The sequence below is a fragment of the Canis lupus genome, chromosome X (assembly GCF_003254725.2).
Source record: "Canis lupus dingo isolate Sandy chromosome X, ASM325472v2, whole genome shotgun sequence".
Taxonomy (NCBI): Eukaryota; Metazoa; Chordata; class Mammalia; order Carnivora; family Canidae; genus Canis; species Canis lupus.
In genome coordinates, this window is record NC_064281.1 from 122,683,532 (window position 1) to 122,787,277 (window position 103,746).

The 103,746-nt window shown below is 48.8% G+C and overlaps 3 protein-coding genes and 1 pseudogene across 6 annotated transcripts; 2 read left to right on the forward strand and 2 right to left on the reverse strand.

Annotated features, from left to right (window-relative positions):
* Positions 1–19,512: 19,512 nt before the first annotated feature.
* Positions 19,513–21,805, reverse strand: LOC112668525 (protein SET-like; annotated as a pseudogene).
* Positions 21,806–40,607: 18,802 nt separating this feature from the next.
* LOC112668523 (medium-wave-sensitive opsin 1) lies at positions 40,608–55,566 on the forward strand. The gene is made up of 7 exons (XM_025460948.2): positions 40,608–40,766; positions 41,501–41,732; positions 45,529–45,825; positions 48,560–48,728; positions 49,959–50,124; positions 51,359–51,598; positions 54,234–55,566. Exons 1-7 carry the CDS (start codon positions 40,608–40,610, stop codon positions 54,342–54,344), a joined length of 1,374 nt encoding a protein of 457 aa, XP_025316733.1. The 3' UTR covers positions 54,345–55,566.
* Positions 54,636–97,350, reverse strand: TEX28 (testis expressed 28). 3 transcript variants are annotated; one of them, XM_025460583.3, is made up of 5 exons: positions 97,286–97,350; positions 67,690–67,789; positions 62,437–63,167; positions 55,813–55,948; positions 54,636–55,188 (listed from the first exon to the last, which is right to left on the reverse strand). In XM_025460583.3, exons 1-5 carry the CDS (start codon positions 97,300–97,302, stop codon positions 54,832–54,834), a joined length of 1,341 nt encoding a protein of 446 aa, XP_025316368.1. In that variant the 5' UTR covers positions 97,303–97,350; the 3' UTR covers positions 54,636–54,831. The 3 variants fall into 3 exon arrangements, with proteins under 3 accessions (XP_025316368.1, XP_025316367.1, XP_048963002.1); XM_025460582.3 differs by lacking the exon at positions 97,286–97,350 and adding an exon at positions 73,140–73,534; XM_049107045.1 differs by lacking the exon at positions 97,286–97,350 and adding an exon at positions 69,455–69,569.
* Positions 74,198–101,294, forward strand: TKTL1 (transketolase like 1). Of its 2 annotated transcripts, none has more exons than XM_025460580.3 (13): positions 74,198–74,367; positions 78,803–78,920; positions 83,435–83,532; positions 84,440–84,631; positions 84,715–84,842; positions 86,284–86,477; positions 89,964–90,128; positions 93,042–93,198; positions 94,921–95,051; positions 96,781–96,864; positions 99,046–99,142; positions 99,276–99,395; positions 100,851–101,294. In XM_025460580.3, exons 1-13 carry the CDS (start codon positions 74,234–74,236, stop codon positions 101,021–101,023), a joined length of 1,791 nt encoding a protein of 596 aa, XP_025316365.1. In that variant the 5' UTR covers positions 74,198–74,233; the 3' UTR covers positions 101,024–101,294. The 2 variants fall into 2 exon arrangements, with proteins under 2 accessions (XP_025316365.1, XP_025316364.1); XM_025460579.3 differs by lacking the exon at positions 74,198–74,367 and adding an exon at positions 75,551–75,661.
* Positions 101,295–103,746: the final 2,452 nt, after the last annotated feature.

The following is a 103,746-nucleotide window of genomic DNA, read 5'->3' on the forward strand; positions in this document are numbered from 1 at the left end:
GTAGGAGGAATTTGAATATTAAGGATTAATGGGCCCTTGCGGATGCTGGGGCAAGTGAAGGCCTAGGCTCCGCACGTCTTTTTGCGTGGCCCTCCCGGGCCGTTGGCCCGCTGTACACAAACGCACAAACTACACTGCTACAAGAGTTGCACCGCACCTGCATTTCCCTGATATCCCCACCTTCCCTGGAAGCAGGAAAGTTGCCTGCCCTGGAGCCTGACGTCGTTCCAGACAACGGACCTTCATTTCAGGGGCCTACCCATTGCATTCTTCCAGCCGAGCCTGCTGTGTGCCACACTCTCCTAGGGTCGGGGAATAAATAACAAATCGCAGCCCTGGCCTCGGTGGGAAACTGGTGGGAGAAGACAGTGCGTGCCCAGGCTGTACTGAGATCTGTTACTATTGTATCAGATGGTTCGGGAGAGGTGTGGACAAGGGACAGTGGGAGCACAAAGGGAGCGGCGCTTAGCTCTTCCAGGAGGGGACAGGGAAGACTTGCTAGAAGAGATGACTTGGGAGCTAAGATGCAGCAATTCTGTGTCAGAAAAATATTTAAGAGTATGAGAAAACTTTTATCCGATGGGGTGTGTAGGACAGGACTATTTCGCAAAGCAACCTTACTCTGATTCCACCCATCAACCAACTCATCCAACGCTCCTTATACTGGTTTTGTGCTTAACAAGGAGCCTTCTAATTCTGATTTACTGCCCCTGCTTCATTTATTAAGTACCTGCTATGTGCCAGGCACTGTTCCAGGTTCTGGATTCACAATCCTGAACGAGGCAGTAGACTAACATTCTTGTGGCAAAGATCCACACTAAGCATACAGATAAATATATAATACAACGTCGTAGTGATAAGGGCTTTGAGACAGATAAAGCAAGGGTGAAGGAGGTGTTATTTATTTATTTATTTATTTATTTATTTATTTATTATTCATGAGAGACACACAGAGAGAGGCAGAGACACACAGACAGAGGGAAAAGCAGGCTCTGACAGGGAGCCAGATGCAGGAGTCCATCCTGAGATCCCAGGATCACACCCTGAGCGGAAGGCAGACGCTCAACCACTGAGCCACCCAGGCGTCCCAGGAGGTGCTATTTAGATAGCTATAGGCTTTTGCTCACATTTTACTCCTCCGTATGGACGTCTGGGGAGAGAACATTCCAGGGAAATTCAAAGGCCCCAAGGAGATACTATGCCTGGCATGTTGGGGAGAAAGCTTATGTGGCTAGATTACTAGTGTGTGCAGTTTGAGAGGCAGCTGGAGCCACCACGGGAACTGGGAGCTTTTTCTGAGAGGAGACACCATGGAGGATTTTAAACTGAGGGTTAACATCATCAGAACCATGTTGAAGGTGCCGTGTGGAGAACTGTCTCTGGAGGCACAAACTAGGAGCAAAAGCCTAGTCAGGAGACCCTGATAACAGTCTAGAAGAGGTGATAGTGGCGTTAACTAGGGTGGTAGCAGTTGAGGTTCTGAGAAGTTGTGACCCTCAATCTATATTTTCAAAATGGAACAGAAAAGTTTGGATGTACAGAGAAAGAAGAATCAAGGATGATTCTTCAGTTTTTCACTCAGCATCTGAATGAATCAGACTCTTTCACTATGATGGCAAAACCCATAGGAAAAGCACATTTTAAGAGATACAGAGTAAGAGTTCCGTTTTGAACATGTTAAGCTTCGAGTGCCTATTAGATGTGCAAGTGGAGGTGTTGAGAAGGCGTTTGGGTTAACAAGTCAACAAGTTGAGCATCCAACTCAAGAACCTATAAAAGAGAAGGCACCTGGATGGCTCAGTCGGTTAAGCATCTGACTTTAGCTCAGGTCATGATTTCAGGGTCCTGAGATAGAGCCCCATGTCAGGCTCTGCACTCAGCAGGGAGTCTACTTGTCCCTCAGCCCCTACCCCTGCTTGTGCTCATTCTCTCTCTCTCTCTCTCTCTCAAATAAATAAATAAATAAAATCTTAGAGAAGAGAAGTTATAAAAGAAACAGCAGAGTAAACCTGGAGAAAACAGAAGAAAAATAAAGATGAGTAGAAATTGATGAAACAGAAATAAATGATAGGATTGAGAACATCAAAAGCTGATTCTTTGAAAAGCTGAAAAACAAAAGCCAGTCCTTTAACAACCAAAATATAAAGAGAGGCAAGACAAATTATATTAGAAATGAAAAAAGGACGTAATCACAGATACAATAGATCACACAATAGATAGTAGATAAAACATACTTTTTTAAAAGGATATTATGAGCAACTATATGTCAGAAAAATGGAAAACATAAGCAAAATGAATAAATTCCTAGAAAAGCACAGCTTACCAAAACTGACCCTGGAAACATAAAACCGGGCAGCCCGAGTGGCTCAGCGGTTTAGCGCCACGTTCAGCCCAGGGTGTGATTCTGAAGACCCGGGATTGAATCCCATGTTGGGCTCCCTGCATGGAGCCTGCTTCTCTCTCTGCCTGTGTCTCTGCCTCTCTCTCTGTCTTTGTGTCTCTCATGAATAAATAAATAAAATTAAAAAAAGAAACATAAAACCTGGATAGACCCCTGTATAACCACAAACAAATTGACTATGTATTTTAAAAATCTACCCCATGCCAAAATAAAAAGTTCAGAGAGCTTTACAGATGAATTCTACCAAATTATATTTTAATTATTTTTTTAAGGATTTTATTTATTTACTCATGAGAGACACAGAAAGAGAGAGAGAGAGAGAGAGAGAGAAGCAGGCTCCATGCAGGGACCCCGATGTGGGACTCAATCCGGGACTCCAGGATCACGCCCTGGGCCAAAGGCAGACGCTCAACCGCTGAGCCACCCGGGTGTCCCAAATTCTACTAAATTATTAATGAATGGTTAATTCCAACCACATACAGAAAAAAAACCCTCTCCAAACTTATTTTACAAAACTAATATAACTACTATGATGAGCCAATGGAAATGTGTCATTGGATAGGTAAATAGATGTAAAATTCTAAACAAACTGAATCGAGCAGAGTATAATGATACATCATAACCAAGTTGAAATTTATACTAAGAAGGCAAGGATAGTTTGAAATTGGAAAATCAACCTTACCAGATTTAAGGAGAACAAATGATAGGATTATTTCAATAGATGCAGGAAAAATGTTTAATAAGATACAACACCTACTTATGAGAAAAACGACTTAGAGAGCTATGAATAGTAGGGAGCTTCCTTAATCCAATCAAAGGTATCTATTTAAAAACTTAGAGCAGGGGGACGCCTGGGTGACTCAGCGGTTTGGCGCCAGCCTTCAGCCCAGGGCGTGGTTCTGGAGACTCGGGATCGAGTCCCATGTCGGGCTCCCTGAGTGGAGCCTGCTTCTCCCTCTGCCTGTGTCTCTGCCTCTCTCTCCCTCTTTCTGTGTCTCTCATGAGTAAATAAATAAATAAAATCTTTTAAAAAATAAAAACTTAGAGCAAACATCATATTTAATGGTGTTAAGTGGTAACAAAGCAAGAAACAGAACAAGATCTATAGTGCAGCATCAGCATCATTCATATAAAATGAAACACGTGCATCCTCCTCCAATCATCTTTTAAATGTCATCCTTGGAATTTCACCATGAGGAGAAAGACTCATTAAACCTAGTAGAGAAAGACCGATTTCCTGGTTTTTAGGATACAGACATATAGATACATCTAGTAATAAAAAGCTGGAAATGTAATTTTAAAAAGGATTCAACTCACTCTGGTTACAGAAATTGTAAAAAGGAAAAAAAAATTGTAAAATGGTTGGGAGTAAACCTAAGAAATGCCAAAATCCTATATTTAAAAAACTACAAAACCACTGAAAAACATAAAAGAAGACCTTAAAAAAAAAAAAAAAGGAACTACCACATTCCTGGAAGGAAAGAGTTACATAGTAAAGTAAAGTTGTCAATTCTTTACAAATTAATCTGGAAATTTTTTTTCCCTGAGTCAAGATCAAGGAGTTTTTGTGGACTGTAACAAGTTAATCTAGATTGGGAAGAGTAACTGTACAAGACTAGAAGTCAAGACATTTTTGAAAGAGAAAACCAATTAAAAAAAAAACAATGAAGAGGGTCTTGCTGAATTCCTTAGTTTGAATAAACAGGGCTTAAATAATACAATTTCACTTTCGCCATTGGAAAGTAGAAAAATATACTAAGGTTTGGGACGCCTGGGTGGCTCAGCGTTTGGACGTCTGCCTTCACGCTCAGGGTGTGATTCTGGAGTTCTGGGATCAAGTCCCACGTCAGGCTCCCTGCATGGAGCCTGCTTCTCCCTCTGCCTGTGTCTGTGCCTCTCTCTGTGTGTGTCCCTCATGAATAAATAAATACAATCTTTAAAAAAAAAGAAAAGAAAAATATACTAAATTTTAAAGTATTCACTAGTAAAATTAAAAATGTGTCATTTTAAAAAATGAGCTATAATATTTTTTAAATGGGCCCCCTTAAAATTTAGGCTGTAGAAGACAAAAACCAGGAAAATATAGTATAAATAGCAATTGACAGAAAACCAACAACCGGAAGGTTTTTATCAATATGACAGACAGAGCACCAACTCCTACTCCATCTGTCTAAAAATCTCTTGGACTGATAGGAGTATATATATTTTTAGAAAAGCATATCCAAAATGACAATGGAAAATGAGAAAGGCAAAACAGTTGGTCCAGAGTTGTAGAACTAGCATCTCTGATGGTAACAAAAAAATCAAAATCATAAATTTGTTTCAAGCACTATGGAACATTTCCTAAAGTGACTTATGAATTAGACACCTCAAAAAAAGTCTCAGTAAATTCCAAAATGTTGAAATCATGCAGTCCAGTCTCTGGCAACAATACAATAAAATTCAAACTTAGGAACAAAAGAATGGGCAAAAGTAAAAGAAAACAAAACAAAAAGGCACTCTCCACTTGGAAGTTTTAAAACAGATTTCAAAATAACTCTCTGAAAAAAAAAAATAACTCTCTGGTTAAAAAGGAAACAAAAGCTAAAATAATAAACTCTTCAGAAATGACGAAGTGACCTATGCTGTGTGGCCAAAGTAGTCATCTAGAAAAATTAATGACCCTAACTACATGTACTAAAAAAAGGAAAATAGAGAAGAAATGAATTAATTCTGATTCATCATGCTCACTCTTGTGCGTGCACACACACAGAGTTTTCCTTCTTTTTAAAGATTGATTTATTTTAGAAAGAGAGCGACAAGAGTGACAGAGAACATGAGTGAGGGGAGGGGTAGAGGGTGAAACACAGAGAGAGAGAGAGAGAGAGACAGAGATTGAGAATATGGAGCAGACTCCGCCCTGAGCACGGGCCGACACTGGGCTCCATCTCACAACCCTGAGATGTGACCTGAGCCAAAACCAACACTTGGATCCTCAATCTACTGAGCCACCCAGGTGCTGTAGAGTTTTCCTTCTTTATCCATAGAAACTTACTACAAAACAGTATTGAGGAACAGAAAGAAACCCATCAAAGTAAAGAAAATGTGGTGAAAATGGGAGGTTATCCTCAAACGACAGATTTTAACATTTTTTTTGTAAAGCAGGTAGGAAGTAGTTGAATAAAATAGGTGGGAAAAATCTAGTCTGGAACATTTGATAAGGGAACTACAGAAGAAATAGGAGTTAGTTTGTCCGATATAAAGACCAGCGAGCAGGCTCGGAATCAGCAGGCATGTGGTGGAAGGCAATAGAACTAGATGGGACCGAACACATGGGGATTAACTGAAGACCCCAATACAGAATGACAGCACCAGTTGGAACCTCCTCTTCTCTGCCAGATAGCTGAGCGGGCAGCTGATGCAGGCCTGAAGGAAAAACACCTGACAGTTCTCTAAAGAAATGGAATAAAATGTCTGTAGAGAGCTAGAGCTTCCAGCATGGATGTTGGCAGCTCCTGAACAATTTTCTCCTCGTTTTAGCATTTGCAGGATGTGAACTCTGCTCTTTAGCTCCCCACCCTACATATAAGAGTCATACCAGGGAAAACAGACCTAATTGCCCTAAAGCAGATTAAATCTACAATAGCTATCCAGCCCTTCTTTATTAAATATAAACCACTAAGGCTCATCAGAAATTTGAAGAAGGTCTTCGACATTAAAAACAACCAAGTATAACCTACAGGAGAAAATGAACTTGGAGGAATCCTAGGAAATGCAGGGAACATACGGAAAGAATATACTAATTTAATTAGCATATTCAGAGAACTGAAAGAAAATATTGTATCCACAAAACAAGAATAGAATATTATGTAAAAGGAGTGGAGAACAAGAAAGCATTATTGGAAATTAAATGTGGTTATTGAAGTTCAAATTTCAATAGAAATATTGAAAGGCAAAACCGAAGAAGTATGCTAAGAAATAGAACAAAACAATATAGACAAAAAATATGAGAGGAAATGTAAGGACTGGGAAGAACAATCTAGGAAGTCCAGCAAGCAACGAACAAGAGTTTTTGAAAGTTAAAAATGAGAAAAAATGAACAGGAATCAGAATAAGTAGCATCAGACTTTATAACAACACTGGATGATAAAAGATAATAGGGCAACAATTTTATTTTAGTTTTTTAAAGATTTTATTTATTTATTCATAAGAGACACAGAGAGAAAGAGAGAGGCAGAGGGAGAAGCAGGCTCCACACAGGGAGCCCGATGTGGGACTCGATCCTGGGACCCCAGGATCACACCCGGGGCCAAGGCAGGCGCTAAACCACTGAGCCACCCAGGGATCCCAGGCAACAATTTTAAAAAGAGAAGACAGCAGGGCACCTGGGTGGCTCAGTCAGCTAAGTGTTTGCCTTCACCTCAGGTTGTGATCCCAGGGTCCTAGGATCAAGCCCTGAGATAGCTCCCTGCTCAGCGGGGGCGTCTGATTTTCCCTCTCCCTCTGCCTCTCCTCCCTGCTTGTGCTCTCTCTCTCTCTCTGTCTCAGATAAATAAATCTTTTTTTTTTATTCATGAGAGAGAGAGAGAGAGAGGCAGAGCCACAGGCAGAGAGAGAAGCAGGCTCCATGCAGGGAGCCCGATATGGGACTCAATCCCAGGACTCTGGGATCATGCCCTGAGCCAGAGGCAGATGGTCAACCACTGAGCCACCCAGGCATCCCATAAAATCCTAATAAGGGTGATAATTTCAAAATTCCAGGAGAAAATCATTTTCAATTCAAATTCTACACCAGCCAAAATATCCATCAAGTGTAACAATGGAATTAAAATATTTTTAGATATGCAAGAGCTTAGAAAATTTACCTCTCAAATATACTTTCTTAGGAAGCTACTTGAGGATGTTCTCCAGCAAGATGAGGGTGTAAGCCAAGAAAAAGGAAAACGTGGGATCCACAAAACAGTGGATCTAATCCAGGAGTGCAGTGATAGGAAATACCAAGGATGCCAACTGGGCAGAAGGCCTGATTGGCAATCAGTGCAGATTGAAGTAGGAGAATGGCAGGCTCTGGGAGAGAGGACTCCAAGAATTCAAAAAAGAAAGGGCGTGTGTATGTGGACTCAAAATATGAGAGGGTGCAATTGGGAGTTCAAAGAAAATTGAATGTGATGATGGTTAATTAGTACAAGAAAATAGGGAAAAGCACCTAGAAATAGGGGGAAAAAAGAACTGATGAGGAATTTATGATCAAAATAAGAAAGAATAAAAAAAATAAGAAAGAATATAATTTTACCAATTGATGGTGCATAAGAAAAGAGAATCCACTGAACCTTCATGCTGAAATGACTCTCTTTCCCAATGGCCCAGGGTTCATCAAATTTGACTTATATGAAGGAAATGTAATGCTAGCATGTATCTTCCTGACCTGGCATCGAAAAATATTAATATAAACATCATAACCTACATTTGTGTCTTTGGTTTTCAACTTGTAGAAAACTTATTTGTATGCACAAAACATGGAGGGGTAGGTTTACATTGCGGATGGGATGCAGCCCCCTTCTCCGTATATATAGTGAGGGGTAAACTCAGCAGGCCTGGGTGCTCCTGAGGGTGATCTTGGGGACCCCTGCCACACCATAGTTGATATTCATGCTGTTATCTTTAGTTATTTATAAGTATAAACAATACACTCGAACCTCTTTTTCTATTAGTTTCTTTTAAAAAAATATTTTATTTATTCATTTGAGAGAGACAGAGAGAGCACAAGCAGGGCAGAAGGAGAGGGTTAGCAGACCCCACTGAGCAGGGAGCCCAAGTTGGGGCTCGGTCTCAGAACCCCCAGCTCATCACCTGAGCCGAAGGCAGACGCTTAACCCATTGAGCCATCCAGGCGCCCCTAACTTGCAATAGTAATGTATCTTTGACCACTCGATAGCAGCCCCACTTGACTTTTGAACTGTTAGTGGTTTTTTTTGGGGGGGGATTTTTAAAAAATTTTTATTTATTTATGATAGTCACAGAGAGAGAGAGAGAGGCAGAGACACAGGCAGAGGGAGAAGCAGGCTCCATGCACCGGGAGCCCGACGTGGGATTCGATCCCGGATCTCCAGGATCGCGCCCTGGGCCAAAGGCAGGCGCCAAACCACTGCGCCACCCAGGGATCCCCTGAACTGTTAGTGTTAACATTTACATCTCATCCTGATAAAGAGGAAAAGATAAACTCTAAAAAGTGAGAGTGGAGGAAAGGGGAACGGAAACACGGGAGTTTGAAGGGTCCCCGTGGGTGATAGCCATTTCTTCCCTACCTGGGTGTCATAGAACTTGACAGTATGATTCTAGGGTTCATCAGAGTAAATATACAAGACATACGGGTAAATATGCAAAATCCACCAAGTGTGCAAGGTACAAGCATACAACATAGAAGAAACTAAAAGAAAGAAGAAGAAGAAGGAGAAGGAGAAGGAGAAGGAGAAGGAGAAGGAGAAGGAGAAGGAGAAGGAGAAGGAGAAGGAGAAGGAGAAGAAGAAGAAGAAGAAGAAGAAGAAGAAGAAGAAGAAGAAGAAGAAGAAGAAGAAGAAGAAGAAGAAGAAGAAGAAGAAGAATAGGAGGAGGAGACTGTGGGCTCAAGGCAACACTGCCTTGCCACTCGTCCAGACGCTGTGACATGGCACTGATGAGATGAGCTGAGCTTTGGTGCCCTAAGAGGCAAGTGATCAGCGGAACTGAGGATAGCCCTGAGGGGACCCAGACGCAGGACAGATCCCCCTTCTGCCCTGTTTGTAGATCCCTTCTTAGATTCCGGCTCCCCTTCTTCTTTTTTTCAGAAAGGGAGGGCGCAGGGGCAGCGGGAAATGGAGAGACGGGGCGTCTCTCGAGCAGGCTCCACGTCCAGTGTAGAGCCCGAAACGGGGCTCACTCTCAGGACCCCGAGATCCTGAGCTGAGCTGAGCTCAAGAATCAGACGCTTAACCCATTGAACCACCCAGGTGCCCCGGGGCTCCCCCTCTTCTTGTGTGATTCAGGAAGAAATCCTGCTGTTTGAAACTGTGGTGGGGACGCCTGGGTGGCTCAGCGGTTGAGCGTCTGCCTTTGGCCCAGGGCGTGATCCTGGAGTCCAGGGATCGAGTCCCGCGTAGGGCTCCCTGCATGAAGCCTGCTTCTCCCTCTGCCGATATCTCTGCCTCTCTCTCTCTCTCTCTCTCTCTCTCTGTCTCTCATGAATAAATAAATAAAATCTAAAAAAAGAAAAAAAAGTAAAAAAAAAATAAATTTATAAAAAAAAAAAGAAAGAAACTGTGGTGGCCGGTGACCTAGTTCTAGCCAGTGCTAAGTTCAGGGATGTCCTCCAGGGGCTTCTGGGAAGCAACAGCCCTTCTGTTCCTCCCGGACTGGATTGGGTGTGAGGTGACATCGGAAGCAGTGGCTCAGTCAGGCACCAGGGATCTCTGTATGAGAACTTTCTCTGTGCTTAAGGGTCCCCCCACCAGAACTACTTTTGCTGTTGCCTGTATTACAAGTTGCTCGCGACACTGGGGGGCTTGTGCCCATATCTGTTCTTCCCCAGTGTAGACTTTTCATTTTGCTATCTTTGGGGTTTTTTTTCCCCCTTGCTTAGGTTGGCTTCTGTTTTATCTTTTGGTTTTGTTTTCGGGTTCTCAAAGAATCAGTTTTGAGATGGATTTATTAGTTCTCTGATTTCTCTGTGTTCCAACTCAGTACTTTCTGTTCTCATCATTCCTGTTTCCTAGATATTCTGGAATTTTTTCTTTGACTTCTTTTAACCAGAGATTTTTTTTAAAGGGAGTTTTAAGTTCTAAAGGTAGGCTCTTGGTTTGTTTTCCATTTTAGTTGTCAACATTCTATTCCAAGAATGTGTTCTGTATTCTTTTCTATTTTTTTGAAATTTCTTCGCAGCTCTTTCTGGCTTAATATTTGATCAGTGGTTATCTCTCACTTCCCTCTGCCATGATGCCGGCATAGGCTGTTCCTTGTGGTCTCAAACTGGCTATTTTATCCATTATGACCTCCCAGGAAAGCAGGAACTATGTAAGCCAAGGGCATTGAATGCCAATAAAGGGGCATCCAGGGCTACTGGGAGGATGATGTCGAGGCAGCTTGGAGATCCGCCCAGGTAGGACATCGCTGCCTCCCCTAAGGCTGGAGCTCCCTCCTTGATTCCAGCCTCAGGGATCCCATTGAGCAATATCTCCTGAGAAGAGCAATTTTCATTGGGAGATAAGGAAATTAGCCTGCTTGAACTTTCTCCAACCTCTTCTCTCTCCATCCTTGGTTTCATTCTCTGAGTTGTATTTCTATATCCTCGTGGCTCTATTTCCATTCTCGGTCTTCGTGGATTTAAGGTTCCCTGTTGGTCCTGAGTGCTGCCACTCTGTGTGTCTGGGTTTGCTAGCGTTTGGCATCAAGCAATTTGGCATGGGTTTCAAATAATCACTCATTTACAAAATGGGATGATTCCACCTGAACCGGTTACTGAAGATCCCCCTTGGCCTCCCTATACCCCCACGGGCCTCCCACTCCAAGCCATGGCTCACTGGTTTGTCCCTTAGATGTGCCAATTCGTTTGAGCAGCCTGTGCCCTGGCCAAACTCTTCAGAGACGTGTCTGCTCTCAGCTGCCTCCTTTCTACTTCAATGCAAAAAGCAATATTGGTGTATGACAAAGGAGAATTCAAAGAATATTAAATGGCACCCAAAAATATCTGCTCGTGTCAATAGGGAGAACACTTTGCAATAAAGAAGTCACTGTAATGAGTCTTCACAAACAGAGCAGTATTTCATGAAAGCAGAGGGAGCACAATTTGCTGGAAATATGTGAAGAAAGGGGCAGACATACAAGAGTCAGGTGCAACCACAGGAGAAGATGGAGGAGGGGCTGAGAAAAACAGTTTATTGCACTCCTAAGTCTTAGAGACCAGACACACATCATGGGGGGGGGGGCACGTGGGGATGCCCCAGGGTGATCAGGAGGTGGGCGACAGGAGTGAGAGGAAGGTTTAGGCCAGAGACTTTACTGGAGTTTCCATAAGAAAGGCAAGGCAGGAGGCAGGACAGGGTAAACAGTTTAGGGCTGACTACTTTAAATCATCTCAGCAGGCTTCGGGCTATGGGGGCGTCTCTAGTTGTCTGCCGCCTGATCCTGGGATGGTTAAGGCAGAGGAATATTGCCTCCTGTGCTGTGGGGGCCCGCTAGAGGAGGTCTTGAAACGGATTGATTAGTTTGCATATCAAAGACATGCTCCTGGCTAGAGCCACGTCAAAGAATCGGCTCTGGGCGGGGCAGTCTCTCCCCAGCCAGAAAGGATTTTTTGTTTTGTTTTGTTTTGTTGTGTTTTTTGTTTGTTTGTTTGTTTTGTGGGTTTTTTTGTGCGTGTGTTTTTTTTTTTACAGCGTGAAACATCATAATACACAGCAAATATAAAAATCTTTACAATCTAGTTGGCTAAAGCTATAGTCTGTGACTTTTTTTTTTAGATTTTATGTATTAATTCATGAAAGACACAGAAAAAGGCAGAGACACAGGCAGAGGGAGAAGCAGGCCCCACGCAGGGAGCCCTACGCGGGACTCGATCCGGGGACCGCGGATCCCGCCCTGAGCCAGAGGCAGGTGCTCAACCGCTGAGCCCCCCGGGTGTCCCGACGGTGATTTCTAAACTACGTATCAAACTATGTGCCACACCTAAAACAGCAGCGGTGCTGTCCCGCTCTGGGCCTCGGCTCTGCTCCCCTTGTGGGTACCCACGTCTCCCCAGGGTTACGGGTTCTAGAGCCGTGCTAGCTTTTGTCTCCTCCGCTGAAAGGTGGACACCGTGAGGACAGGGGGCCTTGTTCTCGGATCTATCCTGGGCCACAGGCAGCCCTCATATATCAGTTGACCTGACAGAGAAACCCTCAAAACACACCTGCACGTCTATCACCTTCGTTATCAGTGTCAAGAAGGGAATGGCGTCTGTGTCAGATTTCTTCACCTGCTCCATTCTAGAATGATGCCCAGTGGGAGGGCTGCAAGTGTAGACAGGTTGACAGGGGAGGCTCACTTTGTATAAATGCATGACAAAGCTGATGGCCGTAAAACCCGAGTGATGGGGCCACCTGGGTGGCTCAGTCGGTTAAGCGGCTGACTCTCTGCTTCGGCTCAGGTCATGGTCATGATCATGATCCCGACCTCACCCTGAGGTTGTGAGATCAAGCTCCGCATCGGGCTCTGTCTCGGCGAGGACCCTGCTTGAGATCCTGTCTTCCTCTCCCTCTGGCCCTCCCACTCATGTGCGCGCGCTCTCTCTCTCTCTCTCAAATAAATAAACGAATCTTTAAAATAAAAACAACTCTTGAGTGATGGGTAAGGAGAGGTCAACCTCATCACTTCACAAGTCAAAGTCTCCTCAGAGATGACAAACTGGACAGAGTTTCTGGGCCAGGGTCTGGCCTCGGCTTCCCTGGGAGTTCCCTTCCCAGGAAGGCAGTGGGCAAGGTCATGAGCGACTACTGAGAAACGGGGCTCCCCAGATGGGCATCTGGCACAGGGGGGATGGGGACCAAGGACTGCACCTGTCTTTTTATCTTTTTGAAGATTTTATTGATTTCTTTAAAAAGGGGGGGGGCAGCCCAAGTGGCTCAGTGGTTTAGCACCGCCTTCAGCCCGGGGTGTGATCCTGGAGACCCGGGATCGAGTCCCGCGCCGGGCTCCCTGCGTGGGGCCTGCTTCTCCCTCCACCTGTGTCTCTGTGTCTCTCAGAAATTCCTTTTTTTTTTTAATTTTATTTATTTATTCCTGGGAGACACAGAGAAAGAGAGGCAGAGATCCAGGCAGAAGGAGAAACAGGCTCCATGCGGGGAACCCGAAGTGGGACTCGATCCCGGGTGTCCAGGATCACGCCCTGGGCCGAAGGCGGCCCTAAACCGCTGAGCCACCGGAGCTGCCCGAATACTTTATTTTCTATCATTTTTCTATGTGGGGCTTGAACTTGCAACCCTGAGATCAAGACCTGAGCTGAGATCAGGAGTCAGATGCCTAACTGACTGTGCCCCCCAAATTGTATACCTTAAACAGAACACTTGGATGTATGCAAGTTATATCTGAATAAAGCTGTTTGAGGGGCACCTGGGTGGCTCAGTCGGTTGAGCACCTGGCTCTTTGATTTCAGCTCAGGTCACGATCTCAGGGGTGAGGGATGGAGCCCCGTGTGGGGCTCCGCACTCATTGGGGAGCCTGCTTAAGATTCTCTCTCCATCTCCCGCTGGCCTTCACCCCCTCCCTCTCTCTAAAATAAATAAATAAATTAAATAAATAAATAAATAAATAAATAAATCTGTTTCAAAAAGCTGATTGAAATAAAGGGCATCAAATATATTGTGCAGTTTATTTTTTAATTTATTTATTCATGAGAGACACACAGAGAGAGGCAGAGACACAAGCAGAGGGAGAGGCAGGCTCCATGCAGGGAGCCCGACGTGGGACTCGATCCCAGGATGTGGGGATCACGCCCTGGGCCAAAGGCAGATGCTCAACCGCTGAGCCACCCAGGTGTCCCTATTGTGCAGTTTAAAGGGCAGTTCTCAAATAAGCAGCCTTGTAGCCACATTGCAGCTCGACAAATCGCCTTTGCCTGGTGCCCTTCCTCACCTGCCGGCTGTCGCTCCGGCCTTCACTGCGGTCATCGTCCTCTCCTCGTTTTTTCTTGGGAATTTTACTACCTGAAGAAGCTTTCCCCAACGAGAGCTTAGTCTGGCCTATTTGGAACTTTCTGTGGATTGAAAAATGCGGTATGAGTTTGTGTCTTTTTTTTTTTTTTTACTAACCATTATATTTATGTCATTAAATATAGCTACAGTTAATTCGTTTGTATTCCTGTAGGCTATTTCAACATCTGAATATAACACAGCATATTTATCCATTCTGGTATTGGGGAGTGTTTGGGGGTTTCCAGGGTTGTGTGTGTGTTTTTTTTTTTTTTTTTTTTTTGGCTTATTGCCGAGAGCCAAACATCCTGCCACGAACATTCTTCTTGGAGCCTGTGTGCACGTGCACATGCCATCCACCCGGGAGTGAAACCGCTGGGGCATACGGTACGTGTGTGTTCAATCCGAGTAGATAATGCCAACCGATTTCTTAAAGTGATTGCACCACGTTACATTTCCACCAGCAACGTCTGAACACACGTTACCTCACACCCTTGCCAACATTCGGTACCCGCAGAGCTGGGATTTTTGATCCTTGCCTATCTGGTAGGTGCGTAGTGGTGTATTGCTGTGTGTTAATTTTCCACTTCCCTGATTACTGTTATGCTTGGCACCTTTCATGGCCCATGAAAAGTTCCACTTTTGGAAGGTACCCATTCAAGTCTCTTGCCCATTCTTCTATGGAGTGGTTGGGCCTTTTCTTATTAAATTGGAATTCTTTGTATATTCTCTATATGAGACCTTGGTCAAATATACGTGCAATAGTCATCTCACTATGTAGCTTTTCGCTCCCTTTCTGATGTTTTCAATGAATCCAAATACTTGATCCTTTTTTTTTTCTTTTTTCTTTTTTAAAGATTTTATTTATTTATTCAGGAGAGACAGAGAGAGAAAGAGGCAGAGACACAGGCAGAGGGAGAAGCAGGCTCCATGCAAGGAGCCCGATGTGGGACTCGATCCCGGGGCCCCAGGATCAGGCCCTGGGCTGAAGGCCACCCGGGCTGCCCTTTTTTTTCTTCTTTTTTTAAAAAATTTTTATTTATTTATTTTTTCAAATACTTGATCTTAACGTACATCAGTTTTCAATCTTCTCCTTCGTGGTTAGTGCTTTCATAACGTTGTGTACAAATCCCTGCTTACTCCTAGCAGTGAAGGTATTCTCATATATTTTTTTCTAAAAGAGCTATGGGTTTGCCCTTCATACTTGTTTCTAATCTATGTGAAATTGATTTTTATGCATGGTGTGATGTAGAGGTCCAGTTTCATTTCAGCCTCCATATGAATGCGATTGTCCTGGCACAGTTCGTTAAAGGGTTCATCCTCACCCCACAGCCCTCAGTGCCACCTGAGTCCTGTATCAAGCCCACATAAGAAAGAGTCCTAAAAAAAAAAGAAAGAAAGAAAAAAGAAAAAAAAAAAAAGAAAGAAAGAGTCCTATTTCTAGGCTCTTGATTCAGCCCAATTGGTCTGTTTGTCTGCCCTGCATTCAAACCGGACTGCGCTAAGTTCCATACCTCTAGAATATGCTCCAAATCCGGAGCGGCAAGTCTTTCCCCTGCCCTCTTCTATTCTTGGGCCTATGCATTTCCGCATAAATTTTATAATCAGCTGGGATCCCTGGGTGGCACAGCGGTTTGGCGCCTGCCTTTGGCCTAGGGCGCGATCCTGGAGACCCAGGATCGAATCCCACGTCGGGCTCCCGGTGCATGGAGCCTGCTTCTCCCTCTGCCTGTGTCTCTGCCTCCCTCTCTCTCTGTGACTATCATAAATAAATAAAAAAAAATTTATAATCAGCTGGTCCTATTATGATCTTAATACGTATTGCACTGAGTCTGTGAATCAATTTGGGGAAACTTGACACGTTTACAGTATTGAGTCTTCCAATCTGGACATGTGTGTATCTCATTTATTTAAGTCCCCCTTAACGTCTCTCATTAAAGTTTTATAATCATCTCCTCCACAAACGGCCTGCAAATCTTTTATTAATGTATTCCTCGGTATTTTGTGTTTTTTAAAACGCTATTGCAAAAAATAAAAATAAAAATATAAAAAACAAAACGCTATTGCAAAAAATAGATAAAAAATAAAATGCTATTGCAAATGGTATATTAATTTTTAAACTTTCACTTCTGAAAAAGAACTTTCACTTTTGAACTGTTCGCTGCTGATAGAATTAGAAGTAATTTTTATATATGGATTTTATATCTAGCAACCTTGTTAAACTCTCTTAATAGCTATCATAATTTATCTCTAGATTCTCTGGTATGTCATAATACACATCAGATCACCTGTGAATAATGACAGTCTTTTCTTGCCTTTAGCTTTTACTTATTTTTCTTGCCCCACTGCATGAACTGGGACCAACATTACGATGTTGACAAAAGTGGTCATGATAATGAATATCCTTTTCTTATTTCTGATATCAAGGGAAAGTTTTCAGTATTTTACCATTAAATGTAGTGGTGGCTATAATTATTGTTAGAAGGCTTTTGTTAAGGAAGCTCACTTTAATTCCCAGTTTCCTCAATTTTCTTTTTAATAATGAACAAATGTTGAACTTTATCAAATACCTTTTCTGCACCTATTGTGACGAGTATGTAATTTTTTTCTTTAACATGGTAATGTGGCTAATTACAATAAATTATTTTCTATTGTTAAACCAACTTTGCACTCCTAAGATAAATGCAACTTGGTCACTATGTATTATCATCTTTATATATGGCTAATATTTTGCTTAGCAGTTTTGCAACTGTGCTCATAAATTAACTTGGCCACTAATTTTCTTTCTTATAATGTCCTTGACAGGTTTTGGTGTCAAGGTTATGTTTGCCTTCTAACAAAAGTATATCTTCTTTTTTTAAAAAAAAATATTTTATTATTTATTTATTTATTCATGAGAGACACACAGAGCGACGCAGAGACATAGGCAGAGAGAGAAGCAGCTCGATGTGGGACTCGATCCCAGGACCCTGGGATCACGACCTGAGCTGAAGGCAGATGCTCAACCACTGAGCCACCCAGGCGTCCAAAGTATATCTTCTTTTGTTATTCTCTGGGAGAATGTGTATAAAACTAGAACCATTTATCCTTGAATACTTGGTAGATCTTGCTAATTAAGTCATCTGGGCCTGGAATTTGCTATAGGAGGATATTTAATTACTGATAAAAATATTTTATGATTATATGACTATTTAGGGTTTCTGTCTTTTCTTCGTATGCATGTACATATTTCATTTTATTGTAACTAGGCAACTTGTACGTTTTAACGTTTAAAACTGATCATCATCTTTCCTTTCCAGCAAAACAAAAAGAAAAATTAAAAACAAACAGGAACAAAACTACAATAGAGAATATCAATGCCAAGTAAGATAGTACAGGTTTTGCTGCTTCTCCCATTGAGTGGCAGGGCTCAAGTCATCATTAGAAGAGAATTTTATTTCTTTGTTTTTAAGTTTTTATTTAAATTCTAGTTAGTTCACATATAGTCTGGTTTTGGTTTCAGGAGTAGAATTCAGTGGCTCATCACTTACATACGACACCCAGTGCTCATCATAACGGGGGCCCTCGTTAGTACCCATCCCCCATCTAGCCCATCCCCACCCACCTTCTTCCATCAGTCCTCAGTTTCTTCTCCATCCGTAAGAGTCTCTCATGGTTTGCCTCCCTCTCTTTTTTTCCCCTTCCCCTATGTTCACCTGTTTTCTTTTCTTTTTTTTTTTAAGATTTTATTTTTATTTATTCATGACAGACACAGAGAGAGGCAGAGACACAGGCAGAGGGAGAAGCAGGCTCCATGCAGGGAGCCCGACGTGGGACTCGATCCCAGGTCTCTAGGATCACACCCCGGCTGAGGGCAGCGCCAAACTGCTGGGCCACCAGGGCTGCCCATGTTCACTTGTTTTCTTTCTTTCTATATTTTATTTACTTACTTACTTACTTATTTATTTATTTACTTATTTATTTATTTATTTATTTATGAGAGAGAGAGAGAGCACACATGAGCTGGATGGGCAGAGAGCAGAGGGAAAGGGACAAGCAGACTCCCTGCTGAGTGCAGAGCCCATCACAGGACCTGTCCCACTCCGAGATCATGACCTGAGCTGAAATCTAGAGTCAGATGCTCAACTTCTCAACCGGCTAAGCCACCTAGGTGCCCCGCATCTGTTTTGTTTCTTAAGAGAGAATTTTATTTTAAAAGTGTCATCTTGGGGCAAGCCGGGTAGCTCAGCAGTTTAGCGCCGCCTTCAGCCCAGGGCGTGATCCTGGAGATCCGGGATCGAGTCCCACATCGGGCTCCCGGCATGGAGCCTGCTTCTCCCTCTGCCTGTGTCTCTGCATCTCTCTCTCTCTCTGTATCTCATAAATAAATAAATAAAATCTTAAAAAAGTTTTTTTAAAGTGTCATCTTCACGATGCCCAGGCGGCTCAGTGGTTGAGCGTCTGCCTTTGGCTCAGGTCGTGATCCTGGGGTCCTGGGATCGAGTCCTGCATCGGGCTCCCTGTAGGGAGCCTGCTTCTCCCTTTGCCTGTGTCTCTGCCTCTCTCTGTGTCTCTCATGAATAAATACATATAATCTTTAAAAGAAATTAAAAAAGATAAAAGTGTCCTCTTCAACTGCAAGGATGTCTGTTAAAGATCACAATTAAACATGCCAGAGGAGAAGCCATGTTGTCAAAATGCCCACTTAGCCCATGCAAACATCTCAAGCCCACTCTTTTTTTTTTTTTTTTTTGAGAGAGAGAGCGCGCGCGCACAAGCAGGGGCAGGGGCAGAGGGAGAGGGAGAAGCAGGCTCCCCATAGAGCAGGGAGCCCGATGGGTGGCTTGATTCCAGGAACCTGGGATCATGACCTGAGCCGAAGGCAGGCACTTCACCGGCTGAGCCACCCCAGGTGCCCCTCTGCTGATGTTCTATAACTGCATTATTAAGGTTCTTTTCCTTTTTTTAAACAAGAGAAAGTACACAGATGATAATGTTGGTAAATGTTAAGTGTCCATATTCACACAGAGACACAGTGTAATCTCTGAGCCCAATATCCAGAGAAAAGAAGAAAACAGTTAAAATTCTAGGCAGTGCTACACAGGGCCTCGCACCCCCCAGCTTCTGGCAGAACTAAGGGAACAAAAGATTTTTCTTCTTTCCCACAGAGCATAGAGGTGTTGATTCCATAAAGTTTTTGTTGAGACAGGAAGGATTAAAAATGAATTTGGAAACAGAAAGTGGTCGAGATTCTTTACCCACTGAATTCTATTCAAGGTGTTACCCCCCAAAATAACTTGAGAACCATGATATAGAGAAGAAAAGAGACTTCAGGGGCACCTGGGTGCCTCCTCAGTTGGTTAAGTGTCTGCCTTCGGCTCAGGTCATGATCCCAGGGTTCTGGGATCGAGGCCCACGTCAGGCTCCCTGCTCAGCACAGTCTGCTTCTCCCTCTCCCTCTACCTGCCTCTCCCCCTGCTTGTGCACTCTCTCTCTTAAATAAATAAATAAATAAATAAATAAATAAATAAATAAATACTTTTAAAAAAGAGGAAAAGAGAGTTCAAAAAACATGGCAAATGAGTACAAGAGGAGAGGGGGGAAAAGACTGCAACTTGCTCCCAGGGACTGGAGAACATTAACAAAGGAAGGTTGGAATCCACCAGTGATCCATTACTCAGCTTCTCCTTCCTCCTCCTCTACTCTCCCCCCGCATCACCATCTTCATCTTCTTAACTGTCCTCATCTCCTTCATCAATATCTCCCAATCCTTCATCTTCATCATCCTCTTCTTGTCCTTCCCCTGCTTCATCATCCACATTGGGAACCATTGGGAACCAAGCAGTGCTGTCATGGATTTGGCCAAATGTCGTCTTTGATGACCTCTCCTGACTCATCAGCATCTGCATCAGAATGGTCAGGAAACCAGGTGAAGAAGCTCTCTGGTGTCTCATGCAGTCTCTTCCTAGTGGTTTTTTCTTTTAAGATTTTATTTATTTATTCATGAGAGACAGAGAGAGAGGCAGAGAGAGAGGCAGAGACACAGGCAGAGGGAGAAGCAGGCTCCACGCTGGGAGCCCGACGTGGGACTCGATCCCGGGACCCCAGGGTCACGCCCCGAGTCAAAGGCAGCCGCTCAACCACTGAGCCACTCAGATGCCCCTTCCTGGTGGCTTTATTCTGCTTTTGACTTGAATGTTTCTCATCAAATCCCTTCCAGATTTCCATTTGATTTCAGTGGACTTTGAAGATGGATCACCTCTTTTATTCAGATCAAATCCTTCGGCGGGAACGTTATTTTCGAACTAAGGGTTTTCATCAACATAAAAAAAAAGAAATCTCTTCTGTGCCCTGATTTAATATCTTCAAATTTGGTCACTTCGGCTCTTGGCAAATAATACAGCACCTCTTCATCGTCCTCCCCAGGCAGTGCAGCCCCTTGCGGATGGCTGACAAATGTTGTTACCCCTAAATTTGGAATTTTGGCAATAAAGTCTGACCTCTTCTGAGAAAAGGGTTGGTGGAAGTTTGTTTTATTTCTGTTCTACTTTCAAGATCTCGTCACTGGTTTGTTCATTAGGTCTGTCTATTTCCTTTTGGACTTCATCAATCTACTCAATTGCTTCTTGCTGTTCTTTTCCTCCCTTCGGCGAGGGCTGAGAGGCCGCCGTCTCCTCCGGCTTGGGGGCAAGAGGCAATCTAGATTTCTTCATTTGAGGCGGGAGCCAAGACTGGCGTTTGGGGGCCGTGCTGTGAAGAAAGCCCATGAACCAAGGGCAGATGCACCCCTGGAAGGAGCTCTGATTACTCTCTGCCTTTTCTTTTTCTAGAAATGTGTTCATTTCAACAGCATTCTCCAATGTATTGGCATAAAGTCATTCACAATACCCATTATTTGAAAATATTACTGCATCCATGGTTGGGTGCCACTTTCCATTCATGATATGGGTCATTGGTGCCTTTCCTCTTGGCTTGATGAGGTAGGTCAATGCTGTGATCCTGCCCGGGAAGCTTCCACGTCAGCCAGGCAGATCTGCTTGTCCCCCTGCTCTCTCGATGGTGTCACCACGCTGGTGACAACGTTCTACATTGGTGTCTGAAGTGGGAATGACACAAAGGCCCCATCTACAAGTGGGTAAACTTTATTCCAAACTTAAGAAAAAGGGGCTTTTCTCGCAAGTCAAACAGGACTTTTTCGGGAGAAAAACCTGGACTCTCTTCCACTGTGTTCCTGATCGAAGCTCTAAACCATATTGCTCGTTAGTTCTAATTAAGATTGCCACATCTGGTGTTTCTTGGAGATGTACCTGGGTCAACATGACCCGGGTGTCACCCACACAAGTCATAAAGACAGAGCAGATTTTTACCCCTGGGGAAAATAACATGCTTTACACCTGCTGAAGAAATGTGTCCAAGGATCCCCAGGTGGCTCAGCAGTTGAGCACCTGCCTTGGGCCTGGGGCGTGATGCTGGAGACCCAGGATCGAGTCCCACATCCGGCTCCCTGCATGGAGCCTGCTTCTCCCTCTGCCTGTGTCTCTGTCTCTCTCTGTGTGTCTCTCATAAATAAACAAATAAAATCTTAAAAAAAAATGTGTGCAAACCCTCCTGTCTCTCTGCAGCCTGTCCCTGGGAGCTGCACCTTCTCAGGCTGGCTGCCTGCCTGCACTTGGGCACGTGCCTGTCATATCTCTAGCTAACACTGTGGCTTTCACCGTTTGGAGGTCTCCTCTGTGGTCACTCACCTCAAGGTAGCTGCCATGAGAGCAGGGCCCGGGCCCTCGGGACGCCGCAGCAGTGCGCTGTGCAGCTCGCGGAGTCTCTAGGCCTCCTCCCCAAGAGGGCGGCTACTGGCGGGGCTGGAGCTTTGGCTGCAGCGCTGGAGCTGGCTTCTGGGTTCTTGTGTGTCAACGTCTGGTGGCCACTTGAGGTTTCTGATCCGTCTTGCTTAGTTTCTCTTGTCTTTCCTGGTGAGAGCCTGAAAGTCCTGTTTCCGAGAATTGGGCCTGTGTTCCAGGATACACTACTGACCAGGCCCCTAGAGCATCTTTGTCTTCCAGTTTAGAAACCACAAGCCTTGGTGGGCTGTCCCGTCCCCCAGATCGTCCCCCAGATCGAAGTGTTCTTTCAGTGCTTGCAGTCTGGGGCCAGAGTCCTTGTGCCCAAGGGCTAGTGCTTTCTGCCTGGGCCAGCCCCAGCCGAGTAGCCCCCCCACCCCGTCCCCCCAGAAGCCAGGGCTCTGTTTACACTTAGCTTCTAGCTAGCTGCAGAACTGGTTCCGCCTGTTTCCTGTGGTCTTAGCCCACACTCTGCTCTTTGGAGCCCAGGGTATCGGGCAGCTGCAAGTCTGTGTCTTTTAAGGAAAGATACACACAAGTAGCTGGAGAAATGAGACAGGTGCACAAGCGAGGGGCCCTCCTGAGAATGGCCTCCTGGAGAAGAGTTGGGCTCCTGGGGCACCTGTGACATCTGAAGCGCGGCTGTCGCGGGTCTGAGTCTTGCACTGGGAGGGAAACAAGTGGAGGCCCAGCCAGTTCATGAGCCCAACCTCTACCCAAGCTCCCCGAGGCTGGTTCTGACTGCCTTTTCTTTATTTCTCCCCATCAGAACAACCAGAGGAATTTCGGGAAAATACACCAGTGGGCTAAGGCAAGACGGCCGGAGAAGCTGTGGGCACCAGTGTGACGCTGGAAACTGCCCACTGATTCCTAGCTTGCGCTCAGTGCACTCCAACGAGGTCCCTGCCCATCTGCACCCAGAAGTTCCTGAGCTTTCGGGCTCAGCGCTCCAGGGAGACACTGAAACTTGGGCACAGCCACAGTGGGGGGACTTCTGTCCCCACAGGAGGCCTCCTTGACAGTCTCCATCGTTGGGGGGGAGTTTGAGAAGATTCTTTGGCGGGGATGAAGGCGGGCCTTTGCCTTTTCCTCTTTATGCATGTCAGTGGGAGGAATTTGTTGTTGTTGTTTTTTTTAAGATTTTATTTATTTTTTCATGAGACACACAGAGAGAGAGAGAGGCAGAGACCCAGGCAGAGGGAGAAGCAGGCTCCATGCAGGGAGCCCGACGTGGGACTCGATCCCGGGACTCCAGGATCAAGCCCTGGGCCGAAGGCAGGCGCCAAACCGCTGAGCCACCCAGGGATCCAGTGGGAGGAATTTGTTTGAAAGGTAGCTTTGCCCGCATCTGGAGGAAATGAACCAATGAGGACACTGAGTCTCTCAGAGCCAAGGAATTCCTATTTCCATTGGTTTCAAAGACATTTGAAGACTAGAGGAAAACATTTTCCAATTTAAGCCCACACCTCTGATGCTGTGAGAGCACTCGCTCCTTAAGGTTAGGAAACCAGAAACCGCAGGCTGAGCTGAAGCCCAGGCAGGTTTCCTGAGCAAAACTCCACACTGCCAGGCCCCTCACAGCTCAAGGAGCCTGACTTCTTTTTGACCCGGAGGACAAGGAACCACAGGAGGGCTGCAAGGTCGGGGGTCCGGGGTTAGGGTGGTTCGGGGAGAGGCTGCAGCCGGGCTGCAAGGTCGTCAGGATGGCCCTGGAGTGGAGAGAGCAAAGATGGTGCTGCCCTGACAGAGGCCAGGGGCTACAAGGAGGGGATGGGCCCCCCAGCTCACACCCCAGGCCACCTCCAAAGGGCTGGCGCCAGAGCAGGGAGTGATTTGTGGTGACTTCTTTTCTTTTTCCAAGTGAACACACAGTTTTGGAACTGACTTTGTCTTCTTTTTCTTTAAAAAGGACCCAGATTGAGGGGCGCCTGGGGGGCTCAGTTGGTTAAGCAACTGGCTCTTGAGTTCAGCTCAAGGCATGACCTCAGGGTTGTGAGATTGAGTCCCCCGCTGGGCTCCGCACTCAGCGAGGAGTCTGCTTGTCCCTCTCCCTCTGCTCTTCCTCCTGTTCTCTCTCAAATAAATAAATAAATAAATAAATAAATAAATAAATAAATAAAATCTCTCTCTCTAAAAAAAAAAAAAGGACCCAAATTGTATAAACTTCAGTCCTCATGCAACGTAGGTCTGTCCTCTGGTATGCCTGTTTAGATATTTAAGTAAGTTAAAGATACCGATGTTGTGGGGGCAATAGCATATCTTGTTTTTTTTTTTTCCTATGCACAAAGGTAATTTCCAAATGCTCCAAAAGGAAAAGAGAAAAATGAATCCATAAAATCACTGATTTCCCGGTTATCATACTCTAGTAAGTAAAGATAAAATATGTGTGAATAACCACATAAAACCAACTAAGCCATTAGTAAAAGTCTAAACAGTAGTCTTGCTTCCTCAGTATACTCTTTCTCTCTCTAAAACAGGTTTTGGATAAGAGAAAATGAAGGCTGGGTTTGTTTTTTTTTTTTTTTTTTTTTTTAACTGCCATGATGTCCTGGTTGCTAAGTTACAGGATAAGGAACAAGGAAACACACATTGCTATCAGGCCAAACATTAACAGTTGTGAAGAAGCTTCAGAAACCCCCTCCTGTATTAAACACTCTTACTAATGTTTCAAGGGCTTTAACAACATAAGAGAGACAAATGGGGAAGTGGCCTCAAGCCTGACAGGAAAGGGAAGGCAGAGACGTTCCCCCTGCCCCACATGCCTCCACGGGGCCAATGGATGGGTGCCAGAGGCCCTGCCAGTCACGGGATTCTCTGGCCACTTAAGCTGGGCACTGGGTGGCCTTGGGTGGCTAAGACCCTGGTCATCACATTCATTTCCAGATGACAAGTCCCCTCATGATTTGTGATTAAAAGTTTGGGACCCCACTCGTGAATTTGAGGCTTTAGTTGTACTCCACTTGGTAAAATGAGGGCAAGAAAACCATCTAAAAATCCCAAACTCCTTTAATATCTCTTTCCAAGGTAAACCCTTGGATAGTTTTTTAAAAAATATTTTATTTATTTATTTGAGAGAGAAAAAAAGAGTGAGTGGTGCGGAGGGGCAGAGGGACAGAGAGAGAGAGAGAGAGAGAGGGAAGCAGACTCCCTGCTGAGCAGAGATCTCAATGCGGGGCTCGATCTCAGGACCCAGAGATCTTGACCTGATCCGAAGGCTTACCCAACTGAGCCACCCATGCGCCCCTCTTGAATAGTTTTGTTAATTTGCACTTAAAAGATAGTTCTGGGGGTGACTGGGTGGCTCAGTTGGGTAAGCACCTGCCTTCGGCTCAGGTCATGATCTTGGAGTTCTGGGACTGAGCTCCACATCCAGCTCCCTGCTTGGAAGGGAGCCTGCTTCTCCCTCTCGCTCTGTCCCTCCCCACGCTCAGGCTCTCACTCCCTTTCCCTTTCAAATAAATAAATAAAAATCTTTAAAAAACTAAAAAAAAAACTTAAAAAAATAAAGAAAATATAGCTCTGTCTTCCATCCAATCTTATTACAGTATAAAGGATCATGCAAACAGTACATTTGGTTTTTTGCAATATATGAGATGTATTTATTATTAATTTCTTACAAGAAGCTTTATTAAGTGGAACTTCCTACTCTCAGGAGACTTACCCTGTACATCAGATACGTTATCACTTCCTACGCTAAACCCTTATGGTGGGACGCCTGGGTGGCTCAGCGGTTGAGCATCTGCCTTTGGCTCAGGTAATGATCCTGGAGTCCTGGGATCGAGTCCCACATCGGGCTCCTCACAGGGAGCCTGCTTCTGTCTCTGCCTCTCTCTATGTCTCTCATGAATAAATATATAAAATCAATAAAAAAATAAAAAATAGGGGCAGCCCAGGTGGCTCAGCGGTTTAGCGCCGCCTTCAGCCCAGGACCTGATCCTGGAGACCTGGGATCGAGTCCCACGTCGGGCTCCTTGCATGGAGCCTGCTCCTCCCTCTGCCTGTGTCTCTGCCTCTCTTTCTCTCTGTCTCTCATGAATAAATAAATAAAATCTTTTTAAAAATTAAAAATAAATAAAAATAAACACCTATGGTTGTGTGAATGTATATACATGAGTTGAAATAAATTGAGTTAAAACAGTTAATGTCTTTATTTGAAAAATTGATCCTTTTAAACTTCCAACAATAGCTGTAATTATGTAGTCCCACAAAGTTTCCCTACTTTTTATAGCGAGTACTTTTTTATTCACCAACTGTGGTTGTATTGTTCTTCAATGTCAGCCTACTATGATTTCTTAATCCATTGACTTTGTGACCTTGGGTGAATGACAAATTGAGACAGTTAGCAAGTAATCTCTACCTGGACAACCTCCAAAGGAATTAAAATTCATACAGACAGGGCACGCAGAAGTACTCTGTTCTTTTTTACTTATATATTGTTGTCTGTGTAGGAACACGAGTACCCCTCATAGCACTCAAACTCAGAAAGTCACTGTAGTATAAACACTGTTTTGTGCTATGCCTGGTTGTTTTCATCATATTTTAAAAACCTAAAGCTTTAAATAATACTGACATCACATCTTTACTGTGACTGTACATAAGTGTACATTTGCATAATACATATAAAGGTGTATTAAGTCAATAAATGGTTTAACAGCTTATGTATAATAGAGTAGAGAGGCTTGGGTCTTTAAGTAATTGCTAGCTTTTCGCACGGGTACTCTACCCAGAGAGAGGGCAGAGGTTTTTCTCACACTAGTAGGAACCGACAGCTCAAAATTCTGTTAACAGTCGTGCTTCTCTGCCCCCCCTTAGCATGGGTACTTCACAACAGACGCCAATTATAAGAAAATAAGCAAGCAAGCAAAACAAGTAGCAAAGGCTCTATCTTAGAGGAGGAGCTAAAATTCCTACTGGTGATCATGTTACTTTCTCCTGTGGGTTGTTATCAAATATTGTGACTCTGGTTACACTGTCAAGGCCATGGGCATTTCTGCTTCTAGGGCACCTGTGCTCTTATCAAACAACTGACCAGTCTCTTCTCACAACTCTCTTTGATACTGGCCTTCCCCCAGATGAGTCCTCAAATTAATAATGGTGAGGAGAGTCTTCTCCACGCCACCCTGCTTGGTAGTGGGCTGCTTTGCAGCGCCATGGTTTGCTCCTCTGCCTGGCTTGGGCGACCCACTGTGTGGTGCATGAGAATAAAGGGGGGGTGGTGTTGGGAATAACGAGGCATGATCACAATGGCCCACAGTTATTAAGAACAACTCAATGGGATTATAAAAGCTACCCTGTGCATGTCTTAAAATGCATTTAAGGGACGCCTGGGTGGCTCAGCGGTTGAGCAATTGCCTTTGACTCAGGGCGCGATCCTGGAGTCCCGGGATTGAGTCCTACATCGGGCTTCCTGCATGGAGCCTGCTTGTCCCTCTGCCTGTGTCATTGCCTCTCTCTCTGTCTCTCATGAATAAATAAATAATTAAATAAAACAAAAAATGCATTTAAACATGTTCTGGTAGAAAGGAATAGAATACTGGTACATGCTGCACTGTAGACCACTCTCAAAAACATCACGCACCTCACAAGGGGTCAGAAGGCAGAAACAGTCAAAAAGTGAGTCAACAGGTGAATGAATAAACAAAATGTGGTCTAGCCACGCAATTGAACGTTATTCAGCTGTAACAAGGAATGAAGGTGTGACACCTGCTCCAACATGGATGAACCCGGAGAATATGATGCTGAGTGAGAGAAGCCAGGCACAAAAGGTCACACAATGCACGATTCCATTGATTACGGAATGCCCAGAATAGGACAGTCCACAGACACAGAAAGCACATTATGGGTTGCTAGGGGCTGGGGAGAGCAGGCGCTGGCAAGGGGCCGCTAATGGGTCCAGGGCTTCTGTTTGGAATGATGGGAATGTTCTGCAGTGAGTGGTGATAGTTGTACAACCCTGTGAAGGTACTGAATGCCACGGAACGGGACATTTCAGGATGGTTGACTTTGTGTTATATGAATTTCACTTGAATAAGAAAGCCCTTGGGGCGCCTGGGTGGTGCAGTCAGTTAAGCATCAGACTCTGTTTCGGCTCAGGTCATGATCTCAGGGTCATGGGATCGAGTCCTGCCTCCAGCTCTGCGATCAGCGCGGAGTCGCTTGAGATTCTCTCTCCGTCTCCCTCTGCCTCTCCCACTCGTTCTCTTTCTGTCTCTCTCTCTCTCTCAAACAAATAAATAAATCTTTAAAGAAAAAAAAAAGAAAACACGTAAAACACGTTCTGGTAACCAAAGAACTTCTTTTCTTTTCTTTTTTTTTTTTTTTTTGAATTCCATTTATTCATTCATGAGAGACACCGATTGAGAGAGAGGCAGAGACACAGGCAGAGGGAGAAGCAGGCTCCACGCAGGGAGCCTGACGTGGGACTCGATCCCGGGATCCCAGGATCGTGCCCTGGGCCGAAGGCGGCGCTAAACTGCTGAGCCCCCCGGGGAATCCCCCAAAGAACTTTGAGAATGAAGGTTTAGATGCTCGTATTTTTACGCAAGAGCTAATATGAGTGCTCTTGGCTCTTGGCACAATGACTTTTATACCTTCTCTAAGATCATATTCCAAGGTTTAAAATCCCCTTGTTTATTAACAGCGTTAGTGACACACAAAATGGACAGATTGTCAGGCTCGGGGAGGCTGGAAACAAATGGCCCAGCAGGACCGTGTCATGGTGCACAGCCCGGCCACCATGTGCGCATCAAAGCTTATCAAGCGGTGACAACATGGACACCAATACTTGGGGAGGGCGGTGCTGCTGTCATGCCCCCTACTGAAGACCTCGGTGCCACCTGCTTAACATCTCCCTTTGGTCCCTCACGTTTTCCCTCAGATGTGGGGATGACGGAGCACTTCTCGCTGGACAGGCGGACTGTTTCTCAAGACGGCCGCCCCAGTCGCTTCCGTTCTGCACAGCCTTTTGCAACATGGGTTGACCACTCCTCTTCCCAACAAGAGGTGGGGAGCCTATTTCCCCTTCTCTTGACCAGGCCCGGCCCGGTGACTTCTCTTGACTAACAAAACGAGGCAGAAGTGACACTGGGCGACTTCCAGAAGAGGCTTCACAGTTTCTGTGTTTGCCCTCTTGGAAGCCGGTACTACCGTGGAGAGAAGTTCGGGCTGTCCCACGCGAGAGGCCCTGAGGAGAGAGGAGCCCTGGAGGATGAGCTGGCACATGAAAGAGCATAATACACCCCAGCTAACAGCCAGCGCCAACTGCCAGACATGAGACTGAGGCCATCTCAGATGTTCCAGCCTCCTTGGCTATGCTCCCAGCTGAATGAAGTCACACGAGGGACCCCATGTGGAGCAAAGAACCACCCCCCAGAGCTCACTCAATGCATAAAACTCATAAGAAATGACAAATCACTGTTGTTTTAGGCCACTCCGTTCTGGGGTGGCTTGTCGGCACATACACTTGAGATCCAGACCAAATCCTAGAATATATGTAAGCTCCTGAGAATAGCCCAAAAGTTCTTGAAAAACACGCCTGAAAAGCTTGCAGGGGACTAAAGCTCAGGATGCCTAGGACCAATTCCAACCAGAAGCAGATGACTTCCTGGGGCAGGCTGCTGGCCCGGGACCAGTGGAGTAAGGCATAATTACAAAGGCCTTTCAGGGAACAAGTGAAACTGATGAGGGAGAGCCAGCTGTCATTATCTGTCCTAGAATATTTTTGGCATTGTCCTTAGTGCTCCATTTTCTAGTAGTCGTGTACAATGAAACCTTTTCTTCTTGCTCTTCCTCTATTTCTCCATTTAAAAGGTGACACTTGCACAGACTGGCCTGAACAGCCCACTGACATCAGGGTCACATTAGATTTCCGAGAGGCCATCACGTGCATAATGCAATGCACAAAACGTGCAAGAAAACCTGAAGACGGTGACGACGGATCGAGGTTCAGACGCTCGGGTAACGCACAGACTCAAAACACCACACCCATCTTTTGAGAGAGGAATCTGTGCCGAGAGCATATTAGCCTTGCCTTGTACTCATTCAACTTTGCCTTGGCGTTCTGAGCCGGCACCCCCAAAATTCGTGTCGTTCTCCCATGCAAAATACATGCATTCCATCCCCACAGCCCCAAAGGTCTTAACCAGTTCCAGCGTTGACTCAAAAGCCCAAAGTGCAAAGTCACATCTAAGTGTTGTAGAAATCAGAAATGGGTAAGACTCGAGGTCTGATTCATCCTCAGGCACATTCCTCTCCAGCTGTGAACCTTTAAATCAAACAAGTTCTGAATTTCCAAAATATGGTGGAAGACAGGCAGAGGGTAAACACTCCTGTTCCAAAAGGGAGAAGTTGGCAAGAAAGGGCTGAAAGATCCCAGGCAAGTCCTAAACCCAACAGGGCAGGGACGCCTGGGTGGCTCAGTGGCTGAGCTTCGGCCTTTGACTCAGGGTGTGATCCCGGGGTCCTGGGATCAAGTCTCACGTCGGGCTCCCTACCTGGAGCCTGCTTCTCCCTCTGCCTGGGTCTCTGCCTCTCTCTGTGTGTCTCTCATGAAGAAATAAATAAAACCCTTCAAAACCCAACATGGCAAACAACATCAAATCGGAGGTTCTGTGTGTGTGTGTGTGTGTGTGTGTGTGTATGTTTTTTTTTTTAAGATTTTACTTATTTATGGGGGATCCCTGGGTGGCTCAGCAGTTTAGCACCTGCCTTTGGCCCGGGGCATGGTCCTGGGATCCCAGGTTCGAGTCCCACGTCGGGCTCCCTGCATGGAGCCTGCTTCTCCCTCTGCCTGGGTCTCTGCCTCTCTCTCTCTGTGTGTGTCTCTCATGAATAAATAAATAAAATCTTTTTAAGAAAAAAATTTTACTTATTTGTTTGAGAGAGAGAGAGAGCACAAGCAGGGAGAGAGGCAGAGGGAGAGGGGGAGGGAGAGGGAGAAGCAGACCCCCTGCTGGGCAGGGAGCCCGACACGGGCTTGATCCCAGGACCCTGGGATCATGACTTGAGCCGAAGGCAGGCGCTTAGCCCACGGAGCCACCCAGGCGCCCCCTCAAATCTGAAGTTTTGAGAGTCCTGTTCTTGACCCCGATGCTCTGGCCGCCAGGCCCGCGGGGTGGGGGGTCCTGCCTTCCCGACACCGTGGAGCATCCTGCGCCCGTGGCTTTGCCGGGCACGGCTTGCAGCTGTGTACCTATGGCCCTGCCATCCGGCTGGTCCCCCGGGGTGGCCCCAACCCTGCCGCCCCTGCTGGACTTTGCCGCAGCCACGGCCGTCTGCCTGGGTCACACGTGTGCATCTGCAGGTGGCTCCACCCTTGGAGACCCAGGCAGAGGGAGCCTTGCGCCCCAGAGCTCGGCCGGGCGGGAGGCAGCCTTGGGCATAAGGGGTCACTGGGCCCAACAGCTCTGGGCGGGCGTCCTCTGGCCTGATGCACCCAGGCCGTGCCCCCCCACCCCAACACCGAGGAGGCAGCAGTGACAATCTCTGAAGGCTCTTCGCAGTCCTTGCTTTGGAAGAAGAGCTGTGCGGCCCGGCCCCCGCCTGCCTGCCTGGTCCTTCCCCCGGCGCGGCCGGCGGGCTGCCTGCCGGGGTGGCTGCGAAGCCCGGGGGTTCACACCCACGCGGTCTCCTCACCACAGGCTCGCGTGACCACACCCTGAGTGTTCTCTTCCCAATATGCTTGCTCATATTTTGCAATATGGCTAGGCTGAGAATTTTCCAAATTTTTAAGTCCCGCTTCCCTTTCGATTAAGCATTCCATCTTAGAGTCATCGCTGCTGGAATTTTACTGAAAGCAGTCAAGGGAAGCCAAGCTGTGCCTTCACCACTTTGCTTCGCTATTTCCTCAGGCAAACAGCCAATGCCATCGCTCACAGAGTCGACCTTCCACGGGACACTAGGACATGCACACAACACAGCCAGGCCCCTGGCCCCATCACCAGGGTGGCCTTTCCTCCGATTTCCCAAAACGCGTCCCCATTCCCGTCCTTATTTCTCCCGACGGTCTGTGCATGGCTCCTGAGGTCCCAGGAGGCGAGGGCTGGGGGCCCGGCTCTCCTCCTGGGCTTCAGGGACCTCATCACAATCGCCTGCAGGGGCCTCTCCGCGTGACCGGGCTCCGAGGCCCCCTTTCCGTCCCAGCCCGTTGCGGCCCCCGAAGCAAGGGCCACCTGCCTGGATGGCTTCTGAGCCGCAGCGGGTTCTGAGGGTGCTGCGGGCCCGACGCCACAGACAAGGGGGCCTGCGTGGTGGCAGTAGGGCCCTCCTGGGGCTGGCACACTTCTCGCTGTGCCCCGACGTGGGAGAAGGGGGGGAGGTCTTTCCTGGGCTGCTGCTTTTCTTTTTTTTAAGATTTTTAATTTTTTATTCATGAGAGAGAGAGACAGAGGGAGGCAGAGACAACAGGCAGAGGGAGGAGCAGGCCCCACGCAGGGAGCCCGACATGGGACTCGATCCTGAGACCCCAGGATCACGCCCTGGGCCGAAGGCAGGCGCTGAACCGCTGAGCCCCCCGGGGACCCCCCCGGGCGTCCTTAATAAGCGCCCGTTTCACCTCGCAGGGCTCCCCTCTCATGACTTACTTGCTTTCCCAAGGCCTTACGGCCTAACGCCGGCACACGGAGCGCTGCGACCTCAACCTAAGCATCGGGGACGCAGGTGCACAAACCTGGCGACCACAGCAACGCTACAGGACATTTGTAACTGAGCTCAGGGGCGGTTTACAGCGACTCAGAGGAGCAGCCCACGGGCAACTGGTTGGTCCCTAAGCACCACGGTGCCGTTTCCCGCGGGCCACCGGGCTGCAGAGCGCACTGCGGGTCGCACTGGTCAGAGTCGATCCTCTTGCCTCCTAGACTATGAGTGGATAAATCGATTTTGTGATCACGATGCCACCAGAAACATCCCTTGTAAAGGTTAACTGATCACAGTCAGCAGAGTGGGGCTAAACCTCGTGGAAAATGGCCTGGGGCCTCCGGTAAGGGGGACCTGGAGGGTCACAGCAAGAAGCCAGCCCCCCCACACACACCCGAGCAGGAGGGCCCCCCCCCCCCCCCGGCAGTCCAGTCAGACCCGGTGGAGTGAGCTTTCAGTCCTCGGATCCCTGACTCCAAGGCGCCAAGAACATTTCTAGAACAATAGAAACAAAACACATCGCTTGTAACAGTGTGTAAAAAAGGGAGGACAGATAAAGAACACGCAGCAACAGATAAAGGGAATATGCACAATCAAAACAAAGGGCCTTGAGCGACAGGAAAGACTACGGGTAGAATGGATTCACCCCAGGCTCCTATTTGGAGTATCTTCTCTAACGTGGCAGACAGCTAAAGGGAACCATATTGTCTGGGCGCATCTTGTTGATAATTTTAATTGCATGTTATATTGTGTAAGCTTTTGTCTGATTCCCACTGTCTGTGGGAATGAAAATAAAAAACCAATTAACTGGACCACAAATTGAATGAATGATCTTAATGCAGAAAAAGACAATAAAGACAATGGGAATGTACTAATGCCACCGAGTTGCACACCTACAAATGGTTACGGTGGTTAATTTTGTTATGTGCACTTTACCACAATATAAAAGTCAATTAAAAAAAAAAAAGATAAGGAGGAGATTTCTGGGTTCGGGTAGGAGTGGGAAGGCAGCAAAAAACCCGAACTCCTCCGCTTCTAGAGAAAGACTGACACCCCCCCCAGCCCCCACCGATGTGTGAGACTCTGGAAACCGGGGGCGGGGGGGGGGTGTCTGCAGGGCCAGAAGGCACTGGGGAGGCGGGGCAGTGGGGCTGGCACGAAGGGTCCCCTTGGTCCCCGACACGCGACGACCAGGATCCGCCCGGCAGGACGCGGCCCCATGCTGCACGGGGACAGCTGGCCACGGATGCGGGAAGGATGGGGACAGAGGCGGGCGCGGGTGCAGGTTCAGCGAAGAAAGCAGAAGCGGCCCAGGGCGCCGCGGGGCCACCGGGCAGGGCGAGGCGCGCGGCGACGCCAGGAGAGGGCGCCCGAGAGCCGGAGCGCCGCGGAGCCGGGGCCGCGGGGGGCCCGCAGGGGGCCCGCCGAGGACCCAGGGCCCAGGGCCGCCCGGCAGGCGAACCCAAGCCCTTCCAGCAAGAGCTGTGGAGCGTTCTGCGCGCCAGTGTGGAGTCAGGGCCTTGCACAGACTCCACTGCTGTCAGGAATTCGTTCTGATGCTCGGTTTGTCGCAAGTGTGGCCTGGGGGGCCCCCCTCGAGCTGGCCCCCCGTGTCCTTTGGCCGGTCCCCACCCTTGCTGACCCCACAGAGATGCTCCAGGCTCATCCTGTTCGTCTTTGGGTAGACAGTCCTGGGAAACGTGAATACAATGTATAATCTATACCCCTGGGTTTATTTATTTATTTTTTTAAATCACCCTTTATATTTTGAAGTGTATCGTTCAAACCTTTTTTCTTTTTTTTTAAGATTTTATTTATTTATTCATGAGAGACACACACACAGAGAGGAGAGAGAGGCAGAGACATAGGCAGAGGGAGAAGCAGGCTCCACGCAGGGAGCCCGACGCAGGACTCGATCCTGGGTCTCCAGGATCATGCCCCCAGGCTCAAAGCAGGCGCTCAACCGCTGAGCCACCCATGGATCCCCTATTTTATTTTATTTTATTTTATTTTATTTTATTTTATTTTATTTTATTTTATTTATTCATGAGAGACACACAGGGAGAGAGGCAGACACACAGGCAGAGCAAGAAGCAGGCTCCGTGCAGGGAGCCCGATGTGGGAATCGATCCTGGGACTCCAGAATCAGGCCATGGGCCGAAGGCAGGCGCTCAACCACTGAGCCACCCGGGGATCCCTTTTATTTTATTTTTAAGTAGGCTTTGCACCCAGCCTGGAGCCCAACAGGGGGCTTGAACTCACCACCCGGAGATCAAGACCTGAGCTGAGATCAAGGTGGGGAGCTTCACTGACTGAGCCCCCCAGACACCCCCATATACCTGTGGATTTAAAACAATGAGTTCACATGGATTTTGCCAATTTTTAAAAAACATTTTATTTATTCATGAGACACAGAGAGAGGCAGAGAGACAGAGGCAGAGACAGAGGCAGAGGAAGAAGCAGGCTCCATGCAGGGAGCCCGACATGGGACTCGATCCCAGGACCCCGGGATCACTCCCTGAGCAGAAGGCAGACGCTCAACCGCTGAGCCCCCCAAGCGTCCCTCGAATTTGCCAATTAGCATGCAGTATGACATGGCCTCTCTCTGCCCCGGATGATCAGGATTCGTGAGGCAAACGTCTCATGTCCTCTGTCCTAGGATGTAAAGAGCCGGCTTGCACAGGGCAGTGCTGACGGGGAAAGGGAAGCGTCCACACAGCCTCTGCAGCACGGCCTCCCGTCGCCTGACCCCGCAGCGCTGTGCGTCCCGTTCAAGTCCGCCTCCCACCCGAGGCTCCCGCCGGGCAGGGGCTCTCCCGGGCCTCCTGTGCGCAGACGCTGCTCCAACGAACCCCAGGGAGTCACGAAGTGACAGGCCCTGGCCTAACCCAGCTTCAAGCCCAAAGCCAAACAAGGGCTGGGCCTCTCTGGAGTGGTGCCCATAGGGGACACCGATACTTGCGGAGCAGCGGTGCCACCGCTAGGGACGCGCGCGGTGCTCCCTTAGAGACCTCAGTGTCAACTGTTTAAGGACTGCTTTGTATCACGCAGGATTTCTCTTACACGTGGAACTGATGGAGCATGTCTCCCTTGACATGATATGCTGTTTCCAAAGATTTTCTACCATTTTTAAAAATATTTATTTTATTTATTCATGAGAGACACAGAGAGAGAGAGAGAGAGGCAGAGACCCAGGCAGAGGGAGAAGCAGGCCCCACGCAGGGAGCCCGATGCAGGACTCGATCCTGGGTCTCCAGGATCACACCCTGGGCTGAAGGCAGGCGCTAAACCACTGAGCCACCCAGAGATTCCCAAAATTTCATAATATTATAACTGAACCCCACTTGCATTTCTTCTCAGCGGAGGCATGGTGAATTTTAATTCATTCCGATTTCAAATATTTACACCAAAACTTTCTAGCTGTGACTTATTGATTCTGTTTGTTTCTGTGGATACAAAGGCCTCGGGGGATGAGCTGCTCAGGTCTGAGCATTACGGGGGAAGACAATACAAACGAGGCTTGAAAACCAACAAGACTGTATAGACCGAAACAGAAGAGAGACCTCCTCTGCGGACGGGTGTGTGATTAGGGCTTCGATGTCTTCATAGATGCAGAAGTCTTCAGATTTTTTGTTCCTTCTTTTTTTTTAGATATTTTTTAATTTTTTAAATTTATTCATGAGAGACACACAGAGACAGAGGCAGAGACACAGGCAGAGGGAGAAGCGGGCTCCGTGCAGGGAGCCCGATGTGGGTGGGACTCGATCCTGGGACCCTGGGATCACACCCTGAGTCAAAGGCAGACGCTCAACCACTGAGCCACCAGGTGCCCAGATTTTCTGCTTCTTGAGCCCATTTTGTTACGTTATGTGTTTCTAGAAGCTGGTTCTTTTTTTTTTTAATTTTTATTTATTTATGATAGTCACAGAGAGAGAGAGAGAGAGAGAGGCAGAGACACAGGCAGAGGGAGAAGCAGGCTCCATGCACCAGGAGCCCGACGTGGGACTCGATCCCGGGTCTCCAGGATCGCGCCCTGGGCCAAAGGCAGGCGCTAAACCGCTGCGCCACCCAGGGATCCCTAGAAGCTGGTTCTTTTTATCCAACTTTTCGCACCGATTGGGATGGGTTCACCATATTCTCTTTGAAGCTGTCTGTGGGTCAGGGTCATGGCCCTGTGTGTCCCTCCCGTTGGCCGTCTGTGCCTGCGTTCCTGAGGCCCATCGCCTTCCTCCAGCCGAACCCCACTGCCCGTGGACCCGACTTCTCAGCTGAGGACAACCTCCATCCCTCTGGTGGCTCGGGCCTCGAACTCTGGAGTCGGCCTCGGTTCCTCCCTCTCTCCGACTGCTTGCACCTGTGCCATCAGGAAATCCTGTTGGCTCTACGTGCAACAGCCCCGCAGAGTCTGGCCCGCGTCCCCCTCCTGCCGGCCTGGCCCCTCCCTGGTAAGCCAGCACAGCTCTCGCCCGGACCGCGGAGTGCTTCTCACCCCATCGCCCCACTCCTGCCTCAGCCCACGCCCCTGTCAGGACAGCAACCAGGTCATGTCGTGCCACACTCCCCATGTCATCCACAGCGAAAGCTCACGTTTAACGGTGGGCTCTGGGCCACACACACTCTGGCCCCATCTGCTCTCTGCCCTTTCTTCTTCGTCCTCTCCGCTCACTCACTCTGCTCCTGCCGCCTGGTCTCCTTGCTGTTCTTCCAACATTCCAGGCATGCTCCTGCCCCAGGGCCTTTGCACTTCCTTGCTGGTTCTGTCCTAGGATGCGTTCCTCAGATCTCCGCGTGGCTCCCTGCGTCCTTCCTTTAAGTGTCTGCTCACGTGGCCTTTTCTCAGAGAAGCCCACCTGATGCCCTATGACAATGGGCACCCGAGCCCCCCTCCCCTGGCAGCGCCACCCTCTGCATCCTGTATTCCCTTTCCTGCTCTCCGTCCTCCTTGCCACAGCTAACTGACGACGTCTGCTGCCCACGTTCCCTTCTCCTGCTAGGGTGGCAGCTGTAAGCGCGGGGATCTCCGCTGGGTGTTGCGCAGCACCCGGCCACGACGGGTCCCGGAGGGCTCTCTGTGCAATGGGCCGGCGACTGCATTCTTGTACCAGACACTGGGCTAGAACTTTTCTCTCTCTTTTTTTTTAAAGATTTTATTTATTCATTAGAGACGGGGGTGGGGGGGCAGGCAGAGACACAGGCAGAGGAAGAAGCAGGCCCCACGCAGGGAGCCCGACGCGGGACTCGATCCCAGGACTCCAGGATCACGCCCTGGGCCGAAGGCGGTGCTCAACCACTGAGCCACCCAGGGATCCCCTGGGCTAGAACTTTCCAAAAGGATGACCTCCTTCAAGCCGTACCGCAGGCCCATGTCATCCCGTCTTCCTGCCGAGGACACGTGCTCCAGAGACGGTGCCTGACTCGCTCAAGGTCATGGAGGGCGGGCGGGGGCCGCGGCAGATGGGGCGGGATTAGGGGCCTGAGCCGCAGGGCGCCGAGATTGCAGCTGGAGGGCCCGGAGCAGCTGGGGCGTCGGTCAGCGGGGGGTGAAGGAAATCTGATTGTTCCCGGGCTCAGCTGAGCCGCTCAGGACGCCGTGGGACGGTCACGGGAACCGGGAAGCCGCGCAGCCCCTGCCTTCGCTCTCCATCCACCCGCGCCTTTGTGGATCTCTGAGGAACTGGCCGACCGCGGGAGCACTTTGCCGACCAGAAAGCAAAAAGGGGAAGGAGTCACATGTGGCCACCTGAAAATTAAAATAGATGCATGTCGATCTGTCCCCAAAGTCAAAAGCAGCGGGTGATCCTTGCAAACATTATGCCAAGTGGGAAAAGCCAGACACTAAAGGACAGATGCGTGGAGTCCGCGTCTAGGAGGTGCCCGGAGCAGTTGGATTCGGAGGGACGGGAAGTGGGACGGTCGGCGTGCTGCGGGGGGGCGGGGGGTGTACGTGTCTCATGGGACAGGGTTTCAGTGGGGACGCCCGAAAGGTGCCGGGGGCGGCTACACCGCAGTGTGGACACGCCGGATGGCTCAGAATGGTGCAGATGGTGCATTTGCTGGGGGTGGGGGGGTCATCACACTCACACACAAGTCAGACACCAAGGATCTGACAGTCCCGTGCCTGTACCTTTAGCGGCCACTAGCTGTCACCGCCAAAGCCGCGGGCCCGCGGCCAGAGCCCCGCGCCCAGCCCAGGCTCCTCCCCAGCACCGCTCCCTCAACACCCAGGAGCCGGGATTAGAGGCCAGGCCAGCAGGTGGCCCCAGCTGGCAGCGAGGGTGTGGTGGCAGCGACACGGCGCCAGGCGGGCACATGCGCCCCGTGGGGGCTGCAGGCAAGTGAACTGAAAGCCGGTCAGCTGTCACGGGTCTCCCCCCCCCCGTTTCTCCTGCTTCTTTTCACCCACATTTTGGCCCGACCCGTGCTTCCTCATCTCCGTCTCCGGCCCCCCCCTTTCATCCACCCTTTGCCGGAGCGGGGGACCCAGCGCAGGCCCCGGGGAGCACACGTGGGCGCCCAGGTGCTGGGTGACTTTCCAGGCCGGTAATCTGCTTTAGGCTAAAATGAGCCTTGATCTTCTGTTAGCCCTAATCATCAATTAGCACCCCAGGCTGCAGAGTGGGTGACAGCCCAGGCGTCACTGCCACCCCCCCTTCCCCCGGGTCTTTGGGCAGACCCGAGGTTGGGCTCCGTCGTTAGTGTCACGCTGCACAGAGGCAGGCTGCGCAGGCTCGGCCAGACCCCCGAGGACACGGCACTGCGGCTCCCCAACGACAGGGTGGCCCTGGGTGGCCATGGCAGCCCCGTGCGGTGGGGGCAGGCAGCATTGGTCACCCCCGTGCAGAAACAGGGAGAGCTCGGCCTGAGAAGGGGGGCGCCCCACGCAAGGCCGCCCCACCGGTCCAGGAAGAGGCGATCCCGTGTGCGGCGCTCAGAGGGGCCAGGTTGGGCAGGTGACCTCAGTCGAGGCCCGCTTTTAGCTCTGACACGCTCGGATGCGCTGATTCCTTGACCCTGGTGGGGACAGACAGATAAAGCTCCCTGGGACCCAGGAGGAGGGAAGTCACGACAACTCTGTCACATCGGGCTGCGTTGTCAGCCTGCTGAGCTCCTGCTCTGGGCCCCTGCTTTCCCTTCCCCTGGGCAGCCCCCCAGAAGCGGGACTGCTGGGCCCTAGGCCCAGGCCTTGTTTCATTTTTTTGAGGAATTGCCATACCCTTCTCCACAGTGGCTGCACCGTCATAATCTCATTTTAGAGTATTTTCATCCCTCCCCCAAAAGAACCCTGTTCCCCGGAGCAGTCACTCCCCATTGCCCCTCGGCCCCCTGGCGACCCCTCTCCGTGGACGCGCCCATCCCGGACATCTACCAACGGCGTCATACAGCGTGTGGCCGTCTGCACCCGCTCCCCTCGCCCAGCATCACGCTCCCCGGGGTCGCTCACGCTATGGCAGGTGTCACTGCTTCTCCCCTTGCCATGGCTCATTGCATTCACCCGTCCATTCACTTTTCGACCGTTTCGGCGTTTGGCCCCTTGTGAATGGTGCTGCTCTCAGTGTCCCCATACAAGTTGTGGACGTGTGTCTCCAGTTCTCCTGAGGACACACCTAGGAGTGTAAGTACCAGGTGCACCGCCTCTTGCAGTTAGGCAGAACTCAGCTCCCCACGTACCCCTGGGCAACGAGCCCGGCTTCCCAGGCGGCCAGGGGGCCCCGGCGACACTGTGGTCAGGACTCCTCCACCGAGTCCACGCGACAGGCACCGACCATTGTCACTGAGGGGGCCGCACTGGGGTGCCACAGAGCTCCAGCCCTTGGCTCGGCAGCCAAGGCTCTCCCTCCACCAGCAGGAGCGGCCGTATCACCAGGAGCATTAGCCTGGGTGCCGCACAGTCGAGGCACGGAGCGTGGGGAGGTGACGTCATGTGTCCATGTCTTGGCTTTCCTGCGCTTCAGGCCACCCCGAAGGAGGGGTCGAAGGCAGCTGAATTTCAGGACTGTGCAGAGGAGGTGGCAGGAACCGTGGGAGAGGGGCGCCCCCCCGTAGGCGGAGGCAGGGGGCGCAGAATTAGACAGTCGGCGCGTCATGGGGGCCGGCAGCCAGACGGCAGCGGGCGAAGAGGCGGAGGAGGCGGCCCATCTGGAACAGTCTCTTGAGAGATTTGCTTTTGAAGGCAAGCGCAGAAGGAAGTGTGGTCAGGAGCCGTCCAGGGAAAGGTCACGAACTCGGGGGACGGAGACTGGCGTGGGGGGTGGGAGGGCCTGCCGGAAGGCCCCCGAGGACTGCTGGGAGCACCCTGCTGACCAGGGCCTCATGGGGAGCACGGGGGGAGCAGGGAGCAGAAAGCTCGATGCACGGTGGAGTCTCCCCCCACCCCAGGCCTCTTCCCCCCACCCTTCCTCAGGGAGGAGCCCCCCTCCCCCCCGCCCCGCCAGCACAACGTGCAGCCCTCTGCGTCCACAGAGGCGGCCTGACCCGCAGGGAGGCTCCGCGCCCAAGGCCTCAGCACAGCAAAGTCCCCCGGCCCCCCCCAACCTCGCGGGGCTCTGGGGGGACACGCGTGGGAAAGGCAGACCCACGCTTTGGGCTGCCTCCCTAAGCCACACCCCACGCTGGAAGTCCTGGCCCTTGGGTCCAGCTGAGCCAGGAGCGCGCACTGGACGGCAGGGAGGAGAGGGCACGTGAACACGCGTGAGGGCCCACGGCAGCCGCCTTGGCGAGCTGGGGGCTCCGAGTTGGGTTCCCAGAAAATCCTCCTGAGCCGCCCTCCCGGAGGCAAGGGGTGGGGAGGAGGAGGTCTAAGTCCCAGGCCCAATTAAGAGATCAGGTGGGGCAGGGTTTGGGAGCTTCTAAGGTGAGGAAGCCCGGGTTGATCCCGCGGGCTGGTATAAAGCGCCAGGCCCCCCAAGCAGCACCAGGGCCGCCAGGCATCGGGGACAGGCCTTGCTGGAGCCATGACCCAGCGGTGGGGCCCCCAGAGGCTTGCGGGCGGGCAGCCGCAGGCCGGCCTGGAGGAGAGCACCCAGGCGAGCATCTTCACCTACACCAACAGCAACGCCACTAGAGGTGAGCGAGCGGGCGCCGTCACGGCTGGGTCACCCCGGCTGGAGCAGCGCCCCCGGGACACCAGGCCCGAGCGGCCACGCGGGGGCTGCGGTCCCCCGCGCCCCCCGGAGACTGCTCTTCTGCACGTGGGCGTCAGCCGGGATGGTCTTCTCCCTTAGCCTTTATGACGACACGCGGTGGGGGGCGGCTTTCTGAATATGAGAGGCCACCGCGATGCGCACGTGCAGTTCCAAGCCACGTAGGTCCCCAGACCCTTTGAGAAGCCCCGTCCCGGGGGTGCTCACCCGCTGTCTCTGCTAGCGAGTTCTTACACCCCCTTGTGGTGTGCCCAGCTGGCTGCGGTGCCCTGAGCTTCCCGGGGAAGAAGCCGGGTCTAACTCAGTTTTGCATGTGCCAAAGCCCAAACGACGCAAACGGCAGCCGCGGGAGGCTGGGCAGGTGGCCCGGAGGAGCGTGAGTGACTTCTCCAACCTTAGGGTCAGAAGAGACGGTGGTGGCCATCCTGTCCAACTGTGCGCCCGGGGCCTGCAGCCTTGGGCTGTGCGTTCTTGGGGAGGAGGCTCACTCGGCTCCCAGGGCAGCTGCGCCTCTGCTGGGGCGGCCTGAGCTAGGCCCTGCAAACAACTGAGGATACTGGTGACCCCCAGGCCCCGGACCTGCGTCCCCAGTCCCTCCTCCAGACCAAAAACCATCTGTTCCTTCAAGAATGTCTCATGTAAAAAAAAAAAAAAAATGAATGTCTCACGTGCCGTGGCTTCCAGAAGCCACACCAGCTCCTTGACAGCCAGGGTTCCCAGGCCAAGCTAATTGAGAACGCTGAGGTTTGCTCTGACCTGATTGCTCGTGGCCCAGAATGTCCTCAATGGAGACGCAACGGTGCTCTCCCTAGGGCCTCGCTGATGCCTGAGACTCCTTCTTGTACTTTTTTTTTTTTTTAATTCCAGTATCTACCGAAGTGGAGGGAGGCATATAATGAACCCCTGGGTTTCCGTCACCCATCTTATCTGCCTCCACTAAGCCCTCCTGATTTCTGGAAGCAGATCTAAGACCTCACACCATGTCCTCTATAAATCTTCAGGATGTACCTCTAAGGGGAAAGGACTCTTCAAAACCCAACCAGAGTGCCGTTGGCACATCCGCGAACTAGCATTGCCTCCATACCATGGAACCTCCTAGTCAGTATTGAAGAAAAGGTCATACATTTTTTTTCACTTTGCTTGAATCAGGGCCCCAATAAGGTCCACACGTTCAGGTTTATCGTTCTCTTTTCACCCTCTTTGACTGTAGAGGTTCCCCCTCTACCTCCTTGTAATTTATCTGTTGAAGCAAATGAGTCCTTTGTCCCTTGCCTCCTCCACTTCTCCGACGATTTGCCCGCATACGATTTGCCCGCATGTGGCTTCCCATGCCCCTCCCACCTCGTTTGTCATTATGTTTGTGCAAATTGGTAGTTGATCTGAAGATCTGCCTGGAGGTCAGCTGGATCTGCTGGGGGTTTCGGCAAGACCTCTCCATCAGGAGGGGGTCCCTTTTTCTGGGGTGTTGGCAGCTGCTGAAGCTCGAGGCCCAGACCCATTCATGAAACCCTTGGGGGTTGCAAAATGGTGGCATTCTGGCTCCCATGCCCCATCTTCATCTATTAGCTGGAGTACTTCAATAGAGAGAAACCTGCCCTTGTCCACTCTCGGGGTCCCCCAGGGAACAGTGGGTATGGGAAAGGCAGGACAAATGCCTCTTCGTTCCTTTTATTGCTCCCATTCCAAAGTAATGACTTGGTTTCCCAGTGGAGCCAACTGGGTTTGACCTCTGTGTCTCCCTTTCCCCCACCAGGAATCCTGTTCTCATGGGCTTTGGGTAGACGAATTAGAATATCATTTAATCACTCATTTGCTTTATCTCCCACACATGATGGTCTCAGAAGAGGGACACCAACACTACCATCAACAACACGATTAGCCAAAGTTTAACATTTGGACACGTCTTTTTATCTTTAGGGTCTATGCCGCTAGGTCCGAGTAGTCAAGCTAGCGTCTTTTCAAGTCCCTTAGAGCAGTCCCTCTCTGTGCGATCATGCCTCTGAGTGTATATGCATTTTGTTTTGTTTGTTATAGTTTTGATTTTCTGGGGTTGCTTTATAAAATTTAACGTTGTTTTTGAATAATGTAATAAAACATTGACAAGGATTCCAAATTAAAACCTAGAGAACACGGTATGTTCAAAGAAATCTTGCCTCCTTGCCAGCCCGCACACCCAATCCCCTCCCCATTCCCCCCACCCAATGTCTTTAGAACATCTTCGCCTGGGAGTGGACCGTGATACCCATTTCTGTAGGACATCAGTCCTGGAGATTTCAGGAGGGGGAGGCAGGCAGGGACACCTGCTCTGCTTGCACCGCTAGAGGACCCTCCTCTGTGACCTCCCGCGTTCAGAACACTCCTGTCCCCTCCCCCGCCGCGCACTGCCCCATCCCTCTTGTCCAGGCCCTGCCCACTTTGGGCCCAAGGGCTGTCTGGAAACGATGCTCTGGCTGCGTCATGTTGAAATCACCCCAAAGCTGGAGTGTTCCAAACACCTCCCAGGTCCAGCTGCTGTTCTCAAACTAGCCCGCTGGAGTTCCCGGGGAAGATCTGTGGGCAATCTGGAGCGGGGGTGGGGGGGTCCTCTGTTCTCCGGTCTGTCAGCAGCCCTATGGTTTCCCTCTGCTTCCTTCTGCATAGAAACTGGTGCCACACAGGCCTTCGAGGTCTGCTCCCAGGGAGCCCGGGCCACCTAGCGTGGCTGCAGGTATTGCGGAGGGGTTTCCAGGAGCTCCCCGTGAAAGGGGCAAGATGCTCACCCACGGGGGGCTGGGGGGTCCAGTTGTGCTGGGGGTGGGGGTCGAGATCTACCCTACGCCTCCTAGCCAGGGAGCCCAAGGAAGCCCTACTTTTGCAAATCCAGTTGGAGTTGGGTTTCTGTAACCCCCAACTGCAGCGACCTGGCTCCTCCCGGAGACTCAGAGGGGACGGTCCTCTCCTTTGCAGTGGCTCCTGGCAATCCGTGAGGCTTCTGGGCTTGTGGAGGCATCGCCCAGATCTCCACCTTCAGCCCCTGTGGCCTTCCCCCTGTGTGGCTGTCGCTGTGTCCCGCTGTCCCCTTCTGATACGGACACGGTCCCATTGGATTAGGGCCCCCCCGACGACCTCAGAACACCTTGATCGCCGCTGGGCAGACCCTGTCTCCAAATAAGGCTGCATTCACGTGAACCGGGGGGCAGGACCCCAACATCTCTTTCTGGGAGGGACACAGTTCAGCCCGTAACTCATTCATTCATTCATTCATTCATTCATTCTCTGAGCACTGATTGTGTGCTGGACCTGCCATGTGAGATGGTGGCCGGATGTGCGCACAGATAACTCCGACACAGGGCAGAAGGTCGGAGGGGGGCACTGAGACGGTCGTCCCGAGGGCCTCCTTGACCCTCAGCTGAGGAATCCGGAAAGGCTTCCAGAAGATGAGGGCATCCGAGCTGGGCTTTACGGTATAGAAGAGAAGACCCAGGCGCAGAGGACAGTGTGAGCCAAGATCCAACAGAGAAAGACATGGAGTGCTCTCGGGAAGCGGCGCAGTGGGTGCTGGGGTTCGAGGGAGGGGAAGTCAAGGCCCCCCAGGGGGCTGGCCACGTACTGGGGGTGGCCATTCGGATGGGGGACCGGTTCTTGGCCTAGATGATGAGGGGATCGACTTTGCTAAGTCCAGGTGTCCAGCAGGCCATGGCCTGTGGCCTGAGAGACCGACGGGGGAAGGCTGTTGGCAAAGCTACGGGGAAAGAGCTGGTTGCCAAGGCAACTGTAGGGCAGGAGGCCGGCATGGGGGGCTCCGACGAGGCGGGGAGGGCTGGGCACAGCCGTGCAGTCGGGTAATGCTCCCCCCACCCCGCTCCCTACCTCCTGCCTTGCAGACCCCTTCGAAGGTCCCAATTACCACATCGCTCCCAGGTGGGTGTATCACCTCACCAGCGCCTGGATGATCTTTGTGGTCATCGCTTCCGTTTTCACGAACGGGCTGGTGCTAGTAGCCACCATGAGGTTCAAGAAGTTGCGTCACCCCCTGAACTGGATCCTGGTGAACTTGGCAATCGCCGACCTCGCAGAGACCATCATTGCCAGCACCATCAGCGTTGTGAACCAGATCTATGGCTACTTTGTGCTGGGCCACCCTCTGTGTGTCGTGGAGGGCTACACTGTCTCCTTGTGCGGTAAGCAGCCAGGGGCCCGGGCTCGGGGAAGCCCCAGCCGGCTGTGTGCAAAGGATGCACTCACACAGCACCCCCCAAGTGCGCCCGTGGGACGCATGTGAAGGGAGACAGGCCTGCAGGGGAAACAGGGCCGTGGTCATCATGGGGCGGGGGGGGGGGGGTTGTAGTGCAACAAGGAGGCATCCCGAGTGTCTCCCCTGAGACAGGCCAGTTCGGGAGACAGACAGAGCACCAGATAAGCCCAGGGCCACGTGGGAGGGAAGTGCTCTGGTCACCCCGAGCAGAACTTCCACCCAAAGCAGAGATGTGGGCCCTTTCGGCTCATCCGTGTCGGCCCTTTCCAGGGAAAGAGGAGCTTCCCAATAGACGTTTTGGGATATTGAAACTAGATCCCGGATCCCTTTCCACATCCCCTCGACCAACATCTCTGCGGGCCTTGGCTCTGGTCAGGTCAACACTGGCAGAGAAGAACCCACGTGCTGGGCACCAGGGCCCCGAGGTAGTCCCAAGTCCTGGCAAGGGGGCTCCCTACCCCAGATGGTGACCACAGGGCGCTGTCAGCTCTCTCAGAGGACCGCGTCCTGGAGGAGACCACGGAGGATCTGAATCCTGAGTCGGCAAGATGAGAAGGGAGCTGGGGCGAGGCAGTCAGGGAGGGCCGGGTGCCATCAGCAGTTGACAGAAATGAGGCTCACTGAGTGAGGGAGTGAAGGCCACAGCAGCAGGGGTGGCGAGGAGGCTGGGGCAGGAGCTGGCTCTGCCCCACGTGGGGCTCCAGGGGTGGGGGGATTGCCACGAGGCCGGGTTCCTTTCTCTGGGACCCACAAGGAAGAGGGGGACCGGCAGGCCCGATGACGCTCAGATCCCCTCCGCGAGCTCTTGCCCCAGGCCCCCGTGAAACAACAGATGGCTCGGGGTTGCAGCTGAGTGTCCATCCAAGAAGACAGGGAGCCTAAGGGCCGCGCGCTCAGCACACGCAGCCTGTCCCCAGGCTCCCCGCCGTCACACCAGCGGGCGCTCGCAGCTGCTCTTCTAGGTGAAGTTTCCCGGGACCATCTGGTCACCATTCCTGGGTCCCTCGCTCCCACATCTAACTTGTTTGTCTAACTGCCACCTAAACGGATTTCCAAGTCACATGGTGAGGAGGTGGACATTAGGAAGAGAAAACAAGACACGAGGATGGCGAGGGCCTGGGGAACGGAGAGGGCCCAGATTTGAGTTCCTAGAGCTGTGAGTGCTGCTGACTGACTGCACCACGCTGCTCCGCCGTTTTCCCATCTGGAAAATGGGGGCAGGACTTGGGGGCAAGATTTAAATGACCGTATTGGCACGTCCCATGACCCCATGAGGTAGGTGCCGACATGAAACCCACAGTACAGGGGCGGACCACTGTCCCCCCATATCTAACTGCCTTTACGGATGATGGCCTAGCACTCCCCCAAAGGTACAGGATGAGAGTGGCCAGGCAAGGTTGGGCACAGACCCTCTATGCCCCAAGTCCAAATGCTCTGTGTACCTTCCTCTCTGCTCAGACCTGTCTCTGGTTCTGTCGGCATGCCCCACTCGCCTCTGCATCCGCTTGAGGTCTGTTTTCGAGTCACGCAGGTGCCAAGGAGCCAGGCCCTGCGTGCAGCATGGGTGCCACGGAGGCCCTCGGCCCTGCGGGGGAGCCCGTGGACCCCTCCTCAGGAGAATGTTTACCAACGGGCACAATAAGATCCATCGGATCACAAAGGAATCCAACCATATTGAAATACACGAATCAAAGTGTTGAATATCAGTGGCATTGTCCTTCATTAAAATTATTAGCAAATGCATTGTTTGGCAGGATTAACGATTCCATTCTTTCTTTTTTTAAAATTTTATGCCAAGAATTTTTTTATTTTTTATTATTATTTTTAAAGATTTTTTTTTATTCATTCATGAGAGACACAGAGAGAGAGAGGCAGAGGCCCAGGAAGAGGGAGAAGCAGGCTCCACGCAGGGAGCCCGACGCGGGACTCGATCCCAGGTCCCCAGGGTCACGCCCCGGGCTGACGGCGGCTCTAAACCGCTGCGCCCCCCGGGCTGCCCGATGCTGTTCTTTATTAAAGTATCAGATAACTCGATCTGGCCGGAAAGCCACTGAACTTTCAAAGTGGTAATGAAGCGAGTGATGCTGGCAAAGATGTAGGGTGACCAGGGCCCAGGCACCGCTCGCGCCGTCCTGCTCGGAATGGAGCGGAATCCCGAGTGTCCCTTGTCCCGTCTCCGTCCATGGAGCCCTGAATTCCGCCCACAGACCTGCGGCATCTAAGCGGGACAGGAAGACACCGTCTCCACCCGCCAGATGGTGGGCAGCGGTGGGAAATCGGGAAGCCTAAGCACACGCGCATACTGGCGGAGGGGCACGGGGCACGGGGCACATCGTGCTTCCTCGCCCTTGGCTGGGACCGCCGCAGCCTCAACGTGGTCGTGCGGGTGTGCGCGTGGCCATCGGGAGTCGCATCGGCATCCGAGGGAAGGCCGCTGGCCAACAAAAGAGAGAGAGAGACAGGCCCGGGAGGAAAGAACGGGGAAGACGGTGTTAGGGGACTTGACCGAGAGACCCACCGCCCCCTGGACCCGAATACACTTTGTGGGCGTTGCGGGGAGGTGGGGAGAAACCTCTTGACCCTGAAAACAGTTGGCTGATCTGGATGGAATGAGTGACACCGGAGGCTCCAGGCCCTCATCTGCCCTCTGTCCCCTGCAGGGATCACGGGGCTCTGGTCCCTGGCCATCATTTCCTGGGAGAGGTGGCTGGTAGTCTGCAAGCCCTTTGGCAACGTGAGATTTGACGCCAAGCTAGCCATCGCGGGCATTGCCTTCTCCTGGATCTGGGCTGCGGTGTGGACGGCCCCGCCGATCTTTGGCTGGAGCAGGTGAGGATACCACTACGCCAGGAAGACAGCTCACTTAGGACAGAGGGTGAAGGACGGCAGGGAGGGACAGGCTCCTGATTCCTTTTGTGACCTTGGGACAAATTGCTGTTTCCGGGCCTCTGTGCCCCCATGCGTAAAATGAGGATAGATCCGACTGTTCCTGTGATCCCCCGGGGGTGCAGTGTCTATGAATGTAGAAGTCTGCCTGGCTGCAACATGGACATGGGCCCTGTGGTCGCTGGGCCTCTGGAAAGGTCTGTTTCTCCCAAGCATGAACTGCTCACGGGAGCACACAGGGAAAGGTGACAAGCTCAAGCCATGGGAGCAGCTGTAAGTGCACGCGGGGCCCTCTAAGCTACTCTGCCCCAAGCTTCTTTCTTGCACATTCTGAGGAGCCTCCCGTTCAGAGGCGGCTTGGGTTGTAGGTACACCTGGGCCTATAGGGCATTTGTGTCTTGGCCAGGCCGCTCATTTGGGGCTTCAGATGTTATGTGTATTTTACCACAATTTAAAAAAAAAAGGCCTTATGAGACCTAAAAATGGACAAAGATTTGCCAAAATCCTACCCAAGGGTTTCCTTTGAGGCCGATGAAAGTATTCTGGAACTAGATAGAGGTGGTGGTTGCACAGCATCGTGAGTACTAAATGCCACTGAATTGTTCACTTCAAAAATGGTTAATTCGTGTAATGTGAATTTCACCCCAATTTTAAAGACCAAACAATCCTGGGGCGCCTGGGTGGCTCAGTCACTTGAGTAGCTGACTCTTGATTTTGGTTCGGGTCATGGTTTGGGGGTCCTGGGATCTAGCCCCGCATCGGGCTCCATGCTCAGTGAGGAGTGTGCTTAAGGATTTCTCTCCCTGTCCCTCTGCCCTTCCACCCCCCCATAAAATAAATGGATAAAGGGCAGCCCGGGGGGCTCATCGGTTTAGCACCCGCCTTCGGCCCAGGGCATGATCCTGGAGACCCCGGATCGAGTCCCACGTCAGGTTCCCGGCATGGAGCCTGCTTCTCCCTCTGCCTGGGTCTCTGCCCCTCTCTCTGTGTCTCTCATGAATAAATAAAATCTTTTTTAAAAATTAAAAATAAAAATAAAATAAATTGATAAAGCTTTAGAAACAAACCAACAAAAACCAACAATCCTCCAACCCAAGTCAGCAGCATGCCCAGACTGGGGGGTCCCAGGTTGCCCTGCCTACATCAGGACAGGCTGTCAGCCCTTCTCTCCAGGTACTGGCCCCATGGCCTGAAGACTTCGTGTGGCCCGGACGTGTTCAGTGGCAGCTCGTACCCTGGGGTGCAGTCCTACATGATCGTCCTCATGACCACGTGCTGCATCATCCCACTCAGCGTCATCATACTGTGCTACCTCCAAGTGTGGCTGGCCATCCGAGCGGTAAGCCCCCGAGCCCTCTTGGCTTCACCCCCCGCTGGTAGGATCACGAGGACTGGGGATGTCTAGGCTGGGACGAGGGGTCACCCAGTCCTCTCTCCTGCCCTCAAACCTGACTTGAATCCTACAATTCCTTCGGGGCTACAACTGCAGCCCTGGCTCCCTTGTCCTTGCCCCTATGCAACTGGAAAGGACTGTCGTGTCCCCCCCCCCCAATTCCTGGGCCCAACAAGGGAGCAAGAGCTGCGTTTCTTCCCTGACCCAGGACACTTGTCCCCTGGGCGGCGAGCCCCCCTCTCCCCGGGAGTGCAGTGCAGCCGGCCAGATCTGCAAGCGAAACCTGCATATCAAAAGGTGTTCTTGAAAGGCTGCTACCCGAGGGACCCTGTCCCCTTCACGAGGCTGTCCGCTGTCGGGCCAGGCCAGGGAGTGGCTTCCCACGTGCCATCTGCCCCCGAGCACGCTGTCCACTCTCCTCCCTGGGAAGCTGGTCCCGTCCGCAGCCCCCCTTGCCCCCCTGTGTAGGCAATCAGAGCGAGGCGCAGAGGAAGCACACCATGCAGAAGCTGCCCCCTTGTCAGCCGCCCCACCTACAGTCAGTTCGGCCTGGATGCGCCAACTGCCCCATGAGGTCCTGCTTGGCACAGGCAGTAGAAGGCCTTTGGGGTGGTCAGACCGGCACGTGCTCTAAGCCCTTTCTAGAGTGACGGCCGCAAACTCCCTGCCTTCCCGCTGTGATTTGCCTTCCACCCCTCCTCCTCCTCCAACCCTGAGGTTCATGCTGCAGAATATAAAGGCAATGTCTGGCCTCTGTGTCTTCTCCGGCTCAGCCCCTCAGACCTGCGCACGGGAGGGGACACTCTGATAAGGGACCAAGTGAGGCTAAGAGTGGCGTCCTCAGCTCCTTCCCGAACTCCTTACAGGAGCCAAGCTAAGCTAAGAGCTTCTCCGGGGCCAGCTGTATGCTGCCTCAAAGCCTCCTCGGGCTCCCTCAAGGCCAGCCTGGTCCAGCCTAAGCCAGGCTGTGGATTCACTGGGGGCGGGGGGGAGCTGGCTGCTGCCAGGCCCCGGGTGAGCCCGTCTCCTTCTCTCCAGGACTCCCCATCCCGGGGCCACCTGTCTCTTGCTGACTCCCTGACTCACTGCCCAAGCAATAGCAACACAGAGCCCCTGGGATACAGAGGCAGGAGGGACGCTCCCACTCACGTCCCTGGGCATGAATCTCTGTCTCCCCCAGGTGGCAAAGCAGCAGAAAGAATCTGAGTCCACCCAGAAGGCCGAGAAGGAGGTGACCCGCATGGTGGTAGTCATGGTCCTCGCTTACTGTCTCTGCTGGGGGCCCTACACCTTCTTTGCGTGCTTCGCCGCTGCCCACCCTGGCTACGCCTTCCACCCTCTGGTGGCCGCCCTGCCAGCCTACTTTGCCAAAAGTGCCACTATCTACAACCCCATTATCTATGTCTTCATGAACCGGCAGGTAAGTCACGTCGTTTGCAAAACAAACTCGAAATAGACCCCAGAAGAGCCCAGTGATGGCTCCCCCTGGAATCATGTCCAGGAGAACCCGCTGATGACCTCCAGGACAACCACCAGAGAACGCGCAGCACGTGAAGGCGCAGCTAGCCTCCCTCTGGATCCTTTCAGAGTCTTGGCCTGAGGGTGGGCAGCTCCACTCCTCCCTTCTGTTGGCCCCAGGGCCATCTCGGAGCTCACACACCAAGGAATGCCTGAACGTGTCTACATCTACCCTAGCTGTGCCCTCCCAATCTTCATCTTTCCGTCTTCAAACCCTTTAAGAGGCCCTTCTTGACTGCACTGACATGTGGCTTTTGTGACTTCACGGGTTAGTTTAGGGGGAACGTGCTATGGTCCCGCCCAAGGTCTTGCCACATGGTAGCCACCATGGGCTGGCATTTCGAACCCTAGCAGCAAACTGACCTCTAGGCAGGTGACAGGTGACCACTGAGGCTCATCATCTTCCAAGTGTAATTGGCCCTGTTCTTCCTTGAACCCATCAAATCTACTTCATTAAGGTGCACCTGTGATGTGTGACCTCATGGTGACCAGAAAGGTCCATGGGCCAGAAATAGCACCCCTGCAGTGGCCTCGCATTGCCCCCCACCAAGACCCAGTCCCCATGTCTTCCAACTAGCTCTCCCCTGCTCCTGCATTTCACGGTGGCCCCCGTGGCCCCACCCGCTCCGACCTGGCCCTGGCTCCCTGCGGAGCTCCTTAAGCACACACTCTTCTTTTTCTTTTTTTTTTCTTTTTTTTCTTTTTAAGCACACACTCTCCTGATGGCGTTCAAGTACTAAGGGGGACCAGTACTGCACTTGACTCCCCAGAACTCCCTCGATGGAGCGTAGTTCTCTCCCCGACTCCTGTTTCCTGGCTTTCACGCGGGTCTCTTGTTAGGTCTGGCTTTTGTCTGTGGAGCCCTAGGCTATCCTGCCTCGTGCTGTGTTTACTTGAGTCTTTCCATCCTCCCCTTACAGAGCTCCCCCCCCACCCCGCAGACAAGACAGCTGTACTTCTGGACCCCTCCAGGCTTTCAAACTTTGCTTTTACCCTTTCCACGTCGTCATCCCTTCCTGCTGCCTTCTGAGAGTGTTTTCTGTAACGGAGCTCCGCGAGGACAGAGAATGTTACTCTTTTTTGTCCACTGCTGATCCCCCTGGGGCACAGCCTGGCGCAGAGTGGGTGCTCAGTAGGCAGATGCCAAATGCATTCCTCAGCTAAGTCAATTCTCCTCTTCGGCCCCTTTCTTGTGTAATTCATTTCAATAATTACGTGTTTTATTTGTGAGGGTTTGGATGTTGGAGGGAGCTGGAGGTAGTCAAGGATAGGCCTGGAATGTATAGGAGATGCCTCTGGTCTGCATTCACACAGTGCTTCGCTCAGTGATGATATGAGACATAATTTGGGAAATGAATACATTCCAGATCTCTTTAGGGGCCAAGCAGCAAAGAGTGGGCCCTCTTGGTGGCGAAAGATTCTCTTGGCTAAAGACACCAGGTAGTGGCTAGACTGTCATCTACTTAGTCCTTGTGTGGCCTCAAAATTGATGGAATAGAAACAAGTTGACAGGGATGCCTGGGCGACTCAGTGATTGAGCGTCTGCCTTCGGCCCGGGGTGTGATCCTGGGGTCCTGGGATCAAGTCCCGCATCGGGCTTCCCGCAGGGAGCCTGCTTCTCCCTCTGCCTGTGTCTCTGCCTCTCTCTCTGCATCTGTCATGAATAAATAAATAAGATCTTTTAAAAAAAAAGAAAAGAAACAAGATGACAATCACATTCCTTTTCACTAAAATGCCTCTGAGTCTCTTCCCAGACATTCTGGAGATCGTTACCCTGTGCACGGGCCCCTTAGCTGGCATCATCTTTGGTTCCTGTATGAGTTTCCTGAGGCTATCATAACAAAGGACCACAAACTGGGGGGACTTAAAACAACAGAAATCTATTCTCTCCCAGTTCTGGAGGCCAGAAGCCCAAGGTCAAGGTGTGGGCGAGGCTGGTTCCTTCTAAGGGCTCTGCGGGTGAATCTGTTCCCTGCCTCTCTCCTGGCTTCTGGTGGTGGCCAGTAATCCTTGGTATTCCTTGGCTTGCAGACCAGTCAATCTCATCTCCGCCTTCACCTCCACATGACCTTTTCTCCGAGTCTGTGTCCAAATTCCCTTCTTCCAATGACGCCAGTCATTGGATGAGGGCCCACTCTACTCTAGCATGACCTCATGGTAATGTACATCTTAGTCACATCTACAAGGACTCTACTTCCAAATAAGGTCACATTCACAGGCTCTAGGGGTTAGGACTCAAACATAGCTTTGGCGGAGCGGTGGGGGGGGTGTCACAATCTGACCCACTATGGTCACCATCAGATTCTAAATTAGATGACTTTGACGAATGAATAGTCAGGAGTAGACCATCCCCACGTGCAAGTAATAACCTCAAGCTTCCTCTATTCTCCGCATGAGAATCTGAATGGTAGCAGGGAAGGTGTTAAGTGATCGAGGTGACCCTCAATGAATACCTGCCTAGAATTCCCCCAGAATGACCTTTAGCAGAGTACGTCGGCCCTTTCTGCTGTGTTGAATAACACTTTCTGTCCTGCCAGTTTCGAAACTGCATCTTGCAGCTTTTTGGGAAGAAGGTGGACGATAGCTCTGAACTCTCCAGCGCCTCCAGAACAGAGGCCTCATCTGTGTCTTCAGTGTCACCTGCATGAGTCTCTCCAGCCACGACAATAAAAAATTCTGCTTCCTACCAGAAAACATTACCCCTGTCCCCCACACCAGCACTTTGGCCACCTCCCTCCACTGCCCCTTCTTCTCCATCCCTGGGAAAGAAATGTAGTTTCTCTTTGCCAAAAACAACGAAGTCACAGAGGCTACCGCTGCAGCCTGGGGACACCTGAGCCTCTGAGGGTCTGGTCACTGGGTCACGAGAGAGCATGAGGGGGACAGAGAGGTCACGAGAGGCCCTGAGGGACTAGAACTGCAAAGCCAAACTTTCCAGATCAGCTTCAGACAGTTTAATATTTTTTCCAAGCCTTGTGTCCACAGATGGTACAGAAGGACCCTGAGGAGGGGAAGTGCGAGGCGGGCTGGTAGTGATGGAATCGGGAAGGGAGAGCTGAGCAGCGGCTATCCAGGTGGGGCTGGCTGGACGCCCCAACACGCAGGGGGCAGCGTGAGCTAGCAAGCCCAGGCCCTCTAAGTCCCATCTGATAGAGGCTTGGAATCCTTGGGGTACAGTCTCCATCTGGAGGGGACCCAGGCCTGCCAGTCGGTGGTAGGGAAGGCATGCCGTTTCTGCCAGGCCAGGGCCACGAGGCCGATCAGCAGGAGTGTGGTGCACGTGCGCAGGCGGGAATTGAGCAGTGGCAAGGGGCAGGAGCACACAGTGGAGATGAAGACGAGGAGGATGGTAGCCAGTGTGAGGAGCAGGCTCATGAGCCGGAACATAAACTCCTGGGGACGGATCCGGAACCTGTGCGTCACCTCCAGTTGTGTCACTTGTTGCAGAGTTTCAAGCTTAGCTATACGGTTCTTGAAAGTCTCCATGACCTCCTGCAGGTGACAAGAACACACACCCTCATGAGAGGTCACGGGAAGTGCAGTCACTTGCCTGAGCTCCTCGGAGGTGCGCAGCAAATGTTGGTGAGCTGGGGATTTAGGAGGGGAGTCAACAACCTGGAGCTCGTCCGTGCTAAGTGCCCTGTCCTGTCCCAGGAACGGCGAGGTCTCATCTGTCTTGGCTGCACCCCCTCATGCAGTGTGGCCTCAGACTGAGGGCCTGGCCGGGCGAGAGCTGCCCGAGGACAAGAGTAGGGTCTCGGGGTGTGGAAGCGAATGAGCCTAACCCTCACAGGCGAGGGCAGCCCTCAGACGGCGCCGAGGCACCCCCGAGTATGAGAACTGCAGAGCCCCAGCTCCCGGGGCAGCCCAGCGGGATGTGGGCAGGGTGGGGGCCGGGGGGGCCGCAGGAGCACAGACGCGAGACGCCGCCGGCGCTGAAGCAAGTATGTGGGTTGGGAGTGAACCTCAGCAGGGGCTGCCTAAGGACCCGTCTGTCCCCTTAGTTTGCGGGATGTCAGAATGCTCGCCCTTGGCTTCTCTCATCCCTGTGTCCTCCTCACTGGCCATTTCTTTACAGGCCGCTGCCCGTCCCCCCGCCAACTGTGAGGCTCTCACCCATATCTCCTTGGCTCTCTCATAGGACAGAAAGGCCATTTTCTCCTCCATGCACGCCAGAGTCTGTTTGAGGCAGTAGATCTCATCCAGGTGCCCCTGCAGGTGCTCGTTCACCTGTTCTTCCATCAGCGCTTGCCTTGGGAGCAAAACAGAAAGTCGTTCTCCCCTAAGTCCCCTGCCTAGAGGCCGTGCGGGCGGTGAGCAGGCCTCTGTGGAGACTACACTTGGGTTCAGATTGCTCCTTCCTCCCCCTCCTCCTCCGGGTCTGCCTCAGAACACCACAGATGCACACCAGCCACGCACACACTGACATTCCGGTATCTTCGTAGACACGTACTCTTTCGTAACAGCTTTACAAGACCAGCCATAGACTAGAAGTTGTAGAAATAAAACTCTGAGTCGTCCGTGCCTGCTACTAAATTCCATAGAAATTCCCAGCGGCCGTGTTTGGCAAGGGGTAGTTATTCCATAAAAGTCTACCGATTATAGGGATGAAGCAGTCACCAAAGACCACATATTGTATGATTCCATTTAGATGAACTGTCCGGCGGAGGCAAATCCATAGAGACAGAAACCGATGAGTGGTTCCTGGTGCTGGGGGTGTGGAGAGTGTGGGGAGTGACTGCTCACGGGACAGGGTTTCTTTTTGGAGTGGTGAGAATGTTCTGGAATGACAGTGGTGATGGTTGCACAACTCTGTGAATGTACTAAAAACCACTGATTGTAAATGGGTGAATTTTATGAGATGGGAATTATATCTCAATAAACCTGTTATTGAAACAAAAACCAAAAAATGAATTGTGGTAACGGCTGTACAACTTAGTAAATTTACTAATGATCATTGAAACGTGTAGCTAAAATGGCACATTTTATGGCGTGTAACTTATATCTCAGTAGATCTCTTAAAAACCACAAACAAGGGACGCCTGGGTGGCTCAGTGGTTGGGTGTCTGCCTTTGGCTCAGGGCGTGATCCCGGGATCCAGGACTGAGTCCCACATCGGGCCCCCTGCAGGCCGCCTGCTTCTCCTGCCTGAGTCCCTGCCTCTCTCTCTCTCTCTGTGTCTCTCATAAATAAGTAAATAAAATCTTAAAAAAAAAAACATCACAACTCAGTATGTATATAACCAGCCATATATAAAAGTTGTAAAGCAAAAAAACACGCATGGAAAAGCTAAGGGCCCAATGAGGATAGTGAGGTGGGTGGAAGGGGGGCGGGGTTGGGAAGAGATGATGTGAGAGCTTCAATGAACCTTCTAAAGTTTTATGTCTTAGGGACGCTTGGGTGGCTCAGTGGTTGAGCATCTGCCTTTTGCCCAGGGCGTAATCCCAGAGTCCTGGGATCGAGTCCCTCATCAAGCTCCCCTCAAGGAGCCTGCTTCTGCCTCTGCCTGTGTCTCTGCTTCTCTGTCTCTCATGAACAAATAAATAATATCTTTCAAAAAGTAAATTAAAAGGAAGTTTTATGTCTTAATAAGATAATATGTGAAGTAAACAGGGTAAATGTAAAGATTTGAGAAGGCTGCGGGTGGATACACCATCTTGACCACGTTATCCTCTACACTTTCCCTGAATTTGGAATATTTCATAATTAAAGAAAACCTTGAGGTTCTTCATTTGGGCATCAGGAAGGATGGGCCAGAGGCCACGTGGCTTTTAGCATTGTCATTTAGGGAAGAGCCAAGGAAGGCTTGTCCCATGGGTGCAGAGTGGGCGGTGACGCTGCCGCAGTGGAGAGGTACCCGGACACACCGAATGGCTAGGGCCTGGTGCCCTTTGGAAAACTGAGCAATAGAGGATGTGGCTGATCAGCTCACGGGGCTCTGGCACACAGAGCATAAGCAACAGTGCTGTCGCACAGACAGGGAACGTGAGGCAAGGAGGTCAGTTTGGTCCTGCTTCAAGGACTTGACTGACACTCACATGGAGATGCGCCCCAGGCAGCTAATGAGCTGAACAATCATTTGCTGAAAGCCAATTTGTCAAGAGCTGGTTGATGACAGTATTTCAAGAAATATTCCATTAGTCTCTGGAGTGGACTGACAATGCCCGAAGAGAGGAGGCGGCAGTATGGTGTCCACTTGAAAGGACATCCCCCATGCCTGTCCTTCCATCTACACAAAGGATTCAGACACGAGAACGTTCAAACTACTGGCTATGCTCAAGCATATGTTCATGAATATACTTTTCACCCATGGCAAGTCAATAAACAGATCCTTCATTACTATTTTTATAAGAATTTACAAATACATCCTTAAATGCATTCTTGAATATATGCTTGAATGAGAAAATGTCAAGTCAGAAGGATATTCTCTTAGCCTCCCCTCGTCTCTGGCCCCCAGCCTCTTTGCCCTCGGGCAGCAGCGTCCTGGCTGCAGCACAGCTGACTCTCCTCTCTGCCCCTCCCTTAGTCACGGACCCCCCTCTGTCCCACTCCTACAGCTGCAGAGGCGAATAGACCACTCCAGAAAATGCCCTTACAGGGGCACCCGGGGGGCACAGTCGGTTAAGCGTCCGACTCTTGGTTTCAGCTCAGGCCCTGATCTCAGGGTTGTGAGATCGAGCCCCACAACGCCATGCATTGGGCTCTGCCCTCAGCACAGAGTCTGCTAAAGTTTCTCTCTCCCTCTCCCTCTGTCTTTCCCCTCCACATGCTCACACACTCGTCTGTCTCTCTACCTGTCTACAATAAATAAATAAATCTTAAAAAAAAGAAGACAGGGATCCCTGGGTGGCGCAGCGGTTTGGCGCCTGCCTTTGGCCCAGGGCGCGATCCTGGAGACCCGGGATCGAATCCCACGTCGGGCTCCCGGTGCATGGAGCCTGCTTCTCCCTCTGCTTGTGTCTCTGCCTCTCTCTCTCTCTCTCTCTCTCTGTGACTACCATAAATAAATAAAAAATAATTTAAAAAAAAACACTCTTATAAAGACAGACTGACCACCAGCCAACCAAAATGCCCCCCCCCAAATCTTCCAAAGCTGTGAAGGCTGCCCTTGCTAATACAAAATGCCCTCAACCTTACTGTTGTTGAAAAAGAGTATATTCTTGATCATACCTGAGGACTGTTTTTTAGCAAACTGAGCTAGAAGCTGGTGGCTTCCAACCTGAAGAAGTCTGAGAGAGAGGAAGAGCTGTAAGAGGGATCAAGCCCTACAGGTAGAGTGGGGTAATGCGGCAGGGACGGAGTCGGTCCTCCTGAGCAAACGTGCAGCCACACGCACCTTACAGGAGGGAAGCAGAGGGAGCTTTTACACACAGAGGAGAGGCCCATGTGAAGACAGAGATGTGAAGATACTGCCCTTGAAGATTGGGGTGATGTGGCCATAAGCTGAGCCTGGCAGCCACTAGAAGCTGGTGTGCAAGAAGGTTCATAGCAGCTTTATTCACATTTTTTAAAATTTATTTATTCATGAGAGACACACAGAGAGAGGCAGAGACACAGGCAGAGGGAGAAGCAGGTCCCCCCCAGGGAGCCCGATGCGGGACTCAATCCCAGGACCCCGGGATCACACCCCGAGCTGAAGGCAGATGCTCCACCACTGAGCCACCCAGGGGCCCCTAGCAGCTTTATTCATAACAGCTCCTAGCAGCAGCCGGTGAATGGGCCAACTGTGGTGCCTCTGTACATCCCGCTGAGCAAGAAAGAGTGAACCTACTCCTATGCACGACGTGGATGAGTCTCAAAACCATTACACTGGGTGAAAGAAGATGGGCACAAAGGAGTCTACACTGTATGATTCCATTCACATGAATACCCACAAAAGCCAAATGCAGAGAGTCAGAAAGCACACTGGTGGCTCCCAGGGGTTGGGGCAAGGTGAATTGGGAGCAATCGGGTCTCCATCTGGAGCGATGAAAATGTCTGGAACCAAACAGAGGTGGTGGTTGCACAACACTGAAAATGTACTAAATGCCACTGAACCGTACCCTTCAAGATGCATAATTTTGTTTTGTGAATTTCATCTCAATTAAAAATAAAAGAAAGCCCTCTTGAAAGCAAACACATTTACCTGTGAGAAGTGTTACAGGACTTTTCAGTTTGGAATCTCAGTTTGTGACACACCAGAAGAACTGACAATCACAGGGGCCTGAGCGGTGACCACACAAGTGTGGACACCAGGTGACACTTCACTGACGTCAACACATATGTCATATCTGCCTCTAGCACACATAAAGGTTTTTAAAAAGATCTGAGGGAGACGTATGTTTTTAAAAATGCAACGAATTCCTGTGTGGCCTTCACGTAGATTAGGAAGCCACAGGGCCGGACACGCTTGTGCCTCCGTGAGACTCCATTTCCCCATCTGTAAAGTGGGCGACTGAACAGTACAGGTGACAGCGCTACTTGTTCCCTGCTGTCACTGTTGTTATATAAAGTCTTCTCCTGCCCATTCTCCACGTCGCCTGGTAAATCTGAGTCATACAGACCTGCTTTGTTGCTTCTAACGTATATTAATTAAGGTAAGCTGATCGCTGTAGCCAACAAATAAATCTCAGTGGCTGAACACAATTATAGTTTACTTCACACTCCTATCACGGTCCAATGGCAGTAGGGGCAGCTTTTTCAGAGGTGCAAGCTTGTAGAATTCACAGGGAATCTGAGGGAGGTAGGCCATCCTGCTCCCCCGAACTACTGGCAGATCCTGATTTGCTAAGGGGTTAAGAGCTTGCAAGAACAGAACAGGCCTGTTGGCAAATGAGTATGGAAACTTATGGGGACATGTGTACCTGCCACTGAGCTCTAGTCTTGTTTTATATAAATCCAAGCTGGGAGGGGATTCCTGGGTGGCTCAGCGGTTAAGTACCTGCCTTTGGCCCAGGGCATGGTCCTGGGGTCCCGGGATCGAGTCCCACATCCGGCTCCTTGCGTGGAGCCTGCTTCTCCCTCTGCCTGTTTCTCTGCCTCTCTCTCTCTCTCTTTGTATCTCTCATAAATAAATAAAATCTTTTTAAAAAATCCAACCTGGGAGGGGATTCCTGGGTGGCTCAGCGGTTAAGTACCTGCCTTCGGCCCAGGACATGGTCCTGGGGTCCCGGGATCGAGTCCCACGTCGGGCTCCCTGCATGGGGCCTGCTTCTCCCTCTGCCTGTGTCTCTGCCTCTCTCTCTCTCTCTCTCTCTCTCTCTGTCTCTCATGAATAAATAAAATCTTTTTAAAAAATCCAACCTTGGAAATGGATGGTATTTTGACCAAAGGGCAGTAAGAGTCCCCACGTTTTAGATTTGGTTGCCACGTCCTACAAAAATCACATCCAAAAGAATCCTATAATTCTGATTGATTATCTTATTTGACAATTGTCTTATTTGACAACTGGTTATCTTAATTGACAATATGTTTTGAAGATTTATTTACGGACGCCTGGGTGGCTCAGCGGTTGAGCATCTGCCTTTGACTCAGGCCGTGATCCCAGAGTCCCAGGATCGAGTCTCACATCAGGCTTCCTGCCTGGAGCCTGCTTCTCCCTCTGCCTGTGTCTCTGCTTCTCTCTGTGTGTCTCTCATAAATAAATAAAATCTTTTTTAAAAAAATAAAGATTTATTATTTAAGAGAGAGAGAGACAGAAACAGCATGAGTGGGAGGCACAGGGAGAAGGAGGAAGACTCTCAAGCAGGCTCTGAACAGAGCACGAGCTGATGTGGGGCTCGATCCCATGCCCCTGAGCTCATGACCTGAACCAAAACCAAGACTCAGATGCTTAACCGATGGTGCCAACCAGGTGCGCTCCCCCAATATTTTTTAATTGTCCTTTACAGATTTGTCAAACAGTGTAAACGCAGGTACCATTTCCCTGTGAAAACAGAAGACTGATTCCCAAGTGCCTCTTCCCCGCATACACAGAGGTACAAAGGGAGTGCAGAGATCTTACTTTACTGGGAATCTTGATTCGTCGAAGTGAATCCCTCCTGCCCTGGCCAGACTGTTGGAAAGGTTAGAGCCAATGGAAGTCCCTGATGCAACAGGCTGGGGGCATCGGGGGGAAGACTGCGGCACCGCTGAAGGCCGGCAGGACCTGACAAAAGGCCCAAACGGGAATGGCGTGGGTCCTTTGAGGGACTGAGTTTGCCCCCCTCATTTGTGGGCCTTAGTCGTCTTAGATGAAAATAAAATTGACCCACCACACAGGGGGAGAAAGCACCCCCCAGAAGACCAATCATTTTCAGAATAAATATCCCACCCAGGACCTTTTGCCCCGACTCAGCGATGAGCACAGGTGAAAGGACCACAGCTGGTGAGGTACCCTGCTTCCCATACCATTCTATCCCAGCAGATGCAGGACCCCCGCCCCGACCAGTGATGGCCACCTGCTGGGCTCACCACCACCACAACTGTCTCTCACCACCCAGGTCAGAGCTCACGGCTTCTGGGACCACCGGGCCGGACCTTGAGAAGAGCCTCATTCGCCAGCAGAGGATCCAGGCAGGAGTGTGGCAGCAAGTAGGCATGAGCCCCCTCCGCTGCGGGGCTCAGTTGCCCAAAGAAACACTGACCAGCTCCTCCCCCTCGACCCTCCAAGTCCGCGTCCTTGATCCCCTTCACTCTCTGGCCGGCAGTCCGACAGTCCAGCAGACGGTCCTGGGGGCTGCTGTCCCCAGAGCCAAGGCAGATGAAAGGGCTGCACCTTACCTGCATTTCTCTTCCTGAAGGGCCTCTAGTGACACCTGCAGGTCCATCAGATGCCTGTCCTTTAGGCTCTGATAGGACACCTGGAGGTTGAGGTGCACATCCGTGACTTCTTTCAGGTCTTCCTTCATTTTCTGCAACAGCAGGTTTCGCTGTGGGGCCACACGCTTTGCCCCTGGGGACTTCCCTCCCTGCAAGGCCAGGAAGTGACTCTCCAGGGGCGAGTGTCTGACAATGTCAGAGAGGTCGGTGGACAGGCAGTCTTCCCCACCCGGCTTGGGGGGTTCTAAAAACGGGGCCTTGTCGCCAGGCTTCTTGCAGCCTGCCAGGCTGCTCTCTGCCTTGAGCACCAAGCCCCTGGGCCTGTGGCCCTCCTCCAGCTCCCGCAGCTGCTGGTGACAGTGGCGGAGTCTTCGCTCGATCCGGGCAATGGTGGCGGAGGCGCGCTGGTTCACTTTCTCGAAGGCCTGCCGGATGTGGGGGGCCTGGTGCCGGTCGGCTTTGGACACCAGCTTGAGGTAGCCCACGGTGTTCTCGTCCCGACTGGCCTTCTCCACTCTCAGCTGCTCTAAGAGGTAGAGGATGCGGTGCTTGATGGTGTCCTGTAAGTTCCCGGCCATCTCCCTGTCTGAGACATTGGAATGGCCACTGGGGCCATCCTCAGCAGACGACGGGGACCTGCGTGAGGGAACGCTGGAGGCAACGGCTGCACTTGGGTCCTTGGCGCGTTCTGCCTGCGTGGGGAGACAAGAAATCATTAACAGGTGCTTCTGGGAGCTGCAGGTAGTAGAACTGGACATGGCATTGCCTCACTCTGTAAACACACTTAGGCGTAAGCGCAGGTACTTATGTATGCAAGATGTGTGCATTCAACACGGGCCCAACACAGACTGGGGAGGTCCAGTTCAACGTCTACGCCCCTCTCCCCTTCCTTTCAGCACCTGGTTTTGTTTTTGTTTTTTTTTTTTAGTGATCTCACAACCTATAGATGTTACAACCCTGAGATCAAGAGTCGCATGTTCCCCCGACTAAGCCAGCCAGGTGTCCCCAGCACTCGACTTTTCACTCTATGACTATACCTCACTAGAACCCCCAGATGGCTAGAATCCTCCCTCCACAGATGTCCTGTCTGTTCTTGGACTTCTCTCTTCCAAGGAATACCAACTGTACTGGTATAGATCTCATTTCATAAAGAATGAAACTAGACCACTCTCTTGCACCAGACACAAAGATAAACTCAAAATGGATGAAAGATCTAAATGTGAGACAAGATTCCATCAAAATCCTAGAGGAGAACACAGGCAACACCCCTTTTGAACTCGGCCACAGTAACTTCTTGCAAGACACATCTATGAAGGCAAGGGAAACAAAAGGAAAATGAATTATTGGGACTTCATCAAGATAAAAAGCTTCTGCACAGCAAAAGAAACAGTCAGCAAAACTACAAGACAACCTACAGAAGGGAGGAGATATTTGCAAATGACGTATCAGATAAAGGGCTGGTTTCCAAGATCTATAAAGAACTTATTAAACTCAACAGCAAAGAAACAAACAATCCAATCAAGAAATGGGCAAAAGACATGAACAGAAATCTCACAGAGGAAGACATAGACATGGCCAACACGCACATGAGAAAATGCTCCGCATCACTTGCCATCAGGGAAATATAAATCACGACCACAATGAGATCCCACCTCACCCCAGTGAGAATGGGGAAAATTAACAAGGCAGGAAACCACACATGTTGGAGAGGATGCAGAGAAAGGGGAACCCTCCTGCACTGTTGGTGGGAATGTGACCTGGTGCAGCCCCTCTGGAAAACTGTGTGGAGGTTCCTCAAAGAGTTAAAAATAGACCTGCCCTACGACCCAGCAATTGCCCTGCTGGGGATTTACCCCAAAGATGCAGATGCACTGAAACGCTGGACACCTGCACCCCGATGTTTATAGCAGCAACATCCACAATAGCCAAACTGTGGAAGGAGCCTCGGTGTCCATCGAAAGATGAATGGATAAAGATGTGGTCTATGTATACAATGGAATATTCCTCAGCCATTAGAAACGACAAATACCCACCATTTGCTTCGACATGGATGGAACTGGAGGGTATTATGCTGAGTGAAGTAAGTCAATCGGAGAAGGACAAACATTGTATGTTCTCATTCATTTGGGGAATATAAATAATAGTGAAAGGGAATAGAAGGGAAGGGAGAAGAAATGTGTGGGAAATATCAGAAAGGGAGACAGAACATGAGAGACTCCTAACTCTGGGAAATGATCAAAGGGTAGTGGAAGGGGAGGTGGGTGGGGGGTGGGGGTGACTGGGTGACGCGTGCTGAGGGGGGCACTTGACGGGATGAGCACTGGGTGTTATGCTATACATTGGCAAATTGAACACCAATAAAAAAATATACAACAAAAAAGAACTACTCTTGTAAAAGTATGGAATGAGTTTGTTTCCATCAACCCATATGGCTTCTTATCTTACTACTGCCAGGCAGATAGACTCGTAACTCTGGGAAACGAACTGGGGGGGTGTTGAAGAGGAAGTGGGCGGGGGCATGGGGTAACTGGGTGATGGGCACTGAGGGGGGCACTTGATGGGATGAGCACTGGGTGTTATGCTATATGTTGGCAAATTGAACACCAATAAAAATAAATTTATACAAAAAATAAATAAATAAAATTTAAAAAAATAAAAATAAGATAGAAGAGGTAGGAAAGGAGTTTGCATCCTGATAGATTCATTCAGTCATTCATTCAACACACATTTCCTGAGCGCCAGCCGCGTGGCACAGAAGCCAGACACATTTCTTGCTCATCTAGAGCTGATGGTCCAGGGTGAAAATCTCTATTGTCATGCAAATGAATGTGTCCCTCGCATGGAAAAATTAATAAACCACTCTGAGGGCCAGTTTTCTCATCTTTAAAATAAAGATGCCTATAGCAGCAGAGCTGGAGCCCAGTGGGCCGGAGCAGAATGGACAGTGATGAGCTAGGAGAGGTACGTAAGGTCAAAACAGGTGGAGGAGCGCCTGGCTGGCTCAGTCGGTGGAGTGGGTGACTCTTGACCTCGAGGGTGCAAATTTGAGCCCCATGCTCAAATAGATATAGGTAGAGATAACTTAAAAATAAAATCTTTTTTTTATTTTTTTATGATAGTCACACACACACACAGAGAGAGAGAGAGAGAGAGAGAGAGAGAGAGAGAGAGAGAGAGGCAGAGGGAGAAGCAGGCTCCATGCACCGGGAGCCCAACGTGGGATTCGATCCCGGGTGTCCAGGATCGCGCCCTGGGCCAAAGGCAGGCGCTAAACCACTGGGCCACCCAGGGATCCCTAAAATCTTTTTTTTTAAAGAAAGAACAGGTGGAGCCTCTTTCTATTTCTACTTTTCTTTTTCTATTTCTACTTTTTAACTGTCAGAGCCTTCACAACAATTTTCAATCTGCAATTGATTTCCTAGTGTAAATCAGGAGTGATTATATTATAATACATGGCTTGTATTTCATTGTATGCAAATTATACCTCAATTCAGAAAATGGGATACCACCACGCACCTAGCAGACTGGCAAAACTTAGACTAACTAATAACAATAAATTGTGGCGAGGATGTGGAGCAATAAGAACTCTTGATCACTCCAGGTGGGAGAGTAATTGGTACAAGCACTTTGGAAAAAGCACTGGTAAATTGTAAAGTCGAAGACCTGCATACCAAATGGCCCAGCAATTGTATTAATAGGAATAGCCTTGGGAAACAGGCACACTAATGTTCCCAATAACCAACTACTAGACGCAACCCATCTGCCCATCAGTAGTAAAAGATGCAAGTGAACTGTAAAATATTCAGCAATATACTTCTATACAGCCATGAGAATGAACTACAGCCTTGAAAACATGAATGAACAAGCCTAATGTTGAATAAAAGAAGCTAAACACAAAGAAATCCATACTCTGTATGGTTTGGTTCATATAAAGTTCAAAAGTAGGCAAAACAAAGGGATGTTGTTTAGGGGCAATAGACTATAAAGATATAAAGAAAAGTGTGGGCACTGGTAGCATAAACATCAGGACAGTGGCTCCACTGAAGTGGAAGGAGGGGAGTGTGATTGGGAGAGACGTGTGGGGCCAAGGTGCTTGACCTGAGTAGTAGTACAAGCGAGTTCATCTTATCATTATTTCCTAAAAATGCATGTTGATGTTTCCTGCTCCTTTATATACATCTGCCAAATTTCATGGTTTTAAAAGTTTTTAAGTGGTCAATAGATGGATTTAATAGCACACTAGAAATAGCCGTAGAGAGAATTAGTAAATTGTAAAACAGAGCTAAAGAAAGCATTCAGGGGCACCTGGGGGGCTCAGGGGGTTAAGCGTCCAACTCTTGATTTTTGGCTCAGATCATGATATCAGGGTTGTGAGATTAAGCCTCGTGTCAGGCTCTGCGCTCAGCAGGGAATCTGCTTGAAATTCTCTCTCTGCCTCTCCCTCCGTCCCTCCCCTGCTCACTCTCTCAAATAAATAAATAAATAAATAAATAAATAAATAAATAAATAAATAAATAAATAAAATCAATCTTAAAAAGTAAAGTGTCCAGGACGTAACACAGAGGCACAAAGAAACACAAAATTTGGAAAATAAAAACACTGAAAATCAGAAGACGTGGAAGATGAAACGAGAAAGTCTAAGAAAATGAAGGGATGGCAAGATTTTAAGAGATTGTCCCAAAGAATTTTCCAGGACTGGGATCCCTGGGTGGCGCAGCGGTTTAGCGCTGCCTTTGGCCCAGGGCGCGATCCTGGAGATCCGGGATCGAGTCCCACGTCGGGCTCCCAGTGCATGGAGCCTGCTTCTCCCTCGGCCTGTGTCTCTGCCTCTCTCTCTCTCTCTCTCTCTGACTATCATAAATAAAAAATAAAAATTAAAAAAAAGAATTTTCCAGGACTGACGAAGTACACAAGTCCAGAAACTCAAGAAGCTCAATAAATCCCAAACAGGAAAACAGTATTAGGTTCACACCTGTACACAAAATCTTAAAACAGCCAGATTTATTTTTTTTAAGATTTTATTTATTTATTCATGAGAGACAGAGAGAGAAAGAGGCAGAGGCACAGGCAGAGGGAGAAACAGGCTCCATGCAGGGAGCCCAATGTGGGACTCGATCCCAGGACTCCAGGATCATGCCCTGGGCCAAAGGCAGGCGCCAAACCGCTGAGCCACCCAGGGATCCCTAAAACAGCCAGATTTAAAAAGCTATTTACCTTTAAAACCATGACCTTCAGACTAAAAACTGACTTCTTAATGGTATCAATGAAATCCAGAAGAGAGTTGAGTAATATCTTCAAATTGCTGAGAGAAAAGCTGTTGGAGAGAAAAAAAAAATAGATCACATTCAAATAATTGGAAGTCAATGTCCTCAGACTTTTCAGCAAAGCACTGGAGAACAAGAAAGCAATGAAGTAATGCCTCCAAACTTGGGGTGGGGGGAATGATTTTCCAACCTAGAATTCTACACCTAAACTACCTGTTGTGAGACTAGACTAAAGACATGAAAGAGCTGAAATCGTTTACCTCGCCTGCATTCTTTCTCTGGAAGCTACTAGAGAAGGAGAACCACTGCAACCAGAGAGGAACCTAAGAAAGAGGTAGGGAGGAGATCTATAAAACAGGTCAAAAGGAAGCAAATGGAATCTCCTGGATGATGGAAGGGGTGCCCAGGTTGTCAGCTGGAGGGCAAGTCAAAAGGCTCCAGAAGAGGGGCGCCTGGGTGGCTCAGTCGGTTAAGTGTCCCTCTTGGTTTTTGCTCAGGTCATCATCTCAAGGTCCTGGGATCAAGCCTTGTGTTGGGCTCTGTGTTCAGGTTCAGCACAGAATCTGCTTGTCCCCCTCCCTCCCTTTGCCCCTCCCCCTGCTCGTACACACACACTCTCTCTCTCTCATAAATAAATAAAATCTTAAAAAAAAGGGGGGGGTTCCAGGAGAGAGCACTCCAAGGGAAAGAAACACATGGAATGCTGGGCATCTTTGGCCAGCTGGAGAGGAGATGTAGACAGCTGGGGGAAGTGCTGGCCGATGATAAACAGTTGAGAATAAGCAACGTGGGAGTGGGGGGAGACAAGTGTTAAGTCTAAGGTAAATGAACCATTGAGAAAGAAAAGAAAAGTCATCCGAGTGATGGCTCAGTTATAACCAGGGTTTCCATGGACTTGATAATGTGAACACCAATGCTCTAACCCAGATCACTGCAAACTGTATGGGAAGGATTGGAGGGGGGTGAGAAAGAGCTACATTATTATTATTATTAAAACCTGATCAATAATTCCTAAAACATGAAAATAAAAAATAGCACTATAAATTATTTTATAATAATTAGGGGCACCTGGGTGTCTCAGTTAGGCATCTGCTTTCAGCTTGTGTTGGGATCTCGGGGTCCTGGGATCGGGCCCCATGTCGGGGCTCCACACTCAGCGGGGAGTCTGCTTGTCTTTCTCCCTCTCCCTCTGCACCTCTCCCCGACTCACGCACTCTCTCCTCTCTCTCAAATAAATAAAATCCTTAAAAACAAAACCAAAAACAATTTAGAGAATTGGGGGTAAATATCAAAAGAAGCAGCTGTAAGGATTGAAAGTGGTTGATTCTAGGGAGTGGACAATTAAGTGGGAGGAAACCAGGGATTGACATGTTTTGCAATAAATCTTTTTTTAAAAAATATTTTATTCATGACACACACACACACACACACACACACATACACACATAGAGGCAGGGACACAGGGAGAGGGAGAAGCAGGCTCCCTGCAGGGCGCCCGACGTGGGACTCGATCCTGGGTCTCTGGGATGAGGCCCTGGGCCGAAGGCGGCGCTAAAACACTGAGCCACCCGGGCTGCCCCTAAAAATAAAATCCTTAAAAGAAAATAAAATGGTAGTAAGAAATAGAGAAAATTAAAAGTTCTTAATGATTGGTTCTATTGCGGAATTTAGATATAAATATAGATATCATTAAAAACTCAAAGTTGATGGGGCACCTGGGTGGCTCAGTGGCTGAGCGTCTGCCTTTGGCTCAGGTCGTGATCCTGGGGTCCCGGGATCAAATGCCACATCGGGCTCCTCACAGGGAGCCTGCTTCTCCCTCTGCCTGTGTCTCGGCCTCTCTCTGTGTGTCTGTCATGAATAAATAAATAACATCTTTAAAAAAAAAACTCTCAAAATTGAGAGAATATGTTGGTGGAAAAATTAAAGATAACCAGCACAAAGAAAAGCCAGGTACATAACATCCAAATAACCAAGGGGAGAAAAACAGTGGAATTCTATTAATCCAAAAAAAGGCAGGAAAGGAGGCACAGAAAGAAGATATTAGGGTAAATAGAAAATATAAAATAGGATGCCAGGGAAGCCTGGGCGGCTCAGCGGCTGAGCATGGCCCAGCGCGTGATCCTGGAGTCCCGGGATCGAGTCCCGCATTGGGCTCCCGGCATGGAGCCCGCTTCTCCCTCTGCCTGTTGTCTCTGCTTCTCTCTGTGTCTCTATCATGAATAAAGAAATAAAATATTTCTTTAAAAAAAATGAGGGAGGGATCCCTGGGTGGCGCAGTGGTTTGGCGCCTGCCTTTGGCCCAGGGCGCGATCCTGGAGACCTGGGATCGAATCCCACGTCGGGCTCCTGATGCATGGAGCCTGCTTCTCCCTCTGCCTATGTCTCTGCCTCTCTCTCTCTCTCTCTCTCTCTCTCTGTGTGACTATCATAAATAAATAAAGATTTAAAAAAAAAATGAGGGAAGTAGGGAACGCCTGGCTAGCCCAGTCCATCCAGCATGCAACTCTTGACCTAGGGTTGTAAGTTTGATCCCCACAGTGGGTGTGGAGGTTGCTTAAAAATAAAATCTTTTGTTTTAAATTTTGTTTATTTATTTATGAGAGACACATACAAAGAGAGAGAGAGAGAGAGGCGGAGACACAGGCAGAGGGAGAAGCAGGCTCCACGCAGGGCGCCCGACGTGGGACTGGATCCTGGGTCTCCGGGATCAGGCCCTGGGCCAAAGGCGGCGCTAAAACACTGAGTCACCCGGGCCGCCCCTAAAAGTAAAATCCTTAAAAGAAAATAAAATGGAAGTAAGAAATAGAGAAAATTAAAAGTTATTAATGATTGGTTCTATTGCGGAATTTATTTATTTATTTATTTATTTATTTACTTACTTACTTACTTTTATTTATTTTATTTATGATAGTCCCACACAGAGAGAGAGAGATCCCGGGTCTCCAGGATCGCGCCCTGGGCCAAAGGCTAAACTGCTGCGCCACCCAGGGATCCCCTCTATTGCGGAATTTAGATATAAATATAGATATCATTAAAAACTCAAAGTTGATGGGGCACCTGGGTGGCTCAGTGACTGAGCGTCTGCCTTTCGCTCAGGTCACGATCCTGGGGTCCTGGGATCGAGTCCCACATCGGGTTCCTCATAGGGAGCCTGCTTCTCCCTCTGCCTGTGTCTCGGCCTCTCTCTGTGTGTCTGTCATGAATAAATAAATAAAATCTTTAAAAAAAAAAAGCTCTCAAAATTGAGAGAATATGTTGGTGGAAAAATTAAAGATAACCAGCACAAAGAAAAGCCAGGTACATAACATCCAAATAACCAAGGGGAGAAAAACAGTGGAATTCTATTAATCCAAAAAAAAAAGGAAGGAAAGGAGGCACAGAAAGAAAGAAATTAGGGTAAATAGGAAATAGAAAATAGGATGCCAGGGACGCCTGGGTGGCTCAGTGGCTGAGCATCTGCCTTTGGCTCAGCGCATGATCCTGGAGTCCCAGGATCGAGTCCCGCATCAGGCTCCCCACGTGGGGCCTGCTTCTCCCTCTGCCTGTGTCTCTGCCTCTCTCTCTGTATGTCTCTCATGAATAAATAAATAAAATATTTCTATAAAGTAAATGAAATAAAATAAAATAGGATGACAATAAGGTGTAATAATCAATGACTCTATGTTATGACCTTGAAGAGAATAATACCATAAATATGTCAGCCTTCTGAACAACCTATAAATTCAATGAAATCCCAATTAAAAACCCAGTGGTAATATCTTATGCCTCTTAAATTAATTGCTTCCTAAATTAATTTGGAAGAGAAAACGCAAAGGAATAGCAAAAAAATTTTTTTTTATTTTTTTTTATTTATTTATGATAGTTACACAGAGAGAGAGAGAGAGGCAGAGACATAGGCAGAGGGAGAAGCAGGCTCCATGCACCGGGAGCCCGACGTGGGACTCAATCCCGGGCCTCCAGGATCACGCCCTGGGCCAAAGGCAGGCGCTAAACCGCTGTGCCACCCAGGGTTCCCGCAAAAAAAAATTTTGAAAGCAAATAATAAATATTCGCTTGGGACAACTGGCTATTTGAAAAAAATTAAATTACAGTGCTACCTTACATCATATACAATAGGAGAGAAAATAAAGAACTAAACATAAAAATCTAACAATAAAAGCATTAGAAGGACATAATAGTGTTTTTACAATCTTTGTGTGAAGAAGAGCTTCCTGAACAAGACTGAATCTAAAATTTCATAAACAAAAAGATTTACATATTTTACTACATAAAAGTTTTCAGGGGTGCCTGGGTGGCTCAGTCAAACATCAAGTCTTGATCTCAGTTGAGGTCTTCATCTAAGGATTGTGGGTTTGAGCTCAGCATTGGGATGCATGTTGGGCGTGGACCTTATTTTTTTTTAAGATTTTATTTATTTATCCATGAGAGGCAAAGAAGGAGGCAGAGGCAGGGAGAAGCAGGCTCCCCACGGAGCAGGGGACTCTGGGATCACGAAGTGAGCCAAAGGTAGCTGCTTAACCAACAGCCATCCAGGTGCCCCGAGCCTATTATTTAAAAAAATTTTTTTCAGGGCCGCCTGGGTCGCTCAATGGTTAAGCTCCTGCCTTCGGCCCAGGGCGTGATCCCGAAGTCACAGGATCGAGTCTCGCGTCGGGCTCCCTTGCTTGGAGCCTGCTTCTCCCTCTGCCTGTGTCTCTGCCTCTCTCGTGAACATATAAATAAATAATCTTTAAAAATATTTTTTTCAAACCTCCCCATGGGAAAAAAAAAGGCATAAAAATCAAAAGCACCATTTAGGTTTCAGTTCAAACACTTCTTAAAACTAAAATATGTCTTAACATTTTTAAAAAGCAACAGGCTGGGGGAAGTCGGTGTGGTTCAGCCCACTAAGCGTCTGCTTTCGTTAGGTTCATGATCTTGGGGTCCTGGCTCAGCCCTGCGTGGGGCTCCCCGATCCGCAGCGGGTTTGCTTCTCCCTCTCCAGCCCGTGTGCCCCTCCCCCGCTGTGCCGCTCCGTCCCTCCTCTCAAATGAATAAAATCTTTACTCACTTGATCTTAGCCAAAAGGGCGAGAAGCCGTGAAATAAAACCTTTTCTAAAAAATCAAAAATCAATGAAAACCCAAAAGCAACAGGTCGTGAAAACAAGATTTGCAATAGGTCTGATGGAGAACAGGCTCATCGACGCGGAAAACTACAAACTGGAAAAGCTCCAACAACCCAGCATCAAACCAGTAAAGGACAGTAATAGACAAATCAGAAAGGACAAGCACCGATGGCAACACGCACACAGAATACGTGCAACTACAAGGTTATCCGGCTAACGTAAATCAAAGCAATGACCGAAAAGAACTTTCTGGTCTGTGAGAAGGCGGCGCGTTAGAAAGACTAACGATACCCAGTGCTGCTGAGGCTGTGGGGAGACGGGCCCTCAGTCATCCGAGGCGTACAGGTCGTTGATGAGCACCCAGGCCGGATCAGGTGACACTGTCAACGATATACCCTTTGCCCCAACAGGAACGGGGGGCGGGGGAGCCCATCCGCATTCAGGGGCGATCGAGGGCTCCCAGTAGCTCGGCAGCTTCGAGTAAAGATGCTCCACAGCAGTTGAACTTAGGATATAGTGTCTTGGGGGCGGGTGTCACACTGTGGGGGAGCCTTTCTGGTTTTTGTAAGATCACTTCCAAGTCAAGGGGACCAGCTCCCTGAGACTACATTGTGACCTTGAGATTGGGAGCTCCCAGCAGACAAGCTCCATCGTGAAAGCTGCAGGCTAGCTTTGGGCTAACGCCACGCCAGCAGTCACAAGGAGCTTGTGGCTTGCCCTACGGAAGGTTCTAGAGAGACAGAGGTCAGCAGAAGGACACCACACTGTCTGAGGACAGCGTTCCGCATCTGCTAAAAAGCCTACCCGGGGAAGGGCTGCTTTGGAGCCTAGGGGACCAACAAAGAGTACAATTCTAGGGTGGCTTTTTTTTTCTCTTTTTTTTTTTTTGCGATAGAATTGCTTACAGCGCAACTTCACCATTGTAACACTGTGAAGAGCGTGAAGAAGTCCCCTTCGCTACATTCAGCACATGCGGGACGTGTGCAACGTCTAGTTCCAGCCCGGCCGCATCACCCCAAAAGTAGATCCTGGACCCCCCCCCCCCCCCCGCGGAGGCCTCCCTCTTGGAATTGCTACTACAAAGGAACACATAAAGAAATTAATTTATTTCAATCAATGTCCACACGCAAAGGACAACAGTTCAAAGTCCACTGAGCTGGGGGAAGAGGCGCGCGGAGGAAGGTGGCGCGTGGCGGGAAGCGGCGCGCGGAGGGAGCCGGGCCTCACCACGCGGGGGGCGTGGCGCGGCCGGAGCCGCCCGGGCTGGCGCGAGGCCCCACAGCTCAGCGCGCGGAGGGAGCGGCGCGGAGGGATCCACAGCGCACCCGACACTACTTAAGACAGTCCGCGCCGCTCGCTCGTCAGACGCCAGTGCGGGGGCAGCGATGGCGGACTCCAAGCTTCTTGCGCCGATGCCCGAGGAGGCCAAGCCCGACTCGAAGACTCTGCAGGTGCTGCGCGACATGGCCAACCGCCTGCGCATCCACTCCATCAGGGCCACGTGTGTTTCAAGCTCTGGGTAAGGTTCCCTCGTCCAATTTCTCGTGGCCCCAAGCGGCCGGCCTGGCGGCGACAAAAACCTAAAGCGAAGAGAGCCGTTGAGGCGGGGGGCGGCACCCCTGGGTGGGCTCGGTCGGAGGGGGCTGAGCGGACTTGGTCCGCTCGTTGAGGGGCTGGGCGGGCTCGGTTGTGGGGGCCTGGACCGACTTCGTCTGGTCTTCGGAGACAGGATGGGGCCGTCGGGGGGCTGAGCGGACTCGGTCCAGTCATCTGGGGACTAGGCGGGCTCGGTCGGGCGTCGAGGGACGGACTAGGCGGGCTCGGTCGGGCGTCGAGGGACTGACTAGGCGGGCTCGGTCGACGGTTGAGGGACTAGGCGGGCTCGGTCGGGCGTCGAGGGACTGACTAGGCGGGCTCGGTCGACGGTTGAGGGACTAGGCGGGTTCAGTCAGGCGGTTGGGGGCTGGGCGAGTTCGGTCCAGTCGTGGGGGTTTGGTGGGCTCGGTCGAGTCCTGGGGGGGCTGGGCCGACTCAGTCTGGCCGTGGGGGGTTGGGCGGGCTCGGTCGAGTCGTGGGGGGCTGGGCCGGCTCGGTCCGGTCATGGGGGGCTGGGCCCGCTAAGTCTGGTCGTGGGGGGGCTGGGCGGGCTCAGTTGAGTCGTGGGGGGCTGGGCCGGCTCAGTCCGGTCGTGGGGGGCTGGGCCGGCTCAGTCCGGTTGTGAGGGGCTGGGCGGGCTCAGTCGAGTCGTGGGGGGGCTGGGCCGGCTCAGTCCGGTCGTGGGGGGGCTGGGCCGGCTCGGTCCGGTCGTGGGGGGGCTGGGCCGGCTCGGTCCGGTTGTGGGGGGCTGGGCGGGCTCAGTCGAGTCGTGGGGGGGCTGGGCCGGTTCGGTCCGGTCGTGGGGGGGCTGGGCCGGCTCAGTCCGGTCGTGGGAGGCTGGGCGGGCTCAGTCGAGTCGTGGGGGGGCTGGGCCGGCTCAGTCCGGTCGTGGGGGGGCTGGGCCGGCTCAGTCCGGTCGTGGGGGGCTGGGCGGGCTCAGTCGAGTCGTGGGGGGGCTGGGCCGGCTCAGTCCGGTCGTGGGGGGGCTGGGCCGGCTCAGTCCGGTTGTGGGGGGCTGGGCCGGCTCGGTCGTAAAAGCCCTGCTTTACGGCCGTGGCGGCGTGGATGCCGCCCCAATGCTGGCCGCTGCGCCGTGCCCTTGCTGCCTTACGGGGTTTGGCGGGAGGAACCTGGGGGGGGGGGCGGGGGGGCGGCGCTGAATCCCGGGATCGCCGCGGGGCTGGCGCCGGAACGCTGAGCGGGGCGGGGCTTTTCCGGTGAGTGGCTGCGCTCGAGGCCCGCGTCCCGAGGCCAGCACGTGGGCTGGAACAAAGGGAGGCCCGCGAGGGGCGAGTGCGAGTGGGAGCAAAGGAGCTTTACAGTAGCTCGAATCTTGCTGAGGAGGCTCGACTGCGTGTCCTTAGCGTGTTTGGCTGGCCCGTAAGGGGCTTGCTTGAGCGACCTTGGTACAAGGCGGCGCTAGCCTTAGTTTCGGTGTTCTCCCCAGGTTTTGGGGTGAGAGTTTGAGGACGATTGATGTTGGTTGTCTAGCTATTAGGTAGGATTCACCAGCGAAGCCATCAGGTCAGGAGTTTTCTTTTTGGTGGAGAGCTTTTTACTTCTGATTCAATCTCCTTACTAGCTATGGGTTTCTTTAAAATTTTTATTTCTGGGGCCCCTGGCGGGCTGGATGGGTAGTGCACTTGACTCTTGATGGGGGGGCGGGAGCTTAAGCCCTACATTGGGCACGAAGCCTACTTAAAAAAATTCCTATTTTTTATTCGGCCTTCTTGAATTCTGTTTCTAGAAATTTTTTGTAGGTTAAGCCGATTTATTGCTGTACGTTTCTTTATGGTACTGTGTAGTCATTTTTATTTCTGTACAGTTGGTAATATTTTACTTTTTTTTGGTACCATTCTTTCTTTTCCGAAAAAAAAATTTCAAGTTAGTTTAGTATGCTTAAAAATTAAAAGTTTTTTCATTTTTACTTAATATAGTGGAAAGATTGGTTCTGTTAATCTTTTTAAAGAACCAATCTTTCTTGATTTTCTTTTTCTATAGGTTTGCATCTATTTCTGTTTTAACGTTTATTCTATTTGGTAGCTTTGGGTTTAGTTTTTCTAGTTAAGTTGTAAGTTAAGGGTTTTGATTTGAGATCTCTATTTTTTAATGCGAACATTTACATTGTATATTTGCCTTAGTACTGCTTTTCCTGTATTCCATAGAGTTTGCTGGGTTTCTTTCCAATTTTCTCCTAATTTTCTGTTTTCTTCTTTGACTCATTGGTTAAGAGGGTGTTTATGGGTTATGTGTGGCTCATTTGGTTGAGCGTCTGCCTTCCATTAGGTCATGATCCCAGGGTTCTGGGTTGGAGCCTGTTTCTCCCTTTCCCTCCCCCCTTATGCTTTCTGTTGCACGCTCTCTTTCCCTGGTAAACTATTTTTTTAAAAGGTGTGGTGTTTAATTTTCATGAATGTGTAGGTTTTCCTGTTTTCCTTCTGTTACTGATTTCTAACTTCTGTAATAGTGGAATAAAATATTTTGCATGATGTCTCTTTTTAAAATCTTGTTTTCCTTCCTGAGCTATGATGTTAAAAGTACGGTCTAGATATGTTCCAGATTGCGTATTTTGGAATTTTTTTACACTTTTTCATTTTGCTCCTTTCACTTTCAAAATTAATAATGGTTTGCATTTTTTAAATGTATCTAGCAGTTTTTATTTTTTATTTGTTTTTTTAAAGGTATCTAACAATTTTTTAAACCATGTCATCCACTTAGGGCTACTTGGAAGGCAAGAGGTTTAGGTTTCCATTTTTAATTGTGAACCTTGAAAGAAGAAATGGTTAACACACATGAGCTGGACAGAAAATCTTTTCTGAAAGTTGAGGCAAGCGCTATGGAAATTTGGTTTTGTTCCCCTTCTCTGTCCCCTCTTCCCTCCTAAATTAAGGAGGGAGTGGCTGGACTCCCATGTCAACTGCTTTCTAAGAGCAGTGGTTATTAATAAAAAAAAAAAGCAGTGGTTATTTTGGTAGTTACCTCTTGGCTTTTTGATGATAGCCATTCTAAAAGATGATGTAATACCTCATTGTGTTTTTTTGTTTTAAGATTTTATTTATTATTCCTGAGAGAGACAGAGAAAGAAAGGCAGAGACACAGGCAGAGGGAGAAGCAGGCTCCATGCAGGGAGCCCGATGTGGGACTCGATCCCAGTACCCCAGGATCACACCCTGGGCCAAAGGCAGGCGCCAAACTGCTGAGCCACCTGGGGATCCCTCATTGTGGTTTTTTATTTGTTTTTCTCTGATGAATAGTGATAGCATCAGTTCCTGTGCCTATTGGTCATTCATGTATCTTTTTTGGGAAATTGTTCAGGTTCTTTGCCTGTTTTTTAACTGATTTGGGGGGTCTATTGTGTATGAGTTTCTATATATTTTGGATATTAATCCTTTATCAGATATATGGTTTGCAGTATTTTTCCCATTCTGTAGGTAGGTGGTTGTTTCACTTTGTTGATGGTTTTCTTTGCTGTGCAGAAGTTTTTCAGTTTGATGTAGTCTCACTCATTTTTTTATTTTGTTCCTTGGGGTTTAGTTGTCTTACCCCAAAAAAATCAGTATGAGGATCTATGTCAAGGAGATCTTTTCCTGTTTTCTGTTTTTTAAAGATTTATTTATTCATGAGAGACCCAGGCAGAGGGAGAAGCAGGCTCCACGCAGGGAGCCCAATGTGGGACTCGATCCCAGGACTCCAGGATCACGCTAAAGGCATGCGCTAAACCACTGAGCAACCCAGGGATCCCCTTTTCCTGTTTTCTTTTGGGCATCTAATGGTTTTTGTTCTAACATTTGAATCCTAACTTATTTTGTTAATTTCTGTAAGTGGCATAAGGTAGGGTTTCTAGTTTTGTGTTTTCACTTGTGAATATCCAATTTCCCCAGCTTCATTTATTGAAGAGATTGTTCTTTCTCCATTGAATATTTTTGCCTTTCTTGTTAAATATTAGTTTCTTATATTTGCACGGGTTTATTTCTGCTTTGTGGTATTTCTGATTAATGATATCACATAAATTCAAACAAGTTAAAGAATATTCATGTGCTTACAATGTCACCAGGTGAACCTCCCCCAAATATGCAGGTGCTCCATTGATAGAAGGGGGCTGGTCTTAGAGGTCCTTCTCTCCGGTGGAGGGGGGGGGAGGTTATGAGGTTACTGGGCCTTACAGCACCTTAAAAGCCATGGATTTGGGAAGCAGCAGTGCTGGATCCTTTTTCCTTGGCTGGATTCTTCCATGCCTGGGAGAAATGACTGCTGCTTCCAGTCTGGAGAGCCTATGTACTAAAAGGCCTACTCGTGTACCATGTCCCTGGTAAATCACTTACCTGTAAAAAATGACCTGTGTTCTGTCTATTTTAAAGCCACCCCACATCCTGCAGCAGTGCTGCTGAGATCATGTCCGTGCTGTTCTTCCACATCATGAGATACAAACAGGAGGACCCGGAGAACCCAGACAATGATCGTTTCATCGCCTCTAAGGTAAGTCAGCACAGGAGCCCAGGGCCTGCTCAGATGCTTGCTCTTAAAATCATTCGAAAAGCCACCATGTGGCAACAAGGCCTGAAACGGGTGCAGCTTATCCTTTTGGTTCTTCTTTTTTTTGCCCCACGTTGAAGTCTGTTTAGTCAGCTGTAACAAAATAGCCACAGACTGGGTGGCTTATAAACAATAGGAATTTATTTCCAACAGTGTAGGAGGCTGGAAATTCAAGATCAAGGTCACATGGTCCCATTCTGGTGAGGGTCCTTATCCTGGTTGCAGATTTTTCACTGTATCCTCACATAGTAGAAGGGGAAGTAGTCTTTTTAGGGCCTCTTTTATAAGGGTAAACTAATCCCATTTGTGAAGGTTCTGCCCTTGTGACCTAATCACCATCCATAGACCCCCACCTCCTAATACCATCACCTTGAGCCTTGGACTTTCAACATACAGGTTTGGGGGGGGCACTAATATTCAGATCATGGCATTTTATAAAGATCTAAATGGTGTTCTAGCAAGGACTACAGTGGAGGGAAGGATGACTTATGGCAACTGGCCATCCTTCCTTTCATTCATTGGTGCCCTGCCTTATCCCACCTAGCACTAAAGCCCCCCCTTGACAGGGTCATGCTCCCATCCTCTGCTGCCTGGGTAGAGGTGGGCAACAGTGGATCTGACTAGCTGAGCTCAAGGAAAATTGAGTTTAATTTTGGGAAAGAGTCCACATGTTAATTACCTTTACTTACTTTCTCTTTTTTTTTTTTTTTTTTTTAAGGCAGGGATACCAGTATTTTTTTTAATTTTTTTTTTTTTATTTATGATAGTCACACAGAGAGAGAGAAAGGCAGAGGGAGAAGCAGGCCCCATGCACCAGGAGCCCGATGTGGGATTCGATCCCAGGTCTCCAGGATCGCGCCCTGGGCCAAAGGCAGACGCCAAACCACTGCGCCACCCAGGGATCCCACTTTCTCTTTTTTTTTTTTTTTTTGAGATTTTAATTATTTATTCATGAGAGAAAGGGAGGGGGGCAGAGACACAGGCAGAGGGAGAAGCAGGCTCCACGCAGAGAGCCTGATGTGGGACTTGATCCCGGGACTCCAGGATCACGCCCCGGGCCAAAGGCAGGCACCAAACCGCTGAGCCACCCAGGGATCCCCTTATCTTTACTTTCTATTTCTATGTAGATCTGACCTGACACAGTGAGGGTCTTTATCATTATACTTAGTATCAGGTACCTCATGACATTGGTGGAGAGGAAAGAGGAGTAATATTAAAAGGAAGGTCAGTCTAGAACATGCAGTTCTTTTGATGCTGTCTGAAAGTTTGTGTGTCGTAAGCAAAACATTTAAAACTCAACTGGTTGAGCACCACATACAAACAGAAACTCCAGATTTGGGCAGTAGTAATTCGTTGAAAGAGTAAAGTCTAGAGGTGCCTGGATAGCTCAGTCAGTTCAGTATCTGACTTTTGAGCTAGCTCATGGTCGTGAGTTCGAGCCCCATGTTGGGCTCCACACTGGGCATGGAGCCTACTTCAAAAAAAAAAAAAAAAGGCGCCTGGGTGGCTCAGTCGGTTAAGCATCTGCCTTTAGCTCAGGTCATGATGTCAGGACCCTGGGATCAAGCCCCATGTTGGGCTCCCTGCTGAGCAGAGAGGCTGCTTCTCCCTTTGCCTCTGCTGCTCCCCGTGTGTGTGTGTGTGTGTGTGTACGTGTGCGCGCGCGTGCATGCTTGTGCACATGTGCTTGTGCATACTCTGTCAAATACATTTTTGGGAAAAAATATAAAAAATCAGAATATGGGCATAGCTGAAGTATCTGGGGTTATAATTATAATCTATGTCTGAAATGTTATCTCAAATGAGGTTTGGTAAAAAAAATTTGTGAGTGTGCATGTAGAAAGGGCAAGGTGAAGTAAAGTGGTGCATTAGCAATCTAGGTGAAGAGCATATGGGATTTCATTGTACTGTTCTTACAACTTTTTTACGAGCTTGACCTTCTTTCATGATAAAAGTTGAACAAACGTGGGTGTACAAACACAGGATGAGCATTCAGATCTCTGGTTTAAAAAATAGTAAGATGGGGCAGCCTGGGTGGCTTGGGGGTTTAGTGCTGCCTTCAGCCCAGGGCGTGATCCTGGAGACTCGGAATCGAGTCCCACGTCGGGCTCCCTGCATGGAGCCTACTTCTCCCTCTGCCTGTGTCTCTGCTTCTCTCTCTCTCTCTCTCTCTCTCTCTCTCCATCCTGTTTCTCATGAATAAATAATTTTAAATAAAAAGTAGTAAGATGGCTAGACTGTCCCATAACTGCTGGTATCATATTCATAGTCATTGGCCTTAGAGGGATAAAGAGGCTTTCTGGGGTTTTTTTGGCTTTTTTTTTTTTTTGTATATTTTTTTATTGGAGTTCGATATGCCAACATTATAGTATAACACCCAGTGCTCATCCTGTCAAGTGCCCCTCCTCAGTGCCTGTCACCCAGTCCCCCTTCCACCACCCCTTGTTCGTCTTCCAGAGTTAGGTGTCTCTCATGTTTTGTCACACTCTGATTATGCTGAGTGAAGTAAGTCAATTGCAGAAGGACAAATGTTCTGTTTCATTCATATGGGGAATACAAAAAATAGTGAAAGGGATTAAAGGGGAAAAGAGAAAATGAGTGGGAAATACAGAGGCTTTGTGGTGTGCTGTAGTAGGCTGGGCACTGTTCAGGTGCCAGAACTTATATATACATCAGATTTAAGAAGCAGATAAAATTGGAAGCAAAGAGAAAACACAAAGGAGCATAGTCTATCTTGGCATTGGCTGAGAATGGTATAAATGGACTTACTACAGTAGAGGAGCCAAGGTCTTCACGATTGGTGCTTGTGAGGTGTAAATGTCCAGCGCAGACAACTGTGTTAGGAGGCTAACTGTTCAGGCCTCGCACTATCAGTATTACTATGAGGTACTATGAAGGCTTGTGGGGAGGGTCTTGGGATCCCCCTATTCCCCCCACCAGGCCTTTGTTTTTGTTTTATCAGCTCTTGTTTTCTCCAGTCAAGCAGGCCAGGGAAGAAGCCAAATGACCTTTTTTGTAAACTTGTTCTTGAGGCATACTTTGTGCCAGAACAAAGGTGAGAAGTACCATCTGAAAAATGAGTACGCACAGCGCATTGCTTGCATTTTTATTTTAGCTTTGTCTCCCTTAAATTAGTGTATCCACACACACGCACACACCCAGCATAAGGGTTCTTAGGGAATCCCCATGTGGGAGTACTTCTCTGATGCCAGGCATCATGCTGGTTCCTGCCAATCTTCTCAGTCCTACAGCCTCCTGTTGCCTGAAGGGGACTCTTCATTGTACCCACAAAATGAAGTCTTAAAGAGGAAGTGAGCTCATTTACTGCCCCTCCCCACCCGTGCTTTAAAGGAAGGGGGAAGCAGAGTTGGTCTGAGTGTGGAGCCCTGGCTCAGTCCAAGAGCATACCAGGCAACTGGGGGCCAGATGCTAGGAACCATGGAGTGGAAGGAGAAAATTCAGTGGGATGGTTCTGAGGCCAGAGATACAAAACAGAAAGGGAGTCTCTGGGGCCACAAAGTGTGTGAAGAAAATAGAGAAGGTAAAGAGCCCTAGGAGGAGCAGAGCAGTAGGGTGGAGCTGGACAGGAGAGGGATGAGACTAACAAGTGCCATTGGCCCATCTTTGGTAGCAGCAACACCTAATTCTTGGCTTGAATGGAACGGATATTTGCATGGTGGGAAGGGTCAGATGGGAAACCTAGATAACCAGCATGTCCGATGGGGGCTGGAGTGGACAGGCTGGTGCAAGAACTTGGGCTCTACTTGGCAGGAGATGGAGATGGGGGGGGGGGGGGGGAATTTTAACAAGCTCCCCCTGGTGGCTATGTTGAGAACAGCTACGGGGGAAAGTTGGGAGGTCACTGCAGTGACAGATGTTTGTGGCCAGTTTGAGGTGGTGGCAGTGGAAGCATTGAATAGGTTCCTTATGTCTTTGGAAGCTTGGGAATTTTCACCCTGCTTTGTGGTGCCTAGAGGGCATTTTCTCCAGGAGATAGAGATTTTCTCTATGCATAGACACAGGCAGGAGGAGGGGAGAGTGGTGTAAAGTGATTCATTTCTGGCATTCTAGATGACCACTTCTGAAACCTCATTTGACTGAGTTTTTCAGACCAGGGAAATTGCAATCTTCTTCAGTGTTTTTGGTTTCTGTTTAAGAACCCATGTTCTCCAAAAAGATTGAATACCTGGTTTGTGCATGACTCGAGAAAAGACCTGGTGAAAATGGCAAGGCTCATGCTTATATTTTGTGCTTTGCTCTTGGGCTCCGTTTAGGCTGCTGTTTGGAGAAACTGTCCTTTGGTATGTTCCCACAGGTCCAGTTGACCATGGATTACTATGGCTTCCCCTGTCTGTGATGTTGATCTGAGACTTGGGGTGCATGTGGTTGTGGTAAAGAGGATTTTACCCCCAAAAGGCAGCCTGTGTGTCTAGATTCATTTGATCTTTCCCTTACAGAGGCTGTCATTTGTTGATGTGGCAACCGGATGGCTCGGGCAAGGACTGGGGGCCGCTTGTGGGATGGCATATACTGGCAAGTACTTTGACAAAGCCAGGTAAGGCGCTTACCCAGTAACTGCTTACCTATCCCCATTCTACCACTCAGGTACTGTGGCTTTATTTATTGCTTATTAGTTGGGGAACAGTAATTGTTTTAAAAGCTTAGACTACCAAGTGTCCAAACAGTAAAGAAATCGTGTTTCTGGAAACTATTCTGGCTTCTCTGGTTTGAGTTCTAAGTGCTGCCTGCAGTGTGGAAACTGGTTTATTTCTATTATTTTTAAGAGTGATGACTTTGTTTTCTACCTCTCAGTGAGCTTCATTATAGAGTGAATAGCTGGAGCATTTGCCTTGGGGACCCTGTAAGTTAATAATGAAAGGGTTCTTTTTCTACAGGGGCTCTTTCATCTCTCATTATGGTCTAAGTCCCTATTCTATGGTTATTTTTTTTTAATTTTGCAGCATTTTTTGTGGGATATGGATTGTGTTTTATTGATATTAACATTCTTGTGTTTTTGTTGTGTAGAAGTTTACTTTTCACGACAGAACATATGCTCCTGAGGTAGACTGTTTTGTTACTATCGTAAATATGTAAGGTCAGAAATAGAAGATGGCAGTACTTAAAACGAAGCTTACGAAGAAACTTTATCTAGAAAGTCATTTGGGTGTTAAGGGCACTACTTTTTCCCTATCCCCTGTTGTTTGTGGGTCCCAGGGAAGCAGCAGAGGAATGCTAGAATGAGAAAATAGCCAACGGTGAAGCCTGTCTTGTGAGGCCCAAGTTTTTAAAGTTATTTCCTTAGCTGTGGAGTTTGGACAGAATTGACAAGGAAAATAGGCTTCGGAACTTAATGATGTGAAGCGACATTCAGTCTGTTCCTTTGTTTCTCTCCGTGAAATATATTTGTTTGAGTGACCAGAGGATCCGTAAGCACAGTCTTAACCTTTCTTGGCTTGCCCCAGCTACCGGGTGTTCTGCCTCATGGGAGATGGTGAATCCTCAGAAGGCTCTGTTTGGGAGGCACTGGCTTTTGCTTCCCACTACAATCTGGACAATCTCGTGGCCATCTTCGACGTGAACCGCGTGGGCCACAGTGGTGGCTTGCCCCTTGAGCACTGCATAGACATCTATCAGAAGCGCTGTGAAGCATTTGGGTAACAGTATCCTGTTTTATGTCCCCTTTTCTCTGCTCCATCCCGCCTTCACCTTGTAACCTGGCCTCCTCCTGGGTTGACAGGTGGAATACTTACGTGGTGGATGGCCGTGATGTGGAGGCACTGTGCCAGGTGTTCTGGCAGGCGAGTGAAGTGAAGAACAAGCCCACTGCTGTAGTGGCCAAGACCTTCAAGGGCCGTGGCATTCCAAGTAAGCAAATGTTTCTTTTCTGCTTAGGGTTATTAAAAACATCTGTCTGCACAGCAATGCAGCAGGAGACTCAGGATGGCCAGGCAGACAAGCTGGCTTAGTGCTCAGTGATTATGCCTTTAATATGTGTTGGAGGCTCTTGTTCTGCTTAGCCCTTCGTTTTTTTTTTTTTAAGATTTTATTTATTCCTGAGAGACAGAGAGAGAAGCAGAGACACACAGGCAGAGGGAGAAGCAGGCTCCATGCCAGGAGCCTGACACGGGACTCCAGGATCACGCCCTGGGCCAAAGGCAGGCGCTAAACCGCTGAGCCACCCAGGGGTCCCTGCTTAGCCCTTCTAGATAGCAGATCTAATTAGGGTTGCAGGAGAAGCCCAGGCGCCCAGCTAGTGAGCAGTGATTTTTTTGCATACAGGAGGAATGGCTAGGATAGTCCATCAGAGGACTGAGAGAGAGTGATCTGCAAAGGAGTGCAGAATGAGAAAGTGTGCTTGTTATGTGCCTGAAAACTCATACGCAAATAAAGGCACGCGTACATGCACTCACCCTTGCCTGTCCCCACACTGTCTTGCAGGACACATAGGGAGCTAGTGAAGTGGCGCACCTCTGGGAAAAGATACCTGTGGAACTGAGGGTTGGGGAAGGAAGGGTGTCTTGAAAGTCCTCTTGCAGTTTTCAAAGCTGACACCTGAAATTAATAATTTCAAGTACAAATAGTTGCAAAGGGTGTGATTACGGGTGTGTTTTAATATCGGTGCTTTAGAATAAAATGGTTCCTATGATTCCTCCCTAAGTTACTGTCTTACTATGGTATCCCCAGTTCAGTAAATGACCACTTGACCAATTTGCTCCTGGGAGAATTCTTGGTATTTGCCTTCACTTAACTTTATGTTTCTCCTACGTGCAATTTCAGTCTGCCATCAGTTCTAATTGATGCTGCCTCTACAGTAAGTATATATCAGTTCTGCTCACTGCTCTCCATCTCCCATGCTCAGACCTGTGTCATCTCTCCCTAATTATAGTCTCCCTAGGCCAGTCTCCACACAGCCACCATGGTGATCTTCCTACATTTAAGATGTGATCAGTCACCTCCCCATTTCAGATTCCTCAGTGGTTTCCTGTCTTGCTTCAGACAAAATTCAAACTCTTTATACACACAGGACCCTCCATGGCCCACCCTGCCTGTCTCTCCAGCCTCCTGTCCTACACTCTTTCCTCCATTCAACAGCATATGGGCCAGTGGCCCTCCATCAAGAGCCTCTGGGACTTCTCAAGCTGTCCTGTGTGGCTGCAGTACCAACTCAGGCTCCCTGTGCCACTGTACCAGGCTTTTACTCCTGTGAGTCCTTGGCTGACATCTTTTCTATCAGGATGTCTTTCAGATGACCTAACAGACACTCAATTATATACTTGGAGTACTAACGTCTTTTATTTGGTTGCAGGTGTTGAAGATGCAGAAAATTGGCATGGAAAGCCAATGCCAAAAGAAAGAGCTGATGCAATTATCAAACTAATTGAGAGTCAGATAGAGACCAACAAGAATCTTGAACCAAAACCCCCTATTGAAGACTCTCCTCCAGTCAATATCCTGGATATAGAAATGGCCTCTCCACCTGCTTACACAGTTGGTGAGCAGGTAGGCAAACTGTTTTGTTCTCTGCTTTTTAAAAATACACAGGACTCTTCGTTTACTCTGATCTCCATGGATGAACCAGTTATTAGATTGCATGACATGTAACTAAAAATTATAAGCAATAGAGATGATTTTATCTTATTTCTTACTATTTTTTTATATTCTTTGATTTCAAACTTAAGTCTGAATTTTCTTGTCAGTCAGTTGTACTTACTCGCACCTAGTACTGTGTAGCTTTTGTTTGAAAAATTCAAAAAAAAAAAAAGAAAAATTCAGTTTGTGGTCTGATGGTCTCATGTGCATGAAACTGCCACAATCCTGTCTGCTCTAAGGGTGGGAGCCTGGCTGGGCCTAGCTTTTGAATTTATTACTCCCTGGATTACAGAAAGAAGTAAGTAGGTCAGTTGATCAAAAACCAGTTACTCAAAAAGGATACAAATTAGGCATGAAACCCTGATAAGCTTTTTACCATGTTTATATCCTGCCTTTTGGTACAGTATAGCAGACCCAAAATAGGCAGCGTCTTCAGGACCTAAGGAAACAAGGTGATGAGCCAAGGAGGAAGGAAATATTTTCTGATCTTTTGGGGGGTTTTTTCCCCTTTATTTAGAGACATTTAGAGTATTGCTTTATGTTTTCTTAGCCTGGTAATATGGGTTAAGATAAGGTGAACTGACTACTCAAGAAATTAGAAAACAAAAAGCGGAAGAAAGGTGTTAATCAGGAAATATTAATAAAGGCTTTGGCAGCACCTTAACTTTTCACATCCTTTGAACTAATAGTACAATTCACAGGAATATATCCTACACAAGTGTGCATATGTATCTAGAAGAATGAATGTTGATTGCAGCATTAAATGCTCATGAAATTAGAAACCACTCAGCTAGAGGCTAAAAAAGCTCACCCAAATTATTATTAGAATTTTTATTTATATTTTTGTTGAAATTTTTTTATTTTTTTATTTTTTTTAATTTGATTTTTTTTTAATTTTTTGATTTTTTTAAAGATTTTATTTATTCATGAGAGACACAGGCAAAGAGATACATGAGAGACAAAGCAGGCTCCATGCAGGGAGCCGGATGTGGGACTCCAGGATCACGTCCTGGGCCAAAGGCAGAGGCTCAACTGCTGAGCCACTCAAGCATCTCTATTAAAAAAATTTTTTTAGGGCAGTCCCGGTGGCCCAGTGGTTTAGCGCTGCCTTCAGCCTGGGGTGTGATCATGAATTCAAGTCCCATGTTGGGCTCCCTGCATGGAACCTGCTTCTCCCTCTGCCTGTCTCTCTGCCCCCCCCCCCCCATGAATAAATAAATAAAATCTTTAAGCAAATTTTTAAAGGATTTATTTATTAGAGAACATGAGTGGGGGAGGAGCAGACCCCTTGCTGAGCAGGGGACCCCACCCACCCCTGATCATGACCTGAGCTGTAGGCAGATGCTTAGCTGACAAAGCCACCCAAGCACCCCATTGTTAAAATTTTTTAAGTTGTAAACCAACTTAGAGTATAATTCTCTTTTTGTGTAGAAAATCTTAAAAGGGGGCATCATAGGGGCACCTGGGTGCTCAACAAATATTTGTGCATAGACCACTCCCAAAAAGCTACATAGACTTATCATTTCTGCGTACCCCTGGACAGGGGACTGGGTGGCTGAGGGCCAGGAGATCAGAGAGAAGATGGCCTCTTTGCTCGATAGGCTTTCAGAACTTGAATTTTGTACTGTCCACATGAATTATGTATTTTTAAAAATATTTTAGGGGTGCCTGGGTAGCTCAATTGAGTTAAGCATCTGACTCTTGGTTTTGGCTCAGGTCATGAACTCAGGGTTGTGTGAGGTCAAGCCCCATATCAGGCTCCATGCTGGGCATAGAGACTGCTTGAGATTCTCTCTCTCCCTCTTCCCCTCCCCCCCAAAAAATATTTTTTAGGTGTTTTGATGAATGAACAAAGACAAGTGAAGAAGCAAACCTTGTTTTTTATTATTTTTTTAAGATTTTATTTAGTCATGGAAGAGAGGCAGAGACACAGGCAGAAGGAGAAGCAGGCTCCATGCAGGGAGCCTGACATGAGACTCGATCCCAGGATCACACCCTGAGCCAAAGGCAGATACTCAACTGCTGAGCCACCCAGGTGTCCCCAAACCTTTTTTTTTTTTTTAATAGTGGCTTTATTAGGACTATATAGTCCATACATTTGAAGTGTACAATTTCAAGATTTAAGTATATTAACAGAATCATACAAGTATTACCACACTCAATCTTAAGCATTTCCATCACCCGCAAAAGAAACCCCACACCTGGAGCGCCTGGGTAGCTCAGTCAATTAAGCATCTGGCTTAGGGCTCAGGTGATGATCCCAGGGTCCTGGGATTAGCCCCATATTGGGCTCCTTGCTCAGCGGGGAGCCTGCTACTCTCTCTTCTTCTGCTACTGCCCCCCCCCCACTCCTGCTCACACACTCTCAAATAAAATTAAAAAAAAAAAAAAAGATTGGGCAGCCTGGGTGGCTCAGCGGTTTAGGGCCGTCTTCGGCCCAGGGCCTGGTCCTGGAGACCCCAATCGAGTCCTGTATCGGGCTCCCTACATGGAGCCTGCTTCTCCCTCTGCCTGTGTCTCTGCATATCTCTCTCTCTCTCTCTCTCTGTCTCTCATGAATAAATAAATAAAATCTTTAAAAAAAATGAAACCCAACACCTATTAGCAGTCACTCTCCATTCTGTCCAGCCCCTAGTAACCACTCATCTACTTTGTTTGTATATAAAGTTGCCTATTCTGGACATTTCATGTAAACGGGGTCATGCAACATGTGAGCCTTTTGTCTGGTTTCTTTGCCTTAGCACAGTGCTCTCCAGGTTTGTCCTTGTTGTGGCAACTACAATGTTCCATTTTATGAATGTACCATACATTTTGTTTACCTATTCAATCCTTGATGGACATTTGGGTTTAGTTTCTACTTTTTGGCTGTTGTGAATATTGCTGCTTTGAACATTTGTGTACAAGTTTTTGTTGAGATACATTTTTCTCTTGGGCATATACCTGGGAGTAGAACTGCTGGGTCATGTAGTAATTCTTTAACATTTTGAGGAAATGCCAAACCTTGATTTCTAAGTACAAAAATTCAATATTGTGAAGATGTCAGTTCTCCCCTAAATTAATCCATAAATTCAGTCCAATCTCAAATAGTATCCTAATGGGATAATACTTGCAGTGAACATTGAGTTTTATAGTGAAAAATCTCAGGCATTTGCATTTTGGTACATTTAAATTTTTGATAAAGTATATGAATGGGGCAAAAGAATAAACCTGTTGAGAATTGATACCCAGTGAGCCAAGTATGGATTTAAGATTGGCCAGCAATCCATTTTTGCGATACTAAAGAGCTTATTGGTGAATCATGAATTTTTCTTTATCAAGGTAGAAGACAATTTGTAATCCACAAAATTTCATCTTTTTAAATCTGCACTAAGAAACTCTGCTGTTCAACTTTTCCAGATAGCTACTCGGAAGGCATGTGGTTTGGCTCTGGCCAAGCTGGGCCATGCAAACGATAGAGTCATTGTGCTGGATGGTGACACCAAGAACTCCACCTTCTCAGACATATTCAAGAGGGAGCACCCTGAGCGGTTCATTGAATGTTATATTGCTGAGCAAAACATGGTACGTGTGCTGTGGGCATTTCTCTTGGGCCTTCTCACTGACTAAGTGTGGCCTGCTGGACACAGGAGGACAGCCTCAAATTAGTTTTTCTTTCCATTTATAAAAGCAAAGAAACTGGAGGGAAAAAATGTTTCTGAGGAAACAAGTAGAGCATAGCCAGGCAGTTTGTGGAGTGGCTTCTGGGACTGCAAGGAGCGGCATAGCAGACTGCCCAGAACCAGGTCCACTCAGGGCAGCAGGCCAAGAGTCTCAGCCATGACCCCAGGGCTCCAGGCCCAAAGTACCCCAAGCTTGCCAGGAGTATTAGGGTATTAGGTGTTCCCTCTCTTTCTGCTCAGCCAAGTCCAATACCAAGCAATCCTACAACCACCCAGAGGCCATTAGATTGAGAAAGCTACAAAGGACTGGTTTCTCTCCTTTGTAGCATAGAGCCTACTATATCATAGATGCTCAAATGTTGCCCTAATTGCAGCCTCAAGATGGCCTTGAGTTCAGCTGTTCTGTATACCAGTGCTTCAGTCTCTCCCCAGAATACCAGGGAGTCTCTTTTATGCATGTATACACCCCCACACGACACCCCATCTCTCTCTCGAGAAAAAGCAGTTAATCCAAGTAAACACTGACTTCTAAAGCTCTGCGCCACCAGAAAGGACAATGCATATCTATCTACAAATCGTAGAGGCCAAAAACAGCACTAGCCAGAAAACTATGGGCCTGCAGATCTCATGGGACCACCGGGATAACCAGAAAGATTTTATTTGGAACAAATAGCATTTGTAAATTTTTAAAATTGGTGGTCAGCTGTTAAAATTAGTCTATTTATAGAATCCAAATTTCTGGATTCTCTTGAAGAATAGGAAGATCTGTCAGCACCGAGACAGCATTCCATCCTGCTACCAGTTAGCTGGAGCCAAGCAGGGGCTCCCTTTAGATGCTTGTCCACAGCCAGCTGGCCATGTCCCTGCCTCTTCCAGCCTGCACATTCACTCATGGTGTTTCTCTGGCCTTGTTGGTATTAGAATTTAAGCCGCCCTGTTCAGTAAAGTAGGTCATCGCATCTATAAGAATATGTACGCTTTTCTGTGGATCTCATTAAGTTATTTCCTTTTTGAATGGAAAAAATACAATCCATAATTTGCTGAATTGAGTCTATTATCAGAAAGCTGGCTCCCCATTTCATTGATTCCTTTATTCAGCAGCATTGATTAGCATATACTCTGTGCCTACTGATATGTTCTCACAGTTGGAAGAAGACTAGTAAAGCAGCAGCCAGCAGGTGGTATCCAGTGCCACGGTGAAACTGGGGTGTACAGTACAAGTGTCTAGGGTCAGTCAGGGATGGTCTCTTGGATTAGGTGACATTTAACCTGAGACTTGAGCGACAGAGCCATACACATACCCAGAGGATGGCATTCCCAGCAGAGGGCACAGCTACCTCTGTGGCAGGCCCAAATTTGAGCTGTCATGGGAACAGAAGGAAGGACTGAGTGACAGAAACATTGTGAGTACATAAGGAAATTGACTTGGCAGGGTAACCAGGGGCCAGCTCATATGGTGCTGACCACTTTCAGCGTCTCAGGTTCTCTTGCAGTTTGCTGGGAAACCACATGATGATGTGTTTCACAGGACCCTGCAGTGTGAAGAATAGCTTGTCAGAGAAGTTGGTGGGGGGTGGCAGGAGGTGAGGACTTGGACCAGCTTGGATAGAAGTGGAATCTTCTGGAATCTGTTTGGGCAGGAGAACTAGGATGCTATAGGACAGATGTCAGGACAGGAGCTAAGGCTGGCACTCAGGAGTGGGCCAGAGCACCTGGGCACAGAGTGCTGTCACTTCCTGAGATGGACAAAACTGGGGGGAAAGAGTGGATTTGGAGGATGTGGGAGCTCTGGGCCCTCGGTTGGGGTGGTCAGGGTACCTGTTGGGGGAGGGGTTAGGTAGATAGATCAATTGTCTTCAAATGCATTTGCTCTCCAAACCACTGAGTGTGTTTTTCTAAACTATGTTTTCTGCCTAGTTTAAAGATAACATCTGAATTTCTTATCACAAATTTAAGTAGCTGTAAGGATGTAATTTTCCATATATTGAATTTTGAGACTTTTTAAATCAATATTGAAATTACCCAATTAAAGGTTACATGAAGACTCTCCTTAGTTGTCAGAAGTTCCTTTACTTGAATTCTTATTTCCATTCTATTGCCTTAACGATTTTATGCATGAAAGCCTTTTAGTGATACACAAAAGAGGCTGTGCAGAGAGCGGGGAAATGGGAAAGGGAGGGTGCTGAGAGCAGTTCTCTATGAAGCAGAGCATAGATGAAGGTTAGTATCTGGAGGGGGGGGAGGACAAGGTGGAAAGGGAAAGATGGAAGATACTAATACATACGCAAAGGTGAGAGAATGATCCAAGAGAACGGGAGAAAGGAATTGAATCCAGGAGGAGGGGGGATACTTGGACTGTTGGAGATCCCCTTCAGAATGTGAGAGAAGAGTGAGACTCAGCATGGCAAGTGGGCCTTAGGTAGGTGCAGAGCTGCCATGTCTCCTAGCAGCAGGTGAGTGGTTGGGGGCCAGTAGGAAAGCCTCCACTGTTTACTTCTCACTTCCCAGGAGGTGTGAGGTGAGGGCACCATGTGAGGGGATGAGAAGAAGGGGGTGCAAAAGGAGACCCGAAGGACTGTGGGGAGGCTTTGTGTGTCCCTAGCTTCCTTATTTGTCTGCTCTTCCTATCTTTCTGATTTGAGGGAATCCGGTCAGTGCCACATTTCCTCCTATGTTTTCCGGCAGTTCAGGGAACACCATGGATTTGCCAGGTTTGGGGTACTACTAGGTTTCATTTTTTAAGGCTTTTGCATTTTAATTTTTTTAATAGAGCAACTTTTCCAAGGGTGTTCTGATTGTCATCTTTCTGTTGCAGGTGAGCGTGGCGCTGGGATGTGCCACCCGTGGTCGCACTGTTGCTTTCGTTAGCACCTTCGCTGCCTTCTTGACCCGAGCATTTGATCAAATCCGGATGGGAGCCATCTCTGAAACCAACATCAACCTTATTGGGTCCCACTGTGGGGTATCCGTTGGTATGACTTCTCAGTGCCCCATTTTGATAGTCTTACTCCTTTACAGAGAAGGCATGTGAGCAGTTGAACCGCCAATATACTATGATGTTTGGTGATTTGTAACCTCTTTTTTAACGCCATGTTGTGTTTTAAAAGTTTTAGACACTCTGGGTTACTTTTGAGAGGACTTCTTGGTGTTACTGTAAAGTGCTTGCTTTTTTAGTCATTGAGAAACCGTGATCTGTCCTGAGTGCCCATTATGTGTTGAGCTGCATACTGGATATGAATCAGGCCAGCCCAGTATCACGGACTTCCTTTCTGCTCTTGGTGTGGTACTCTCTAAGTGGGGATAAGCAGCATGGGTCCAGGGAAGTGAGGAGCATAGCTCGCCCAGGGCTCTCTGCCTGAGCTGAGCAGGCTGGTCAAATGGAACCAGAAGCATTGAAGAGTGGGATGCAGGGGAGTGAAGCTGAGACATACAGCTCTGGGGCATTAACCTGGCGGGACAGGCTAGATGGAAACAACAGAAAACAGGGAAGTCAGAGAAAGGATTGAGATACATGGTGTGTATTAGCAGTGGATAGAAAATATGGGTGAGTCTGAGGAAAGATCAACATTGCAGACAGGTACAGGAGTCCAAAATTGCACAAAAAGTTAAAAAAAAAAGTGTCTAGTAGTTTGTTGCTTGAGAGAGATCAGGGAGTTGTGTTTATGAATGACAGAAATGAGGACTTGGTGGAAAAGATGAGGCACCTGATGTGCCTGTAGTGGAGTTAGGTCATCCAGGTAGACGTGACAGTTTACACTGCTAGAATCCTAAAGGGAGGGGGGCTTGGGAGTCCTCTCTGGGACTTACCAGAAGTCTCTGAATGGGCCAGATGGTAGGTGTAGAGTGGGGAGAGAAGGGCCAACAGCATTTCAGAAGTGAGCCAGGCAGAAGACCTGGTCCAGGGTTTTTGTCTGGGGCCAGGTGTGCTGTTAAAATCAGTCTGCTAAGTAGAGATCTGGCTCTGAGTCCAACCAGAGGAGCAAGGGGTCCTAAGGTTAGATAGTTGTCCCAGGCAGTGTACATAGTGTGACAGTCCCTTTCTTAGCTGGAAGAGCTGGGCTGCCCCAGTGTACATTGGGTTTTCTCTTTGCATAGTATTTCTGGCCAGAAGCTCTCTTCCCAAACATACCCTAAGGCCCCTTTACTTCAGACAGCACCTCAAGAGTGCCCCAAAGGTATGCTCAGCTACTTTGAAGGTCTCAAAAAATGAATAAGACTGCTTCAATTTGAAAATTCCAGTCTCTTGATGGAGAATATAGAAGAGGAGAGGAGAAGGAAGGACAGAGCTTGAGGGGACCCTCCTAAGGAGAAGAGGATAGGGGCACAGAGACTTGATGGGGCCAACTTGGCTACCAGTGCTCAGGGAAAAGAGCATCGAGTCCCCATGGATAGCAGTGCCAATGATCAAGTGCCAGACACTGGCGAGAGTCAGGGCCAGATAAGACCACTGGTTATTTTGATCTAGAATATCAGTTTTAGGATCCTGACCCACAGTGTCACAGTGATGTCTCAAGGGAGGTAGACCTGTGGCAGCTCATTACACATCATGTTGGCCCAAGAATTGGACAGTTTTATAGGGCTCTGCTACAGGTGTGGGGCCCCCATGGCAGTAAGCTATTGCTTGTCCAGAAGAGGGCAGATTCCCAGTTGGCCCTTGATCATGTTTTTGTTGGCCTGTGGCTTTGCTTTCTCAGGTGAAGATGGCCCCTCCCAGATGGCCCTGGAGGATCTAGCCATGTTCCGATCTGTTCGCAACTGCACTATTTTCTATCCAAGTGATGCCACCTCAACTGAGCATGCTATTCTCCTGGCAGCCAATACTAAGGTATTTTTTAAGGAGACATTGGTTCAAGACAAAATGCTTCTGGGCTCTGCTACTAGTTTGAAACTGATGGTTGGGTTTTTTCCCATTTTTTCTTCTTAGTGTAAAGGTAATATTCATTATGGAAGATAATGTTAAAGGATTCTTTTAAAAAGCAGAAAAATTACCCCCAAAAAAGATGATTAAGCACATAAAATGCAAGCATGATCACGTAAAAGACCATGTGAAAGGAGGCCAAACAACATCTAGTGGGCCCCTGAGGGTCAGGGCTCAGCTTGAGAAGAGAGGATGCTCTAGAGGCTCCCAAGAAGGGAGCTGTCAGCAATGCCACAGGAGTGGGCTCCAGCAGGGAGCTATTAGATAATGGCCTTAGACACACCCCATGCTGTCTCCTGGCATCCAGAAAGGTGGCCAGTGGGTGGTCAGTGTCTCCACTGCAAACAAACCTCAGAGTCCTCAGCCTTGGTCTTCCCTCAGAAAGGCAAGAGTATGGCTTCTGCCCCACTTGCTGCTCCTCAAGTTTCACACAAGAGCAGCAGATGGACTCAACTTAATTCCTGTCCAGAACCCAGCTGCAGGGGAGGCTAGAGTACAGAGTCGGTACCTTTTCAGCTGCTCCAACTAATGGTCACCCCAGACTGTCCTCACTACACATCCCTATGCCCACCCATGGCCCTGCATAGACAGCCTTGGGCATGATTGGGATGGGCAATAAAAGTTCCTAAGCATTTCTGACCCATTAGAGACGTATGATTTTTTTTTAAACCTAAGTGGGCTCACACTGTATCGTTCTGTACTTTTTAATTTACTATATTCTGGAAATTGCTTTATGTCTGTGCATATATAGAGTGATCTTCTCTGTGCTGGAAGATTTCATCTCTCAAAAGTTCAAAAGAGGCAAAGCTGTGGTGATAGAAATTAGAGGTTGCTTTTCAGGTGGGGAGAGTGGAGAGAGAGACCAGAGGAAACTTTCTGGCAGGTGCAAATGTTATTCACACTTGGGTGATGGTCACGTGGTGTATGCCTTTGTCAGAATTCATAGAGCACATAAGTAATTTTATCTCAATAAAAACACTGAATAGGATTGGTTTATAATGTGAAGGAATGAACACAACCTGTATTTCTAAATTAATATATCAGGTTATAATGTATAGTTTAAATATGTGTGTGATTTAACAAATACTTTTAGACACTTGAGTATTCATTTATACTGATTTATGTGTTCAAGTTGATAAACATATTTACATCCTCTCATTGCTAAAATAGCGAGTCTTTTTATATTCTAGTGTGTTAAGGTATTTCTGAGAATGAAGTATTAAAAGCCATTATGACAAAAATTAGTTGCTTACTTAACATTGTGTTCTGGGCTTTGTATTAAAATGTGAGTCAGTGCTGTGACCTGAATTTGTGTTCTGTGAAGACTGAACAAGCCTGTATACTTGGGAAAGCTTTCCTAAATCATTGAATGTGACAGCATAGAAAGCTTGTCACTGAGGGCATCTGCCAGGGTCCTACCTAGGCTTTTGCCTGGCTTGGTAGTAATCTGATCAGAGACACCTGACCTGTTTGCCAGTGGTTGTAGATGCTTATTCTTTGCTCCAAAACATGCACTTTGTTTTTAGTCAAAAGAACTGTTAAGTCTTCCTCCCCCTCCCCTTTTTTAAAATGAATTTATTAGTTGGAAATTTAGTTTTTTTTTAAACTGTGGCTCTGGTTTTAACTTATGCCCTAGGGGATGTGCTATATTCGAGCCAGCCGACCGGAAACTGCAGTTATTTACACCCCACAAGAAAGCTTTGCAGTTGGACAGGCCAAGGTAAGGCCTTAAAAGTTCCCCAGAGTCTCCTAGTATCATTTCAGATGGAGATTAGTGGTCTAAAGCTAGCACTAGGTGTCCCCACAGTCAAGACTTGATCCTTTCTTTGCTCTAGTTTTTTTTTTTTTTTTTTTTTTAAATCAGTTGTGACCTTTGCCTGATTTTCTCAGAAAGGAACATCCTGTCACTGTCAGTCTGAGGTGAACTTTTCTCCAAACAGGAGTTTTTCTTCTTTCTTCGTTGAATTCTTAAGGATAAAGTGGTTAACAATTTAAAGATATTTGAGTCTTTTGGGTGTAAATTACCACAGCCTCAACCTAAACAAATGATAGAACCTATTTCAAATGTATAATCTTTTAGATTGGGGTTTTGCAGAGCCAAGCCAAGAATAAAAGGGTATGTGAATGCATTGCCCACTGACCTGATAAAGGCTAGCATCACTGGGCACTTCCTGTCTTCCGTGTTCTCACAAGAGCCCTAGAAGCACAAATTGTTGGCAGCCCTGTGTTGTAGATGAGAGAGAAGATGAGAAGCTTACTCAGGGTTCACAGCTAGTGAGCAGCAAGAGCAAAACTCAGACCTGGGCATTGACCTGGTCTCCGTCAGGGCCATGTGTGCAGAAAACCAGAAGTCTGTGGAGAAAGTAAGTGGCTCTGCTGCACCAGCTGGATAGCAGGGCTTACAAGTGTTGGGGCATGTTTCCTCCCAGCTCTTTCAGGCATATGTGTATATTTTACATAATGGAGATCATGCTGCATCAGAAAGTTTTATATCTTTTATCTTTAAGCTTTTTTAGAATATCATTAATACTTAAATGTGTGAAAGGGGCAATAGCCAGGCTGAAAGGAGCAACAGGTGACATCTGACTTGATTGCTAAGAGTCAAGCTGCTGCAGAATTCATGGCTTTCAATGCTCAGAATGAGTGAGCAGTGATTGGTTTTAGTGCTGCAAAACTGCGGGTCTATCCAGAACAGTCTGTGACCTGCTACTAGGTAGCTGGGCAGCACTGAATGAGAAAGTGGCAGTACTCACCTTCACTACTGACTCCAGGTTCAGTTGTTCCCCGCCTGTACTCCCCCATTGAAACTCAAGGCCATGTGTTTGCCGCTAAGGGTCGAGGGGCAGGCGGGGAGGGGGAATGTCTCCGTGACATCATGTGATGTGCAGAGCTTTCTCATATCTCTCTTTTTTTCCCTAATATTTGCCCTGTCCTGAAAAAAATAAAGTTATTGATGGTAGAGGATGTGAGTTAAAATGTGGTAATGTGCATGGCATGGATAATTGAAGAGCTAGGTTTTGCAGAGTGTGTGTGCACGCGCACACATGTTTATATGTATGCATGTGAAAAAGCTAGGACTTTCCCAAAGAACGGGGTGGCTTACAGGCCCGGAGTATTTTTACTGTCAGCAATGGTTCTTAAGGTACAAGGAAACCTATACAAAGGGTTGAAATAAAGAAGAACATCAGATGCCTTTGGTTGGAAATAAAACTATGGAAAAAGGCCAGGCCCCTGTCTTTGCTTGCTAGAATAGCAAGTGGTTGTGAGTGTGGGCTTTGATGTCAGATGGGCCTGGATGCTAGTCTCAGCCCTAACCTGAGTGAGTTCCTCCCACTCTGGGATTCACTTTCCCCAGCTGCAGAATGAGCCCCCAATGCATATGGGCCTTATAGGGCACTTTGGTCACACAAGGTGTTTGTCACAAAGCATGTTGCAAATGCCCCCAGAATGATGTCCATTAACACGTTTGTTGTCAGAGTCCTATCTGTGTGCATGCCCCAGCAAGACGTCCAAATAGTCCAGAGAGGGTGCCTTTCTAGACCCTCTCTGGATGAGGCTGTGGTCTGCAGCACATGGCCCATACAACTTGCTTCTGACCGCCTGCCTTTCAGATCCCAGTTTGAAATCCACCTCCTTTTGCCAAAGGTATTCTATAAGAACTTAGTAATTTGGCACACCGTAAATCATGAAGCATGATGGATGAATTTGTAAAATGAACATGAAGTAGGTTTTATCAAAAAGGGAGTCCTTGTTTGTCAGTGTGCCGATTCAGCTTTTTTTATATAATGAATTATTGAGTGAAATTGGTAGGATTGGAGAAAAGCAGCATAGTGGTGTTGTGTTCTCTTGGAGATGCACTCTGTAGTAACTACAGCTTTTTTGTTTTTGGGGACATCATCAGGTCATCCGCCGTGATGTCAATGACAAAGTCACTGTTATTGGAGCTGGAGTTACTCTGCATGAAGCTCTAGCAGCTGCCGAAGATCTTTCCAAGGAAGGTCAGTTGGTTGTGTTGCTGGATTTTGAATTTTAAGCTGGGGAGAGGTAGGACTTGGGCTGCCTCATGTGCCCTAATTGGTCTTTTTATTGTAAGTCTGTTTCACATACAAAGCTGCTATTGCTCTTCTCCAGATATTTCCATCCGTGTCATTGACCTGTTTACCATTAAACCCCTGGATGTTACCACCATCATCTCCAATGCCAAAGCCACAGGTGGCCGTATTATCACCGTGGAGGACCACTACCCAGAAGGTATGTACAGGCCTTGAGGATCATTTTGAATGTCTGCTTTGGCGGGATGTGTTTTTGTTTCCCATGACTGGAAGCATGACATGTTTCTGGGTGTCATCCAGGCAGGCACTCATCCAACAACCTCTGTTACTGATCTTTTGCTGCAAGGGTATCATTTTAGGGGTCTCTTATCCACCTACACTGGTTCCTTAGGTTGGGGCCATACCCATACTCATTTGTGTGACCCCAGCATAGTATAACACCTAGTGCCCAAGTGGCTCAGTGGCAGCACAAAGGAGTGTCTAACTCAGCATTGTGGGTAGGGAGGGGTCTTGAAAAGCTTCACAGTTGTGCTTGACTTTTCAGTGATTAATAATTTGCTTCCCTCCCAAAATGGGAATGGTGCCTTGCAAGCAGAGAACACAGTAAATGCAGAAAAACTGTGTCAGGGAGAAGGAACTGGGAAGGTTAGGTGGGGCATATGAGGGAGTGGGGAGTTTCATGTGCTCCTGTGTCAGGGGCCCCAAGAGCATACCTGTGTCCTACAGTGATTTTCTAGGAGCGTTCTGAGTGCTTTCACAGCTGAGGTTTATTCTAGGGAAAGGACGCACACCAGGACCCATAAGGAGAGAAGACACAGGGCAGGGGTGGAGAACCCCTACACCTTCCCATCCTTCTCTCCCTCTCCTCCATGAGGGTCCCAGTGAGCACGCTCCCTTCTCCAGCGGTGGCAAACGCATCACTAGAGACCTAAGGAACCCACTTGAGACTCAGGACCCCAAGTTTTATTGGGTGCTGGTCACACGGGTCCCCTCTGGGAGCATGCACCAATTCTCCTGACTCCCAGAGGAAAGCAGTCACTCCAGGGGCCTCGCACCAGCCCATTGCCTAGGTGTCCCCCAAGGGCCATCCATGCAGGTAGCTCTGCTGAAGCTAACAGCTTCAGGCCTGCTGGTCGTTCTTTTCTGTATATATTATTGTTTGGTTTAATCGTTTGGCAGTTCCCGACAGCTTTAAGAACCTGAGCTTACAGAGCCCTGCATCAGTGGAGCCCCAGTTGAGAGCAGTTTGGGGGGAGTGTCGTGGGGCTGGGAGCAATTTGGAGACCCACATTTTGAATGAGAACTCTCCTGGCTAGTCAACTGATGACTGTTAGATAAATCCATGGCCAGTGAAAAGTATTTTTCCCTAGGAACCAGCAAATTCAAAGGCCTCTATACTTAGGGGCTTTAAAGCTGACTAGCGGAATCCCTGGGTGGCGCAGCGGTTTGGCACCTGCCTTTGGCCCAGGGCCCAATCCTGGAGACCCGGGATCAAATCCCACGTCAGGCTCCCGGTGCATGGAGCCTGCTTCTCCCTCTGCCTGTGTCTCTGCCTCTCTCTGTGTGACTATCATAAATAATAAATAAAAATTAAAAAAAAATAAAGCTGACTAGCCAATTCCAGAACAGAGCCTCATGTCCCTTGTTTCCCCAGGTGGCATCGGGGAGGCTGTCTGTGCAGCTGTCTCCATGGAACCTGACATCTTGGTCCATCAGCTGGCAGTGGCCGGAGTGCCTCGCAGTGGGAAGCCGGGCGAGCTGCTGGATATGTTTGGAGTCAGTGCCAGACACATCATAGTGGCCGTGAAATGTATTTTAATGAACTAGAATACATAACTGGCTTTTAGAAGACTGGCTTCTGTACCGTACATTTATGCCTGTTGCCAGACTATCATTTAAATCATACTGTTTTCTTCTTAAAAAGTAGAACAAGTTAACTGTCTTCCTGTTAAACCATAACTACATATACAAGTGCATATCTTTGACTCATTAAAGTGTGTTATAAGGTTATATAGATAAGAGAATAGCTGATAAGACAACCATATAAAAGTTTTCTGATAAGACAATAAGTAACTGGGCTGGAGATAAAAAGTTTTCTGATAAGATAATAAGTAACTGGGCTGGAGATCAATGTAGGGTACGTTTCTTAAATGTGTGTTTTCCTAGAAGTAAAAAAAGGTAAATTGAACTGTAGACTGCATCACTAAGGCTTTGTGGCACTGTTGCACCCTGCCACACACTGCTGTCCCAGTTTGAGAGTTTGTGTGCTGCCATCCTACCTGCAGCTTCTTGGGGACAGTGTGATTGCAGTTGCTCTGGAACCCCTGGTGTTTGCCTTCATTTCCCCTTAACAGTGCAGAGGCTGTGCAGCAGCAGTGAAAGCTCTCAGGATGTCCTGTGCTGCTTGCAGTGACTGTTCTGTGAAGAGAGGACACAACTAGTTCTAGTCTCCACAGTGTGCTCTTTTGTGAGGTTTCAGAAATGACTTATTTGCCCAGTGATCACACCAAACTGTTAGCTCAATTATATTTGTTTGCTAAGGATACTAGTTAATATTAATAAAATGTTTAAAAAAAAACCAGCTGCTTTACTCTTTTGTGCTTCATATGTGGGATTTGGTTTCTCCTTGATAAAAATTCAAATTAAGGACAAAGTTTCTAAGCCAGAAAGAGAGTATGCTCTCTGCAACAAAAGACCACAGAAAGGGTATTAGGAGGTGTGGCCCTCTGCCTGTGTGTCTGTCTGTCTGTCTCTCTCTCTCTCTTTCTCTCATGAATAAATAAAATCTTTTTTTAAAAAGTTAAAGATGGGACCAAGGTTGAAAACTAAATCTATAATTGGAAGTGTCTGTTACGGTCCTACTAATTTTTATTTCCCTCATTCAGTGGTCATCAGGGGTCTTTGTTCTAGGATATATATGGTAGAGACCCAGGAACTACCCTGGCACTTGGGAGTCCTCTTGGGGGCCTACTCTGCTCCTGCGCATTTAAATCACTGAACTGGTTTCCCAGTCTATAAAATGAGCATGACTGCTGTGCTTGTTTCCTAAGATCTCAAGATTTCAAAAACATTAATTTTTGTGTAAAACAATTAGAAGATTAAAAAAGTCAATATACAAAAATATTAAAAATACCAAACTGGATTATTGGTAAAAAAAAATAAGTTGATATAGGGTCATTGTAGAAAATTTAGAAAATAGAGGGGTGCCTGGGTGGCTTAGTCACTTAAGCATCTGCCTTCAGCTCAGGTCATGATCTCAGGGTTTGGGGATCAGCCCCCGCATCAGGATCCCTGCTTAGGAAGGAGCCTGCTTCTCCCTCTCCCTTTGCCTGCTGCTCCCCCTGCTTGTGCTGGCTCTGTCAAATCTTTCAAAAATTAGAAGATAAAAATAAGCAAAAAATGTTGACCTCATTTAACTACCCATGTCACAGTCCATATAATTCACGTTTTCAAACTATAATCTGGTGGCTTTTAGTATAATCACCGAGTTGTGCAATTATCATCCCCTGGTCAGGTTCAGGACATTTGCATCACTCCAGAAAACCCTGAACCCTTAAGTAGTCACTCCCAGCCCCCAGCCCCTGGCAACCACTCGTGTGTTTTCTGTCTGTGGATCTGCCTGTTTTGGACACTGGAGTGGAGTCGTACGGGATGTGTGGCCTTTTGGGGTTTGGCTTCTTTTGCTTCATGTAATGCATTTGAGGCTGGTTCATGTAACATGTGCCAGGCCTCCATTCCTCCTGGCCACATAATCCCTTCCTTCAGTGTATTTCACAGTGTATTTCACTTCATATCCGCATTTTATCCGTTCACCAGTCCGGGGACATTTGAGTGGCTTTCGCTTTCTATTGTGACCAACGCTACCAATATTCCCACTCAAGTCCATGGATGTGAGTGTTCACGTCCCTTGGGTGTATATAAGCCTAGGAGGGGAGTTGCAGACTTGGGGCAATTTGTTTACTACTTTGAGTGTTGTGTGTGGGTGTGTGCGTAAATAGTTCCGTGAGGAGGGAGTGTGAAGGTGCCCTGCCATCTGTAAGGCACTGGGTACCCTTAGGAAGGCCACCCAGAACGTAGGACTACGCATGAGCAGCACACCTGCTGGATTCAGGTGGAAAATGCCGCATCCGGTGAAATCCACACCAGAACTAGAACAAAGTCACGAATATGCCCCGTAATAAAGTGCCCTTCGGAAGCCCCCGCTCGGGCCGCCCCGGGTGCTGGGCACAAGCAGGCCCGAGAGCAGCCTGAGCACCTGCGGCCAGCTGCGCCGCTGTAGCTCCTGAGTGTCACTTTGGGCGGACGCACACCGTCGGGTGGTGCAGGTGCTGAAAGCCGTCCGCACGTCGGGGCGGGGTGTGTGTGTGTGTGTGTGTGTGTGTGTGTGTGTGAGAGAGAGAGAGAGAGAGAGAGACTTCATCTGTAAAGGGATGACAGTGCTGCTGCCGCTGGTAGCTAACAGGCCCGTGGCCAGGATTTTCGAGGTGTCCTCGGAATGTCCCCACGGACGGCCGCCTTCCTTCCAGGCGGGCCCACTCCCCGCCCCATCC

What these genes read in the sequence shown, in the direction of transcription:
- LOC112668523 (XM_025460948.2), top strand. Translation starts at nt 40,608, where the DNA reads ATGGGGGCCGGCAGCCAGACGGCAGCGGGCGAAGAGGCGGAGGAGGCG. An exon ending in CTCGGGGGACGGAGACTGGC is followed by an intron (nt 40,767 to 41,500) that starts GTGGGGGGTGGG and finishes TGGGGCCCCCAG; the next exon opens with AGGCTTGCGGGCGGGCAGCC. An exon ending in CGTGGGCGTCAGCCGGGATG is followed by an intron (nt 41,733 to 45,528) that starts GTCTTCTCCCTT and finishes CCTGCCTTGCAG; the next exon opens with ACCCCTTCGAAGGTCCCAAT.
- TEX28 (XM_025460582.3), bottom strand. Translation starts at nt 73,180, where the DNA reads ATGACTGAGGGCCCGTCTCCCCACAGCCTCAGCAGCACTGG. An exon ending in TGAAGGTCATGGTTTTAAAG is followed by an intron (nt 63,168 to 67,689) that starts GTAAATAGCTTT and finishes CTCCCCACGCAG; the next exon opens with GCAGAACGCGCCAAGGACCC. An exon ending in AGAGAGCCAAGGAGATATGG is followed by an intron (nt 55,189 to 55,812) that starts GTGAGAGCCTCA and finishes TGTCACCTGCAG; the next exon opens with GAGGTCATGGAGACTTTCAA.
- TKTL1 (XM_025460580.3), top strand. Translation starts at nt 74,234, where the DNA reads ATGGCGGACTCCAAGCTTCTTGCGCCGATGCCCGAGGAGGCCAAGCCC. An exon ending in AAGCGCTGTGAAGCATTTGG is followed by an intron (nt 84,632 to 84,714) that starts GTAACAGTATCC and finishes CTGGGTTGACAG; the next exon opens with GTGGAATACTTACGTGGTGG. An exon ending in CCACTGTGGGGTATCCGTTG is followed by an intron (nt 93,199 to 94,920) that starts GTATGACTTCTC and finishes TTGCTTTCTCAG; the next exon opens with GTGAAGATGGCCCCTCCCAG.